General features: G+C 47.6%; 1 protein-coding gene across 1 annotated transcript; it reads left to right on the plus strand.

The window, feature by feature from the left end:
- Nucleotides 1-1,766: 1,766 nt before the first annotated feature.
- Nucleotides 1,767-100,885, plus strand: LRRN2 (leucine rich repeat neuronal 2). Its single transcript, XM_073319619.2, has 2 exons — nucleotides 1,767-2,135; nucleotides 97,391-100,885. The coding sequence occupies exon 2, from the start codon at nucleotides 97,663-97,665 to the stop codon at nucleotides 99,835-99,837; it is 2,175 nt and encodes a 724-aa protein (XP_073175720.2). The 5' UTR covers nucleotides 1,767-2,135; nucleotides 97,391-97,662; the 3' UTR covers nucleotides 99,838-100,885.
- The last annotated feature ends 43,294 nt before the right edge of the window (nucleotides 100,886-144,179 follow it).

Raw genomic sequence — 144,179 nt, forward strand, 5'->3', positions numbered from 1 at the left:
TAAGGTACATATTTGGGTTGCATTACTAGCTATCTGAGTGCCTCACAATCTTTACTGCGTTTACCCTCACGGCACCCCCATGAGGTAGGACAGTGTTATCATTCCTACTTTATAGGTGCTCAGAGAGGCTCAGGGACTTGCCCAGGGTCTCACAAGAAACTTGTGCTGGAGGAAAGTATTCAGTTCAGGTATTTTAGGTCCCAAGCTAGCACCCTAAACCCTGAGCCATCCTTCCTTTCTGAAAGGTTAGGCCTTGAATACAGCCAGCTCAGATTTCTACCCAGCCCAACCTCAAGTAAACTCTGCTACACTCCTGCCATTAACAGCCAAGCTGAGCATGCGATGTAATTACAGGGAACAAGATCTGAATGAACTCACTAGGATTTTAAAAGTGGCAAGTGAGGATGTGGGCCAGAAGCAGTTTGTTTGCGGCCTGCTTGGTTCCACCTGGGGCAAGATGGAGGAAGACACCAGGGCACAGGTGACTTCCATGTGGCTCAGTAGGAAAGTGACACTGTCTCTTGTTAGATGTTCCACAAGGCCTAGAAATTGCAGCAGGGTGGGAAGCAAATGGTGGCAGAGTGGAGCCTGCAATTCGTGAGGCTTTAAAAATCCCCAGACAAAGAGAAGTTTCAGAGTAACAGCCGTGTTAGTCTTGTTGTATCCGATGAAGTGAGCTGTAGCTCACGAAAGCTCATGCTCAAATAAATTGGTTAGTCTCTAAGGTGCCACAAGTACTCCTTTTCTTCAGACAAAGAGAAGTGTGAGGAACCCCAGCCTGCCTTACCCTGAGCCAGGCTGGTGCAAAAGAAAAGGAAGGTCCTCCTTGCCAAGACGCCATGACCCAGACAAGCCGGGAGAGGTACAGAGCAGCTGAGCCCCCAGCACGCCCTAGTGATAAATAAATGTGTCAGCTGGTGAAGAGGGTGCAGAAGCAGACGAGGATGCCACAGAGCCATGCCATTTTGAGTTGGCTCATTGCAATGAGGTGGGAGGTGTCTCTTGGTTCCTCTGCCGCACCAGGGTGCCACAAGCCATAGCAAGTACCCCAGGGCTCCTTGCGCCACTGTGGCTGCTGACCCCTTGACACCCAGAGCTGCTTCAGTGCCAACCTGCCATGACACCAGAATAGTGTGGGGAGCCCTACAGTGCCTTAGTGCCAAGATACTGGTCTCCATGCTAGCACCGAGAAACATAAGGAACCCCAGGGCAGCGTGGCACCATGGCACCACAAGCCAGTATCGTGTGATGGGAGCGGGAGGAGCCATGGGCACGCTGGGGCTAGGGCCCTGGCAAGCCGGACGGGCACAAACCAATTGCTAGTTCATCCCACAAAGGCTTCCCTCCGCATCTCGGCCTTTTCAACAGCCCCAAACGGGGGAGGCGGGGTGGGGGAAGAGCTCAGACAGAGAGAGACACGTGTCACGTTGAGGGACGCAGGGAAGCCATCTGTGTCCCCAGAGGCGCCGATCTTCAAACCTATTTAAACAGGACGAGCTGCAGTTGAGTCCTTTGATGCTCCTGCCTGTGCTGTGAGGCTCAGCCCTGCCAGCAATCTGCTTGGCTCCCTGCTTCTGCCAGGCGTCTCTCGGCCTTCCGGCCCTCTCTGGCCCCCCTTGTTTACGAGGCAGAGCTTGCTGGCGCCTCAGGGGTTAAGTGGCACAGCAGGCAGGAGCTGATTCAGGTGGGTGGCACATTGCAGTGACAGGGCTCCAGCGAGGAGGAGGGAGGATGGAGAAAGAGGAGGAGGAGGTGGTGGGAAGCTGCTGAAAGCCAAGGAGAGTGGAGTGTGTGTGCTTACAAATGCGACGGTGAGAGGGGGAAGAATGATGGTCCCTCCCTGCTGCTTCCAGATAAGTAGCTGAAGGAGAGAGAGCGGGAGAGAGGGGAAAATTGGCTGGCCATCATCTCTGAGAACAGAAATAAAGTGTGTGTGTGGGGAGGTCGGGTGTGGGGGGCATAGAGCAGAAACTCCTCAGCTTTGGCTGGTCCATTACGCCGGCTGCAGAGGAAACCGCAGCTCCCCATTGTCTGTCAGCTCCGGGGCTCCGTCTGAACCTGATGTGTGCATGTCCGTGTCAGGGAGCAGACAGGCAAATGACAGAGGCGCTAGAAGACCAGAGGAGAGTCCAAGGGTAAGTTGGGATCCATCTATTTGGTGGCGGGCATCGTCAGTGCACAGAAGGCAAGGGGAGATGGGGAAAGCATGGGTGCATTCATGGCTGCATGGTGCGACTCTCGGCTGAGGATGGGGAAGCCTTGGCACCCAGAGTTGGGTGGTGGTTGTTTTTTCCCAGTGCATTTCTTTCTCTCTCTCCCTCTTATTTCTAGGACAGATGCTAAATGCTGAGAAAAAAGGGGCAAAGGGTGTGGGGGGATGTGCATGGGGGGGATGCTGTGGTTCCTGTGTGTTTCAGTTGCGCTAAGATGAACAGGTGAGGAAAACAAGATTGAGTCAGGGACGGATAAGGCAGCTGATAGAAAGGAAGGTTTTCTGTGGCACAGATGTTAAGGGCCTGATTCTGATCTAATTTACACTGGTGTAAATCTGGAAACTCCACTGGAATCAATGGAGCCAGGGCCAGATTCGGCTCTCAGTGACTGGTGTAAATCTGGAATAACCCCAGTGAAAGCAATGGAGAGGCGGTGGACTTTTACCGGTGGCAGTGAGATCAGAATCCAGCCTTGGATAAGAACACCAAGAGGATGTGATCTGGCCAGGAACCAACATTTCCAGCACATTAACCCTTCTGTGGCTGAGATGAATGAAAACCATCAAGCGAGAGAAGTTAGATGTGGGAGAGAGGCTGTGTTAAATAACCTAGCCTGGTCCATTAGCCTCCTACCTCCACCCCTGCCAGCACAGAGCTCAGCTCGCAGATGGGAGAGGGGAAAGCGGAGCAGAGCACAAGAGACTGCAAAGTAAAAAGTGATCCTCAATCCAAAACCTGGGAGCAGCTGACAAATACAGTGGACATTGACTCTGGAATAGCACTGCAAATGTACCCAGTGCTTTTGCAAAGGGGATCCCTGCTCTGGAGAGCATCTGGCAGCAAGCAAACAAGCAAAAGAACTACCCACCATCCACCCTCCAGAGCCCGCAGAGCCCAGGGAAAGGAAAGCCCATGCAGATGGCTGTCTGTCTGTCATCCAGCACCCAGAGGTGGAGGCAGGGTAGCAAGGGGTGAAGCCCATGTGTCAGTGTTAAGCACAGAAGGGAGCAGTCTCATCAGGCTGCTGTAGCAAAGGGCTGGTTAAGCAAGCTGGGGTTGGGGACAGGGTGCCTCCTCCCCTCTCTTGCCCCGTGGTATCAGCAGGAGAAACACCAGGACAACTGATGGTGTTGGCAAGGTCTTGCTGTCTTGCTGTTGGCAAGGTCTTCTCCACACCCCCCCACACCCCACCCACATAGGCTCACACACACCATGCAGGCACTCGCCACCCTATACACCCCTCCCGCCATGGCATGCTAAAAATCCCAGCCCTCTTTTGATGTTTCGTGACTCCAGCCTGCCAGAGCTGTGCAGTGTATAATCATGTGCCTAGCAAGGCTGAGTTGGGAGGTTAGGGTGAGCTCTTGTTTCTAGCAGATTGATGGGGATTTGTTTTTCCTCTGCTATTGTGTTCCGTCATAGACTCCCCCTGCCCCCATCACCAGTAGCACTGCCATGAAACCCGCCCTAGTAACAGAGTGGAGGCTCAGGCTGCAGGGGAGTGGGAGGGTAGCAGCCATGCCCCCGGGTGCTCAGTGTAAATAAGGTTGTGTGATTCCAGTGTTGCTATGCTTAGCAGTGACATCAATTGTCTTCTCTCTCCCCCTCCTCTGCTCCGATGCCTGGACAAGAACCAGGTCTCTCCCTCCTGCTCTGCCTCTTGCTCTGTGCTGGAGCCTGGAACAAAAATGGGCTTGAAAGATCTCAGCAAGTCCCTTGCTCCCTCTAGTACCTGGTTAAGACTCCAGACATGATAGGGTTGTGCCCAGAGAAAGTCATGCCCTGCGGATATCAGCAATGGCAAGGAGAAACTGACCAAAGGAGAGCCAAGCCCCTTTGGGTGGGGAGTGCATGAGAGCTGTGGATACTAGGGATCGGGCATTGAATGGAAGGGAAATGCCCTTTGTGCAGGAGGTCTTGAACAGGTTGCAGGCCGTGGGCCAGTGGCGATGGCCCTAGGGGATGTCATGTGCTCAGTTCCAATGTGTGCCCTTATTCAGGACTGGAATGGGAAAGAATGAAGGTGTGAGAACCTGCAGCTCCCCTTGGTCTCAGTGGGCAGCAGCGGGCGCTCAGCACCTCGGACACTCAGGATCCTGTTCAGAGGCTCTCAGAGGGCTGAGACTGTGGGAATCTCCTTCCCTTTCACCCCCTCACACGGCCATGCTGGTCCTGAACCAATGGGGCACACAAGGCAGGTAGTGCAGATCCTTATTCCTGGGTCAGCAACTAAAGTATAAGCCCCATGAGCGCTTCAGGGCAGGGAGTTTTGTGCTTTGGGTAGTCCCGGCCACACTTCTCGCATTTAGCAAATGTTAAGCAAATGGTGGTAATAATACATGCGAGGGTCCTGGGTCCAGTGGTCCCTTCTTCAGCTAGGGCAGGTTCCACGTTAAATCCGAATCTGTATAAGGAGACTTGTGGGTTTGTTTGAGATTGCCAGTTCCAGTGCACAGCCCAATGCAGCTTGCCTTGCAGCCACAAGAGGTCTGATCTGGCAGCCCAGAGGCAGGGCAAATGCCTAGCAAAGCCAGGGTGAGTTTTGCCTGCATAAAGGCTTCAGGGTCAGATCCTCTGCCTTTAAAAGATTGAGTTGATACTCACAGTAGGGTAACGAAACCAACTCTCAGTGCTAGCATCACGATCCTACCATGCCACCTGCTCCCCAGTCCCTTCTCTGCTCAGGGGATCAGGGAAGTCTGGATTCATTGATCTGTCCCCTGTTCCCGGCTCACCACTCATGGATGGGAAACACAGCCTGACCCTCTGATTTGACTCCTGCTGTTGGCGCCCCCCATAGTTGTGAGGGAACCCCCCTCATCTGTCTCCTACTCCTGGCTCACCATCCTAGGTCACCCCAACTGACCCCCACCCTCCAGTTCATAGAATCCAAGAAATGAAGGGCTGGAATGGACTTCCAGGTCCATCTAAATCATCTCCCTGTGCTGAGGCAGGATTCCATATACCTAGACCGCTAATCCGGTTCTAAATAAAGGGCCTGATTCCCAATCAGTCTGCAATCTGCACCCTCTTACAAAGCGCGTGTCAAACGCTACCAACTCAGAACGCACTGGCTCACTGTGTGGTGGTGGTGTACAGGTGTGAATGCCAGCATTTTGCAACCACGCTGCTCTCACTTTTGCACTAATGTAAATGGCTACCCATGGTGCAAGGCCAGGGAGACTCTGACTCCCCCAGAGGTGCATTGATTGCTGGGGAAAGATAGCCGACGGACAGCCTGGGGGCTGTTATTCATTCCTAGATCAGGCCCAACCTGGGAGCAGCAAGGCAGGCACTCACCCTGCTACCCTCTTTGTCCAATAACTGCCCTCCTTGGAGAAGGGACATTGGTGGGTCTGAAATGAGCCCAGCTAAATATCGCTGTCCTACTATTAATCCCATTCATTTCACCTGAGTTATTTTTGACAAGGGGATGTATATTCCCCCACCCTTACATTTCAATCTTGCCCCTTATCTTCTCCCATAGCCGTGCGGCTGTAATGTAAAAACAAGGAAATTGTCTATCGCTATTGGGAGTGGGGGGGTGGAGTGGGTGAGCAGCGATAACGCTACCTGTCTTTATGAAGTGGCGTCATTAGAACCCTGATAAAATTCCGCTCGCACAATGGAAATGAAAGTGGTTTGTTGAGTAGGACCCTTTGTACCCAACCAGAACAGATCTGATCTTGTTATGCATTATGTGGCACTGAGCCACATTATCTGTCACATGCGCCCGGAGATGTGTCTCAGTTCCAGGGAGATAGTTGTGAGGGCGGAGGGAGGGAAGAACTTGCATGCAGGATACAGAGAGACACAGCGCTGCCTCTGCGTTCCACTGCATGGGCACATTCAGCAGAGTTGGAACCCTGCTGAGCTCCCGGTGGCATCCAGCAAGAGATGTCTGCAACTCTGGGCATAGCAAGGTCAGCACCTAAGTTCTCCACACAGGAAGCAGAGGAATTATTGGTTCGAGGGGAATATAACTGGGAGTCACCAGAGGAGATTAGGAAAAGGGGAAAATTCTGCCTAAACTTCAGAAGATAACTTCCTGACAGTGAGATCTATTAGCCTGCATAATCACCTCCCAGAATGAGTGGTGGGAGCCCCATCGCATGGCACATTTAAAAGTAGGCGGGGAAGGCACAAATTCCCAGGGACAGATCCTCGACTGGTGAAAATGGACTCAGTTCCATCTACTACAATGGAGCAATGCTGATTTACCCCAGCTGAGGATCTGACTAATATTCCTGGCCATCCCTAACTGATATAATTGTGTGTGTAATAAGCCTAAGAACCAAGAATTAGCCAGAGATGGAGATGGGAGAACCTCAGAAGGCTTGGGGTTCGGTCTAGACAAGCACTTTAAAGGCTGGGTGCATCTCTGAACCTCGTGAGATTGCAAAAGTGGGCTGAGGGATTTGATTGGAGCAGCTTTTCCTGGAAGTTTTCCCATGCTGCCTTCTCAGATGATGATGATAGGCTATGGGACTCTTTCCCCATGGGTAAAGTTACCTCCAGCCTGGTGCACTAAGGATCTCTCTTTGCCTACACTTTTCTTACTAGTTGAGTCACTGTGTTCCACTGGAAGATGGCCACTAAGCACTGACCTTGCTTCAGATTGCAGGTGATTGAAAGAGTCATAGAGAGTTTCCTAGGAGGGGAATCGTTGTGATCCTCATTTCTTTGCATATGCAACTGACAAGTTGCATTGGGACAGACAGCTAGATAGAAAGGCAAACAAAAGGATGTACTGGACATATCCCAAGAACAGCTTTACACATGATATTCTGGCTTGTCTACTTCCAGCTGGAAGCCAGGAGTTCAGAGGCTGCCATAAAATTAAAAGGAAGTGGCGGGGAGAGAGTAGGAGATTATCCCAATGTTTCTCAGGCTACGTCTACACTACGAGCTAAGGGTGTGATCCCCAGCTCATGCAGACATACTTTCGGTAGCTTGGTGAGAACTAGCAGGAATGTAAGTGACAGTGTAGCCACCAAAGCCCAGGCAACTGCAGTGGCAGCATGGCTCAACCGTGCCGAGTACAACACACACCCCCCCGAATCCCATAGGTACACACGCTGCGCGGCTAAGGCAGGCTGCCGCTCCAGCTAACCAGGCTACCGCAGCTCGGCTACTATTTATACTTGTGCTAGCTCTCACCCAGTACGTCTGTGCGAGCTGGGGATCGCACACGGGCGCCTAGTGTGGACATAGCCTCAGAAACATGCTTCAGTCTGAGGCTGGGAGGAAGGTTCCACCGTGAGGAAAGTTCTTTTCACCCATCCACAGTGCGGGAGCGACGGCAGCTTCGGATCGCCATGCCCTCAGCGACTCTGTCGCATGTTACTGTGTTGCGGTACCATGTTGCAGAGCTCACCTTGAGCCAGTCACCTAGTTATGTTGGCTAGTCGTAGATTTATAGATTCCAAGGCCAGAAGGGACCACTCTGATCATCTAGCCTGACCTCCTGTATAGCACCAGCCAGAGAACTGCCCCAAAATAGGCCCTAGAGTCACCCCTGAATGCTGCAGGTTGGACAGTTTCCTTGGAACATGGCAGTCCAGTTGCACCTAGCTGACTTAATGAAATCCATAAAGCTATACCATTTTACATCACTGAAGACCTGGCCCTGGCAGCCAGAAAGTGATCTCAGAGGGGCCCATGTGAGGGGCTTGCTAATTAATTCCCTGTGTATAGAAGCTTGCTGCAACCAATCACTTTTGCAATCCAGCCCTTTTGCCTGGAAACACACAGGAGATCAGTGTTTCGCTTGGACTCTGTAGGCAATGAGGTATGAGCCATCAGAGCACTGACTGATGAAACATCCTTCTGCTTCTTACTCTGGAGTGGGAGGTGCCAGCGACTTTCTCTGATTCTGCTAAGCAGCCTCCTGGAAATGAAATTGTCACTCCCAGGAGAAGTATCTTCCCCTATCCCTTGCATTGGAAACTGCAGGTTTCTGCCCACTTCTGGAACTGGAAACCCCCCAAAAGGAGAATAACTAGACCCTGCAAATCAGGACGATGGCGTGCAAGCTACTTCTCTGAAGCGAATTAAAACTAAAGCAAGATAAAAGTGAATGACACCAAAATTTACCTTTAAGAGGAAGGATGGTCTTGTGGTTAAAGCTCTCAGTCGGGACTCAGGAGAGCTGGGTTCAGGTCTTAGCCCTGCCACAGACTTCCTGTCTGACCTTGGGCCAGTCACATGGAATCAGATTTTCAAAAGTGCTCAGCAGCCATTGCACTGGCACATCATCACTCTATGCCTTAGTTTCCCATCTGTAAAATGGGGATGATAATCCTTCCTATCTCTTGCCCTTTGTACATCATGTTTATTTAGATTGTAAACTCTCTTGGTCAGGGACTGTTCTATGTACAGTCCCTAGCACAATGGGCACAAGATTTCAACTGGGGCCTCTGGCTCCTACAGTAAGACAAATCCTGGCTCATACTTGTCCTCTCATAGAGAAAATCCAGGTGAGTTTATGGACAAGGATGTGTCAGAAATGCAGACAGGGGTTGGAGTTTGCTGGGCTGAGTTGGTGTGATGGGAAGCACAGCTAGGCACATGGTGAGTCAGAAGTTTTTGCTTCTCTTCTGTTTAAGGGTTGACCCTGCCCTTGGACTTTGGATGCACACAGTGCACGTCCCTAAAAAAACTATGGACGCAACTTGCAAAGGGGACTTGGATGCCCAATTCCCAGGGACAATTAAAATAATCTAGGTCCCTAGGTACCCCACACACAGTGCCCCCTGCCACCGTTCCCATGCCACAGCCCTGGGGGTGACAGTAGGCTGATGAATGGGGCAGTTCATGCTTCTTGGGGCTATTATTTCAGGGTGTGTGGTCTCAGGCAGGCAGGTGGCAGGCCATGCAAGCTTCCTCCCTTACCTCAGCCAATGTAGTTCAGTCCTAACTTGCAGCATTCCTCCTTTTCAAGTAAGGGTCGTACGCACACACCTGACCTTCTGCAACCCCTGCTTTTCCAGTAATGGATCACCACACATATTCTCCAGTGCACCTCAGTCCAGACCTCCGCAGTTCCCTTCTGGGGCTCCCATTGCCCTGTCAGTGCACCTCAGGCACCGCCTGATACATCCCGCAATGCTGAAGCCTTCCAACATCTCTGCCAATGCACCCTGATCTTGTACACCCCTGCTTTCCAGCTCTGAGTCCTTCCCATGACGCTCCCGGATATTGCAGAACGGCCCTGCAGTTTGACTGCCTCCCATGCTTCCCAGCCCCCACATTTTTTCCAGGGGAAAGAAAATGAGATGAGAGAGAGAGAAAGAGAGAGAGTGCTGTTTAAAAGCCTGAAGCTGTTCCAGGGCATCAATCAGTGTATAGGCAGTAAAATATACGTGCAGGTTTGGAGATTGTTGATGGGGTAGAGTATTTTGCGATACATATATTTATTGCTGGTTTTGTAAAAGGCTGTTCCAATGAATGGGTTTTAGTAAGGCAATAAATGGTAAAGAAAATTGCTCCGATCGCATCTCAGACCATCTAAAACCATTAAGTCAATGGGGGCCCTGCAAGCCCCTCTGACTTCCACTTCTCCCAGGGGGAAAGGCAGGGTCCAGCAGGGATCTAGGTGGGAAGGTGTGTTGCTGCTTATATGAAGCTGACATTTACATTATAGAAGCAGCTCCCACAGAGATGGAGGGTCTATGATGCTTGGTGCTGTTCATGCACAGAGTGATAGACACTTCCTGTCCCAAAGAGCTTGCAGTCTAAATATCCAACTGGAGGGAGGGAAAACAGAGGCAAAGAGAAGTGACTTGGTTTGCCCCTGGTCACACAGCCAAGCTGAGAATAAAGCCCAGGTTTTCTGAGTCCTGGTCCTGTGCCCTATCCACTGCCTATCCACACTCCCTTTCTTGATCCCTATGGCCCTCAAAAGTTTGTATGCTTGCTCATTTGTGAGCGACAACTTCTCTCCATCTCAGCGTCAGCCATCATGAGTCACTGCTCCAAGACAATTGTGGCATTTCCAGTGCTCCTAATCCCCGCTGAGCTTGATGGCAGGGGTGCTGGAACAATTTTGATAGTAGGGGTGCTGATGACAGAAATCATGGAAACCATGTATGTGGCATTTGTTATTACTACTGCAAGCCAGGCGGTGCGGCAGCACCCCTTGTTCCAGCACCACTGCTTGATGACATCCCCTGCCTTGATTGGGAGCATTTAAGAAATAAAGGGCCTGATTCTCCTCTCCCCTGCACTGGCATAATTCAGGAGTCGCTCTCCTGATTCCAGTAGAATTACCCCAGCATGAAACTCGTGCAAGCAAAAGAAGAATCAGACCCAACAGATCCAAAGCTGCTGCTCATACTCACTTGGGGTGAAATTCAGCTCTGTGCAGAGCAGCCAGCCCAAAGTCTACTATGCCCCACTTGAGTCCCCTTGAATATAGACCACTGCACATGGGTGAATTTCATCTTCTAGCCACAGGGCATCTGGGATTAGGGATAGGCAGATAGTGCAAATATCTCCCTCCAGATGTTCATACAGATTTTCAAATGAATTCAGTTCAGCTGTGTTCATGCCTAATGGCTTTCCATGAGTATTCCAGCCAATGAGTTTACTGGCAGGAATGTTTGTAAGGGATTATTGAAGAATATTTCCAGAAAGAGTTCTGAATTTTTACTCACAGCTATTTGCAAGGGAAACCTGATTCTAAGTGTTATGCACATCCAGTCAGGGAAACAGCAGCATGCCATGTGGCCTGTTGTGGCCTATAAAAACAGCTTGAATTTCAAATGTCAAGCACTCACTGTGAACTGTTTGCAAACAAGGTGTGGAGCAAGAATTTTGTGCAGAATCTGTTTGGTGAATAATTTTGAATAACAAATAAATATGGGAAAGTTGGGATCTGTTCCCAGACAATTCACAAAGGGCTTAATTGGAACTTAAGTGGTGCTTAGGGCTTATGCTGGCTCTTTGCAGTGGGTGCATTTCACCCAAACAGGAAAAAGAGACAAACTTAGTCAATACATTACTCGTGTTGAATTATTCATTCACCAACTCTACTCAGATTTAAAGCCATTTCCCCCTCTAGCACTCTGGTATCCTCTGACCCCAATGAGACTCTAGTGATGCTCATTAGAATTAAAAGACTATCCCCAGGTTCTGTTATAAAACTGTATTTTGTGGAGTTTATAACCAGCCATAAAAATTCTCTCCAAGATTCAAGTTGGCACACAAGGTCTGAGCTTGACTGTCATTGTTTTCCCTTTTCTGTTGACCAGATGTGAGTTGTTTGTTTTAAAGTTCAAGCAGGGGAAATTATTTTATACTAAAAAGAGTCTTTTATGCTTCTGTGAAAAACGTAGTATCACCTGCTTTGATTTATTTTAAAAGCCTTAGTAAAGCATCTATCTCCAACATGGGGCATTTTAACAAACCTCCTCCCAAAGCTAGGAAGAGAACTCAGGCTTCCTGACTCCACTCACCTGTTCTAACCAGGAAGACACACTGCCTCACAAAACCAGGAATAGAAAACAGGATCCCCACTCCTGTGTCCTAACCCATCAGCCACATTCCCTCACACACAAAAAGAACCCAGGAGTCCAGACTTCCAGTTCTAATTAGTAGATCACACTCTTCCCTTGAGAAGACTAGACCCCAGGAGTCCTGACTCCCAATCCCCTGCTCTAACTTCTAAATGAAAGGAACAAGGAAAAAAACCCAGGAGTCCCGAGTCCCTGTCCTCGCTATGTTTTGTTTTTGTTTTTTAATGTACAGGTGGGAGAGACAGTAACTGCCTGTGTGCATTACAGTGCTCAAGTAGCATTGCACTAAAGCCTAGGATATGTAATTAATGACCTCTTCAATACACACCTCAGAGCAGAAAGAGACCCCATCTAAAACACTTGAGAGGAATAGGAGCTGGGGATGCTCCATTGTGACACTGCTGGGTTTTACACAATCTCCCACTGCCACCATAGTAAGCCAGAAAGGCTCTGAAGGGCTATCATGCAAACGATCCCCAGATTACATTGGAGTATCATATTCCACCACTGAGATTTTTTTTTATTGTTTTTTCCTTTTTATTAAACTGCCATTGAAATAAGACAAAGATTTCAATGACACTCTCCAGACATCTTTATGGCTTTTTAATTTTTTTGTTGGCTCCCTCTTTGTTTGTAATCCCGCCCCCCCCAAGGAGGCACAACAAATATATCCTCCCCCTGGCCTCCCGGATCTTTACTGAACTTGTCCCTTTCCATTTGGCAAACAGTGGATTTTCTTCATGTTGTTTTCTGTGTTTAATGGAAGTTAAACGAAGAGGGTTGTTTATGTTTAAAAGTGATAACTTATGCCCCAAATCTATCTCCGTTTATGCACCCGCACCAACGAAGCGGCTAGTGCTGCAATGTGAGAAATAGCAGTGATTACTTCCCTGCTGGTACAGAGCAGCAGGACAGCTGCAAATGGTGGGGTTTGGGTGGTGGGGGAGGGAGGTCCTACAGAAATAGGTTTTCTTTTTAAAATTGCTGGTAAGTTTAAATGATGGGGGGAAACACACACGAAACTATATCTAAGTAACATTGGTTGTTAATAATGGGATATGCTTCCTTTCACTACTTGATAGGGCAGGGTTTGCTCGGCCAAGATTTCCAATACAGGTCAATGCAACTGTTGCCTGAGTAAGGGCTGCAGGATGGGGCCCCTAGTGAGTAAGGATTGGATGCTGATTGGTGCTCCCAGGTAGATGGAGAGATGGTTTGATGGCTGGGTCTGGCTATAGCGAGCACAACACGAATGGACAGATGGATAGAGGGACATATGTATCATTGGAGGGACTCTGGAGTTACACTAGTGTCAGTGAGAGCAGGGTCGGGCTCGATTTGTGTATAGTACGCACAGCCCAATGCAATTTTGTTGTGCATAGGGCCCTTCATGCAAACAGTCTTCCTTACAAAGTTGGTGTGGATAACCTATTTACAGAGTTAAATTACTTTAAAAAGCCAAGGGGAAGAGATGTGAAGAGCCAGACGCAAAGGAAGGTAGAGAAGTTGCTCCAGCTCCCTGTGGCCTGAGTCCTCCATTTGCAACGTCCTACAGAACAGAAGATGCAATCTGCTTTGCCTTTGCGCACTTGCAGGGTCTGATTCTCCCTTGCCTGACCCTTATGCAGTCATTTATCTCAGTGCAATTTGGGGGTGACGCATGCCCATTCTGATATGGCAGGCACCATGCTGTGCCCCACTTTGCACTGATGTAACCTGTTGTCATTCTCTGTATTACTGTAGCGCCCAGCCATGGACTACTAGACCCCAGGCTGTACAAATGCAGAACAAAGACAGTCCCGGCCCCAAAAAGCTTACTGCAGAAATTATAGGGCAATGGAGAATAAGCCCCCGCTCACAGGTGCAAGAAGGAGCCCGGGGAGAAACTGTGCCTAGCAGAGGCACCCTGCCCTCTGTGCTCCTGGGAGGGGTGGCGACAGCTTTGCCCCTCCTCTCCTTCCCCCCAAGACCTGTGGTGTAGACAGCCCTGTACAGACTGAGATGCTATTTCATTATCTTCTGTGATGTGTTTTCCATGGGGCCAGAGCCAGAGCCTGAGCCTCAGAGCAGTATAGCTCCAGATCAGAGCAAATCAGTATAGCTCCACTGCCTTCACTGCATATGAGAGGCTTCGCACTTCTAACGAAAATCTGAAAGAACTAATTACACAAACAAGCACGACTATCAGGGTGAAAGCGATGTCTATAAATCAGAGACAAACTGAGTGATATTTTTGAAAACCACGTGCAGTGTCAGAACTAGCTGTGGGTAGTGTGTCCACCAGCAGGGGGAGGTGGAAAGTATCGGACGTGCATGACTGCAGGTAGCTCACAGGAGAGCATGGCCATGCTCAGCAGTGAATGTCTAATTCCCATAGGAAATGAAAGAGAGGGCAGTGTCTTCTCCTGCTCGTAGAACAGAAAGAATCCACGCTGGTAGGTACAGTAAGCCAGATCCTCAGCTGGTGTAGGTTGGCATAGCACCATTGGCTACAGGGGAAATTCTGAGCTGAGATCCCCAATTGGTGTAAATCAAGGTCACTTCATCATCCTAGATTAAATTCTAGCCATACTGAGGTGAATAGAAAAACTTTGCTTCACTTCACTGAGGCCAGAATTTTACCTTCTGTGTCAGATGACTTCACTATAACTATGCTGCCTTACACCAGCTAAGATTCCAGCCCAATATTTTCAGGGAACATTATTGTATCCCAGTGACAGCCAGACTTGTGGTTTTCTGGTTTGATGAGGACTGGAACAAGCTTTTTCATATTTGTGGGTGCTCTGCAGGGCAGATCCTCTGGAAAAGAATATCACTGAGGGGGGGAAAGGGCAGTCATCATTCTAAAGCAGCTGTGGCCGCTGAAGAAAGAGGTCTCTCTAATTTGATTCTTAAGAATGGAGGAAAAAAAGCAGAGAGCAGCCCAGAATGGAAAAGGTGACACTTTTCTAAAGTGTTTCTCAAAATGAGCTTTGGAAAATGAGCACTGGCAGAGGCAAGTCATTGTCACTCACAGCTCAGGAGTCAAAGCAGGGCAGATGGAAATGGCCAGTCAGCACAAGCTGAAAGCAAAATTATTACATACCAATATAGTGTACAGTGCATTGGTGACTGGGATGCTGCTTGACCTTGGCATAGGCTTTCTAGTGAGGTCAGATCTTATTGTGTGATTTTATTGTCCAGAATCTCAGAGTTCCTCGTGCCCTTCAGTTTCAATTATTTTTTTTAAATGTATTTCAATAGCTCCTTTCATCTAAGGATCCCAAAGAACTTTGCAAAGAGAAATGATCTTAGTCTCAGCGGTGGGAGGTGCACAGTGAGTGCATACTGACTTTGCACAGGGACACACAAAGTGTAAGGCTGTGGAGACTCAGGACCAGAGAAGGTAAGGCCAGAATTTTAGGAGGCTCAGCACTCACCGTGGAGGAGTGATTATCCAAAGATCTCAGCTCCCATTCAGGCACTGTCCTTTGAAAGTGGCCAGGTTTGTCAGGACAGTTCACAATGCTGGCTGTTGGGTTGCAAAATCCAGCCTTTGGTGTCACAGTGGGAACTGCTGGGCACTGCTGCAAAATCTGGTCCAAATAGTGGGGGCTGAGCTTTAGAAATCAGTCCCAACGTGACTTCCTCAAGATCACACTGAGAACAAGTGGCGGAGGGAATCCTATTTGTTATGATATTTGAGGATCACTAACCAGGCCCATAGCTCACTTTAGGAATCTAGCAAAACAGACAACCACTAGTTGCCGTAGCAGACAAAATCCTCTTCTAATGACGAGTTCAAATCCCTGGAACAGATTTATTTCAGCAGAGGTACAGAATGCCACACCCCAGTGATCAGGTGGAATACGACAGGCCAAAGGTTTGGCTACATTTACATAGACAAAGACTGTACATAAACAAAGGCAAAGCTTAAGTCTCAGCACAGACTTTGTATACCCAAGATGACACCCTACTTTTATCAACACCCCCTCTTCTGATTCATTATATAATCATATAGCTGATCAAACATGAGATTTTGCAAGACACACAGCATTATACAACATGTTTATCTGCTTATTAACAATAACAAAGCTCTTAATCTTATTATTTGACAGGGATTTTTAGGACTTTCCCTGTTTATCCTGATTATATCTGCCAGGTCACCATAACTTGATCCTTGTCCTGCACCCAAATCAGGGACATTCCAAAAACTGAACAACAGGAAGTCAAATAGGTTTTGTTTGCACTCCTTCTCGAAAAAGGTTATTCAAAGGCCACACTAAAAATGAACCCACAATTATATTGAGTACGCATTTTATTATATATTGATAACTAATGTGTGATCCATTAAACCCATTTAGGCCCTTACCATTTTATATGAGGTAAATTCACCTAATCACTGTTTCACCTTCTCACGCTGTTCGTTAGCCCTCTACTGTAATCACCAGACAATCTCTCCCACTCGCTCTATACAGAGAAGTATAGCATGCACTGCATTCCTATGCTTTCAGGATGCAATATGGTTCTTAAAATGTTCCTTTCTGCAATTCACCTGGGCTCACCAGAAACCTGGGACCATTTTTCATCACAAAACATCAGGTCGGGCTTCCACGCTTGACTTTCCTTAGCCCAGCATCCCCCCAAATAAGTAATGCCATAGAATGCCATAGGTCTCCCCAAGAAGAAAATATCCAGGTTTTATGCTCGCAGAGTCCCTTTCCTTCCCTTGCTATCCGTTCCCCCCGGTTCATGTGTTATGTGAAGTGGGTAAATAACACTTCGCTATTCACTTTCTCCCCACCATTCATGACTTTATAGACCTCTATCATATCCCCACTTAGTCGTCTCTTTTCTAAAATGAACAGTCCCTGGCTTTTTAATCTCTCCTCATACGGAAACTGTTCCACCCCCTTAGTCATTTGTTGCCCTTCTCTGTACTTTTTCCAATTCTAATCTCTTTTGAGATGGGGCAACCAAAACTGTATCCAGTATTCAAGATGTGGGCGTGCCATGGATTTATATAGTGGCATTATGATATTTTCTGTCTTATTATCTGTCCCTCTCATGGTTTTCCTAACGTTTTCTGTTAGCTTTATTGTCTGCTGTGCACAGTGAGCAGATGTTTTCAGAGAATTATCCACAATGACTCTTTCTTCAGTAGTAACAGCTAAATTAGACCCCATCGTTTTGTATGTATAGTTGGGATTATGTTTTCCAACATGCATTACTTTGCACTTATTAACACTGACTTTCATCTGCCATTTTGTTGCCCAGTCACGCAGTTTTGTGAGATCCCTTTGTAACTCTTCACAGTCAGCTTTGGACTTAACTAGCTTGAGTAATTTTGTATCATCTGCAAACTTTGTCATCTCACTGTTTACCCCTTATTCCAGATCATTTTTGAATATGTTGAACAGCGCTGTTCCCAGTACAATGGTTGGAGGACTCCATTATTTACCTTTTTCCACTGTGAGAACTGACTATTTATTCCTACTGTTTTTTCCCCATCTTTTAACCAGTTACTAATCCATGAGAGGATCTTTGCTCTTATTCCATAATTCCTTACTTTGCTTAAGAGGTTTTGCTGGGGGACCTTGTCAAAGGGTTTTGAAAGTCCAAGTCCATTATACCCACTGCATCACTCTTGTCCACATGCTTGCTGACACCCTCAAAGAATTCTAATAGATTGGTGAGGCATGATTTCCCTTTACAAAAGCAATGTTGACTCTTCCCCAGCATTGTTTTTGTATGTGAATATGATAATTCTGTTCTTTACTATAGTTTCAACCATTTTGTCTGATACTGAACTTAGGCTTACTGGACTGTAATTACCAGGTTTGCCTCTGGAGCCTTTTAAAAAAATTGGTGTCCCATTAGCTATCCTCCAGTCATCTGGTACAGAGGTTAATTTTAGCAATAGGTTACATAACACAGTTAGTAATTCCATAATTTCATCTCTGAGTTCCTTCAGAACTCTGGGGTGAATACCATCTAGTCCTGGTGACTTATGACTGTTTAATTTATCTATTTATCCCAGAACCTTCTCTACTGACCCCTCAGTCTGGGAAACTGTCCCAGATTTGTCCCCTAAAATGAATGGCTTGGATGTGGGAATTTCCCTCACATCCTCTGCAGTGAAGATCTGTACAAAGAATTCATTTAGCTTCTCTGCAACAGCCTTCTCTTCCCTGAGTGCTCCTTTAGCACCTTGATCATCCATGGCCCCCACTGATTGTTTGGCAGCCTTCGTGCTTCTGATGTGCTTTAAAAAATTGCTCCTGGTTTTTGTGTCTTTTCCTAGTTGCTCTTAAAGTTCTTTTTTGGCCTGTCTAATTATATTTTTACACTTGCCTTGCCAAAGATTTTGCCCCATTCTATTTTCTTCAGTAGGATTTGACTTCCAGTTTCTAAAGGATTTTTTTTTGCCTCTAACAGTCTCTTTTACTCTGTTGTTTAGCCATGGTGGCATTTTTTTGTCCCTCTTACTGTTTTTATTTGTGATATTCTCTAGTCGTACATTGCCTAGGACATGCTGGAAGGGTAGGTCTCACATCCTTTACTAACAAATGGACACCACCCTAAAGCTGTCTTCTCCCAAAGGGCCCCAACTGTACTAGTGACCATATAACATCAGCTATGGATGATCGTCAGGGAATAGGCCAACACACCAGGGATTGAATCGAAGATCTGTAGAGCTAAAGGCATTAGCTGCTACGGCTTGAGCTAAAAACACAACCTCCTGTAGTGTGTACTGTAACAAGCTACGATCCTCTGCGGATTGCTATGGAGGGACCCAGAATACATACATGCTAGAGGGTTATGTGTGCACGTTTCAGTCCACTAGCAGGACTTTCTGAAATTAAAGGTCTCCAGTGCATTTACAGGGTTCTCCTGCAGCACCAGTGATTCTTCTGCTGGTGGCAAAGTACCTTTGCTTCTTGGAGCCTCTAATTAGGGTGACCATATGTCCCATTTTGGCTAGGACAATCCCTTTTTTAAGCCCTGTCCCGGCCGTCCCGACTTTTTTGGCAAAAGTGGGCATTTGTCTTGTTTGCTCTTGCCGATTTGATCAGCTAGCAAGAGCCAATGGGACAAATGTCCACTTTTGTCAAAAAAGCTGGGTGTGGTGCAGAGGGCAAGTGGAGATGCCAGCCCTGCGGGGGGGTAGGGGGCCAGGATTCCGGCCAAGGAGGACGGGCGTGGGGCAGGATTCTAGCACATGGCGGGGCTCGCAGGGTTTGAGTGACAGCCTTGCACGGGGGGCCAGCAGGGTTCAAGCGACTTGCAACAGCCTCATGCAGGGGGTAAGGGGGTGCCTCGGGCCAGCCCCACAGAGTGTCCCATTTTCCCTTTGCGAAATATGGTCATCCTAAGCCTCTAGCTCAACCACCTTATATTAGAAAATACTAAAATCACAGAGCCTGAGGGATGGCTCCTCTCACCTTTCAGCTCTGCCCAAACTGCTCCTCTATGACTTTGAGAACAAGCCTCTTGGTATTGTACATTCTTCCCTTATGTGCCTTTTCTGCTTAAAATTCTCTCTGGATGCAGTCAGGCTGTGTACCCTTCTAAGCCTCATTTCCCTTTTCGAACATTCAGGGTTTCTTTTTAATTCCACAAACCTTGCAGGTGGCATTTGCCTTTCCTCCATGATGCTGTAATCCCATTTCTTAACAGTTACAGAAGGTAGAAGCCGCCTTGCTTGGAGATGTGGTGTGTGGGGGTGGGGCAGAGGGAGGTGGGGGGATATAGGACAGGAAAAGGAATGGAGAGTGGTATTGCAAGGGAAACGGAGTGTGTCATGAAATGCAATCCTGGTGATGGGATTCCAGCACATGCATCCCCCTGCATTGGCTTAGAGATGGCCCAGCTTCAAGGGCATGATGAAAATAGGCTACTGGAGCTCCCTTCTGGAGAAGGAAGGCAAGAGAGGAAACAGACAGAGGGGGAACTTTGATCGTTCCCTGGACTGAAAGAATCAGCTACCCTGGTCCCATAACAAATATAGGGTGAACCCCCACACATACAAAATGAGAGCATTTGATACCCTTGCGGTGCTACACAAGTCCACAGAACGTGTACAGTATAGGCAGGGCCAGGACAGGCATCTCCCTTGTTTACCTTGCTTGTGTTCCTCACTCTGCCCTGGAGGGACCATGTCACAGGGTGCTCTACTCACCGCTCGACGGTGCCTCCTCCTGGCCATTCTGGGGATTAGCTCTGCCTGGCGGGTGCCCTCCGTCATTCTCTGTCTCTCTCTCGGTCTGCAGCCCCTCTCTTGCTCCAGGAGCTGCTGCTTCCTCTTCGTGACTCAGCCCTCTGGCCCGGTCACTAAGCGGTTTTCCCTTCCTTTCCAGGGTATCAAAATCTTTCAGGAACCACTGTCCCAGGCAGTCTTCTCATTCACTGCCCCTTCATGGTGCCACTTCCCCCGGCCCGCCCATATACTGGGCTGCAGCCCAGGGACCCTACAACAAGCAGTCATGGTGTGCATAGTCCCGAACCGTACTGCTGTATCCCTGGACAACTTTCTACCTCGCCTTCTCACCCTCACAGCGACGGCAGCCCCCCGTTGCTCTCAGGTACTGCCCTGTACGCAGGCCCCTCCAGTTCTTGTCCAGCCGTGCTTCATCCCGAATTAATCCTTGCTCCCTGGCTGCTCCTCCAGGTGCAGTGAAGGCGGTTAATTGACACACCTGGTGGCCACCTTAACCCCTTCAGGCCTTGTGTGGGGTGGACAACCCACCACAGACCCCCTCTAGGGGCATGAGGGGAACTCACTCTCCAGGACCCATTCTCTCCTCCTTGGCATCTCTGCTCAGAGTGCCAACAGTATAGGGAAAAGGGGGGAAGATATGGGCTTTGAGCTGTGGCTGCCTCTCCACAAGGACTGGGGATGAGACCAGTTTATGCGTCTCACGCAGGCTGCTGGAGAGCTGTGAAACGGTGACCTCGGTGACGTCTACACGGCAGCGCGTCTCAGAGCCCAGGTCGACTGGCTTGGGCTTTCGGGCCTCACACCACAGGGCTAAAAATAGCCGTGTGGACATTTGGGCTCCGACTGGAGCTCGGGTCCTGGAACCCCATGAGCGGGGAGGCGGGGCGGGGGTCTCTGAGCCCAACGGTCTGCACGGCTATTCGTAGCCCTGCAGCCCGCGCCCATGTCGGTCGAGCCAAGCTCTGAGACTTGCTGTGGCGTGTCAATCGTTGGCTGTGTAGACGTACCCATAGAAGCGGAAAGGTCTGTGTCCCTCACCCAGCACTCTTGGCTATTCGGTCTGCTGCCCCCACCACACACACACAAAATGGAGGACAGCAAATGGGGAAGTTTTTCTCAGCGTCAGCCATCCAACCCGCTAGCTGAGGGGCCTGTGAGCTGAGCTGGGCCCTGAGGCCACGCGGCACCTAGCAGGGTCGGGCCCTGAATCATTTTGCACTTGAGGGGGGACAGAAAGGTGAGGTAAACGGAACACGAGCGAAGGGGGGAGGGGCAAAGTCCTTTCGCAGGTGTTCTGAGGTAGTGACTCCGGAAGAGCAGCCCTCCCCTAGCCCACCCCCCAGTTCTTCCTCTCCCTCATGGAGTGGTATGAACGTAATCTGGAGTTGGGATACAGCTGATGCATTGATCGCCTGGGGCTTAAAGCACACAATGGTCAGGCTTAACCCATGCATGCAGACATGAGGCTCACGCATGCGCTCACACATGCCGACGCATACGCAGGCACCCATGCATACACGTACACGCATCAAAATGCAGGCAGACACTCGCACGCATACATACATGCCCGTCTGCACACGCCCACATGTGCACACGCCAAGGAAAAGGGGCTCTATAACAAAGGCTTTGGTGTTCCTTGCTGAGACTCTGCCTGGCCGGTCTGAGTATTCCCTTCATAACCACGCAAGCTCCTTTCTGCCCGGTGCTTTGTCTCCCCCGCCCCATCACCCCGGTGCGGCTCAGAGCTGCTCCTCTCTTTCTAGCATGTGCCGTGCGCACACCTGAGGAACGAAAGAATATGGCCCCCCGGAACATTGGCCAAAAGCTGTGAATGTCAGTTGCCATGACAACCTTACATTTTTCTTGCACTTCCTAATGACTTATTGGCATTTGTGGTAATTTACAGCTCTCTCTTCGGCAGCTAGAGATTGGCTTGTCTACCCCACCTCCTTCCACCTCAACCTCTTTTGCTGTTAGACATGTTAATTAAGCTGAATTGTGAAAGCAACCGAGCAAGTCTCACATCTCACTCCAGTTTGATGTTTGGGGAATCCACCCCTTCCTCTCATGCGTGCAGCCAACCTTTGTAAATGGATCTACCTCCCCTCTCCCCTCCATAGTACTCCCCACCAGCACTCTCCGAGTGAAACAAATAGACAGGGATTCATTACCCAGCTTGTGGGGAGGTGCTGGTGGTAAATCACTGCTTATTTTGTTCCTGCCACGGCTGGGATGAGGTGAGCAGGATATCTTCATCAGGGATTTGCTTTGGAATCAGTGCCACTCTCATAAGATAGGGCAACCCGCCGTGTTCTAGTGTAGGGTGACCAGTGTCCCAATTTTATAGGGACAGTCCCAATATTTGAGGCTTTTTCTTATATAGAAGCCTATTACCCCCCCCCATCCTGATTTTTCACACTCGCTGTCTGGTCACCCTACTCTAGTGTGCTGAGCACAGCAAGAATCACTGGGGCACAGAGCGAGCCTCCATTTTTCTTCTTAGCCTATGTGCAACGTGCCTCAGGTGGCGTGTGACCAGGATGCATCAGCGAATTTGGGCTGCTGGGGGGATCATTAGCTTCCCCAGCCTGGGCTGGGTTCTGACGGGGAGCGCGACATGAACGCCGATCCATGCCCCCCCCCCCCAGCTTCATTTAAAACAGTAGCACATTCCTAGCCCTTGTGCTGGCGGCAGAGAACAGTTTGAAAATGTGACTCCTAAGGGTTCAAACACCAGAGGGCAAAACAAACAGACAGGCAGACACCCACCCGCCACCCTCAATTTATTACTTTTAAAAATCTTGATTTATTTTTAAGCCACTCCCATGAATTTTGGAGCCTGATTCGCGGTTTTGGAACACTTGGCTTTGGCAAAATACCAAGCGTGTGTCTATACTGCAGTCATGGGGTGGGAGTGCAGGACATGTAGACCTACCTGAGCTAGCTGTCCTCAAGCTGGAGCAGTGAAGATGCAGCAGCCTGGGCTTCATCACGGACTAGTTGCCCACGTATGTACCCAGGGTCCCAGATGGGCTTCACTGCTATTGGTCCCTGAGATAGCTAGACTTAAAGCTAGCTCAGGTATGTCTACATGATCTTACTCCAGTTTATGGGACAGTGGAGGGAGCTGGCTCTGAATACCCCGTGGTTCTAATCACAGAAACAGCTGCAGGAAAGATGAGTGCCTCTCGGGTGTGCCCCGCAGCAGAGGAGCCTGTCCTCAAATCAAAACAACTACAGCAGGACCAGAGAGACTGGAGGAGAAGACAGGCAAACAATCAATAGCAACCGCACTGGCGGTACCATCCGACACTGCACTCAGTCCTCATAGGCTCTAATTGAGGTCAGGGTGCATGTTGGGATGTGCACATGGGGTTTGTGGCAATGGGTGTGGTGTGTTTGTTGTGGGTGTGGTGTCTCTGTGCTGTGCTGTTGGGCTGTGTATGGCTTTTGGGTATGGCTGCATTGTGTGTCGGTGTGTGTGGTATGTTTGTTGTGGGTGAGATTTGCATGTGCTGTGGTGTCTGGGTGGAGGTGTTTGAGGTTATGGGTGTGAGTGTGTTATGTGGGTGCAAGTGCGGTGTGTAGGTGTACTGAGGTGTGTGTGTGCATACTGGAGTGGGTATGGGATGGTGGATGTGGATGTGTTGGTGTAATATACAGTGTGTGGGAGGGTGGGTGTACAGTGATGTGTTGGGGGGGAGTGTTGGTCATTAATGTGTTGTGTAGGGGGGGTGTGTGTGTGTTTGAGATTCTGAGTGTAGATATAGTGCATGGGAGGGTGCTGCACTGGGTATGAGTATGTAAGCTTTCTGATTGTGCTGTCACTTGTGATTCATTGAACAATAACGGGAGGAGGGAGACCACACAAAGAAAACTGTCCATGTGTAATGCCAGAATAAGGCCATGTCCTACCTTAGAAGTGTGCGTGTGTGGGAGGGGGTGTCAGGTGAGGGAAGGCAGAGAGAACTCCATACAGATGGAGGGTCAGATGGCAGGTAAAAGCGGATTCTCCTTTGTCCTGCACCGTGCTTCATTTGCTCCAGTGCAGAGCAGCTGTAAGATGTCACCACTCTGATTTGGCACGCTGTTTTACACTCACTTGGCAACTGGTGTGAGTGACCACGGCAACAGAGAACGGAGCCCACAGAGCCCTGGTCTGAGCATTGGCCGATACGCCTGTTTCAAGGCTTGCTGCCAAGTAAAGAGGTTAAGGCACTTGTCTGGGACCCAGAAGTTGTTGCTCAGTTCCTGGCTTATCCCTAGACTCCTTACGCAGGTCATTTTGTTCATAAAATTGTAATGAATTTAGCTCTCCTCAATACCAATAACTCATCAGCCACTATAATGCAGCTACACTATAACCAGAATCTTGTCTTCACCAAACCACAGACCAGATCCTCAGCCACTGTAAATCAGTCTGTCTCTGCTGAAATCCACGGAGTTACATCGCTTTATGCCAGCTGAGGAGCTTTTTGTGGTAGGTGTGATGCTTTCTACAAAATCCTTTGCCTATACCTTGTCTGGCCTAATTTTAGATAACCCAAGTGGTGGGGCTTTCACCACCACACTGGGGAGACAAAGCTGCAGCTTAATAGACCTTGTTGTCAGAAATTTACCCCACAATATTCAATCTCAATTTTCCTATGCTCAGTTTAATCCTATTACTCCTAAACAACCCTCTATGGACCACTCTAAGTGGTTTCTTTCCCTTCTGGCTATCAGCAGCATGTCATAGCAAGGTGGCTGGCTTATGTTCCAGCAATTGTAACAGGGTTACCCATTGTCTGTTTGTCGCTGGGAATTTTCAGACATCATAGATTATGTGACAGCACATGTCCTGCGTGGCTTGATTTTTATTCTTCCAACCACTTCTGCAGAACATCCTATCTTCTCCTTAGTGAAATGTAGCACCTCAGTTAAAACCAATGAGTTCTTTTTTTTTATTAATATATAATACGATTTTGGATATCTCTTCTAGATTTATTGTATTGGATTAGATGTCTGTTAGTTATTTACAAACTTTACCATTCAGTGTAGCAGGATAGGCTATGTGCATCAGTTCCCAGGGTGGGTTTGAGCCACTAAGTCTTGCTAAAAGAAAAGGAGGACTTGTGGCACCCTAGAGACTAACAAATTTATTTGAGCATAAGCTTTCGTGAGCTACAGCTCACTTCATCGGATGGTAAAAGCACTTCTTGTAGTTTATCTTTAGCAAATCTATAATTTAAAGGCATTTGTTCATAGATTTTAAAACCAGGAGGGACCATTATGATCATCTAGTCTAGTGGATCTCAAACTACTCTGTATGGTGATCAATGGATGAAAAGCCCTGCAGAAGACCTAGGTATAAATAATAATGATTAATATTATTATTTCATTCCCAGCTCTGGCAGAGACTCACTGTGTGACCTTAAGCAAATATCCTAGCCTCTTTGTGCCTCAGTTAATGTGTGTAACATTGTTTAACCACTTTGTAAGAGGTGTTGTAAAGCATCTTGATATCTTTGGATGAAGGGGGCAAGACATGTGCCGTAAAGGTCAAATCCAGCCCCACAGATTCAACCCCTGTTTCCTGAGGCCCCTCTTGGACATGAGGTAATTCTATCGAATCCACTGGAGTTACTGCCAATTTTACATCAATCTGAGAGGAGAATCAGGCTCTTAAAGCTGTTATCATCTGCTTATGTGGGAGGAGTTTGGTGGGAGTCCTAGTTCTCCTTGACAGCTGTCCTGGCATCTCAAACACCATCACTGCCAAGACAGTGCTGCAGAAACTTGCATTGATGTGGTCCATGATGTCAATTACTAGAAAAATCCAGTCTCCGACCCTGTCAACCTGACTCCTCTCATGAGCACATCATTTACAGGCAAGCAAAATATTATCACTAAGCTACCAGGATGTGATGAGACACCAGTGCATGGATGATTTTGAGTGAAATGGTGTCAATTGTCAGACAGGGGGGGAAAGGCCATTGTAGGGAAGAAGGAGACTTGAGAAAAGAAAATGTTTTTTCATCCCTCCATGATAGGCTTCCCCACAATCGTCTGTTTAAAACTTCAGGGGCCAAAAGAGCTCAGTTCCCATTTAGTCACCTACATAAAGTCCAGGGGTAACATTTTCAAAAGTACCTAAGTGACACAGCAGTCTGTCTGACTTAGGAGACTACAGCATTGGCTGCCCTACGAGCATTTTATCATCAGAAGAATATTGGTATCCGATACTGGAAAAGAGCTCCTCGCCTGGATGCCACAAGCTAACCAGCAAAGTGGTGCTTTGTCCCAGTGTAATAAAAGTACTCCCCAGGAATGAAACAATCTATACATGTAAAAGCACAGCTTTGCCAGTATAGTTGCATCTACCCTAGGAACATCTTCTGGCACAGCTATGTCGGTTGGGATCACACATCTTCACACCCTGACTGACATAGTTACGCTGGCAGAAGACTGTAGTATCGATATTTCCTGGGTCTCATTGAAAGTAAGAGGGACTTGAGCCCCGAAGGGTACGTCTACGCTGCACCTGGCTCAGACTCAGGTGTGAGCCCAACCTCCCCCTGCACCGTTCACGCACAAAACTTTCTGACTCAAGTCAGTAAGTTCTTCAGACCCACCTTTTGGGGAGGGGGGAAGTGATATCTGAGCCCAAGTCCTGCTGAATCTCTGGCCCTAGCCCTATTATTTTGCAGGGTGGACGCAAGCCTGGGTCCCCAGCAGCAGACGGCCTGACAGGTGTTAGCACAGCTGTGAGACCTAGGTCCAGCAGCGTGGGCACCCAAGTGCAGGCCTGGAAACAGCGAGTCTGCAGGCATGAGTTCCACAGCCCCAGGTTTACAACGCAGTGTAGACACAGCCTAATTACCTACACCTCTTTTGAAAATGGTACTTAGGATCCTAAATCACTTCTGAAAATGTTACCCCAGATTTTCAGAAGAGCTCAGCAACCAACACACATCCAGCATTCTGGGCTCACCTGCAAATCCAATCACTTATTTAGGCGCTGAAATGCATGCTGAGCTCTCTTGAGAATCTGGCTCCAGATGTGCCCTGTATGATGCTGGACCTCTTCTCCTAGTCTCTCCAGAGCCATTAACTGGTACCCATCACTCTTCCTTTCTTCCAGTGAACAAGTGCCACCAGCAGCAAAAGCTGCTACAAGGTTTCATTCCCACTATCCCAGCCCCATCGACCGAAGAGACTAGAAGGGATCAGGAGGAGAATGGTAGACAATCCTTCTTAATTAGAGATTAGCCTGATCTGAGTCACTTACATGAACTCATGTTGCTGTCCTCCTGACCTTGTGGCTTTTAAAGATTAACCCAACCGGTCTGCACTCTAGAAGCTTCTGCTTGGTTCCCTCTTTGCATGTATGTGGCATTGTCTGCTATTGCTAAAGCTACCCAGTTAATTGGAAACTCCATTTGCTGATATTCAACTCCTCGCTGAAGCTTCTGCCATGCCCTGCGCATGGGATTATCTGCATTCACTCTGCACTGCTGTCCTCAGACAGTTCAAGGAGTGTGGGTTGCAGCTGGGGTCATTAGCATTTCACTCTTCTCTGGGCACTTGGTAGCAGTCACCATCTATTTGTCAGCTGCTGGTGAATCTGCCTTGAAGGTGATAGGCCTGTTCCATTCTTAAGAGGCTCATTTAGTCCACAAATGAAGAGACAAAGGAGACGAAAATTGCAATGGACAAGCTTACATGGGGTGGTTAAGTTTCAGAGTAGCAGCCGTGTTAGTCTGTATTCGCAAAAAGAAAAGGAGGACTTGTGGCACCTTAGAGACTAACCGATTTATTAGAGCATAAGCTTTCGTGAGCTATTGACACCATGACACCTGTCCTGCAGCTCCTGCTTCCTGCAGCTCACCAGGAATTGGGAGCAATCTCCCTGCTATGAACTAGCTATCACCACACTTTTATTTCCTCTCCCCAATAGAACCTGTCAGTCGAAAAGGGCATGGGGTAAAGAGTGAGAGGCAGAAGCAGTGAGCTCAGGGGTGAGTCTGAATGTGATAGCAGGATGCAAAACAAAGAAACATCTGTATGGCAGCTCTGGAAGAAAGGGAATGATGCTGAGGAGACAGCCCTCTCCACAGCGGGGATCAGCTAGGTTTTCTTTCCCTCCTCCCACAGAAGTGGATGTCACAATGCAGCTCTCTAAGCAATTTGATGCTAAGTGCCTTGTTTGAGTCTTTGTTCCCAAATCTCCCTGTCCAAACAGGGAGGGCCAGGATCCCAGGTCTCTTTGCCATCTGTGCAGATGCTGTTAGGTGATGCTTTTAATTTTTAAACATATTTCCTTTCGTTGAAAGCGAACCCATCATTAAAACCAGGGCCACACGAGGATGCAGTCTCCTGCATCTTGCCTCTTTACTGGGCTCTTTTTTTGAGACACTTCCCACCTGGGGCTAGACTGCTTAGTTAAAAAAATATTGTTTCCCACAACATGCATCTCTGGAGAAATAATATAAAATGTAAAATTATCTCTGGAGAAATAACATAAAATGTTATAAAATAATATAAAATGTTCCATCAAGGTTTGGATTTTAATTACATCCAAGAACTTTTTTTCTGACTTTGTTTAATAATCTTTCCCACCCACCACTCACCTCCTAGATTAAAAAAAAAAATTAAAGAGCCTTAATTTATTCATCTCAAAAGATTGACATCAAAGCACTGCAGCCCTGGAACATTCCTGCTTAAAATATCTCTGGGTAGGAGGCAGGAGCATTGTTAAGTGGGTAGAGCAGGGGTGGGGAACGGAAGGTAGGACAATTCAGTTCTATTCCGGGTTTGTGTGAGATTAGAAAATGCGGCTGTAAGAGACTTGCCTGAAGTGGCCCCGGTTGTGCAAAGATTTATGCACGTGCTTAACTTTATGTATGAGGGGTGAGGTCCTGTGCTGTGCCTCTTAGAGGTGAACTCAGAGTTGCAGTCCAGAAGGGGGAGGGGGCTAAGCTGGAATAGTCCCCCCCACCATTATTTAGGCAGCTCTGAGGTTCTGTTAAAGTTACAGCAGCTTTGCTGGGCTGCAGTGCTGCTCAGAATTACCACAGTGCTGCATGCTGCAGCCACACTCTTAACTGGCCTTTCCCACCCCACCATTCCCCCTACTCCAGGGTTTCTGGGGGGGTCCTCAGAAGGCAGCTTAGGCCTGTCATCCACAGTGCCCGAGGTGGGGGAATTCTCCCCCAGCTAGAGTCAGGGCTTCTGGAAGCTTGCCCTGTGCTGCACCTGGTCCGTGGGGAGGGGAAGGAATATAAATCCTCCTGCCCCCGGGCATGAGCCAATCTCACTATTGGGGGTGGGGTCTGGAGGAAACTTTCCCTGGCCTCAGGTTAGTAGCCATCACTGAGCAGCCTGCAGCTGATGCTGATCACTATGGGAGACAGAATTCTAGGCTAGGGTGACCACTCATCTAATCATGTGGCAATTCCCCTGCTCCTTTGGGGGTTGGGTCCGTCTGGTCTTTGGGGATGCTAGGCTGCCATTTTCCCCCAGCATTACCTACATCTACATCTTGCTGCCTTAGACTGCTGCACTCTTGTTCTGGGGATGTTCTGCTTTGACTCTTCACAGGAGGAAATAATCAACCTCCCTGGGCAGTGCCCCCTCGTCTTCGTCCTCTTTGAATTCCACAGCTCACATTTACTTCTCCATGACAGTGCTGTGTGGCATGCAGCCAGCTCCGTTCAAAGGCAAGGCTTTGACATTGCCTGGAGCTCCCTCCTAGACAGGCTCCTCCTGGCTTCAGTGCTGACACGTCTCCCTGGTCTTGCAGAGGGGGAAAAGCTCCCCAAAATAGCAACACCGTGAGAGCCTCAGCATCCCAGCCCTTCCGCCCCCACTCTGGCTTGCTTGTCTGCTGTGTAGGGAATACTGTCTCCGCACCAGTTCGAAAGGCCAGCTGGGGATAGTCACTTGGGCTGATGCAGCAGTAACACACCTGCAGTTGTGCTAGCGAGGAAAAAAATTACCTTGGCCATCAATCTTCTTGCTTTAGGGATAAGATGCTCACCAACTGGGCTGCAGAGAGAGCCTTTCTTCACCACGCAGTGCAGTGTCACACAATTGGAGGGGGACATGGCGGGGGGGGAGGGAGGGGAGCAAGAATGGTTACATTTTCCTATGAAACAGCCAACAGACAGGTTACCAGACTAGAAGGACAGCCCCTTCCAATTCTTATGCTCTAATGAAAGGTGCAAACAGCTCTTGGTCACATGCTGATGTACTGGGTGTGGAATTCATTGTGGCTTGTTCGCTGGATCAGAAGGATGCAAAAATAAATGCAGGCAAATAGGAAGGACTTATGTTAATCCACATGCATCACAAGACATTTTGCTCACAGGTTTCATGCATCTGTGGTCATATTTTTCAGAAGTGCTCAGCACTCAGCAGCTCTAAGTCCATCGGCTTCATTGAGGTGCCTAAATGGGAGCTGAGCTGTTCTGAAAATCTGGCCCCAAATGGTTAACCAGGACCTTGCTCTTTCTTGTACACTGTGGAAATAGCCTATTTTCCTTACTTGCATCGACTGATCAATAAGATGTTTCCATATGCTGGCAATATACAGATGTTGTATACCCAAAATAGACCAATTCCATGTCACCAAAATATGTGGCACACAACTATATATGTCACAATTTCAGTGTACGCACACTCATGCACACACACAAGTCTCATGCTTATTGTAGATGTTGCCATTTCCTAGTACATGTATATATATTGTGACAGGGTCGGGCCAGATGGCTACAGGAGAGTAATAGAAGGCAGATATATTAGCCCCAGGCTAAGTAGGTCCCTTTTCCCTGGGTAAGGTAACAGGGAAGGTTCCAGAACAATCAGGAAACTTCTGGAGACAATTAAGACCGGTTGATTAGAACACCTGCAGCCAATCAAGAAGCTGCTAGAATCAATTAAGTCAGGCTAATCAGGGCACCTGGGTTTTAAAAAGGAGCTCACTTCAGTTTGTGGTGTGCGTGTGAGGAGCTGGGAGCAAGAGGCACTAGGAGCTGAGAGTGAGAACGCGGACTGTTGGAGGACTGAGGTGTACAAGCATTATCAGACACCAGGGGGAAGGTCCTATGGTGAGGATAAAGAAGGTGTTGGGAGGAGGCCCTGGGGAAGTAGCCCAGGGAGTTTTAGTTGTCGCACAGCTGTTCCAGGAGGCACTCTAGACAGCTGCATTCCACAGGGCCCTGGGCTGGAACCTGGAGTAGAGGGCGGGCCCGGGTTCCCCCCAAATCCTCCCAATTCCTGGTCAGACACAGAAAGAGTCGACCTGGACTGTGGGTTCAGAAAAACGGCCAAGCTGAGGGCTGCTGTGAAGCTCCAAGGCGAGCAAATCTGCCAATAAGCGCAAGACCCACTAAGGTAGAGGAGGAACTTTGTCACAATATATATACATACACACACACAATTACTATTATTGTCATAGCTTCTATAGACATACAGTCACATACTTATCAAGTTATCCTCATGATCCTCCAATCGTGGACTAATATTGACATCAAACCTCATGGCTGCAGCCCTAGTAACCCTCCCGGCTCAGTCCTGCACTTGAAAACATCTGAGCAATCCATTCGAGATCCAGCAGGCATTTGTGTCACATATCACATGTGAACGGGAAAGAACTTCATGTGCACTCTGCTCGGTGGGATCTCTATGGAATAATGCAATATTCCCCAGCGAGAAACAGAAGAGACCATGTTTGGATCTGGAGTAAGTTTTGGATGGGGTTTTTGAGGGTTAGGTGTGTGGGTTAGGATCAGCTCTGCAGCTGCTGAAATTTTGCAATCTGTGCTTATAAAACTTTGGCCTCAAATTGTCGCCATCTGTCAAGATCTGCAGTGTGAGATTTTTTTCATCATCCTGGGCCACACCCGAGGCGAAATTCTCTGCTGCATAAATTGATTGTAGCTCCTTTTGGACACAGAGGAGCTGTGCCCCTTCATGGCAGCAGAGCGTGTGGCCCCTGAACTGGATCTGGATTATTGCCTGCTTTTGGTTTGGATCCAACCCAGGGTCAAAACAAGGATTTAGATTGAAGATTAAGGCCTTTGACTCAGAAGCCTCCCAAAACTGGGGGGCAAGGTTCACATTTAAGATTCTGGTTCACCCAAAGAATCTTGCCTACCTGTACCCTATTACTAATCTCTTAGTGTAGCTCTCAAAGCTAGCCCTGGGTGAAGCACTACCCTTTCGTTGTAAAGGGAGCCTGTTTTCAGAGACAAGTTCTGCTATACACAAGGCTCAGTAAACTGCTTGTTCACCTAGCCCTTGATAGATGGAACTCCCGGAACATATTGGTTTTGCGGAATGGGAAGTAATTTTCCTACAGAGGGCAGGGGGGGAGGGACATGGCTCCCTGTTTAGCTGTTCCTTTGGGCTTGTTGCAGACGTGCTAATAAAGTGTGTGTGGATTGACAACAGCCCAGGCTTGTAGCTGGAATGCCAGCATCACTGTTTAATAATAGGTTTCAGAGTAACAGCCGTGTTAGTCTGTATTCGCAAAAAGAAAAGGAGTACTTGTGGCACCTTAGAGACTAACCAATTTATTTGAGCATGAGCTTTCGTGAGCTACAGCTCACTTCATCAGATGCATGCCGTGGAAACTGCAGCAGACTTTATTTATACACAGAGAATATGAAAAAATACCTCCTCCCACCCCACTGTCCTGCTGGTAATAGCTTATCTAAAGTGATCATCAGGTGGGCCATTTCCAGCACAAATCCAGGTTTTCTCACCCTCCACCCCCCCCCCCACAAATTCACTCTCCTGCTGGTGATAGCCCATCCAAAGTGATGGTCCAAAGTGATCACCTGCTGGTGATAGCCCATCCATTCACTTTGGATGGGCTATCACCAGCAGGAGAGTGAATTTGTGTGGGGGGGTGGAGGGTGAGAAAACCTGGATTTGTGCTGGAAATGGCCCACCTGATGATCACTTTAGATAAGCTATTACCAGCAGGACAGTGGGGTGGGAGGAGGTATTTTTTCATATTCTCTGTGTATAAATAAAGTCTGCTGCAGTTTCCACGGCATGCATCTGATGAAGTGAGCTGTAGCTCACGAAAGCTCATGCTCAAATAAATTGGTTAGTCTCTAAGGTGCCACAAGTACTCCTTTTCTTTTTATTTAATAATAAATGCCAAAGGGAAATCAGGATGGTCTGTCAAGTGAAAGCATGCTTGGACCTCACAACTAATTAACCAGGAGAGAGAGAGTTCACAGGACGTGCCACATGTTGGAGTATAGTGTGATTCCTTTAGCTGCTGTGTTCAAAGAGTGGGAGCCATCCAAAGAGGAAATGTGTAGTGTGTAAAATGCAGGGCTGCTTTCTCTATTTGGGTCCATGAGTGGATGTTCTTAGAGACCCCCAGTCCTCCAGTTATTCATGGAAACTGTTCTATTCTGGCTGGTTCCCTGAAGAGGATATAAAAATAACCATCAGCTAGAGGCACTGTAAGAAAGAATATCCAACTTTTGTGGAGAAACACGCCACTACAATCTACGCCACTTTCTAAATAGTAGCAGACAGCTGGTGTGAAAGCACAGGACTGGGAGGTAGGCAGTCCTTTTCACAGCCCTCGAGGCCCTTTCCAGCGCTATATTTCTATGATTCTATGACATCGGGAAACAGAATTTTCAAAAGTCACTAGTGATTTCTGGGACTGTGCATTTTTGGGTGCTCAGTGTGAGATGCCTTCAAGGGGCCTTGTTTTCCAGGTGTGCTGAGCACCTGCTATCTGAAAATCAGTCTCTTTTGAGGTGTCTCATGTAGGGCAAGCAGAAATTTAGGCATCCCAAATCACAACCTAGGGTTTGATTCCTAACCCTGACAAAGATTAATCTAGTTGCCCTCAGGTGACTCACATCCCAATTCAGTGCCTCAGTTTCCCCATGTATAAAACGGCACAATAAAGCCGTACCTACCTCACAGGAGTCTTGTGAGGCCTCTCTTATTCATGTGCAAATGTAGAGTTTGTTTGAAAATGGGACAGTTTTCCTCCCCCACAAAAAGTTCTTCGGAAAATGTTGTTGATATAAAATTTTCCATCCACCTCTTTGTGAGACACTGCATGTAGAGATGGGCATGAGCCGAAGCCCTCAGTCCATCCCCAGCTGGACTCTGGGGAACATTGATTTGGATGCTGGGACTTGCCTGAAATCTGTAATGAGCAGAATTGGGACCCCAGCTCTGAAGTTCCAATGTGATTCTGTGTTTTGCAGCTCAGACCCATGTAGTTTGGAGTTCCTCAGGCAGAAGGCAGTGTAAGAGCAAAAGCGTTATTAATCATAGAATATCAGGATTGGAAGGGACCTCAGGAGGTCATCTAGTCCAACCCCCTGCTCAAAGCAGGACCAATCCCCAATTTATGCTACAAATCCCTAAATGGCCCCCTCAGGGATTGAACTCACAACCCTGGGTTTAGCAGGCCAATGCTCAAACCACTGAGCTATCCCTCCCTTAATGATCACGATTAAACCCTCAGGGGTCTGCCAAAGCAGCCTCAGCAGATGAAGGTCTGCAGTCTCTTACAGTTTCACACAACCTCACCCCCTCCAGCCACCAGCATATGTTAACCCCATCCTAATAGCCACCAAAATCAAGGTCACTTCTCAATCAGCTCCAAACCTGAATCTAAATTCACACTGAATCTAAAATGGGAAGGCAGCCCAAGGCCCGGCACAGCAGGCTGTATGGCATATCTCACCACTTCTGGCTTAAGCTCCTTCCACAGCCAATTAACATTGCTTCTTTATTATCTGAATTCTAGTAGCACCCAGAGGCCCTGGTCAAGATGAGGACCCCATTGTGCAAGTCACATGTGATAGAGACAGACACTGCTCAAATAGCTTACCATCTAAAAAGACAAGGCAGGCAAAGGAAGGACTGATCTCTCCATGTTACAGCTGGGGAACTGCGGCACAGAGACATGAAGTGACTGGTTCAGGGTGAGACAGGGAGTCTGAGGCAGAGACGGGAATTGGGGGCCCAGTCCAGGGACTTACCCACATCAGCATTCCTACTGGGCATCATTCCAGAACAACGGGAAGTGGTCTGTCCACTCAGCCTCTACAAAGCATTCTCCAGCCAGCTTCCTCTCCCCTCATGCCAGCCAGGAAAGTGAAGGCAATATGAGGAATTGAATGATGACACAGAATTTATTGGTGCCCCACTAGACAGGGCAATATCAACATCGTATAGTTGAAGCCAACTTGTCAGGTGCAGGGAAAGCTATCCCAGCTTTGAACCACTGGGAATCCAGTTCTGAGCAGGTCAGTAATGGAAGGAAACAGAATCAGCAGCTGATTTCCAGGACTTGTAAAAGACTTGCTGAGCCCTGAGAGGAGCCCTCTCATGTTGATCGCTTTTCAGACTAGGCACTGTTCAAAGACATGCTGTGAAAAGACCCAAAGGTTCCCTCCCCCCATACTTGTTTTACCTTTTAAAGATGTTAAGAAAAAATACCCTTGCTGTTCTTTTTGTGGGGGAATGCCAACACCCTGGATAACAGCAGCAGGAGGGATGTGAAACAGTGACACATGGCACATTGTTCTAGCTATGGCACAGTCCCTGAGTGGCTTGCCCATGGCAGCCCTTCCAATGAATAGGTGCATGGCAGGAAGGGAGGCAGAATCAGTCTTGGGGTGCCATAAAGCTTATGAGTTAAGGGTCTTATTATTCATAAGAAATATGGTAATTTACTGGCTAATGTGAATGTGCAACACTGCCAGCTGCTGGATGTAATCCAAACTGAGCAACCTTGTGTCTTAGGCCCTATACAGAAACAGCACTAAAAGATTCTCCTTTAGATCAATGTGGCAGGGCCTGCACTTTGGAACAAAATGACCCGAGTTCTATCCATGAACTGCCAGACACCCAGGGTGTGCCGCACCGTAACAACCATGAGCTGACTATGCATTTGTCTCGCAGCTTTGCCCTTCTGTAGCACCGCTCTCTCTCCAGGGTCTCAACACATTTTACAAATAGTATTTCATTAAGAATCATCGGCTTGGTAAACTGAGTGTCAGAGTGGATAAGTGACTTGCCCAAGACCACATACTGGCCAAGTGGCAGAATTAGGAATCAGACTCATGAGCCTTGCTGCTTAGTGCCATGTGTTAATCACAAGACCATGTGACCTCCTGTGCTTTGAGAAGCAAAACACTAGATGAGGGGCTGAATGGCAAGTTTCTCTAGAACAAGTTTAGACAGAACTGGTATTTCTCTCTCAGCCTGATGCCTGCAGTTGAAAGGGGTGGGAATGAAGCCCAAATATTCATTCACCCTGTGAGAGAATGATCAAGCCCTGAGAGCACAATTTCAGGGCCTGATCCGCAGCCCACTGAAATCAATGGACTCACATAGACTTCAATGGGCTTTGGATCAGGTCCCTAACATCAAAAGGCACTGAGCTGAAACCTGCATCCCACATCTGCTTGGAAAGGAAAGGTGTGGTCAGAGAACTCGGGCGAACTCCAGAGAGGCAAACAAATGTGCTTGCACAGGTCTGTGTTGAGGCAGAAAAATACGAATCAAAAGCATAAGGTCTCAATTTTAATTAAAATCTGGCACCTTCCTTCTCTCTGACAGACCAATTAAGAGTTATAATTACATCATGGTGCTAGTCTGTAACAACCCTTTCCCTCAACTCCCTAGAGATGAAGGACAAGAAAGACTCTCTGGCATGGTAGATTTGATTGATGCCATCCTGTTTATGGGTTCTGTTTTGATGTAGGAGCAGCAACGCCTGGTTATGCTTAAAAGCCCTGCAGCTTTCTAGCTAGGAAGGCAGCTTTCTTATCTCCTCTCCAGCCCCTTTAGCTGAGTGGGAGAGTAAATACATAAGAGGGCAAACCCACTTTCATCTTTCATCACTAGGCAGGCTGGGCACTTCTAATTGTATCGTGCTGTCTCACAGACCTTCACAGATTCTCTCCCTTGAATGCCAGGGGAATGGGCACTCAAGGGCTGTGAATGTATTGTCAGAAAAGTGACTGTAAAAGTGCATATTTATCCTGTCATGCTCTAGCAAAGTGCTGGTGATTTCCACCTCTCAGCTGGTCAACTGATGTCTTCCATTAGTTTAGTAATAGGATGACAGACGGGGGCTTTGATTTTGTACTTTCACCCCACACACTGATGGTGATTTTATAATGAATAATAGGAGACACATGTATGTTCTGACAGGTTTCAGAGTAACAGCCGTGTTAGTCTGTATTCGCAAAAAGAAACGGAGTACTTGTAGCACCTTAGAGACTAACAAATTTATTTGAGCATGAGCTTTCGTGAGCTACAGCTCACTTCATCAGATGCATCAGGCTGAGAGAGAAATGTATGTTCTGTTTCACACAAGGATTTCAAAGCTCTTTGCAAATACAGGACAATGCCCTGGGGTGAGTTGTCAGAAGCAGGGACTGAACCTCAGACTTCTGGATCTAAAAGCAGGAGCATTGTGCTGCTCAAGCTAAAAGATCCTGCCCGGGTCATTCAAAGGTTGTACAGATTCATGATTCTAGTATGAATGTAGTCCAGCCACCAGAGGAAGACAGAGAGCCACCCAGTGTTAGCCTGGTTTACAAAACCATGAACAGGTGATGGGAAAATGCCCGATATTTTTAGTGGGAAATTTTGAGAAAACGTGGTGGGTTTTTATGCAAAATACCCCAAGGGAAAAAATGTTCAGCGTAAAAACAAGCAAGCAAAAGAAACAAAAAACCCACCCCACCCCCCGAAAACAAAAACTGACAAAGGTTCTTATTTTCAAAACCTGGTTTTGGTCGTTAAATGAATAAATAAATAAATAAATAAATCAGAAACTAAAACCGGCACTTTTTTTTCTCAAAAAAAAAAAATTTTTGTATCAAAATCTGTTTTTTTTAACCAAAATATTTTGATTTTCATCAAAAAATACAAAAAAAAAAAAGATGAAATTTGCCTGCAACAATGTTTGGTTTGGCTGAAAAGCCATTTTTCATCCCCCCCACCCCGCCCCTCAAAAAAAAGTTTGGATGAAAAAAAATCAGCCAGCTATAGTTGTTATCCTGGCTTTATAAATAAAGAAACTGAAACGAAGGAACGCCCAGTGGCGAGAAGAGTAGCCTATGACTGGGAAGACCTGGGTTCAAGCCCCCTGCTCTGGCACAGACCTTGTGACCTTGGGCAAGTCACTTGGCTTCTTTGTACCACCATCAATTAAATGGAGCAAAAACGCCTTCCCTCCCTCACAGGGGATAATACATTAAAATTGTGAGGTGCTCAGATACTGTAGTAATGAGGGGTTTACAAGTACTTAAGATGGCATCAGAAGGTGAAGTGACTTGTCCAGGATCAAACAGTGACTCAGTCAGTAAAAGACCCTAAGCATCCTGTTCTGCTCACAGTCCTGCAACGAACATATAGGAGGGAATTCCTCCCAAACACTCCCAGCAACAGAGACAGGCCTTTGTTGCTCTCCAAGGTGCTGAGTTTCCCATGCACTGAGCAGAACAAGGCCAGGTTCCCCAGGCACCAAGTGGAAGGAGCTACATAGTTCTCGCTCCAAAGAGTTTAATTTCCTCTGCAGGGTTCAAAACCAATCCACCTGGGATTGCGAACCATTAATTTCCCCAATCTGCAGAACGATCAGCTTCTGAGAGAAACAATTAGCTGGTCACAAATTGTAATTGTCATCTCACTTCTGATTTTAATTTGGAGTAATGAAGGCTAAGTGATTCTCTCGAACTTCTTCCCCCTCAGCTCCCCCCATCCCTAACCTGCTGTGGTATTGTCATCAGCAGAATTAACACTTGGTGGCACTTGTCCCAGTGCTTCCTCTCCCTGGAGAGCTGAGTACGCGGGGCCAGGCTGGTGGAAATAATTAATTCCTGTTGTAGGCTGTTTGTTTTCAGATATCATTTCCAATAAAAGTTTTATTTCAGGGAATTCACTGCCTGTGTCCACATGCTCTGGTTTGTTACTGTTGTTAGCTTTCCCTGCAGCCCTTTGAATTGGAGGTTGTCATTTAATCTTCATCCCTTTAACATGCTGGGTTTTTTTTTCCTTTCTAACTTTGACTCCCTATCTGCTTGTACGTCTCTCTGTCTCTTTCTCTCTCCCCCTGTATCTCTCATGTTATCATCTGCATCTCCTCTGGGATCCAGCTGCATTTTCAAATGAACTTGTGATTTCACCACAGCTTGCTTTTCACTTTAGTATTTAACTTAGATTAAAGCGGGCAATCCCTGGACTTCAACTACCAAGGGGCTCTTCGATGTAATAGTGGTTGGAAGTTGAACTGTGTCTATAGAAGTAGGGATGGGAAAAGCCAGTGGAATTTGAGAAATTGCAACCCGCTTGAACTGCTTTTGGGGCTTGCAAAATGTCATGCTCACAAACCTTTCCCCCCCGTAATGTAAACCAGGCATGGAAGGTTGGCATGAGAATTTAGCAGCTTAGGCACCAAATCCATTCTCACTCCCTTTGCATCTTCCAGCCTGAAGAAACCCAGGGTATGATCCTCTCCTGTGCAGCATCTTGTGTGCAGTCATTTAAACCAATGCAAAGTGACTGTAAAATGCTTCCAAATCAGAATGGTGGTGTTTTGGGTACACTTTGCATTTATTTTGCACAGGTGTAAATCACTGCATGAGAGGGAAGGCAATGAAATATTAGGCCCCCAGCGTACGTTACAAACAGATACAAAAACTAAGAGTAGGAGCCACTTCTGGGGTGGGGCACAGCAACTGTTTAATAGCACACAGAACCAATTAAAACTAAAGGGGGAGCTTGAAGTTGAGAGGCTGTAATTATCCAAACTGGAATTGGGCCAGGGCACCAAAGTTTACACCCCCATGTTTGTGGAAAATGTAGCCTTTGTGGACCCCAAGTGATCAAGACCCCACTTTTATACTCTCATCCAAAAATCAGCAACTCCAGCAGCACAATGTCCCCTGACACCATGCTGGGGCATTGGTTCAGTATTGACTCAAGGAGGACGACTGCAGCAACTAGGTGTGCCTTCTGCTGTTCAAAACAGATTTACACCACTACATAAGAAGATCTCTTAGGAAAAAGTGCCACCCCCAGTCTTTTTGTTTGTTTGATTGCAACAAACTTTTGATGATGATGAAATCTTTTTTAGGATCACTTAAATAACTGAAACCATTTCCTGCTCATCAGATTTCTGCAGCAGCACAGTATATAGTCAGTATCAGTATTGTGTGACTTAAATTGTACATCAAAACCAATTTCCTATCTGGTGATGTTCCACCTGATAGCCAGGACAACCCTTTTATTTCACTGGCCCCATAGTAATTTTGTTTCTCTGATTCTCCCCCATTGCCTACTGATGAGTTGAAGATGATTATTCCACAGCTGTGCCCCATCACCTGCTCTCTCGATTCTTGACCCAAATGGCTGCTATGTTATGTAGACATCTTGGGCTCAGTTATCACTGATCTGCTTAGCCTTTTGCATGCTACTGGTCAAAGCCCATCTTGCTTAAAGATAGAACCAATGAATATGCCTAGAAGGCCCAGGTCTTCTAATATGGATCCAGCTAAATTCAGTTTGATCTCTAGCCTTTCTTTTATCTCAAAGGTGGTTGGAGAAGATTTGACTGGCTCCCCCAAATCCTTCTCCCTATATAAAATATTCATACTACTCCCCCCTCCCACACCCCCAATGACTCTGCAGTAGCCTGCAGATTGCTGTTGACCAAGGGCTAATGTGATGGTTGGATGTATAAACAGGTGACTATCAAGTAGGAGTAGAAAGGTTATATTGTCTCTGTGTTTGGCACTGGTGCAACCACTGCTGGACTACCCTGTGCAGTTCTGGTGTCCACAATTGAAGAAGCATGTTGATAAATTGAAGAGGGGTCAGAGAAGAGCCAAGAAAATGATTACGGGATTGGAAAATATGACTTCTAGTGATAGACTCAAAGGAGCTCACTGTGTTTAGCTTAACAAAGAGAGGTCAAGGGGTGGCTTGATCCCAGATTCTAAGTACATGCATGCAGTATAGAAATTTGATAATACAGGGCTCTTTAATTTAGACAACAAAAATGTAACAGGATCCAATGGCTGGAAGTTGAAGCTAGACAGATTCAGACTAGAAATAAGGTGCACCTCTTTAAAATGAGGGTAATGAAACATTGGAACCATTTACCAAGGGTTGTGGTGGATTCTCTATCATTGTATATTTTTAAACAAGATTGGATGTCTTTCTGAGAGACCTACTCTAGTTCAAACAGGAATTAATTTAGAGCAGTCCTATGGCCTGTGCTATGCAGGAGGTCAGATGAGATGATCTACAGTGGTCCTTTCTGGCTTTGTAATCTATGACTAATGCTGCTCCTTAGTGGATGCTTTTGTTCAATTTGCAAGTTCCTTGTTTACCGTCCTTGTTCCAAAAAGCTTAATTTGTGTTCCCTACCCTGGGACCAGACACTTCTGGGGTCTCAATGGCTAGCCTTTGTCCTGATTCTTTTCGAGCCAGTTTTACACTGCTTTATAACATCATTGACATAAATGAAGTTGCTCCTGATTTACTCCAGTGTCAGTGAAAGCAGACGCAAGCCCCTAGGTTTTATTTAATTACAATCGTAGTCTACTGTATGATGTCTTTTATGTAGAGAAGGGGCCAGAGTTTCAAAGTAGGGACCAAACTTCCCCACTGTTTGGGAGCATTTGGGTTTAGACTTTTCTTCAGTTATCACATAACATGATTCACCAACATGGTCACCAGTGCCATCTGCAGGGTGAAGATGATATTCCCCCCGAAACAGCTGCTTGCTTTCCACAAGCGCACTCAATCAAGGGTGTCATCATAGATTCTGTAGATTGACCAAATCAAAGCTACATTGTTTCCTCTGATGCAGCAGCTTCAGGCGTCACCAGTGACGGGCCACTTCACTGGGAGCGCTCTCTGCCATTTGGATAATGACAGCTTATGGATTCGTGACTCAGAGTCGCTCTGGGATTCTGAGCCCTCAGCTGACTTTTGCAGCCTTCGCACAAGGATGGTGCCTTATCAGGGCCTTAAGGATACAGTTAGATCCACTTTATTATTGTTTGGCCAAGTGCCAAAATCTTGCGTTGCATCACCACATTCCTGCTGCAGTTCTTTGTTTTGTGGGTGATAGGCTAAACAGATTCACATGGCGCCCTATCCACCAGCTGACTTAAGCTCTAAGGGACTGACCAAAAACCTACTGAAGTCAGTGGAAAGACTCTCGTTGACTTAGTGAGCTTTGGAGCTATGTCCTGCTATCCAATTGTAAGAGAGATTGACTGATTGACTGGAGTGAACTGATTTATATGAGCCTTGAAAATAATAAAGCACATCTCTGGCTTACAACCCCTTCATGAATTAATATTTCACTGCAGTTGTTGAATGTCTTCCATGTAGAGAAGTAATTTACAAATAGTAATTGAGCTTGTGTAGCTCAATTATCCCTACTTTATAGAGAGGTAAACAGAGGCATACAGATGCTGTAAACTGGCAAAGGAGATCAAGCTAGGAAAACACCTTAGAGTTCCTGACTCCCAGTTCCATGTTGCAAAACACATAAAACCTTCCCAAAAGTCAAGTCTCTATAAACCATTTGGAAAAGGGTCTGTGACTGCCTGTTTGTAGAGCATCCAGCCCAGTCTAAGGCCCTGATCTAGTGCCTTGGGGAACGATCTCAATAAAAACAATAAGCAGCCTTTTTGTTCCATACATTCAAGCAGCCACTTATGGACGATGAACATTAGCTTCAGCATCTCTGGCTGTTTTGAAGCTTAACATATAGGGGTAGATTCTCAGCTGGTATGAATCGGTGTGGCACTATTGACCGGGGGGGTTCACCTTCCTCTGCAGCATGGGGCATGGGTCACTTGCTGGAGGATTCTCTGCACCTTGAAGTCTTTAAACCACGATTTGAGGACTTCAATAGCTCAGACATAAGTTAGAGGTTTGTTACAGGAGTTGGTAGGTGAGATTCCGTGGCCTGCATTGTACAGGAGGTCAGACTAGATGATCATAATGGTCCCTTCTGACCTTAAAATCTATGATTCTGTGATTTCAATGGAGCTTTGCAGGTTTACATCAACTGCGCACCTGGCCTCAAACCCATCCACATGATTCAGCTTTTTGAACTCATTTTGGTCGTGTGGCACATTTAAAGTGAATAGCCTGGGGCCAGCTGCCCAAGGGGAACTTTAGGAAGGTAAATATGATTGATATTTTTTCTACCTTGCAAGGAAGAATAACTTTGCATGTCAGTTCTGTGGTAGATTTTTGTCCTGACTATAGCTCTTTGAATGTCTCTTCTTTATCTTCTCTTGTGCTTTTTCAAACAATACTTTTAGGATTTGAGGTTTTTATTACAGCCCTTTAAACCAATACAGGCATATTTGAAAGCTCCTCCAGAAACTGCCACTTTCCCTTTTGTTTCTTATATGAATGGATGAATACCTGCTCAGTGCTCATTCATGGCAAATATGATTTTCTATCTTTTGGAAAATAGTATTTTGTCAGTTTCTACTAAGGAATCAAGCCCTAGGGGTGTTTTTTTCTCCTTGAAGTACATCCAGCCAGGTAAGCAGAAGCAGGCTAAGGTGGAGAGTTTGGGTGCATACATTTCCAGGGATTGGAGTAGTTTTAGGGGCACAGCCATTCAAAATTTGGGCACACACTGGTTGCGTCTCGCACACTGATCCTCTGCTTGATGTATTTTATTATTATGGCTATTTATTTATTCTTACGGTAGTGCCTAGGGACCAACCAAGACCAAGGTCCCATTGTCCTAGGAGCTGTACAAACACAGGCACTTGTGATTGTACAAAACTTTTACAATCTGAACACACAGGATAGTGGTATCCCCATCATGTGCCATTTCACAAATCATCGCTCAAATACAATCTCTCCTACGTTTACAGCCAGGCTGAGTTATTTCCATTTGTGGATGGGACATAACCTAGTTTTTAACTGTGTACCAGAAATGCAATAAAGCCTTGGACACAGTCAAGTCTTTCGCACAGTTCAGGAGAACAGCGAAGGTCCCATCTACACTACAAAATGGAACAAACTGGAATGCTGTAACTTGGTCCCTTGAAACAGATGCAATTATAGTACAATTGGGGCCGATGTGTCATGGTTGCCCTGAGATAGAAAGATAGAACATGTTGTTGTTAATAGGCCAGGTAGGGTGTACAGTAGCTTGTCAGTAGGCTGGTCTGAAGGCTTGAGATGCATCTTTAATGCTCTTCATCTTACAGGCTAAAGCGGCTGTTGCTCTGAAGAGCGCACACGTCAGTCCAGTAACAAATGGGTTAACCAGAGACCGGTTTTCGTGAATGAAAATTTCTGTCAACAGGGTCACCAACAAAATGGCCTGGTTGAGAATACTCTTCCTGCTGCTGCTGCCTTCCCCTACCCTGCCCATCGTCTCCAGGCTCGGGAACAGAGCTAGACTGGACAAAGTATTTCCCTGTCAAGCTGTATTGGGTTGTGTGGGGGTAATATATATCCATCCCCTCCTCTCTGCCCCCTGCCTTCTGGAAAGAGCCTCAGTGACAGGGCCCTGTGTATAAAATTGATGGGTAGAGACAGAATCTTCGCTGGTCTCCATAGAAACATAGACTTAGTTCCCTGAAGAGAAACGATGTGAAAATAAAAGATTTCTTCATGTGAATGAATAATTTTGGAGCAGTAAATCACTCTGTCTGCACGGGTTTGGTTATGCTGGCAGCTTTCAGGAAATAATACACTGGAACCCACTGAATACAAGGAGGACTTATCTTCTGATTTACTGTGAGTGGGTCTTACCTCAAAGGGGACCCTTCCAAGGTGGCACTGGGGGAAAGGGTGCAAAATACTAGCTAATACAAGGCCAGAAAGCTTGAAAGTCCAGTCTGTACTGACAGCTAAAGCTCAAATGGTGCCAGACTGGGTCTAAGCACTTGTCTACACTGCAGATTTTGGCCAGGACTAGCTGCCCCAATGTGTAGACAATCTAAACTGCTCTGAGATGTCACTGGCACTGGTGCAGCTTAGGCCATCTTGAAACGCTCTACGTTAGTAGTGAAATTGAAGTCAAGGGGAATTCTGGGAGGCAGTGACTTCGATGGAGCCAAGATATCACCCTCGTGGTTTGTCCTGGTGCAACACCAGTGGTTATAATTCGGGCATATACTTAGTCTAGCTGGGCTAAGAAAATCCAGACAGTCTGGTTGTAGTCCCACTGACCAGTGGTGGATTCACCCTTTCTGGTGCCTTCAGCAATGATTAATTTTGCTCCACCGAGGTCAGGACACTTGTTCCCGTTCCCTGGAGTTTCCCCTGTAGGAAACTGGTGCTTTCAGCAAATCCACCTATCCTTTAAGTATAAGGGAAAATATACTGGACAAAGTATCCGTGTAATCAGAGAGCATCCACTAGGCAGTAGTGAAAGGTGGAGTGAGTCAAATGGAAATGGAAACATCCTGCAAAAAATCTGCATGCGTGTGTATGTGTGTCTTTTTTTTTTTAATGGTTGGCCTTTGCCCTTTGTTTGCAGCCAGCTTTGACCCATAGGCTCATACATCACTGTCCATGGTGCACATGTGCTGTTTAACTCCTTTAGGCGTGCGTGAGTTACGTGAGGAGTTTACAGATTGGTGACCAAGTGTTAGATTTAAATTCCTGAGAATCCCGGTGGTTCCCACCTGAGAATCCCAAGAGGGAGCTTGGTCTAAATGTACTGTGTACACTGCTGCTCCAATATACCTGCTAGCAAAGGGCGGGGTCTCCTTTAGCGCAGATGGTACAGTAGGTTGGGATTACATGCTGTAACCCGTCCATCACAGATGCATGGTGCTGAGTGCAGGCTGTGGGGTATCTGTATGGTACATAAAGCCACCGACTGAGTATTACAGGAGAGCACCACTTCTAAAACATGGCATCAGAGCTATGCCATTCAGCCCAGCTCCCTGCAGTAAGGACCAACGCTGGAGTTTGAAATGAACTGTGGAAAATTCTCAGTCACTGGAAGGAAAAAGGTTAACCCTTTCCCTGCCAGCCTCTGGGTGGGGTATATGTGTCCAGATACAGGGAGAACCCTTTAAAGGTTGGATGTTTGGATTGGGGCTGGATATGCTCTCTCAAGATCATATACTTATCCCAAGCTGAGTGAAACAATCTATACTTCTTATGCTGGAAAAATGCACAGCACAGGCTTTCTCACTGGATCTCCAGCATTCCCACATCAGGGCAAGGCTAGGAGTAATGGGGGTCCAGACTTACCAAAGGCCTTTTGTCACTTCCTCTTCATCTCCCCCAACTCTAATTCAGACCTCCAAAGGGGAGCTGGGGGTGGGGGTTGTGAAGGAAGGGCAAGGGAGAACCTGAGCAGCCACAGAGAACCTGCCTCCATAACACACATTGCTGTGAGGAAGGGTGGGCTGGGGCTTAATGTAGCGGATGGGGAGTTAGAAGCTCCAAATCCAATTCCTGGCTCTGCCACAGACTCCCTGTGTAACCGTGGGCCAGTCACTTTCTCTCTCTTTGCTTCAATTCTCCACCTTTAAAACAGTGATGATAATCCTTCCTTCATCTTGTCTGCTTAGCCTGTAAACTCTTAAGTGCTGGGACTGTCTCTCACTGGGTGGGTAGAACCATGGATCACCCTAGGCACTCCTGTAATAATAATAATAATAATAATTAATAATAAACTTCCCCTCACGCTGGTGTAATGCCGTTGGCCTCTCTGGAGCGACACCTGACTTATACCAGTGCAAGCGAATGGAGGATCAGGCCTCACATGTCCCCTCCCCAGAAGGGAGGGCAGAAGGGAGCAGTCAGGGCCTTTGTGAGGCTCCCGTTGAAGCTCATGGGAATTGTGCCACTTGTTCCTGGGGCAGCAGGATCAGGCCACAGCGCTGAGCAGACTGGGACTCGGGAATCATGGTCATTGCTTCTAAACAGGCTGCTCAACAGCGATTCCTGCACCGAGGCATCAGCTGCTCTTAACCAGGCTGGGGCGGAAGTCACCCCTGTGCAGAGGGCCGGGCCTGAGCACTCCGCCCCAATATTGCCCCTTGAGACCTTCCGTGGTGGGAGGTAAGTGGTGCCTTGACCTTCCGTGGGGCCTTTGTACTGAGGTGATTTCACCTGCCATTCTGAGGGTCCGGCTGCTGGTGACAGCTCCCTGGCTCCAGGCTTCAAATGGTTAATCTCTGCGAATAGAATAAACGGCTCCTGCTGGGTGTTTGGACTAGCTGAGGGCTGCTCCAGTAAGTGAGAATTCCAGCAAGGCTGGCAGCGCAGAGCAATGAGGAGCCTGAGCACTACGAGGCCGGATTCCAGTTCTTGTGGTATTCGTATTCTCCGAGGACCCAGTCCCAGGCTGACCAGTTAAGCATTCATCTCCCTGGGCCCACGCTCATTAGCCTCCTCCAGGAGGCACTTGACAATGCAAAGAGGAGCGATGAAGAGGGGAAGCTCTCTGTGGCTGCAGCCTGTGCTCCTAATGCAGCTGGGAGAGGGGAAGATGCTGCCAGTGAGGACAGTGGGTGGAAGGGGAGACGGCGCCAGGACAGCATAAACTGGAACACCCCAGAGTTCTGAGCCCATTGCCTCCCCCTGCAGCTGGGCATGGTCAGGGTGGTTCAGATCCAGCTCTGGTTTGTGCTGTCAACGGTCAACACTGGGGGTGGGAAGAGTTTCTCACCACTATTATTTCGCTTTTGCCCACAGCGCAGACACTGAAGGCTAGACCCTGCCATCCTTACTCACGCTAATTAGCCCCTTACGCTGGGAGCTGTCCCATACACTTCCATGGGGCTATGGATGGAGCGAGGCACTATTCATCTGGAGTGAGGATATCAGAATCAGGCCTTGAGGCATCTGTTGCCTTTGCCTCATTCACAGCTTCTGGAATCTGCTTTGCCTGATCTGTTCTGGTCGGTTATCTCTTCCCTGCCTGCTGCTGCCTTGGACTCATGCTAATTGTGCCTGCAGTGTGCAGAGCTCATCTACTCCCCCACCCATCACACTAGGAGAATGTTTTTCTTTCCTACCGAGTGGATAATTTCCACTCTCAGCCCCAGAGAATGAAGTGGGATTTGTTGCCTGAAATGAGTTGTTGCCCTAGATTTCCAAGGTGAAGCTCTAACCTCCATGTTCTTTGCCAACTCTCCTCTAGAGGAACAGTAAAATATAACAATATTATTTGTAGCTAATTCAGTGATTTATATGGAGCCGTAGAGCAATCATGGGAAGGATGCACAGACACATAATGACACATTGCCCTACCATCCAGGGGGGCTACTTTGCAAGGGTCAGTAAAATTTCCCTAACATCACCAGCACAATTTTACAGGTGGAGAAGTGGAGGCACAGAGCAGGGTTAAGTAACTTGGTGGACATCCTGCAGCGACTCAGTGGCAGAGTTAGTAGGAGAATCCAGAAGTCCTCATATCCAGACCCTTTCTCTAACTACACGACTTACCCCCCTACACTCAAAATTCAGCAACTGTAAACATCCTTTACCCTACAAAAGCTTTTTTATAGCTTCCTATTGGACATTCGGCAGCCATGTGCTAGTTTACATCGAATTATCCCTAACTCTGTCTTTCTCATACAAGAACAATAATACCAAATTGATTGGCTTTTAGATGGGTAGGTTTAAAAAAACCCAAGACTATAACAATCTATGCCCCAAATCCTGCAATTTGGCTGCCTAGCAGTGCCCCTGTATCTGTGTGTAGCCCCATTGACTTTCTTGGAGCTTTGAACTGATGCAGAGGTTAATACTAGCAGAATCAACTGCAGGGTCAGGGTTCCAAGGTGGTTTGACTGTGTTAGTCAGCATGGTCTAGTCTTCAGGAGACCTGAGTTTTATCCTAATGTTGGTTGGAAACAGTGTGTCAAAATGGATTTTCCAAAAATGTGTTAATTTTGAGAAAATTTTGTTTTGGAAAAAAGAACCCGAAATAAAGGATTTTAATAATGTCCCATTCGATGTATTCAAAATGAAGCATTTCCATTTTTCTTTTCTGAAACAAAATTCATTCTTTTTTATATATATATTTTCTGGTCTGTTTTAAAAGATTGAAATCAGAATGAAATGTTCGGATATTATTGAAATGAAACATTTAGATTGACCTGAAACTATTTTTCTTTTCGGAATTTCATTTTGTGGGAAAAGTAGAAATTTTCTTTTGTCTTCCTTCCTTTGTGTAACAAAAAAATGTCAAAGATGTGAAATTTACCATGAAATGGAAAATCTTCTTCCTGGCCAGCTCCAGTCTGCTCCAGGCTCTGCCCTTTGGTGAGATCTTGAGCAAGTCCCTTTACATCTCTGTTTAGACTGTAAGCATTTCATGTCAGGGACTCTCTTTTGCTATATGTTTGTACAGCACTAAGTGCCTTGCACTGCTACCATAATACAAATACACAGTAATGGTGATAATATGAATTTCTGTCAGCACCATATTCCCATCCATGACCACATCCTACCAGTGGATTCAGTGGAGTTGCTCTTATGTAAATGGGGCATGGGGGGAAATATGGACTTTAGCTGTGTCTTTAAAAAAAGCTTTCCTTCTGGCGTTACTTGGTTGTTTTCCTTTCCATCCCATGCACTTATCAGTCTTTGCATGTGAATCTCTCTCCCCAATCCCAGTCTTGGAAGCTATGACTACATTGCAATAAAAATGCCATGGAGTCTCAGAGCCTGGGTCAATTGACTCCAGCTCACAACTGACTCAGACTGCGGGGCTAAAAATTGCAGTGTAGGCAATCGGGCTTGGGCTGGTGCCCCCAGCTCTGAGACCCTCCCCCTTTGAGGGCTTTTAGAGCCCGAGCTCCAACCCAAACCCGAACGTCTACATTGCAATTTTAGCCCTGCAGCCTGAGTCCTGGAAGCCCAAGTCAGCTGAACCAAGCCAGCTGCAGCTATGCTGCAGGTCTCATTGTAGTGTAGACATACCTGGAATGCACCAGAGTGCCTTATTGTCAGGCAGGGAACCCTGATACCAGTAAGACAAAGGTGACAAATGTTTTGCATTTACATTCCAGTTCCTATCTAATTTTTTTAATTTATTTATTTGTTTTATTTTAGGGCCCTTTTGAATGACATCTCTAGCAAAACAGCGCATTTGGAAATGGCAGGTCCATTCTTGATGTCATCAATCTGTGTGATTGGTGCTGACAGATGCCCTGTAACAGTGCTGTGGTATCTAATACACTGTGCTGCTGCCTTTTGTAATATCATATTATTTTATTTATTCAGTGTGGCATGAAATCTCTCCTGCAGGAAAAATGGAAGCGAAAAATTAACTCTTACGATGACATTTTCATTTCCTTTTTTTCTGGACACTTTCAGGACCCAATTCAGGAAAGCATAGGTATTCAGGATAGGACTAAGCTCCTGTGTAACTTTAAGCGAACATTGAAGTCAGTGGGACTTAATTACCCCCTATCTATTTTCTTCTTCCCTGTTTGCCTCAGAGGATATCTACTCACTCCTCATCTCCTCTGTATGTGCCTCTTTCTCTGTTGTTCTGGGTTCCTTCTTGTCTAGCAGGTGCCATTCATAAACAGTGTCTTCAGTGGCAGGTGGATAGATTTTATTGTACAAATGAAACTGCTCTGTGAAAACAATAGCCAATCTTCCCCTCTGTCCCAGTGTGTCTTTTGGAAACATCACACACACTGAATGAGCTCAGGGACCTGGGCATATTAAATTGATTACGGAAAAGCACTGTGGATTTCTTATAGAGGGAAGCAAGAATTTTCTTCAACAAAGCAACTTTATCCAGCAATGCACTGAAGTTCATGCTCAGCTTTATGGATATGACTTCAGGGGGACTTCAGCATGTGCTTAAAGTTAAGTGCTTTGCTGAATCTAGTCCTGAGATTCAAATTCTACAACTTTACTCAAATGGAATGATATTCACCCCATGCAGAACGTCAATACAAGACTTATGAACTTTAATCCCACTTTGGCCCCCAGATAAGGTTGAAGTGGTGCATTGCCTTGGGCCAGTGGTGAATTTTATCCATTGACTTTAATGAGAATATTATTGGCTGGATTAAGGCATAGGTCTGCACCTAAGACCCAGCACCTGGAGTCATGTGACAAAATCAGACTCCAGCCAGGTCTATGCTAAAAAGTTGAGTTGGTTAAGTTTGTAAAGCATGTTGGTGTCCTGGACAGATGGGCCTCAGCTTCAGAGTTTGGATCCAGATGTGAGTCTGAACTTTCCCAAAGTCTGGAGGTCCAGGCTTTTAGCTCTGGCCATATCTCTGGTCTCCTTTGGGACAAAGCATGCTTCAGAAATGTGTGATCATTCTTGTGGTTAAACAAGAGAAGGACAAGCAAACAACATCCTTCAGAACATAAGGTGATCTCAGGCTGGACTCAGAAAGGAAGTTTCGCCCCTTATACCTCATTCATTGTACATTTGCCCTGCTGTGTTATAGAGGATTTGATTGACTGGGGTTTTTGCTCTTCTCCGATGCGTCAGGTATTGGCCCCAGCTGGAGGCAGGATCTGAATTTCATGGACATAATACATTTAAGGGGGCTGATTCTCTGTTAGCCGGCACCCTGCCTAAGATGCTATTGTTCAGATCTGGTAGCCTGGCTACTGCCACTTGTCACAGGGGAGATCAGAGGCATGTGGTGCAGAGAGCTCAGAATCAGGCCTTTTATATCTGCATTCGTTTCTGAAGCCCCACATTGATGAAGAGCTCTCTTGTTGCCCTGGAATCACTTCCTTTCCCTTTGCACACAGCAGATGACAACGACTGTGAACTTTGCATTAACACTGGGTGCAGGAATCTTTCCCCATCCTGGGGGAGCGCACTGGGTCTGCATGATCCCAACTCTGGGCTGTGACTGGAGAGGGAGACTGGTCCCCCTTCCTTTAGTGACAGACAAGGGAAATAAAACATGTCCATGGAGCTACCAGAGAGGAGAGCCTTGCGGGCATGGCACCAGCTTCATCATTATAAGTGGGGCCCCAGGGGATGGGAGGGGATGGATGGTGATGCTGCTCATGCCTTTTTCACTGTGAATTTCTGCTTGGCTGATGCCAGAGGATCAATCCCAGAACACATGAGCTCCACCAGCTTAGCAGGCTGGAGGTCTGGGTCCTATCACCATTAACCCTACTCTGTACTTGGAATGGCACACTTAGCTGGGGCACTCTGTACATGCATGGCTGTTGGCGTGAGTGGACAGCAGGGAAACCTCCACCCCTTCATGAGCTGTGTGTCTTGTTAATGCCCACACGCCACACAGCAAAAACACAAACCCAGGAACCTATCCTTGCAACAAAGCCCGTTGCCTAGTGTGTCCACATATCTATTCAGGGGACACCATCATAGGGCCTAATCACATCAGCCACACTATCAGAGGCTCGTTCACCTGCACATCTACCAATGTGCTATATGCCATCGTGTGCCAGCAATGCCCCTCTGCCATGTACATTGGCCAAATCAGACAGTCTCTACATACAAGAACAAATGGACACAAATCAGACGTCAAGAACTGTAACATTCAAAAACCCGTCGGAGAACACTTCAGTCTCTCTGGTCACTCGCTTACAGATCTAAAAGTCATAATTCTTCTACAAAAAAACTTCAAAAACAGACTCCAACGAGAGACTGCTGAATTGGAATTAATTTGCAAACTGGACACCATTACATTAGGCTTGAATAAAGACTGGGAGTGGCTGTGTCATTACACAAAGTAAAACTATTTCCCCATGTTTATTCCTTCCCCCTCCTCCCCGTACTGTTCCTCACACTTTCTTGTCAACTGCTGGAAATGGCCCACCTTGATTATCACTACAAAAGGTTTTTTTTCTCTCCTGCTGGTAATAGCTCACCTTATCTGATCACTCTCATTACAGTAAAAAGAAAAGGAGTACTTGTGGCACCTTAGAGACTAACCAATTTATTTGAGCATAAGCTCAATATTTGAGCATATGCTCAAATAAATTGGTTAGTCTCCAAGGTGCCACAAGTCCTCCTTTTCTTTGTGCGAATACAGACTAACACGGCTGTTACTCTGAAACCTCTCATTACAGTGTGTATGGTAACACCCATTGTTTCATGTTATCTGTGTATATAAAATCTCCCCACTGCATTTTCCACTGCATGCATCCGATGACGTGAGCTGTAGCTCACGAAAGCTTATGCTCAAATAAATGTGTTAGTCTCTAAGGTGACACAAGTCCTCCATCCCATATGTGACTCAGTCTTATCAGTTCCAGTGTAGCTGTTTGCTCTGTCATGGAAATGGCCTGAGGTGATGAATCTCATCAGGGCTGCAGCCTTATCTCTCCTCTCCGAGTAGCTTAGACAATACAAAAAGAAAAGGAGGACTTGTGGCACCTTAGAGACTAACCAATTTATTAGAGCATGAGCTTTCGTGAGCTACAGCTCACTTCCTCAGATGCATATCGTGGAAACTGCAGCAGGCTTTATATATACACAGAGAATATGAAACAATACCTATTCCCACCCCACTGTCCTGCTGGTAATAGCTTATCTAAAGTGATTTCCAGCACAAATCCAGGTTTTCTCACCCTCCACCCCCCCACACAAATTCACTCTCCTGCTGGTGATAGCCCATCCAAAGTGACAACTCTTTACACAATGTGCATGACAATCAAGCTGGGCTATTTCCTGCATAAATCCAGGTTCTCACATCCCCCCCACCCCCATACACACACAAACTCACTCTCCTGCTGGTAATAGCTCATCCAAACTGACCACTCTTCAAGTTAAAATCCAAGTTAAACCAGAACATCTGGGGGGGGGGTAGGAAAAAACAAGAGGAAACAGGCTACCTTGCATAATGACTTAGCCACTCCAAGTCTCTATTTAAGCCTAAATTAATAGTATCCAATTTGCAAATGAATTCCAATTCAGCAGTTTCTCGCTGGAGTCTGGATTTGAAGTTTTTTTGTTTTAAGATAGCGACCTTCATGTCTGTGATCGCGTGACCAGAGAGATTGAAGTGTTCTCCGACTGGTTTATGAATGTTATAATTCTTGACATCTGATTTGTGTCCATTTATTCTTTTACGTAGAGACTGTCCAGTTTGACCAATGTACATGGCAGAGGGGCATTGCTGGCACATGATGGCATATATCACATTGGTGGATGTGCAGGTGAACGAGCCTCTGATAGTGTGGCTGATGTTATTAGGCCCTGTGATGGTGTCCCTTGAATAGATATGTGGGCACAGTTGGCAACGGGCTTTGTTGCAAGGATAAGTTCCTGGGTTAGTGGTTCTGTTGTGTGGTATGTGGTTGTTGGTGAGTATTTGCTTCAGGTTGCGGGGCTGTCTGTAGGCAAGGACTGGCCTGTCTCCCAAGATTTGTGAGAGTGTTGGGTCATCCTTTAGGATAGGTTGTAGATCCTTAATAATGCGTTGGAGGGGTTTTAGTTGGGGGCTGAAGGTGACGGCTAGTGGCGTTCTGTTATTTTCTTTGTTAGGCCTGTCCTGTAGTAGGTAACTTCTGGGAACTCTTCTGGCTCTATCAATCAGTTTCTTTACTTCTGCAGGTGGGTATTGTAGTTGTAAGAAAGCTTGACAGAGATCTTGTAGGTGTTTGTCTCTGTCTGAGGGGTTGGAGCAAATGCGGTTGTATCGCAGAGCTTGGCTGTAGATGATGGATCGTGTGGTGTGGTCAGGGTGAAAGCTGGAGGCATGCAGGTAGGAATAGCGGTCAGTAGGTTTCCGGTATAGGGTGGTGTTTATGTGACCATTGTTTATTAGCACTGTAGTGTCCAGGAAGTGGATCTCTTGTGTGGACTGGACCAGGCTGAGGTTGGTGGTGGGATGGAAATTGTTGAAATCATGGTGGAATTCCTCAAGGGCTTCTTTTCCATGGGTCCAGATGATGAAGATGTCATCAATATAGCGCAAGTAGAGTAGGGGCTTTAGGGGACGAGAGCTGAGGAAGCGTTGTTCTAAATCAGCCATAAAAATGTTGGCATACTGTGGGGCCATGCGGGTACCCATAGCAGTGCCGCTGATCTGAAGGTATACATTGTCCCCAAATGTGAAGTAGTTATGGGTAAGGACAAAGTCACAAAGTTCAGCCACCAGGTTAGCCGTGACATTATCGGGAATAGTGTTCTTGACGGCTTGTAGTCCATCTTTGTGTGGAATGTTGGTGTAGAGGGCTTCTACATCCATAGTGGCCAGGATGGTGTTATCAGGAAGATCACCGATGGATTGTAGTTTCCTCAGGAAGTCAGTGGTGTCTCGAAGGTAGCTGGGAGTGCTGGTAGCGTAGGGCCTGAGGAGGGAGTCTACATAGCCAGACAATCCTGCTGTCAGGGTGCCAATGCCTGAGATGATGGGGCGCCCAGGATTTCCAGGTTTATGGATCTTGGGTAGTAGATAGAATATCCCAGGTCGGGGTTCCAGGGGTGTGTCTGTGCGGATTTGATCTTGTGCTTTTTCAGGAAGTTTCTTGAGCAAATGCTGTAGTTGCTTTTGGTAACATTCATAAACCAGTCGGAGAACACTTCAATCTCTCTGGTCACGCGATCACAGACATGAAGGTCGCTATCTTAAAACAAAAAAACTTCAAATCCAGACTCCAGCGAGAAACTGCTGAATTGGAATTCATTTGCAAATTGGATACTATTAATTTAGGCTTAAATAGAGACTTGGAGTGGCTAAGTCATTATGCAAGGTAGCCTGTTTCCTCTTGTTTTTTCCTACCCCCCCCCCCAGATGTTCTGGTTTAACTTGGATTTTAACTTGAAGAGTGGTCAGTTTGGATGAGCTATTACCAGCAGGAGAGTGAGTTTGTGTGTGTATGGGGGTGGGGGGGATGTGAGAACCTGGATTTATGCAGGAAATAGCCCAGCTTGATTGTCATGCACATTGTGTAAAGAGTTGTCACTTTGGATGGGCTATCACCAGCAGGAGAGTGAATTTGTGTGGGGGGGTGGAGGGTGAGAAAACCTGGATTTGTGCTGGAAATCACTTTAGATAAGCTATTACCAGCAGGACAGTGGGGTGGGAATAAGTATTGTTTCATATTCTCTGTGTATATATAAAGCCTGCTGCAGTTTCCACGATATGCATCTGAGGAAGTGAGCTGTAGCTCACGAAAGCTCATGCTCTAATAAATTGGTTAGTCTCTAAGGTGCCACAAGTCCTCCTTTTCTTTTTGCGAATACAGACTAACACGGCTGTTACTCTGAAACCTGTCAATTAGACAATACAGTTAATTCCCAAAGCGGCTTTAGCGTTTCCCAGTTACTTCAGCTGAACCTCAGACTGTGCTGCCCTCCTGATCATCTGAAATATATTGAAGAACTGGTGGCTCAGGGCCTGGGATATATCCTGCCTCTTTCACCCCCTTCCCCATCCCTCAGATGGGCATGCACAGCTACATGACAAATATGATTCCTTGAGTTCCTGACCACTGTCTGGCCCCTTCCCTCCTCATCCGCACTGACATGGAGCCAGGGTGAAGGGCCACAGGGGAATTATTGTTTTTACTATTTAACTTCATAGCCGTAAGTGTTGGTTTCATCAGAACATTTTATTGCAACCCACATGCTAATGTTGTCCTGTGTGTGTGTAACCCACTGGTGAGTGTGTTTTACATGTCCCTCATGTGCCTGACCCACAGAGAATATCAGTCTGTTACAGCTCCAGCAAAAGTGCCTTGTTTCTTTAGCTCAAGCTGTAGTAGCTCTTGCTTTTAGCTCTGGGGGTCCCTGGCTTGATCCCCAGCGTGCGGCTGTCACACCTGCATAGCTGGTGACACTCGTCCATGGACAGAGATCACTTAGGTCCCACGAGCCCCCTATACTGACAGTTTACGTAAGACTAGAGGTGTATAGACCTCGAGCTGTCTGCTGGGGGCGTAACTTCACCCAGTATGGGTAATATGTATATAGTGTGCCGGCATGTGTTTAGTGATGCATGATATGTCCTGCTGCCAGGACCTAACACCTCACTCCGCCTGTCTCTCAGCCAGAGATGAACCTTTCTTGGCAGACACGGTCCCACTTCAGAATATTCACACATGTGGTGTGGTGTGCCATTCGGTAACCCATCAAAAAGGATCCACAGCACACGTACCTGTGAAGATTGGGCTGGGCTATCCATCACATTAGAGCTGATGGCTTCTGTTGGTACCAGGAGAACATGGTGATGGGTACAGTGGAAACACCCAATAGATTAGATTCTGGTGGGCTCCATTTCATGATGGGCCTAATTCAAAGACAATAGGACTTTTTCCATTGACATCCATGGGCTGCCAATGTCTATATGTCCCTGTATGTACCTTTTCTTAGAGACAGGATTCCTCTATAAACACAAGATACAGACAGGCAGGATGACCTCACAACATCAACTCAAGCCACCTTGAGCACAACAAACTTTGATAATGTCTTTAGATCAAGACTGGATGCCTTTCTGCAAGAGATGCTATAGCCTAATTACTGGGCTCTGTACAGGGGTAACTGGGTGAAAATTAATGGTCTGTGAGAGGACAGGAGGTCAAACTGTCTGATCTAATGGTCTCTCCTGCCCTTAAACTGTTTGAATCTATGACTATGATGTAGGGCTTTCAATTATTTGTTTTAGAAGGCAGTGGGAAGATGCATATTTTAGGGTGCTTTCCATTACTTACCTGGGAATGGTCTGTGTAGCCCCTCAAATGTCTCAGCGCAGGAGGGTTGGGGGCTTTTGTATATACAGTTATTTTAAAGACAGGCAAAACCAGGACTCAGGTGGGTTTTGATTTTGCAAAAATAAACCCAAGGGAAGTTCAGGTCTGAGTTCAGTTCTGTGCAAACCCCGGAAAGTGTAGGAATGGGAGGGTGGAGGGATAAGATTGAGCCCCCCTCTAAATTTTTTTTGCAAAATAAATGATGAGGATAAGGAAGCAGCAGCAGCTGGAAGAATAATCTACCTTTCCCTTGAAAAAAGGAATGCTTGTTGCCTGGTTTAAAGAGATGGAATTGCTCCTTATAAGAAGTCCTGTTTGCATGAACTGATCTGAACTGGGTTCTGCTGAATGGCACCTGCTTTGCTTGCTGGAGAGTCCAGCATTTTGGCATTGTGCTGAAGGAGCCCGGGTAAGATTGTGTGAGTCACCTCCATGGTGCTCCTGTGTATATCTCGCCCGCCCAGAGTAAATTGGTATAAGTGAGCGAGGGGCTCAGACTACTGTGAAGGACACTGTCTGTCCTGGGAGCTGCTTTTCCGCAGTCCCTAATTTGCATCCCAGAGTCTTTGTTTGCTCTCATTAAAGTGTGTGCAAAGTGCCTGATGTGTGAAATATCCTTTTTATTAGCTGGAATTGACAAGTCCATCTGGGACTCAGGTCTGCTCTGCTTTGTGAGGCTGGGGCTCTAAACACACCCATTGTCTAGTTCAGCGTCTCTTGTGCTGATGGCTGAGCGCATGGCATCTGCTTTTGTATTGCTCCTTTCCAGCATATAGAGCAGGCTTGGGATTGATGCCTATGTGTCTCCCACTTGCATCTTTCTGTCCAGAACTGATCGCTTACCGAAAACTTTCCAGTTTCAAATATAACAACGGTATCTAATGGCTACAGCAGGGGACTGAGAGCTAGGACTACTGAATTCTATTACTGGCTCTGGGAGACAGGTCTGGTTATTAGCAGGAAATTGCAAGCCAAGACTTCTGGGTTATTTCACTGGCTCTGAGGATACACTCTAGAGATTACAGAGAAGATGGAGAACCAGGGCTGCTGGGCTTTATTCCTTATTCTGGGAAGGAATGTTTCCAAGCGGTCAGAGTTAGCATTCCCAAATTCTTATCTTTGTCACAGACTTACCTTGTCATCTCACGCTGAGCCATCTGCAAAGTGGGGATATCATTCATTTCCCTTTGTGAAGCATTTTGAGCCCCTGAAATGAAGGATACCTCTAAGTGCAAAGCTGAGAAAATGCATCCTACCAACAAAATGTGTCTGGGAGACTTATTTCAGCTAAAACAAGGACCCTGTGAATTTTTGTCTGAAAGTCAAATGTAATCTGAATCTTTTCTGAGATTCAAAAAAGTGCGGTGAGATATCTTTCCAGTCCCACATGCCTCTGCTTTCCAGGGTCGTTCTGGCCAGGAATGGAAGCATAACAGCCAAAATGCTACTACGAAGGCTCTTCTCAAGAGATAACCAGCTCAGTCGTACGGATCCAGTTATAATCCTTTGGCTAACATTATCCAGAATCTGGGAGAGTTTTGATGCTCAGGTCTATCTCTCCAATTGACCCAAATAGTCCTAGGGGGTCTCTCCTTCCCTTGCAGTTATCTCAGTGCTCTCCAGTAACAATCCAGGGTATCCCAGTCAAGACTCATGTTATTGCTGCAGGCTGTGGGTCTGGACAATGCTGGAGAACAACAATGGTTTGTTCTTGTAAGATCAAGGCAACTACTAGGATAAGTCCAGTTGTTTAACCCTGACCTTTTAGCCCAGGACATTGCTAAATTTCTGGAAAGGCAGGTAGTTTCCATAACAGTCATGTGTTTTCAGCCTCTTCTCGTTCTTTTCTGTCTCCTCTTCCTTCACCCCTCTTCACTGGAATTATTTATTATTTGTATTATGTTAGAATTTAGAGGCCCCAGCCAAGATTGCGATCCCACTATCCCAGGCACTGTACAGACACAGAGTAAAAGAGTCCCTGCCCCAAACAGCTTCCACTCTATGTAGACAAGACAGAGACTGAATTACAGATGGGGAACAGAGGCACCAGAGGGAGCATTTTCAAAAGCACCTATGTGATTTAGGAGCATAGGCCCTATTGAATGTCAATGAGACTTAGACACCCAAACCAATTGGGTGCTTTTGAAAATGTTACCAGAGATTAAGGGCTAGATTTCCAAGACTGCTCAGCTCCCCTGCAGGGCATCGAAATAAGAAACAGATTTCCAGAAGAGCTCAGCATGTTCTGGAGAGCTCACCTGAAGGGCACATCTGGAGATAGAACTGCCAGCTCGATTGAGCTAGAGCACTAAACATAGCAGCCCAGCTGTGGCGGAATGTGCCACCTGAGTGTCACCCCATCCGAGTGCCTCGGCGTGTCCTTGGGCAGCCAGCTGCAGCTACACTGCCATGTACAGCGTCCGAGCTTGGGTACCTGCGCCCAAGCTGGAAATTACCCATCCAGCAGCAGTGTAGACATACCGCTATGCAGAATGTTACATAGCGAGGCCATAGCAGAGGCAAGAACTGAACTAATCTCCTGAGTCTTAACCACGAGACCCCCATCCTTCCGCCCTCGTTTTCTGTCCACTTTTGGTGCTAGCAGCAGCTGTGTCCCATGCAGTAGGCTTTCAGTTCTGCGTTTGCAAACTCCACCCCACTGCCAGAGGTAGCAGAGCGAATATTAAACCGGCTTAATAATGACTAAACTCCGCCTCCCACTGAGGAGCTTCCATCATGCACCCCCATCACCCCCCCCCCCGCCCACACACTCCCCCATCTCTCAGATGCTTCCATTCCTCTTGGTTTCGGAGGGCTCTGGGGGAATTCACATCCCATCGGCACAGCGTCTACCATCAGGGGTTGTCACCGAGAAGCAGGACGTGACAGGATGTGGCAGATAGAGGTCCGTGGCGATGGAACGAATGACGTTACTGCACTGTCACTCCAGGCATATGAAAGATGAACCAGCCACGGAGGCCCCTCAGACTGGCTCAGGAGTCTTGCTACCGCTGCTGATGGAGCTCCATTGCTGTTTCATCCTTCATACCCCCCACATCGCCCAGCTCCAGTGCCCAGAAGCCACTACCCAAGGCCAGCTGGATTAAAGGGGGAGTCTGGGCATCAGGAGCCCAGTGGCTAGAGAGGGGGGATCTGGGAGAAACTGAGTCTATACAAGTGGCAGGTGGGGATTTAGGAGGTAGAGGAGTCTTTTGGAGAGGTGGGGCAGGAAGATGAGAGCTGGGAGGGAAATTCTGCAAGGGGATGACGCTGCTGAGCCAAAAGACCCTCATGTCACACAATAAGGTAGCGATGGAGGAGTCAGACCAGACAAGATTGCCCTGCGGACGAGAGACCCTCCTGCAGAATCCTGGGGGTTGAGAGCAGAAAGCCCTTGGGTCCATGAGACAAAATCCACCCCCGTGCAGAGGGCCAGCATGAGGACCGAGCACCGCTTACGTGTCTGACTTACTTCAACCCTTGGCAAATGTTGATTGCGCTGTGCACAAACAAACCTCTGAAAAAGTGTTTCCATCAATACCCATCTAAATGTACAGATCGGCGGTGTAAGAAAAATGCTGCTTGAGAACGTATTAATATTTGATTTAAGGATACTTGCTTTGTCTCTTTTGACATGCGATGTCGACATCTGGTGTTTTAACAATTATCAAGCTTTAACTTTTTGAATTTCAAAATCCACTGCTGTTAAGTAATTATTGTTTGATCCCTCCCTTGTCTGACACCTCCCCATAATTTCTCTGAACTGCGAGAAGCTAAATCAATAAAAATCAAAATACTTAAGACCCGTAAGTTTGCACAACTGTGAACATTTAAATTGATAAAAAATTGCTTAAAAATAAACGGCAAGATTATCCATTGAAATTACAAAAAAAAAAAAATCAAATTCTACCAAGCCTATACACAGTATATCTATTTCATGTATAACTCTCTATGCCAATGTCAGAAGGAACAAAGATTCAAAGATTGAAGCAATACAGAAGGAAACCCACAGTCTATGCTTTCCCCCCACCTCTGTCATTCCACTCCACCGTCCCCTCTCTTCCATTTCCAAAAGCACGTGCTTTCTCTTTTCTAATAGGCCTAACTAATCATTTGTTTAAACTACACATTCGGTGCATAATGACTCCTGGCTGCTAGCAGAAATCTCTCAGCAATCTACTGCGGAAACAAGCTGCCTGACCCCTCCCCACCTTTGGCTATTAATATCCGAATGTAGCCAGTCACCTGTGGCGGAGAGAGGAAATGGAAAGAGCCCACCAGGTATCAGCTACAGTTACGCTGGAAGTAAATATTTCTGGAGCAATAATCCCAAGACGAAACAAATCAAAGGAATTTGCGAGGCTCGATGCAGGCGTCTTTCTTCTCTTCCGCTCATGGAGCCTCCACTACGGCTTCTGCTTGACTTTGAGCACTGAATCGAGCGACACAGGAAAGGCCGACTGTACAAAGTGCATGGAGAGGCATTTATCCAGAACAGGGTAGAGAAGAGCCTGCTATATCTTTAAAGGAAAGTTGAGGGCATGTCTGCATTGGAAAGTCTTTCTGCTTTAATTACACCAGTAGAGTTAAACTGGCAATCTTCCCCCTAGTGTGGATGCAGTTATATCGGTATAGAAGTGCTTATACCAGGCCAGGAACCATCATATGCTATACCAGTATTAGGCACAGTTAGGATGACCAGATGTCCCGATAAAATCGGGACCGTCCCGATATTTAGTTGTTTGTCCTGTGTCCCGATATTTTGCTTCAGCGGCACTCCGGCGTTTTTTTGGTTTTTTTTCCGCTTGGGGCGGCAAAAAACCTAGAGCCAGCCCTGGTGGGGGGTGAGCCTGTGGCTGCCCCCCCCCCCATGTGTCCCGATATTTTGTTCTTGTCATCTGGTCACCCTAGGCACAGTTGTTCTGGTGTACCCATACTCGGGCTTACACCAGCATTGCTATGTTGGTAAAATTCTTTCTGTGCAGACCAGGCCTAAGATCTGGCATCAGAAAAGAGAGAATTTTTCAAGCGATCCATATTTCCACCCCTTGCACACTCCTTTGGTCTTTGCAAAGCCGTCTGCTGGGGCTGTCCAGCTTTCCCATATTGCTCATTTCATCCAGAGCTGGCATTGGTAAATGCATTGGTTTCTCAGAGCTCAATGTCCTCACCTGAGCCAGTGCCTCCATCACCATCCCTCTACCAATGTGGGACCAAGTTCTCTAGACTACATTTCCAGGAGGACTAGGATCCTGTGCTTGACCTTCCCAGGAAGTGGGCTTTGCCCTCTCTGGTTGGAGGTTCACGCACATCTGGTCCAGCAGGGAGGAGGCTGGTAGAGGATACAAATCAGCAGCTCCTGAGTATGGGCACATTCCTTTTGTCTGGGTCTAGTGGGGAGTACATGCAGGCCCACAGTCTGGCATATACTGGGAAATCTCAGCACATGTCCCAGATTCATGCAGGTAGCCAGAGACATGCAGTAGAACACCTCTGTCCTTAGGGAGGCAATGCTGCCTAGTGGTTGGAGTTAGGCTACCTGGGTTCTCTTTCCCCATCATGAGAATAATGATCTTTATGAACCTTTGTGGAGTGCTTTGAAAGGCTAACGTGAGAAGTGCAGAGCAGGCTAGATTCATAGATTTCAAGTCCAGAAGGGATCATTATTAGGTCCTCTAGTCTGACCTCCATGGAATTTCACCCACTTACCCTTGCAATGTGCCCAATAACTTGTGTTTGACTAAAGCATCTCTTCCAGAAGGGGATCCACGTTTGGCTTGATGATTCCAACATGTGGTGAATCTCCGCTTCCCTCTGCAGTGTGCTTCAATGGTTAATCACCCTCACTGCTAACAACTGGTGCCTTTTTTCTCATTTGAATTTGTCTGGCTTCAGCTTCCAGCCGTTATTATTAGCCCCGAAAAGTGTCCCTGGCTCAGTTAGATGCACAGAACCAGATCCTCAGCTGGTGTAAATTCACAAAGGTCCATTGCAATTCACACCCACCAAGGATCTGTCTGAGCCTGTCACTGCACCAGCAAGTCCCCTTCAGAGCACTCATCTTGCAACCAGATATGCCTCCTGCTACCTGAAATGTTAACATGGGAAGCTGCTTTCTGTGCAAGGCCAGTCCCCTTCCCTCTGCTGGAAGGATGCTTTTCTAAGGCTGATGGCTTCGATAGCTGTGCTGAGGAGACCCGTCCGGCTGACCACAAGCTCCCAGAGCTTCAAGCAGCAGCATAACGGTGCGCAGTCCTGTGAAGTGACTGCCTCTTATGGGGCAGCCTGTTTGTTCACCCTCCTTTGAAGAGCACTCCCTTGTCTTTCAGGGGCATCCCCCCAGTTGCGCGATACATGCTCATGGAGGTGCTTGAGTTCGGCTGCGGTCTGTTTCCTTCCACTCCCCCTTTAGCTGGCTATGGATGGATTGCCTGTGGCAAGCTCATTAGAAAGGACCTGGAGGTCTTTTCTAGGCAGTTCAGGATCTTACCTGAATTATTTAGAGTATCACCCTACCGCACAGCATTCAGGAGGAACCTCATTAAAGGGCCAGGAATGTTTGTCTCCATCTGATAGGCTTGGCCACAGCAGTAACAGGGAGAATAATGTGTATGCAGCAGGATGTTTTATTACCTCGCAAGTGAGGGCCTGGGTAAGTGTTTGCTGGGAAGTAAGCCATGCATATTGAAGTGAGGGCCTGGGTAAGTGTTTGCTGGGAAGTAAGCCATGCATATTGATCCAGGGGCTCGGCTGATTGGAGCATGGTCTTTAGAATAGTGCTGTAGCCTGGAGACCTTTGGTCTCAAGCAATGTAAGTTGGGTGGTCTCTTAAATTGGTCTTCCCCAGGGAATATTTGTCCACATCTCAATCCCACCCCTCATTTGGCGTGGTCTGCTGGGAAGAAGCACAGGACTGGAATAACAGGAACTGCTGCAGGGCAGGTTTGAAATGCTTCGGCAGAGCAGTGCAGGAGCGGGGAGCCCAAGACTGCAATAACCAGGAGGGCTGGCAGGGCAAGACAGAGGTGCATTTGCAGAGCTGGGCTTGGGGAGCTCAGGGTTAGAATAATGGTGGTGTTGAGGTGCAGTGTCGTAGCTGTGTGCAGGGGCCCAGGGCTGGAATAACAGGGGTGCTGCAGGTCAGGACTAGGTGTAGAGGGAGACCAGAACTGGAATAGTGGGGTGTGGCAATGCAGGATTGGGGTGCAGTGGCAGAACTGGGAGGGGGCTAGGACTGGAAGAAACAAGAATGAAGAGCACAAGGCTTTTAGACATTTACACCACCCTCATCCGAGCACCTACAGAGCAACTGCCCTCACTGCTCCTCTCCCCAGTCGGTGCATCTCGGCATATGGTGGTGGCATAGTCAGCAGATGAACAGTGGTGGAAGCCTTGCCTGAAGCCAGCCCAGCCGGATGCAAAGCGCTGGCTTAGTCAGCAGCCAGCCTTGGTGCTGGTCCTCCTGCATCTCAGGCAGCCCATCCAAAGTGGAGGTAACATACTGCTTGCCACAAGCCTCTCCGGGCAGCGTGAGGCTTTTGGGGACCCGGGAGTTAATGAGGAGGCCGGAGGGCACATTGAAGAGGGTCGCAGCCCGAGTCTTCAGCTGAAGGAGAGTAAACTGGCCTGTTTCCATAGCTCCGGCAGCAGAGCAGGAGACACCTGGAGAGATCAGGGCTCCAGGAATCATGCCTAATCATGACGCGGGCCCACTGAAGGGGAGAGAAGGGGATGGAATGTGAAAGAGGGAATGAGAGAGAGAGGAGATGAGGGAGATCATGGAAAGGGACTGAAGGGGGACAGATGGGAGCAGAAGGAGAGAATGAGAGTGAAAGAGAAAAGGAATAAGAGAGAGAGGACTCTCTGGACAAGCTGGGGTTTCTGGTAGGGCAGAGTGGGTCTGTACCGTGCTGAGAGGCAGGGACTGTCTGTCCTGTATCATGGCCAAGCTATTCCATCGACCTCCTGTGTGTCTCCAGGCTTGCAGCTCACCTCCAGAAAATCACCTGCCCCTCCAATCCTTCTGCAGGGGGGTGGGAAATCCAGCATGGTTCTCAGCTGGACGCTTCGGTCCTGCAGGAAATCTATGCCCGGTACGGTGCACCAGAGCCGGTCTAAATTGTTTGTGTCGCAGGGAAATGTTTCCTGTTGGAAAACGTGATTTCACTGGAAAATGTTGAGTTGCAGGAAACAGTTCAGTTTTCCAGCTGGGGGAAGTGAAATGGGGAAATGTCATTTTGTCATGTCTGAGCATTTCAGTTCAATCAAAGATGTCAAAACCTTCTGTTTTCCACGGTACTTATCTGGACGTCTCACAGTTGTCAGTGCGTTTCACGCGATGCTCCTGTGAGGCAGGGAAGATTATTCTCCACATTTTACAGATGGGGAATGGAGGCACAGAATGACTGGGTGACTTGCTCAAGGTCACACATGGATCCTGTGGCAGAGCAGCGGACTGAACCCAGGTTTCCTGTGTCCTGACCATTGGGCATTCCCTCCTCTTTTAATTTTAACAGTTCTGATTCAAGACTTCAGAGAGTGTTTTGGTTTTGACCTTCTGACTCTTTGTTCCAATTTGGAACAGCCAGTAATTTTGAAATGTCGACACTTCTCACGGGAGGAAAATTCCCACGGAACAACTCTAAGGATCACACCCAAAAATGGCCCCTACACAGCATGACCAGCACAACAAGGACTCTGGGACATTGTGGTGCACCTGCTGGGCCTGACTCACGACAGCCACCTGGCACGCGGGAGCCTTTAGATTCTCTCTGGATCATGGCTTGTCCCTCACTTCTGCGTGTTAAGTGGCAGTGACGGGGGGCACCTCTTGCTCACGAATGCCAAGCGGATGCATTAGCAATTGCTAGGGTGAAGAAGGAGAAGGAACACTCTGAATAAAGTGCCACTGTCACCAGAGGCCTCCCTAAGGGAACTCCAGGGCTCCCGTGTTTACAGCTGGCTTTATCATGCCACCCCTCTGGTACTGCAGTCTTCAAGATGGACCTGAACCAAGACGCTGGGTCCAGTTTCTTCCCAGAACTTGGGCAAATTACTGAGCTCGATTCTGAGCTTGTGACTCTGAATGCAGTAGGCCTGATTCTCCTCCCTCCCCCACACTGCTTTTGCACCACTCTTGCTATATTAACTTCAATAGAACTACCCCCGATTTAGCTGAGTGCACATGAGAAGTGACTCAGGCCCAGCATAGTGGCTTTTTTCTCTACGGTGTGTCCATGCAGACAGTGTCGTTCCCTAGCGCTTTCCCAGGATTAATAAGAAACAGGGCGGGGAGTCCAGTGTTCTCAGGTGGGGGTCCTTAATAGCATCTCCAAATCAGACGCTGGGCTGCTCAGATCAACATTTAGGCCGGGGAGAATACACAGTTGATGTAACCCCAGTGACTATCACAATTAGATCAGCACAGTGTCCATCCCATGAATGTCAGCTTCGCATGCATGCACTCCAACCTCAACATCCAAACTCAGGATCTAGACAGAGCCGGATTTACATCTTACGTGCCTCTAGGCAAAGCATCTTCAGCACCACCACCACCACCCCCCCACCTACAGCTGGCCTTCCATAAAAGGTGTTTTATGGTGTTTTCCATAAAAAATTAAACAAAAAGAAATATAAACACAGCCTCCCTGTGAAGGCACGAGACCCTGCGCCATGCACAGCACTCCCAGCCCACCCGCAGCAGGACAAATCCTCCTCTGTTCCACTCTTGTCTCTCCACTGCTACTTGTCTCCTTCTGGGGCCAAAGGATGGCCCAGAATGCACCATGAGACATGGTCATCTGCCATCCCGCTGCATCCTTTATGTGAAGCTAATCTGAATTTCTAAGAGAGGATAGGGTTTGCTCGGTCTGACAGATGTGTGGGGAGTTCTGATCTGCTCTGCATGCAAACGGGAGATAGTCAAATCTCTCTTAGTTTTTACAGCCAGCATTATCATAAACAGTGTCCTGCATCTATTATTGAGTCAGAGGGATTCTTCTCTGGTTGTGTTGTTTCAGAGCCAGAGCTGACAGCTTGGCATTACTGGACTGATCCAAACCCCACTAAATTCAATGGGAAAGGCTCCCGTTAGCTTCAATGAGTTTGGGTTCTGACCCTACGGCTGCAATTTTCCAAGGACCTCAGCCCCCATTGGGATACCTAACGAAATGGCCAGAATGATGTTCAGGACAGCCCAGTGCAGGGCATGGTGCAGCGAGTGCTTCTGAAAAATCAGGCCCCAACTGTGAGGACTGAGGACTTGAAAACCTGGCTTGGAAAATCTGTCTGTGTGGGGTTAGTGTTGTGTCCCCAGTCACTGGGACGTGCTGAAATCCAAGCACGGAGACTCCATAACTCTAAGCTTTGGTGATCACTGGTAGCATTTCCTAAAGCAGCTAAGTGATTTAGGAGTCTAAATTCCATGTTCACAATTGACTTTGGCACTTAGGAGCCCTAGTTCCACTGACTTGGAATGAGACTTAGGCCCTTAAATCAATTAGGCCTTGCAATGCTGACTAAGTCGTTTTTGAAGATTGGATTTAGACTCCTAAGTCACTTAGACACTTTCAAATATTTTACCCCACATCTGTACTGTGTGGGGTTCCCTGCCACACTGACAAAGTGTCCCCAGTGTCATGCCTGACTCCGTGTAATACCCCGGGTGAATTAGCTGGGGGCTGATCTCATAATGAGGCGTTCCAAAGGTCGGATCAGAAATATGGAGGGGATGTCTTCTGGAAATCTTAGGGTACCTCTACACTGCAACAAACCCCAAGTCAAGCACCTCAGGCTCACAAGGCCAAGGGGGAGGGTCTCAGAGCCCAGCTCCAGCCGGAGCCAGAACATCTCCACTGCTATTTTTAGCGCACTAGCACAAACAGTCAAATGAGTCAGGCTTTGAAACTTGCTGCTGTGGGTCTTTTTTTGCGGTGCAGATGTACCCTTAGTGGCTTGCCCTTTTCTTTTCTTTTTTGCTAGCGATGCTTACTTCTATGGACAAGTGAAGCACCAGAACTGTAACACTGGTGCTGAGAAATGCACATTCGATGTCCTAGTGTAGCCGCAGAGCCCAAATAAGGCAAGAGTTCAATAGGCCCCAGCAGGGTTGCTAGTCATTTGTGAAGCTTCCAAAAAGGCAATGTGATGCAGTCCAGTGCAGCATGAATTTTGTTAAATGAAGCAAATTTTACAGGGTAAAGACCGATTGTGCTGTGAGCTGAAACTGAGACGCCGGCTCCCCGGCCTTTTATTTATTCAGGAAAACCAGAGCTGAGATCAGCCGGCTTTCTTCAGTTTGCTTTTGCAAGACATTTACAAATGCAGAAGTTAACTGTGTGACCTGCAGCCTACCCCCGTGATTCTCTGCGATAAAATGAGGTGGCCCCTGCTTATCCATGTATAATGATCAGAGGCTTCCCACATATACAAGCATCATGGTTGTTCACATACTGCTTGGGCAGTAGGAATTTGAAGCTCTCGGCTTTGATGCCCACAGGCCCTTTATACGTGAGCTAAAGGAGAATCTCCATTAGCTGTTGGCAGTACTGGGCCTATGACACAATTGAGCAGAGCTGATTCGAGCCAGTAGGGGCAGTGGCATGTGCCCATGCATACACACACAGTTCCGTACAGCCTTTTTAGGCCTCCAACCAGTAAGGGGTGAGACTATAACAAACTAATGATCACCGCTATTCCGTATTCAGTAGCAGGCAGCAGTACACATGCACAGACAAGTCACTTCGTTGCATCAGCCATGCTCTTCCCCGTTCCTTTTTTCATGACTCCCTGTTGGAGAGTGTTCTTCTCTCTCTCCTCCATTCCCTTCCCATCTCCTTGTGCCGCTTCAGTTTTATCTCCTCTCCCCTTTCTTGATCCCTTCCTCTCCCCATTTCTCGGCACTCACACACTCATCAGGGGTGTTTTAATTCCAGTTTGTCCCGTGAAAGAGGCATGTTTCCTGCTACTGCGTTGGCTGGCTCTGAAGTTTTCCACTCTGGACTGGCTGAAGCATGGCACAAAAGGATTTAATTCTTTGGCTATCCTTGCCACAGACTAGCCTTTGCTCTTGGGGTGTGGCTGTCACTCAGGAACCTAGGTGCTTTTTCATTACAAGCTGTCCACAGTCACTGTGCAGGGGCTGCTCTGGTCTGCTCACTAGACTGAGTCCAGGACAACCTCTCCAGAATTGCTTTACTCCACCAGCTTGGGGTTTTGGTTGGAGCCTTAAAGCTGTGAAGCTTTGGTGATGGTTGGTCTCCTCCACCTAACTACGCCTGGAACCACTATTCCCAATGGGATCACACTGAGGCTTCTTGCCAGACATCTTTATTCTGACCCCAACATTTCATATTATGATGTGTATTAAGGTAGCACTTAGAGGCCCCAACAGAGATCAAGGCCCCATTGTGGTGGGTGCTGTATGGACTTATGTCAAGAGACAGTCCCTTCTCCGACAGCTTACAGTCTTAGCGGACAAGACAGACAAAGGGTGGGAGAAAGGAACCTCCAATTTACAGATGGGGAACTTTAAGAAATTAACCCCCCAACATGCTGAGCTCCAGAAAATCGCATAAAAGTTGGGGGTGCTGAGCAATTTTGAAAAAATTGGTCTCTGTGTGACTTTCCCAAGGTCACAGAGGGAGTCTGTAGCAGAGTAGGAACTCAAACCCAGATCCCCCGAGTCGGTGCCTTAACCACAAGACTCCTCTCATCACCTCTGTTATATCCCCCTTGGTAAAGAAGACTAGCTCCTGTACAGCATTTGAAAAGATCCCCAGAGGCCTCTGGGATATATTCAGAGGCAGCCAAAGGCCAAAGTCCCCTTCCCAAAAGCAAAACTGAAGACCAAACAAAGTATTTTATAGTCCTCATTAAAAAGCATACAAAGCCAGGAGAGAACATCAGGATAAGAACCAGGCACTGTTCCTGCCCATTGGCTCTTGGAGGATTCAGAGAGATAACAAGGCACAGCCAGCTCAGGCTGTTTCTTTAATGATCTCGTAGAGCAGCTTTTCATCTCCCGGCTTCCTCCGAGACAAACAGAATCAGTGCCGTGGCCCTCCCTACAAGGAAATACACAGGAGAGGGCCTGCAAAGAACATCCCAGTGTCTTGCTGCACAAAATACAAGGGTTAAAAAAAATACAATAATTGGTGAATTGTGTTTGAAACAAATAAGATACAAAAATAAGAAGTATGTAAATATGGGCTTTGAAGAACCTGTTTGTTGTGCTGCCTTTCTGTGTCTGGGCAGGCACGTTGATGGCGTAGCTTATTCTCCTTCCCTTGTGGGAATAAGCTATACCACTGTAAGCACTCTTACACTGGTATAACTGTGTCCACACTGGGGCAGGCCCTGTACCACTTTAACTATCCCAGTATATTCAAACCAGTACAGTTTTTGTGTGTACATCAGTTAACAATATGGGTGTTACAGTAGCACTTATGTAGCTCTCTACATCTTCAGACACTGGATCAAATTCTCTTCCTTGGAGCCAAGGATGTTACACCAGCAGGGAATCTGGCCCACAAGCTAATGATTCCTCACCGCCCACCACAACATCCAGCAATAAGTATTATCATTCCTGTTTTATTGAGAGTGAAACTGGGGCAGAGAGAGGAGAAATAATTTGCCCAAGACCCAGAGCTTCTAGGTATTTAAGCAAATAGCTCCCATTGATTTCAATGAGAGTTAGGTATCTAAATACCTTTAAGGGCCTGGCTCCAAGATCACGGAGCAACTCAGTGTCAGAGCAGGGAGTTTAAAATCCCCAGCCCTGTGCTCACTTCAGTAGAGCATGCCTCATTCTCTGGCTGGCTGGTCAAAGAAGGAGACACCCTCTGCCTCAGGGGCAGACATCTTTACTGACTTTAGGCTACAGATGCCCGCAGGAAGGACGATGTGTATTGCACATCTTGCTGGAGGGAGGACGGAGTGGCCAATGCTGGTTGGAACGGCTTTTCAGAGCCAAGCCAACATGGAATAATGCTACACAGGAGATTATCCACTGACCAATGACAGGGTGCCTTTTCTCCCCCACACCCTTCCTCGTATTTTATTTAGCTGTGTTTGAAATAGAAGAAAAAGGTGTGGGAGCTTGTTCTTACTCGTCTAAGCAGATAGCAGAGATGCCGAGCTGCATAATACAATGGAATTTAATAAAACTGACAAAAGTTTTCCCCTTTACCAGCTCCTTAATTAAATTGCCTAATGCCGTTTGCAATCACGGCACAAACTCCTGTGTTTAAAGACCACGGTGTTGCCATGGTGCTAACCCAATGGATGGCACAAGGCTGTGACAGAGCATACAGATTAGGAAGGCTACAGCCGCTGCAGGAGAGTCTGTTGCCATGTTACAGGGGAGGTTTGACACATTTTTTACATATCACCTAAGACTTCTCCAGGCTCTGTTTCAGGGTCTTGCTTTAATCAAAGTAGTGGCCAAATGCACCCCTGTATTCACACCCTACACCCTACTGTAATAATCTTTGTACAAATAATGCCTTCTGAGGTATCATCTGAAAAGTAACAACTCCCTGGTCAGTAATATCATGGTGATATGTGTGAAGCAACATTAGATGTGAAGTTATGAACATAAGCTGGAATGTTGACTGAAATGTGTTTACCAGATAAGTCGGGGAAATGGGGGCGTAAACTTGTTTCTCAAAGACAAAGAACAAACTGATGCTTCTAGTCAGGTGACCTCACAGTTGATTGGCAATCACCAGTCAAGTGGCCATTCTTTGGCAATGGAGCGGGGCAAGAATAGGTCAATCTGTATTTTAACAAACGGAACCTCTTTCACCATGAGACTCCATGTCTCCATCCTCACAGTGGGAAGGAGTTTTGTCTAGGGTAGTCCTCAGGAAGATGCATTTCAAAGGGCAACTAGACTATAAAAGTGAGGGGCAAAAACAACCCAGGGAGTCTCTCTGTCTCTCTCTCACCTAAAAAGACAAAGGAATCACCTGTTAGACTTTGGGAAAGGTTCTGACCTGAGAATTTGGTCAGCCCTGTAGCTGGGAACATGTGGTAAGACTTTTACCTTGAACCCAAGTTTAGTTTGCTAAGTCTTAGTTACTAGAAAAGAGTTTTATCTTTATTCATCTTTATTTATCTTTATTTCTTTTGTAACCATTTTTTATTTTAATGCCTTATGCTTGTACTCAGTTAAAATCTATCTCTTTGTAGTTAAAAAGTTTGAGTCTTTCATCAAAATTAATCTGGTGCTGTGTTAAAACTGAATGGGTTGGAAATTCCAGTTAAAGTAGCAAACTGTTGCATATTGAACCCTTACAGGGGTAATGGACCTATAATATCTGAACTGTCCAGGAGAGGGCTGGACAGCGCAGAACACATGTTTTGGGGAAAATTCGGGACTGGGACTGTAATGGGGTCACCCTGCAAGCAGTAACCAAGGGTGATGGAAGCCGGAGCGTGGCTGGGGTTTGCTAACAGGCTGCTGGGGTCAGAGTTGCTGAACCAGGACTATAGCTATACACAGACACACAGGAGGTGAGCTGCATGCTGAATGCCCACTTGGGAGCTACAACAAGGCAGGGGTTGCAGGGCAGGGGGTGACACAGCCCCTCACAGGTCTGGATTGCACCCTGGAATGTCACAAAAGTAACACTTTGTCTTTCTGCACCTTCCACATGAGGATCTCAAAGCCCCTTACTCAGTGATTTAAACCTCACAACACCACTGTTAGAATATCACAAGCCCCATTTCACAGATGGGAATACTGAGGTACAAGGAGATTGCAGGTCTGTTTTCCAGAGATCATATTGCAGCTCATATTGACTTCAGCTGGAATCGTGGCTACTCTGCACATCTGAAAACCAAGCCCCAAGTAACTTGCCCAAGGTCACAAAGTGAGTGGGAATAGAACCCAGGTGTCCTGACTCCCAGTTCCAGAGCTTTAACCAATCAAAAATAGTTAATTAGACAGAGAACAAACCTCTTTTAAATGAAGGATGTAGTTAAGCCAAAAGATTAGGACCAGGAGAGCTGGGTTCAGTGCCCAACTCTGCCACAGAGTCTCTGTGTGACCTTGGGCAAATCACTGAATCTCTCTGTGCTTCAGGTCTCCATCTGTAAAATGGGAATAATAATCCTGTCTTTCTCTCATGCTTTGTCTGTCTTGTCTATTCAGACTGTAAGCTCTTGAAGGCTGAGAGTGCCTCTGTATGTGCAGCACCTAGCGCAATGGGATGTTTATAACTAGAACATTCTAGTAATTTAGTAGCGAGTCCAAAACAGCATTGAGGTCAAACTATATCTGTAACGTTTCACTGTTTCTGATCCTGGCTGGAGCCAGGAAATGCAGAGGCCTCCGAACAAATGAAAAATAATGTGGAGAGTTGTAGCTGATCTATTTTTCATCACAAAAACAAGGTTTGGTTGGTGAATTGGGAGAACACTGGAGATGGTTATTATATTGGGACTGGTTCCCCATCTCAAGTATCATTTATGCAGCATGGAATCGATGCCGCTTTCTATTCATGAGCAGTGTGGGCAGCTGCAGCTACTGTAAAATGGCTACTCAGGGGTCCAATACTGACAATTACTCACTAAAGGTTTTGTTTGCCTCTTGGTGAAACTGGTGGAAAACTACTGAAGTCAATGAAGGTATGCTTGGGTAAAACTGCCGGGAGGAGAGCTGAGCCTTTAGGGCCACCTGGTGTTCTCAGCTACGTGACTGAAACTCGGAGTAACTCAAGTGAAGTCAGTTGAATTACTTCAGATTTACACTAGGATATAAGTGAGAGCAGAATCTGACCTTGGGATCTTTCACGTGCTTCTTCAGGGTGTGTAATTCTTTCTGGTGCATCACTTTAGTCCTGCATAAGCCTTCAAAATAGGGCTTGAGTGATGCCTAGGCCTCTGCACAGGGATGAATTTCTCCCTTGGTGATTAACCCCCCCAAATACCCCATAAGTTAGAATGCCAACAGCTCTTTTGATTTACTAAGTGATATTTGAAGGATATATCTGCTCTTCAACATGGTGCCCGAGGAGTTACAATCACACGCAGCTCCTGTCAGCATTAGCCGCAGCTGAGCACTTGACCTGCACAGTTTAACTGAGATTTAATAGGACAGTTATTGTATGTTAAGCAACAGACATTACAAACATTTATTTCAGATTAACAACTATGTAACAGATATTGTTAGCACTGCAGTTGTCCTGAGTGGCTGATTCAGAACGCATGTGATTTAATGATCCATTGGGATTTGTTTACCATGCAATTGCTGTCATTTTAAATCTAAATTCTGCGGGGCCTGATTCTGGTGTAATTGACTGCCCAAGGAATAAGGCACTGGAGAATCAGGCCCGAAGTCTGGCATACTACACAGAAAAGGTTTGCCCTCGTGGCTGTAACGGTATAGTTATAGTGGCAACCCAGTCTCCTGTAGATGCTGCTTCTACCAGTGAAAAAGGGCTTTTTCCAGCATAGCTTACACAAGTTCCTCAAACAAAATAAACTGTACCGGGAAAGGATTTTTATGGTGGTTTAACTGCATCTCCGCTTTTTATGAAAAGAAGCAAAGAGGGTAAGACTCTCAATGCTTAGCACAGGGTAAACAGGGCGATGATTTTGCCAGTATAAAAATGTCATTAAAAAATATCTCACATATCCCAGCCAACATTATTATATTGCCAAAAGTTTCTAGTGCAGACTTGGCCTGTTTGGTTCAACTCCTGGGTCTTTACAGCCTGGGTGGGACCCAGCAGAGCACCAACAAGGAAGGAAGACAGGGAAGGAGAAACCATCTTCAAACCTCCAGGACATTATGGATTGAGATTTGGGCGAAGGTTTAGATTGGTTAATCCTTATTCCATAGAAGCTAGCCACTAATTCCTGTGCAAAATTGTCCATGGCTTGTCTGCCCTTAAGACTCTAGTTCAAAGTCCCATCCAGGCTCTATTATTAGAATCAAGGAAGCTTCACTCCCTGGAAACATTTTGAGATTGAACGGAGAGAAAAAAAATCCAGAGAAAGTGTCAGTCAAGTAGCAGGTCCACATAGTCCGACCCCCTCCCCTGAGACTTGGGGGATGGGAAGAACTTCATTAACCAACATTATTAACCCAGAGCTCATCTGGAGACTTTATGAATCATCACTGAATAATTCTAGCAGAGGCTTTTCGGGGTCAGTCGCTAGCAATCATTGCAAGTTTTGCCCAAAGCCAGGAACGTTGCCTTTGCCTTGGGTACAATACAAAGCCAAATAGGTCATTAATTACACACCAGAATGCTGCCGAAGAGGAATGGTTCTTCTTATTAACATCCACCCTGAGCCTTCGGATACAACCACTTTCTATACTGAGCCTGAATTTTATGTCATGTGTATTTATTTATTTTATTTTATGAAGATTTAGTATTGGGGACAAGCTCTGCATGGATGGCCATGTAACCTGAAGGCTCCCACTTTACAAAGGAAATCAGGATCAATATGTGCATTTACAGACAGGGAAACTGAGGCATGGAGCAAATGAGAGCTAGAGAGATGGTTACATAGGGCAACAGAGGGATGCGTATACCGATAGATAGAGCGGCTGCAGAAGTGGTATAGATGTAGCCTCACTCCTGATCTGGAGGGACTTCTTCAAAATTTGTGAAGGGAGTCCAGTCTCCAGAGCTCATTCGACTTCTTCCCAGACTCTGGTGTATATGTAGAACTACACAGAAAGGAGGTGACTGGGGGGAGGAGTCTGTTCTGTGTCAGGTGCAGGTGGCTGGGTGGCATTTGGGGAAGAGGATGCTGAGAGGCTGGAATCCCTCCTGAGACATAAGATTGTGGCATGCTCCTTGTGGAGTACCGTGGTTGTGCTACATGCCAGGTGGGTGTGGGCAGGGGAGAAGAGGTAGCCTGTTGGTAGCCTGAACTTTTCATTTCCTTGCTTGTAAGCTTTGTGTTGGGCCTTTTGGGATTGCTTTTCAAAAGAGCACAGTTCCCCATGAAGAACCTAAATAAGGGTCAGAGTTTCACAAAAGCCATCACCCAATGTGCAAGGCTCTGCCAAAATCTAGTCATGTATTTTGGTGCCTAAGCATTTCTGCGATAATACAACTTGAAAACAGCAAACAGCCTATTCACCTTACTGCATAGTCACACATCTTCCAGTGGAGACCTTGGCAGGTTTTAAAGGACTTCAGGTCCCCTTACTGGGCCTATCTCTGCTCACCGACTCATGTCAGGTCTTGGATCAAGTGGCAGTGCCCATCTCCCAGACTAGGGCTGTCCTTTTTAATACTGTTTCAGGTCCTTTGTCTGTTAAGGCCTCTTGAGCCAGGTCAGACTGGTCTCTGCTATTTCCCCAGGAGCAAAACTTCAGAAGACTTGTTACCTGCATTGTTGCAGTATTGGGGATTTGTATTAAATACCCCCCAGTGTCTTTAGTTTCTGCAGGTAACATCTGTTAGCTCACCCATTGAGTCAGAAATACAATCACTAGCTACCCCACAAAGAGACATACTGATAACATGAATACAATAGTCTTTGAATAATCCATGTTTCCAAAGCAAGCATGCATCTATCTATCTATCATGCACATCACTGTAATGTCTGGGTCCCAACAAAATTGTGAAAAGCAAGGGCAGACCCGGATCAACACAACTGTTCCAATATTTCACAAAGAGGAACAGTCTTTTAAGGTGTCCAGGGACCAGCCCACCATGGCCTCAGAGATCAGAACCAGGATCTTCAAGCAGATCTGGTTGGATGGGAAGCCAGTACAGCACGTGGCACGTTGGAGAGGCAGATGGATTAAAAAGACAGCTCACAAGTCTGTCCATCCCACAGCCACGCCTGCTGGTTATATCACACCAGGGCAACTTTCAATCTCTGGGCCAAATTCAGACCTGGTAGAGGTGAAATGGGAAGTCAACTGAGTTGCTGCTATTTACATCAAGTCTGAATTTGACCCATTTTCAGCCTTGTCTCGCTCTCCCTTTTTGCTCTCTTTGTCTACGTTGGCAAGCGAAAGGCAAAACTTTTGTCGTTCAGAGGTGTTAACAACCCCCCGCCCCCCAAAAAACCAAACATTTTGTCAATGACAAGCGCTGGTGTGAACAGCGCTTTGTTGGCAGAACCGCTCTCCTGCTGACAACACCAACACCGCTCTCTGGGGGGGAAGTTTTTTGTCGGCAGGAGAGCTCTCCCCTGCCGACAAACAGCGGGTACACTGCACACCTTTCAGCAGCACAGCTGTCGCGGCACAGCCCTGTGGCTAAAAGCAGAGTAGTGTAGACAGAGCCTTTCTCTCTCTTTCGCTTTCCCTCTGTTGACTGGACATCAAACTCACTGTCACAAACTCATCAATGATCAGATGGGCAGAGGAGAACAGACCCTCCCAGCGCCCTTGATAAGCATCCCCAGGGCAGCTTCTCCGCCTCACATGGTCCAAACCTAGCATCTCCCAGCCAGCCAGGCGGCCCTCTTGCAATCGAGTATGTGACAGACCCTTCTCACTGCAGTAAGGGAGCGGAGAGGAGAGGAGGGAAAAGGCTGGAACTCAGCTGCAACCATTCATCTCCCAATGCCGGGCTATTAGACAGATGACAAAGGGAGAGAGGCAGCCAGAGCAGGCATCGAGACCTGGCCTCCTTCCACTCTGTGATTTATCTCCTAGCTTCATCTGGCAAACTTGCTGATGAAAGGACGCTTCCCTTCTCTGCGCCTCATCGATTCCCATTCTCGTTGCATTTTTTTTTCTCCCTTTCAGAAAAAGGCTTCTACTTTCTTTACCTGTTATCTCTCTTGTTCTTACGCATTCTTTCTCTCCCAAGCTCTCGGCTCTTTTTCCTCATCCTCTCTCGTTCATATCCTTTTCTCTCTCCCTCTCATTATCTCTAGTCATTTCTCATTCTCTTTAATTCACTGTCTGTCTCTTTCATTCTCTCTTATTTCCTCTCTCATTATTTCTCTGCATCTTCTCCTCTCTCATTCTCTTGTTCTCATGTTCTTGGTTCCTCCTCATTCCGGCTATCGTTATCTCTGCTTCATTCTCTCCTGCTCCCCTCTGAGTGTATCTAGCTGTGGGCAGGAGCAGGGAGAAGACCTTGCATGATCTCCTAGACACCCCCCGCAATGAAAATGGCGGTGGGGTAGGTCAAAGGGTAGGGCCAGATGGAAATCAGCCCACCGGTCCTCCACGCTATGGGTTGGACAATAGGCCAATAACCTAGCCTCATTTTTAAAAAGGTTAATTTAGAGAAACATAACAAGGGAACCAGTCTGTTCAGGGACAGCAGCGCCCCGTTTGTGCCCTGAGCAGTGTTTGGGGGTACAGGAAGCATTCAGAATCAGTCCTCTGGGCCTTGTCAGACCTTCGACGATTGCACATTTCAGTCCCCACACTGTGAGTTTATGAAACTATGCGAACGAGGACTGATGGTAATTACTTTATAGCAAGCTATTAGTTAGTGGATTATCTATCTCATGTCTGATATTTGTAAGGTGCCTATTGTTTTGATATCCATGTCACCCTCTAGTGGCAGCAGCTCGCCGCGGATATAGAGGAAGGCTGTGATTTTCAGAGGGTGCTCTGGCTGTAAGCTCTTTGGGGCAGGGACTCTCTTTTGTTCTGTGTTTGTACAGTGCCTAGCACAGAGGGGTCCTCACCCACACCTGGTGCTCCGTGGCACTACGGTAATTAGTAATTCAGTAATAGTAATTCAGTGGGTACTGCAGATGCTCAGATTAGACACTAATTCCTAATACTATTCCAGCTAGTGAATGTCTCCTTTAGTGCAAGAGACAGGCTTGTGTTTTCATAACACGTGGTCCTGAGCTCCATCTTTTCTGAGGGCAATGAAAACTCATGTGGTCACAGTAAGGAGGGACGAATAACTGCTGTGAAATCCATGCAGCCATGGAATTGCTCCAGAGCTCTCTTGCCCAGTGATCTTCCCCCAGAGAAATGGTTTCTCTGCTTAACTCCCAGCCACATCAACTCAGTCTCATAAGCACAAATCCCAGCAGCTCACCGCCGTAATGCTCAAGGTCGAGGAAGTGTATTTACAATTTATTTGGCAAATAGAAATCCTGGAACTGGCTCCATGGTGTATTTAATTAGGTGGTTAATGGGAGGTATAAAGCAGACAGTGTCAGGGTGGGCTGTAGGGATTAGCATGGTTCTTTTTCTTTTCCTTTTCAGTGAAAACATCTACTCCCTGCTGCCTTCTAAAACATACATTAGCTGTTTCTTGCTATTCTTCTCTCTTTAAGCGCTTCCTTCCAGGTGGAATACTTGGGAGCTGGCAGGTTTTCCTTTTCCACTCCATCAGAACACCACATTGGGTCTCCCAACTTCCTCATGATGATGGCACAGTCCGCTCTGATGCCATCATTCCCCATGTATGGACTTGAGGTCCAGCAGGTCTTATGCATGCACCATTCGCCTGGCTGCAGCTGCCACAATCTGCCCTTTCCTTTGCCCTGCTGGGAGGATGCTGGCTTCCTGGCTGCGTGGAACACCCTCCTATCTCAGAGCCCTGTTGTTTTCACCATATGGAGTTGTGCAATTAAGATGAGATATATATTTATAGGTAGGATTGTTGTAGCTAAATCTCATCTTTAAGGCATGAGAACCAACAGAAGACTCTACCTGAGCCCAGGAACTAGGCGACACCTTTATGAAATGCAGAAGCGGGTGACTTCAGTGACCCATGCAGTTGGCGGGGCTGTGAGTTGGGTTGAGTAGTGGGGGGCACTAGGTGTTTTAGTTCTTGACAAGTCCCTGGCCCCTGGTGAGGAGAAGCCAGAAATGGCAGCAGGTGCTGCCAGTGAGGATTGAGGTGTCTTGACAGCGCAGTAGGGAGGGTAGGACTGGAAAAGCAAGGAAACAGGTTGCATGTCAGGGCTGAGTCACAGAGCCTGAGCTGTGTAGGGGAAACTTGTGTCGCCCCTACGTGTACTGCTCTCTGCTCCACACTTCTAGACTCATCCCAAAATGTAGTTTTAAAAAATTAAGAAAAGATTTGTCTGTGTATGGAAAAAGGGGTGGGGGGAATCATAGTATTTATCTGTCAATGTTTAGCCTATAGTCTCTCCAATCACCTTCCATTTGTATTGAAGGTGGGTTGGGCATGGCACCACATCTGTTTTTGCTAAAAGCCTTCAGTTACCTGGCCAACATCTCGCCATCACCATTCAAGGCAGTGAATCTGTCTGACAGTGGAGATGGGAGCTTGGGCAGGAGCAGTCACCCTTATAACCTCAGCCTCTTCCTTTTCCTGACCTCTCAATTTGTTACTGTCAAATTTGCAGGTCCTCCAGCTCGTAAGGGCTGTTCGTGCCCTAAGCTCTGTTTGGAGTGACACGAGGAGGCTCCCTTGACCTGTTCATTTCTCTTCTCTGTCACAAAGAGCTCTTATTTGGAAGAAGTGTGCGTGCGTGTGTGTGAGACTTTTGCGGGAAAGACCCATAGGGATTAAAGTGCATGGATCACACAAAGATGATGCATCAGTTAGCCAATGTCTAATAAAAGGAATATCTAAAGGGTTTGTCTACACTTGAAGCTGCACAGCTGTAGAGCTTCAGTGTAGATGCTATCTAGGCGAACAGGAGGGGTTATCATATCGGCATAAGTAATCCACCTCCCCAGGAGGCGATAGCTAGGTTAAGAGAAGAATTCATCCTTCAACCTGGTGCTGCCTACACCGGGGGGTTAGGTCAGCTTAACTGCGTTGTTCCAGGGTGTGGATTTTTCATGCCTCTGAACGACGTAGCTGGGTCACCCTAACTTTGTCATGTCGAGCAGGTCTTAGAAACATGAAAGGACCATCATGCCTAGTTAAGGACACTCTTGCCTATCCCATGCATGTTCCTTGCACTCTCTCAATGTGTGGAGAGTAAGGAGCTAAGACCAGGTTTACACTAATCAGTGAGATCAAAAATCCAACCCCTTGAGCGACACAGTTAAGCCAGCATAACCCCCGGTGTAGACAGTGCTAGGTTGACTGAAGAATTCTTCTGTTGACCTAGCTATGGCCTATAGGGGAGATGGATTAATTACAACGGCAGGAGAACCCCTCCCACCGCTGGCGTGACTACACTGAAGGGCTACAGCAGTGGTGTAATAAAAACAGCCATCCTCCAGGTATGCGAACAACTGTGGCCCAACAGACTAAAGGACTCATTAAACTACACATAGAGACCAACCAGTCCAGTGCATTGTCTGTAGCTCAACTGTTCTGCCTGGGCAAGAATCTTGTTCATTTTGTCACATGCAAATAATATCAAGGTAGCCACATGTTGCCATGTTGTAGATCTCTGTGGGCCGTGTTGGGCCTGAGGGGGTGCACCCAAAGCCCTCTGAAATCAATGAGAATCTTTCCACTGACTTCTGTGGGCATTTGTCTCAGATGCCCTGGTCGCCCTGGCTCTGTTATTTAGAAAGAAAGCTGCTGCTGGCTCCTGCAGCTTTACTTTGCACACCAGTTGCCTGGGCCACTGGCAGGTTCCATACAGGAAGGGAAAACGGCCGAGGAGCAAAATAAATGGAGTACAGAAATCCAGGAAATTAAAATCTCTGGCTCCAAACAGAGCAGGAAAGCAGCAGCAACAGAAGTAGCCCAGTTGCAGGGAAGGCACTGCCATCCAGTTTTAGCACCTCCCCTCAATATGCCTCCGAAAGAAAGAGGGGAACATTCATTTGAGTCCAAGATGCTCAGGGTTCTATTGGCTCTATGGGCCAGGGAGTGCTTTGCAGGACACCCCTGGGTACGTCTCAGAAGGAGGTACCGTGGGGGGGCAGAGTGTGGAGGCCACTTTCTTTCATGCAGCTCTGGCGTTGCTAGTGATGCTTCTATGGGCTACAGGTGAGGACAGACCCCATTGCTCAGGCATGTCGGTGGTGATCTCCTGAAGCCATTGGCAACAGGAGAGCTGCATCTCAGCTGCTGTCAGCTGAAGGGAGCAAGGTCTGAAGCCGTAAATTGCCAAGTGCTGACTGACTCCTTGGCATGGCAGGCCTCCGCAGTTCCAGCAGGTGTCACGTGGCTCAGACATTGAATTCCCAGTCACACAGCGAACGCTTGTCTTTCTTACAGACTCCAGCAAGCAGCCCTGTAGGGCCAGTCATTTGAACTGAAGATAACAATCATAAAAAAAAAAGCCTCTTAAAACCCACATTCTGAGCCCACAACTCCCTGAAAACAAGCAGTAACAGACCGCAGGCATCATGCAGTGAGCATGCGCACTTCGGGAAAGCTAAGAAGCAAGTGCCCTGTCGGCTATTCCCTAGCCAGCGGGGGCGGCGGGGGAGGGTCTGATCCAGCTCCCATTAGAGTCTTTCCATTGACTGGAATGGGAGCTAGATCAGAGCCTAATATCTTGCATTTCTATAGCTCCTTTCCTCCCAAAACACCTGACAGCTTTCCAGGCATCGTCTTTGCAAGCCACTGCAAATGCAGTCAGTTCTGGGAAGGAACCTCACAGCAGCTTAACAATGTATGCTGAGAGTTAAGGACAGGGAATGAAGAGAAATATTATATCCCGTTAGAATTGGAGGAGGAAATCAGTTAATACCCTGGGATCCAGAGAGAACAGCAGGTTTAACAATCCCCACCCTTGTGAAAAAAATCCATGGATCCTCAGTAAGAACATAGGGATTGCCAGGCTGGGTCAGATTTGGGGTTTATGTAGTCCATGATCCCATTTCTGACAGTAGCCAACACCAGCTGCTATAGAGGAAGGTGCAAGAACCCCGCAGAAGACAGAGATGGACTAATCAGTGACTACAAGTGGCTAAGATGTTGGCTTTACGTCTCACCCACAAGACGCAGTGCTGGGACTGGACCTGGAGCTGGCCTAAATTCTAGGAGGTAAAGTTACATCTTTACTTTAAATGACCAGCTTTGCTACTTGGGCAAGTCACTTTGTTTCTCTTTCAGAGTAACAGCCGTGTTAGTCTGTATTCGCAAAAAGAAAAGGAGTGCTTGTGGCACTTTAGAGACTAACCAATTTATTTGAGCATGAGCTTTCGTGAGCTACAGCTCACTTCATCGGTGAGCTGTAGCTCACAAAAGCTCATGCTCAAATAAATTGGTTAGTCTCTAAGGTGCCACAAGTCCTCCTTTTCTTTTTGTTTCTCTTGTGGTAGAGAAGAGACAGGGCTGCATTGTAACGGGTATAAATGTGGTTCTCTCTGACGCCCAGACTGGTTGACACAGCTTGTGCTGCCTAATGTCACGCCCTAAATTCTGGCCTGGACTCCACATTAATAGAAGGGGCTGTTAGCAACACTAGGGTGGGGCATTGCCTTCTCTGCAGCCGTGGGATAATAATACCCACCTTTGCAAAGTGCTTTGAGATCTACAGGTGGGAAAAGCAGTTAACAAGAAATTAGCGCTGCTGACTTCTGCTTGCTTCCCAGCCTCAGGAATAAAGAGAACCACGCAAACTCGCTTCTTATATCCACAGACTTCCAACATCAGCATCTCCATTTGCTGAGATTATTCCCCTACTGTGCCCAGCTAAACACATCAGCGATGGGGAGACATTACAACTCAAACACGAGCGTCTCGGGTGGCTCTTCCCACTTCAGAGTCGCTTCCCCTTCCTCCCTGCAGCCACACTTTGGCACAGTGCAATAAAACAGTAAATGATTTGCATGCTACCTACAGGCATCTTCAGTTCCTAATTAAGAAGTAATGAGGAACACTTCATTCTAGGCTGCGTAACGAATAAATGACAACCAGCAGGTTCCCTCCCCATCCCCCTCTACCACCCATCGCAGCTGTATTTCAGCTAAGGAATTAATCTCCCTGGATCCCATTTTCACAAGGCAGAGAGCGTGAACAACGGGTGAGTTCCTGTTACATTGATGGGTGACGGGGACGGGAATAGAATGGAAACCTTGCGCTATGTTCAGATTCTGAGATCCCCTCCCATCGACGTTGTGCGTGTCTACACGGAAGCGCTACAGCTCGGCAGCTGCAGCATTGCAACTGTAGCATTTTCCGTGTAGACGTCCTCTAAACGAGCCAGAGAAAGGAAGGGTTATTATCCGCGCGGGAGGGGGCAGTCCTCAGCTGATGTAGCTTCCTATGTAATCCTCCCCTCTCCTGGGCACAGTGTAGGGGTGTGTGAGGAGGAGCAGGAAGGGGACTGGCAGGAGCAGGATGAACTCCAGCAATCTCCACCCCTTTGGTGTGGTTACTAGTCACTGTACTTTAGAGTAGCCTTGAGGCTGCTCTAAAGAGCACTGGAGCCGAGGCTAGCGCAGAAGCAGCTTCAAGATCAGGGATCTGTATGCGCCTCCTGCTAGCTCCGCTGTGCTTAATGGATATGGGGCCCAGCAGTGAGCCTGGCCACCCTTGTCACACACCTTCTATCATGCTGCACGCCACCCATCCCCACCTGCAACTGCCTCCCGCTTCCTTCGCCATCAATTATCCTCCCCCTCACCCAGAATCTCTCCACACCCTCCACCCTTCCTGCTCTGAGCATGATGGAGGAAGCATCTCTTTTCAGGCAGACGCCTCTGAAAGTGGCAGCGGTGAGGAAAGTGGGAAGACCAAAGGGAAAAAAACACCTGGCAGTTTAATGGGATTATTGTGCTCTGAGGAGCCCAGCAGGAGCCCTTAAAAGGAAGTTTGTCAAAAGGAGCACAAGTGCATCGTGTGCACTTTGCTGAGGTCTTTCTCCCTTTCCCCCTCCCGCCCTCTCCCTTTCCTGTGGTTTATCTCCTCTCAGGGGGACTAAAGTTTATCAGAGTTCAACTCGATTACACCAGCCATATGTTTGCGAGGCCTCAGCCCCGTGCAAGGGGAGGCGATGCTGTAGCAGCCAGCACAACGCAGGCGTGGGATGGTCAATCCCTGCTCAGAGCTGCAATGTGACTGGTACCTGGCTGCTCTCGCTGAGTTCCTGCAGCATAAGCCAAGAACTGACAGGGGAAGAGGCAGGAAGGGTGGAGATTAGCAGGTTCCCGCAAGTTTCCTTTGCTGTACAGTAAACACTTGAAAGGGGCACCCGGTTTCTATGGGTCCAAATCCTGAGGGGCACCATGCCACTTATTTCTACATAGGAGAGCTCCACCCCAGCATGGCCAGTCCTGGGCATGGCCAGGCTGGGACAGCAGAGGGGCTGCTCAGGTGTTCTTAGCCAGGGCCCACGGAGGCCGAGGTGGGATGAAGAGCTGATGCCAAAGACACACCCATCTCTGTGGATCCTGCCCCCTCCAGATTGCAGTAAGCCCTGCAGAGGGGCCTGTGCTCGGCAGGCAGAGGGGCCTGGAGACTCAGAACAGTGTCCTGTACCCAGGCTACATGTCCCAGGCTTTAGCACTGAATGGGGACAGGGTTTAAGCACACTTAGGGCTCGTCTACACTGCATAATGGAACCGTGCTCTCTCCAGATTCTGCCTGCAGTTGATATGGGTGCTCAGCTTGCTTTCTAGCCAGCACCTCTCCTATTCAGAATCCCCTGCTCGTTGCTGACAGCAGTTTGGACAGGCCCAGGAGACAGACAAACCCTGCTCGCAGGGAGGCTCGGAGCTTCCGTATGTTGCTTTTGTGGGGAGAGTGACCATGCCACATCATCTGCCACTACTGCCTTGCTGCGATCCAAGCCTGAGGGACGCTAACATCCGGTGAGAGGGAGCGGGAAGAGCGGAGCGGAGCCCAGTGCCACGGGAAGAGAACGTTAACCTTCTATTCTAATAGGACCTGTCATCTGCCATGTGGACGTCACTCCTCTCAGCACAGAAATGCCGGCAGCTCCTAGCCATGCCACAACAGCTCTTGAACAGCGCACAGTCTGGCAGTGTAGAGGGGGCAGTGAAGGAGAATCTACAAGGGGAGTTGGAGATAATGGGTGGGATTTTGAAACCCTACAGAGACCAAGCCAGTCTGGCCCAGACATTGCTGGTGCAACTGCCTGGACCCACGCCACAACCTTTAACCAAGCTCCCTGGGAAGTGCTGCCTAGAATCAATGCTGCCCCAGTACGGTGGGGTGGAGGCAGCCCTTCTGCTTTGCTCTGTCACAGGGAGGTGGGGAACCTAGCAGGTTTACAGATGATAAAAGCCTAATGGCTTATAAGCTTTTCCTGCCAGAGCTGCTAAACAAGTGTTTATCCGATCAATTTAGGGCAGGCGAGAGAGCAAGGCCATGAATCCCCATGGCCTAATGCTTTATAGTCTACAGAGACAGCTTTCGCTAGAGCTTTACCAAGACCACCTTCTCCACGGCACTCAACAAAGGGGAGAAATATGGCCTCAAGTGGTTAACAATCCCTCACATGTTTGGGCTTTAAAGACCAGGGACAAGTGGGAGAACAATGGGAGAAAGAGCTGCCTATGGTCCTATGCTGTGGACTCTTAATGTCCCCCTCCATGCATTCAAATAGGAAGACAGCACAGGGGAGGAGAAAGAAAGTCAGAAAAAAAGAAAATGCCCTTGCAATCCATATGCACAGTGTGTGTTGCATCCTGCTCTCCTGGCTGGGCAACATAACAAGATGAGTTTCAGAGTAGCAGCCGTGTTAGTCTGTATTCGCAAAAAGAAAAGGAGGACTTGTGGCACCTTAGAGACTAACCAATTTATTTGTGCATAAGCTTTCGTGAGCTACAGCTCACTTCATCGGATGCATTCAGTGGAAAATACAGTAGGGAGATTTATATACACACAGAACATGAAACAATGGGTGTTACCATACACACTGTAACCAGAGTGACCACTTAAGGTGAGCTGTTATCATCCAGAGTTCCTGGTAAAGTGTTAAACACTTCGACAATCATCTCACTAGATAAACAGGCATGCCACTAAAGAGCTTAACAACACTGCTAGTGTGAACACTTGCTCTCATCTGCTGTGTCTGATGAAAGCATGTTGCAGAGTTAAGAAGAAATTATACCCCCATGTTAGGTCTCATCCTAATCTCTACTAGTTAGAAAATGATTTAAATCCTGAAGCATGAGGTTTAATATGCAAAATGTAATACTCCAGGCGAAGTTTTAGCATTCACTGTCATAACCCTATATATTTTTGTTCTCCATATAAACAGCCAATCTCTTTTTTGACTCTGGCTAAATTCTTGACCTCCATGACACCCTATGGCAATGAGTTCGACAGTCTAATTACAAGCCATGTGAAAAATAATTTAAAAAAATAAATAATCTATCATCAGGTACTAAGCCAGAAATGGTCTCAACAGAAAGGCTTTTGACGCCATAGGCTGGAAGCTGAAGCGAGGTGCTTTTCCTGGGTCTCTTTTCATGACCTTGAAGAAATAAAATAGTTCTTCAATATTATTATAGTAAAGAGGAAAGAATTCTAGAGTATTTTCAATGGCCTGAGCGATTTACAGCAGCAGAAGTGCCCATGGGTTTTAAAAGAAAAATGAGGGTCCATAAGGAAAGATGTAAAAATCAATACAGCCTTCTCCTCCTTTAATGCTGCTTTTGTGGGAGACAGCTGAAAAGCTGATGCCCTCGCAGCAGACAAGCAGGGTCAGTTCTGGTGCAGAGACCAGAGTGAGTCAATGCAGAATAAACTTTGCTTGGAAGACTTTTATAGGGAGAGTTGAGGAGCTGTAAACCATGGCAGCCTTTGGAGAAACCTCCCTTCTTGCTCCTGTTTGCTTTGTTTTCTGGAGCGTGAGGTTTTCTGAGATGCGGAAAAGCCACAGGAATGGGTATGATTTGTTTTGTAACACTGTTGGTCAAATCGAAGACAGGGGCAGTAGGTTTGTATAATTTTTGGTGGTGTCCAGGATGGGTCCAAGTCCTGCCACACACACACACACCCCACACCCCCCGCCTTGTAAGCTGATAAATATTTTTTAAAATAATCTAAAAATGGACTGGAAACAATAAGCGTTTAACAGTTTCCCTATATTACACAATGTGGGGGGATGAGGGCTCTGGCTGGAGGTGAGGGCTCTGGGGTGGGGATGAGGGGTTTGAGGTGTGGGAGGAGGCTCAGGGCTAGGGCAGAGGGTTGGGGTGTGAGGGGTGAGGGCTCTGGCTGGGGCGGAGGATGAGGGGTTTGGGGTGTGGGAGGGGTTCAGGGCTAGGGCAGAGGCTTGGGGTGTGGGGGGGGTCAGGGCTCTGGCTGGGGATGAGGGGTTTGGGGTGTGGGAGGAGGCTCAGGGCTAGGGCAGAGGGTTGGGGTGTGGGGGGTCAGGGCTCTGGCTGGGGCGGGGGATGAGGGGTTTGGGGTGTGGGGGGGGTTCAGGGCTAGGGCAGAGGCTTGGGGTGTGGGGGGGTCAGGGCTCTGGCTGGGATGAGGGGTTTGGGGTGTGGGAGGAGGCTCAGGGCTAGGGCAGAGGGTTGGGGTGTGAGGGGTGAGGGCTGCGGGCTGCGGGGTTCACATTGCAGAAGGGGGCTCAGGGCTGGGGCTGAGGGTTGGGGTGCAGTCAGGCTGCCCTGGGGCTGGGGCCAGAGAGGAGCACTCCAAGTCCCCCCAGCCCCGTCCCCCCCAGCAGCACAGTCACCAGGCACCATCCCTGCATGTGCTCCTTGGGGCCAGGCCCCTCTCCGATCCAGGAAGCCCCTTTGCCTCTCCTGGGGTGGGTGCTGGGGGGGAGGCGGGGGGAGAAGCTGCCACCCTGTGTGCGCCTCCTCCCTCTGCAGACAGCGGCTCCGCTGCCACCTCAGCCTGCTGCCGGCGTCGCTCCCTTTGGTAGCCAGCAGCGGCCGGCGAGGGAGCGCAGCCCAGAGTGGCAGGGCAGCCACCCGCAGCTCAGGGCGGAGGCAGGGACGCTCCAGGGGAGACAGACGGGGGTAGCAGGTGGGGCTGGGGGACACTCTGGGGGAGGCACGTGGAGTGGCAGGCGGGGCCAGGGGAGAGACCCAGCCCCGGACATTGGTGGAGCCAGGCCCCCGGGCCCTAAATTTGCTGGAGCACGGGCACCACGGGCCCCATATAACTCACCGCCCCTGATCAAAGACCGAGGTTGGTTTTGGTTCTGGGTCCTGTTTTCTTTGAAACCACAAAATATGGAGGAAAAGGAGATGGTCAGATTGTTACAGATAGCACCCACAATGCATTAGCTGCTGCGTACATGTAACAACCCTCATCTTGGCTGTCATCAAGGCCTGAGCCCAGGAATCCCAGAGATAAAGCATGCGTCTCTCCAGCTTGAGTTAAAGAACTACGGGCTTGTCTACATGAGAAGGTTGCACTGATAGCCCTTGCACTGGATTTTCTAAACTGATGCAAACCCATGAGTGGCTTATATCAGTTTAGTTAAGATTGGAAACTGTTTGTATTTCTCTTTTAATGAGAAAAGAGCCACATTATTTTGACGTAAAAACCCCAACATTCGTTAGTCTGGAAGATGAATGGGGACTAGAGCAAGATGCAGGGGCCAGGATCACATCCAGCACAGAGCGGGTTAATAATTGTCCTGCTCCTACACAGGAACATTGGATAACCACTGAAAAACCCAGTTAGAGCTTCTGACTAGAAGGAGAATGGGCCACACCTGGGATCGCTTCGGAGCAACCAGTCAGATGCCTTTAAAAAGAGACGCCTCCCAGCAGCTGGAGCTTAGGGACTGTGGTTAGTAGTAGGGGTAGCTGAGAACTGTTGATACAGGGGCTAGTGAAATGGCGTTGCTTTAGTTTAGCTACAACTCTCTTTCATCCCCACATTGCCTCAAGATGAAATAGGTGTTTTTCTTTCGCTTTCTGAGCAGGGCCAATTCTTTCCATCAGAGGCTCTCACAAAAATTCTCCCCTTCTTCGCTTGGGGTAGCTCCAGGGCAAAGAGAAGCGAGGTGCTGCGTTTGATTCCTTTGTTTCCCCCCTTCCAACACACGCGCTTTCTCAGACAACCAAGAGAGGCGGAAAAAGAGCGGATGTGACAGGGCTTTGCAGGGAGTGCTCCTGAAAACAATAGCTGGCACGTGCGGATGGTCTAGAGTATCTCCTTGATACGATGGTGGTGAGCATGATGTAAGAACTGACAGAATAGGAAATACAGGCAGCTGGACCCCTCTTTGGTGACAGTGGCAGCAGGGCTCTGGGCAGGTGCAGGAGTCTGCAAAGAGAAGCTCACTGCAGGATTGGGGCCGTGGTTAAATTAAGACAGTGAAGGGGTGGGTCCCACTCCTCCCAGGGAAATGTTATTGAAAAACTCTTGACGCTCGGTGTAATCAGTCCATTCTAGAGGCAGCTAGGTCTTCTCTTCAGTAGAATCGCTGACAGTCCTGGGGCAAAGTCATCTCTGTCTGGGATCCCACCGGGGCATAGGGGTTGAGCTCTATTAGGGATGGGGAAATCATATCATTTCCATTCCTGGACAGAAAAATGAGTCTCCTAGAACATGGCATTTCTCCAGACAAACCCTGAGGGAAGCCCTCTCGGTACAGCTGAACTCTTGTAGGAGGAGTTGGTGGGGATGTCTCTCACACCCAAAGAAATCTCATATGGACAGCTTCCCTGCAAAGAAGCTAAACTCTGTAGCAATCAAACCTTCAAAATGACATCTATCACTCATTGTTGTTCATCCTCTGCCTACCACTCGTTATTAGTGATTCCCTGTCTGTCACTCATCATTAGCACCAACACAGCATATGGCCTGGTCAATTCACGTTATGGATTTAGCAATTTGACTTAATGGAGAAGCTAAAGAAAAGAGGTGCTTAGAAAAGGGACCGGGGACTAATCCATGGCTGGTGAACTCTTTTGAGATTGGTTTCTGTTTTGTAGCACTCTTTCGTTATTATTTATTTATATTATAGACTCATAGGACTGGAAGGGACCTCGAGAGGTCATCTAGTCCAGTCCCCTGCACTCATGGCAGGACTAAGTATTATCTAGGCCATTAGTGACAGGGGTTTGTCTAACCTGCTCTTAAAAATCTCCAATGTTGGAGATTTCACAACCTCCCTAGGCAATTTATTCCACTGCTTGTTCAAGGCACTATGGTAGCACCTAGAGGCCTCATCCAGGATCAAAGCCCCGTTGTGCTAGGTTCTGTATATACACTGAGTGAGAGACAGTCCTTGCCCCAAACACTGGCTTTACAGACCACCACAGTTTGCCTGAGCTATCTAGTATGCCTAATTTTTAGGTACTTAAAATATGTGGTATGGTATGTCACACAAGGTACTTCCTATGCAAGGGGTGATGTAGCAATGACAAGAGAACAGCGTTCCCAAAGCTCCCCAGTGATAGTTCGAGTACTTGGTAGTGCAGGAGGTGTCTGGTGGAGACATCCACATGCCAACTCCTTGGCAGCAAGTTGGGAATCTGTGTTTGGAGAGTGAGAAACACACGGGATTGTGATTGCTTGCAGCAAACTTAAAGGCCTGGGGTTTCCTTTTTTAAGAAAAAGTTCCCCTTGGGTACGTGATGAGAAGGATAAGAGCAGTGAAGGTGTAGGTGATCCTACTTGCCCCCAGAGTTTGGGAATAGAAGAGGAAAGTAAGGACTGATTGTAAGACCTACGTACGGTTTTAATAATTTCATAAGGTGCTTTGGCACATGGTACGAATGCACAGATAGATCAGGCCTGGCCCAATGCCCACTGAAGTCAACACTGGATCAAGCCCATAACAAAGGTGTCAGTTTGTACGGAGACAGGGAGATACAATAATATACCACAACGGCATTTCAAACCCTGTGAAAACAGGCACATCTTGCAATCATGTGAGTGAGTTTTAGAGAAGCCCATGCCCAACTCCCCCCAGATCTGAACCGCTCTCCATCGCCCAAAGTGTGAAGGGGTGGGTTACAGAAACCAGATCTGGATCCAGATTGTACATCTCTTGCCCTTCTATGCTGTATTTCCTAAATGGTTGCTTACAGGTTTCATGCATGCATGGTGTATTTGATAGGAACGTACTAGTTTGTTCTACAAAGGTTTCTATACACTGCTCATCACTGTAGTACCTGATAACTGGGGGAAATAATAGGAGTTGAAAATATAGTCGAATCCCTTGTCATCTGCTTGCATGAACACCTGAGCCCCTTAGGAGGTCAGGAACCTGGAATGTCTCTGCTACTCGGACACTGTCTTCCCTTTATTCCTTTCTAGTGTTTGTGTCTGTCAGGCATCGCCGCAGTCATATCTCACCTACTCTCTTAGTACGTTAATACTCTGACAAAGAATAGTACAGAGTCCTGCTGTAGCCACTGGCTCACAGCCAGAGCTCTCCATTCCCACAGCAGCTACCTGCAGGAAAATCAATGGCAAGGAGTGAGTAGCCTAAATAACCAAGTGGAGAGTCCAGGCCCCAGGAAACGGGGAATAGAAAGGCTGTGAGGTCTCACCCTCTAAGGATTCGCAGGGCATATGCAGCTGTCACACTCCCGCCGGCTAAGGAAACAATGAAAGGCTGGTGGTGCAGAAGAATGCCCGGTTTGGCTGTCCCACCTATTGCAGAGGAAAGTTCAATTCCCTGTAGTGTGGGAACGGTCAGATGCAAGCTCCTTACAGACTAATGCTTCTCAAACTGGAGCCTGTGAAGCACTGATATGCAATGGAGCTGCTACCCCTCCACTGGGTCGCTGTAGGCTGGTGCAGGACACTCAATGGTTCCCATGTTTCTTTGAGCAACTTGACTCAAAAGTGCAAACCCCTCTCTTCACCCTACTTTCTCTGTTTGGGGTTTTTCTTGGGTGTAAATCCAACTGTGACCCAGTTTGCAGGGGACACCAAAACTGGTGGAAGGTTAGGTGGCCCTCCCAGAAAGGTACCTAGCTCTAGGTTTGTAACATGGTCTCAGGTTGGAGTCAGCATCCTGTACAGAATGCGATCTGGACATCCCGGCTGTAGGAACAATTCTACCATGTAACGATATTTTGCACCTTTCATCCTATGACCTCAAAGCATTTTGAATTTACTATTTCTATGAATCTCTTTTTCCTTTATCTTGGTACTTAGGTGACCCCATTACTGTCATATCTGAACGCCTCCCAGATGTTAGATTTATCCTCACAGCATCCTCACATGGGAGGGAAGAATCATTACCCCATTTCACAGTGATAAAGAAGGGAAAGAATTTGCCCAGTGTCTGGGGAAGGGAGTCTGTGGCTGCTGGGAACTGAATGCAGATCTCCCCAGCCCCAGCTCTGTGCCTTGGGGTACATCTACACAGCAAAAAGACCCTTGGCAGTGAGTCTCAGAGCCCAGCAGGCTCATGCAGCAGGGCTAACAATGGCAGTGTAGATGTTCAGCCTGGATCCCACGCTCCAAGATCGTCCCCCATCATTGGGTTTCAGAGCCTGGGCTCCAGCCCAGCAGGAATGTTTACATGGCTATTTTCAGTCCCGTAGCACAAGCCCGGGTCAGTTGACCCTGCTCTGAGACTTGCTGCCTTGGTTTGTTTTATTTTTGCTGTGTAGACGAACCCTTAGCCACCAGATCATCCTCCCTTCTCTCATTCCCCTTTTCTGCTTCTCTCCTCTGGCTTTCCCTTTCCCATCTGGTAGAAGAGCTGTGGAGAGCACTGTGAGAACAGGGCTAGTCCCTGCCAACCCTCCTACTGCTCATCTTCCCCATTCCCTGTTATGCCATACTGCTCAATACTCACTGACATACCTGTCTCCACTTGGGCCCTGGACCCAACCTCCCTGTAAACAGACTGCAGGAGCGGAGTGAGGCTCTGGCAGGCTGTCAGGGACAGCAGCTTGTAAAAATCCATCTGGCTCAGAGCTGCACCTCCGAGGCGCTAATGAACTCTGCCTTACCGAGCGAACGGCACATCAGTTGGGGAGGTGAAGCTGACAGATGACATGGGCAAAAATCTCCTCCAAACCCAAAGCCCAAGATATCTCACCCTGCACAGACGATGCCTTCAGAAAAGACTGCCACTGGCATGAGGTTCCTGGCACCACCAGATGCCGTTCCCCTGTTTGGTATTGGGAGCACATAGCATGGTTCTGTGTATAGATTGGGGAGCCAGAGAGAGTCACAGAGTCGGTCTGTGTCCAGCAGCCTCAATAACGTATTCATTACAAGCGAGCTGGGGCTTTAAGAAAACCACCAAACATCGCAAGACTTGGCAGCACTGCAGAGGGTCCAAACAAACCCCGTCCTGTGAGCAAGAGGAGGTGGTGCCAGGGTCCACCAAACCCAAACCAGGTCTTGATGGAAACCTGCAGGCCAAAGAGACAGGAGAACATGGGTCAAACCCCAGCTCCAGTGCCGTCTTGGCCTCTGTGCTCACAGCAGACTCACTCTGTCAGCGTTGGGTGGAGCATTCCTTCCTCTTGGCTGTGAGTAAATAACATTGTCTGGGGACCAGAGAGAGAGCCCAGAGCACCAAGGCTTTGCCCCAGATGATCTGTTCTGGGGATGCATCTTCAAAGGCAAAGACAGCAGAACTCCATGTGCGACCTGCACTAAGAGTATGGGCCTTTGGGCTCTGGCTATTCCACACAAGAGATCGAAGAGCTACTACTGCTTCCAGCTCACAGGCTTGGCATTTTAGCTCCAGTGGTTGAGACTCTTAGATTTTAAGGTCCTAGATTCACCCCCATTTCCCCAGGATATTTAGAACAGGAAATAGTTGGCGTGTCGTAGACCACCACTGCCCCATAACCGATAGCAAACATTGACTCTTTCATGGCAATCCACCATCACAACATGGCTCACCCACATTCTCCCTTTCCATGGGAGAGCCTTAGGGAGCCCAAGAATAATCACAGCAGTGCTGTAGTGATGTGGGTGGGTAGTTGATGGGAAACAAGACTTTTCAAAGGAAAATATGTCTCTCTGCACCAGGAGGAGTGTTTGATTAAAATGTCCCTGGCGCTACCCTCCACATTAGTTGCATTCTTCTAATGGAGTATCTGAAGGTTTGCCTGCAGCCTGTACTCTGAAAAGTTTGTGTACATTGGAGGCATATACCCTAATCTTCCCCCTCGCAAAAGAGGTGACTGCTGTGATAATATTTAGGCTTCCGATTTTTTCCCTACAGGGAGAGAGAATGAACAAAGGAATCTCTTGATCACTCTCTGTGGAGATTCTTCTACCTTTGGTTTCATGCCAGTAGACTTTTTTGCTGTGATCAAGAATTCAGTCCCTCATAGAATCATAGAATATCAGGATTGGAAGGGACCTCAGGAGGTCATCTAGTCCAACCCCCTGCTCAAAGCAGGACCAATCCAACTAAATCATCCCAGCCAGGGCTTTGTCAAGCATGACCTTAAAAATATCTAAGGAAGGAGATTCCACCACCTCCCTAAGTAACACATTCCAGTGTTTCATCACCCTCCTAGTGAAAAAGCTTTTCCTAATATCCAACCTAAACCTGCCCCACTGCAACTTGAGACCATTACTCCTCGTTCTGTCATCAGCTACCACTGAGAACAGTCTAGAGCCATCCTCTTTGGAACCCTCTTTCAGGTAGTTGAAAGCAGCTATCAAATCCCCCCTCATTCTTCTCTTCCGCAGACTAAACAATCCCAGTTCCCTCAGCCTCTCCTCATAAGTCATGTGTTCCAGTCCCCTAATCATTTTTGTTGCCCTCCGCTGGACGTTTTCCAATTTTTCCACATCCTTCTTGTAGTGTGGGGCCCAAAACTGGACACAGTACTCCAGATGAGGCCTCACCGATGTTGAATAGAGGGGAACGATCACGTCCTTGATCTGCTGGCAATGCCCCTACGTATACATCCCAAAATGCCATTGGCCTTCTTCCCTGTGTGGCTCCCCAATACCTGACTCCATCTCTGTGGTCACTTATCGCTTTTATGTGACTCCCAGCTTATTCCTCAGCTGTGGTATTAGGGACTGTACCTTTAAGGGCTGAGCTTCCCGGACAGGGTCTGGGCAGGGCGCTGGGCAGCTCTTGTTATGCACAGCCAGCTGGTACTGGGCACAGAGTAAAGCAGAGCTTTTGCAAACACCTTAAGCATGGAGTGATCACTGAATACCACCACAGACACATTGATTCTTTCAACCCCTTGTAAAAACCTGCACGAACTGTGCCACACATAGGGATTGCCAGACTGGATCAGACCCAGGGCCTACCTAGCCCAATATCTTGTCTCTGGCAGTAGCCAGTACCAGCTGCTTCAGAGAAAAATGCCAGAAATCCTTTAGGATGATGGGATAACTAGCGCGCAGGGGATGTTAATTCCTGGCCCCATTAGATGGTTTATGCCTTGAAGCTTGCGGGTTAATATCCCTTCCAAAATTCTTGGATTATTTTACTAATATAACACACTCACAATTTGCCCTAATTGGAGACACTGATTCTGAGATCCCTTGGCTTCATTTTAATCCCTTAGTTTTGCGCAGAGACGGGCCCGGGATGGGAACATTCACAGCTAGGTTTAAAGGTTCACAAAGTTCAGGAGGCATGGAGATCCAGAGGCTTGGTTCATTCTGGGGGTCAGGCACTAAGTCTGGAACAGGATCTGGAAGACCAGAGGATGCTGGGTTCCAAGGTCTTGGTTTGACCTCTCTCTAGTTTTCAATTAAGCCAGATAAAGAAATGGGTTATTGTTATTTATATTACAGTAGAATCTAGAGGCCTCTGAGAGCACGGCCCCATTGTGCAAGGTGCTGTACACTCAGACAGTAAGAGACAATCCCTGCCCCAGGGAGTTCACAACCTAAATAGACAGACAAAGGATGGGAGAAAGGAAATATTATCAGCCCCATTTTATAGCTGGTAAGGCACAGAGCGATTAAATAACTTGTCACAAAAGGAGTCTGTAGCTGAAGCCAGAGTTCCTGACCACAAGACCAACACTCCTCTCATTACTGCTGGTGCTGGATTAATCTATATTGCTCTGTCTTGCTTTGTTTGCCACTTGTGCAGTTCTCCTCTAATGTGACCTGTTCCTTGGGCTCTTTCAGGAACGACTTTGAGAGGAAACCTCAAAAATGCAGCAGAGTGAAAAAATAAATCACCTTGGGAGGAAGAAAAGGAGAAATTCCGATTAAAGGAGCAAGCTCCACCCAGCACATTATGACCTCTTCTACAGGGAAGGCCGAGCTGTACAGCCTTCAACAGGAACAATAACGCTGCTGGGAACACCCGTGAATGGTGGAAGAGGCTTGGGGCAGGGGTTTTCTGTGTGGGGCGCGGTCCTATTTCCACCTCTATCTCTCCCCGTGCCAAGTTCTGGATGTGCCCTGTGAAAGTTTTTGCCCTGGAAGGAAATTGGTCTTGCCAGTTGAAAATGAGACACTTTCAAATGAACTTGCTTCTCATCTGTGTGGCAACTGCCACAGCCGTCCCCATAGTGCCCTGGAAGGTGAAATGCCCACTGCAGTGTGTGTGTCAGATCAGACCCTGGTACACACCCAGGTCTGTGTACAGGGAGGCCGCTACCGTGGACTGCAATGACTTGCTCATCTCCACAGTGCCCGAGCGCTTGCCAGAGGGGACACAGACCCTGCTTTTGCAAAGCAACCGCATCGCCAGGGTGGACCAGAGTGAGCTGGACTATCTGAAAAACTTGACAGAGCTCGACCTGTCGCAGAACAGCTTCTCCGACATCTGGGACTTCAGTCTGAAGAACATGCCCCAGATGCTGAGCCTCCACCTTGAAGAGAACCAGCTGGCCGAGTTGTCCGATAACAGCTTCTCTGGCCTGGCCAACCTCCAGGAGCTGTATCTGAACCACAACCAGCTGCGTAGGATTTCCCCACGGGCCTTTTCAGGCCTCAGTAACCTCCTTCGACTCCACCTCAACTCTAATCTCTTGAGGACAGTTGACAGCCGCTGGTTCCAGGTGCTCCCCAACCTGGAGATCCTCATGATTGGAGGCAACAAGGTGGATGCTATTTTGGATATGAACTTCAGGCCTCTGTTAAACCTGAGGAGCTTGGTTCTGGCTGGGATGAACCTGAGGGAGATTTCAGATTTTGCCCTGGAAGGGCTGAGAAGCCTGGAGAGTCTGTCTTTCTACGACAACAAGCTGGTGAATGTTCCCAAGCGGGCACTGCAGCAAGTCCCTGGCCTTAAGTTCCTGGATCTGAACAAAAACCCTTTGCAGAGGATCAGGCAAAGTGACTTCACAAATATGCTACACCTCAAGGAGCTGGGACTTAACAACATGGAGGAGCTGGTTTCCATAGACAAGTTTGCCTTGATCAACCTCCCCGAGCTGACCAAACTGGACGTGACCAACAATCCCAAGCTGTCTTTCATCCACCCCAGAGCTTTCCATCACCTGCCCCAAATGGAGACCCTGATGCTCAACAACAACGCCTTAAGTGCCTTGCATAAGCAGACAGTAGAGTCCCTGCCCAACCTACAGGAGATCAGCATCCACAGCAACCCTATCCGCTGTGACTGCGTCATCCGCTGGGTCAACAGCACTGAGAACCATATCCGCTTCATTGAGCCCCAGTCCACGCTGTGCGCTGATCCCCCAGACCTGAAGAGGAGGCACATCCGGGATGTCCCCTTCCGGGAAATGACTGACCGGTGCCTGCCTCTCATCTCCACCAAGAGTTTCCCCTCCCACTTGGAGGTGGCAGACAGTGAGAACATCTCACTACATTGTAGGGCCCTGGCGGAACCAGAACCAGAGATCTACTGGGTCACACCGTCTGGGGTCAAGCTGATCCCTTACTTGGAGGACAGCAGGTACAAGGTGCACCCTGAAGGGACACTGGAAATTCACAAGATAACTGCACAGGAGGCCGGGCTCTATACCTGCGTGGCCCATAACCTCATCGGTGCCGACACCAAGAGTGTCAGCCTGATGGTCAACAGCTCCTTCCCTCTCAGCGTGGACAACCTGGAGCTCCTGGTGAAGGAAGTCCAGGCTTACCATATCCTTGTCACCTGGAAGCCCCACCTCAACACGGTCTCCTCCAATCTCACCTGGTCCAGCTTCTCCTTCAGCTCCAGTTTGGATGTGACCAACGTGGCCAGGATCCCTGCGGGCACCCACCTGTATAACATCACCAGGCTCCACCAGGACACAGAGTACTGGGCCTGCCTTCATGTGGCCTTCCTAAACTTGCAGTCCAAGGTGGCCTGTGTGAATGCCAGGACTAAAGAGGCTGGCTATGGCTACCGGTACCTGGAGAGCAGGCAGAGTGTCTTGACAGTGCTGGCCCTCTGCATCTTACTGCTCTCAGCCATCCTGGTTGGCCACTATGGCTTTGGTTCTTACAGGCCGCAGCCTGGGAGCCCTGGGAAGCTGCTCCTGCACTGCCTGCCATGGAACCCAGGCTCCTCTTCGGTGCGCGTGGTCTACCCTCCTTTCGTCAAACACTGGGATCAAGGGAGGCCTGGGGAGAAGCTCCTAGCCGTGGAGGTGCAAGCAACGCCGCTGGACTCTTGAAGGTCGACTCTTTGGAGGAGCGTGGAGTTGTGGTGGCGGTTTCGGGGGTCGGGGAGAAGGCACGTGAAACTATTTTTTGCCAAAAATAAAAAGAAGACTTGACTGACAAACAAAGCAGCGTGGCAAGTGGAGAGGGACATGGCCAACATCCAGGCCTTGCGGTGCCCCTCTGCCCCCATGCCCCACCCAAATCACCGATCAATATTTGGCCAAACAGATTGTTTCTCTTACAGACAACCTGCTGTTACTGGGGGAAAGGTTCTTGAGTGAATCTTCAGCACAGACAGGAACAATGAAAGGCAATGCCCAGAGCAGAGAGCACGAGCAAGAACAGCCATACTGTAGAACCACAGATGACACCAAGCCCCCAGCAGCACAGCTGTTAGTCTGCTATCTGGGTGGTCCCTGTCTCAGAAATACACAAAGGCCTTTCCCTTTGGGACTTTTTTTGTGTGTACAGCCATAGGTAACCACGATTCAAACCTGCCAGCCCCCTTATTCGCTCACCCACAACCACCTCAAGGAACAGAGTGGGGAGGGGGGGAAGATGACAGTTGGGCTAAGAAAACAAGGATGCTGCTGTATCTCTTAACTGGCTAGTGACGTCTTCGTGACTCCGGCTGGATTCTGCCGTGAAAAGCCTATTGGATCCCATAACCCCAGAGCTTGATTTCAAGGCTATTTTGTAAACTTTTGTGGATAATGTTACAAAAAAAAAAAAAAGAGGAAATTCTTGCTTTTCTGTTTTTGTAAAAAAAAAAGAAACAAAAAATCTTTGTACACTGGTCTATAGCGTGAAGGGTTCGTGCTAGAAAAACGTTGCAGAGACAAAGGGGGGAGCGGGGAGGTATGGAAAGGTGAAATCTTTGATGTGACAGAGGTTCCAGGAACAGAGTGTCTTACTTCCAAATAGCTGCACTTTGCTCTCTGCACATGTCCCACTGCATAACTTGAAACATCCCAGGAGATGAAAGTGAGAAGAGGCTTTATGGGTGCGAGGAGAATAAATATTCTGGTCTCCAATGCTGTCATCACCTCTCTTTCTCTGATAAGCAATTAAAATTGCAAATGAAACATACCGGTGGACAGCATGAGTCTCTCCCCCTGCCTCTTCTGTTTCTAATTATGCCAAACCAAGGGATGATGCTGTCTGTAGAATTTCAAATCAGTGAGCTTGGGAGAGTCAGCTTCCCTTCGCTAGTAGCGTATGGATGTTTTTATTTTAAAAACTCATTTGTTTACTTTTAAATTTCTAAGAAGCCTTTAATTGGGTGGGAGGGGGAACCACATGGAAAGAGAAAGGAAGGACAGGTGAGTTGGCTGAGGGAGAAAGAGATGGATAGCTAGAAAGAGAGTGATAGAAAGAAGCCACCAGAAAAGGGTCAGTGTAAATACATGACAAAACAATTTTCCCGCCAGGAAGTATAATGTTCATGGTTATGACCGTTGCTTTATCTTTCAAAATCTGGGCAAGATGGTGGTTGTAAGGAGACAGAAGACAAATGAGTTGGCTATCTGAGATCTGAGACCAGCGCCGATGGTGCCCTGGTGTACTGAGAGTTCCAGGTTAAAAGGCATGGGGAGATGAGGAGCAATTTGAACGAGACACATGCATGGGCTGATCCGATGTGCCCTCATCACCATCTCCGTAATGACCTGCCATCATCCGTGCTCTGACAGCAGCAAATTCAGGTAGGACCAAAGCCTTTTGAAATCCATGGGTTGTGGAGCAGGCCCTTTGACCAGTCACTCCACATAATACTCCCTGCTCCACACAATGCTCCCCATCCACTGTGGGGCACATGGTGCCCATTGCAAACATTAAGAAAAGCTCTACCATAATCATGTACAGTTTTCTGACGTGGTACAATGGCATAGGGAGAAAAATCTCCATCTAGATCTAGCAGATGTGTATCCACATAAAAAAAATCGCTGCATAATTTGGCATGGTTGGCAACCTTTTCTTAGGAAAAGGCCAGGTCTGGAATCGCAGGGACTGCTGGAGGTCAAGAGCAGGGCGCACTGGCAGAATAGTGTGTGTGTGAGAGCCCTGCACTAATAACAGCAAGCTACAGGTCAGGACTGAAGGCATCAAAAGAGCTTTGCAGAGGAAAGTTGCCCAGCCCTTGGCGGTGCTATAGCCGTCTCTTGCTAGGATAATAATTCCCTTTCTTTCCTCCAGAACCAAATGTGTTCCCTCAATTATAAGGGACAGTGCCAGAGGGAAAATTTCAGCCAGGTTAGCTGTAATCACCTGAAACAAAACGTGAGGTACCAGCAAATAAATAAGACCCAGAGACCAAAGTGTACACAGCTAAGCTTTGCTAGAGCGTCTGCAAACATAATCATGCCTTCCCCCCCTTTGGGAGGGGCTCTGAGTTGATCAGAGAGAAGAAATAAAACAAAGATGAAGAGAGATTCCCCTCCTGGTTCTTCTGAGCCCAGCCTAGGGATAATGGCAGACAGATACCTTTGCATTGGTGGTGGGGGGAGTAGGGGGGGTGTCTGAGAGAGGCTTTCATTAAAAATTTAAATGGCCTGGGATGTGAAGTCCCAGACTCTACAGTTTGCTAGCTCTGTTGAGGTGAACAGCAAGGAGAGCAATGAAAAGAAGCCACTATGAGTGTGTGTGTGTCTTGTTCTCTTTCACTCACACGCACAGCTGACCCCTCTACTCCGCAAGCACCATCAGTGATGGTCGATTTTGGGGGATGCACAACCATTGCTGAGCGAGCCCTGGCTAATTTGCATGGACATCTTCATGAATGTTAAGATGCACAAATCAATGAGGGCACCGTGCCCTGCTTGCCTTGATAAAGGAGTAGACATTGCTTGTTCCTGCAAGTCCACCAGCAACACATGCCAGCAGCCCTTCCAGCTCTGTCCTTGCCCTGCAGTTACAGGGAGGCTGTTGGATGCCTTAAGCCACCCGTTTAAAGCCATCCCTGCTTTAGAATACCCTGATATTCTGTTCTCTCTCTCCCCCAAACCCCTCATTCACAGAAAAGAAGCCCCTCAAATGGAGCTGTCAAGACACTACCACCATCTCTTGATGAAAAACCCATCACTCCGTAACTGGCGCTAACTGGCCACCTTAGCAGAGACACCAAGGATTGACTGGGCCATAGAGCCTGAACTTTCCTCTCAAGTCCAGAGGAGGTTGCTCCACGCTGGGGATGAGGTGTGTTGGTGAAGTAGGTGGGGGGAGCTTGCACTCTTCATAGTGGCTGAACTATTCCTTGGATAAACAGCAGCTGGAAAATGACTCCCCTTTAAAAAATGGACATGCCACTCTCCCAGTCAGAACTTGGGAGAAACGCACAAGAAAATGGCACATCCTCCCCAAAGCAAGACAGCCCACCTACAGACCTGTCTGATGTTGTGCTGCAACACAATGTCCTTAACACTTAAAGCTAGAAGGACTATTTGACATGGTGGAAGAACACTGAAGAAATTATGCAATTGATGCAGCCTGTGTAGACAACTTCAAGTGTGGGATTCCATGGCCCAGTCCTCTGTGACCTGCCTAACCTCAGACCTCTACTCTTCCGTGCAGAGTTGGGCTCCAACCCCACATCCCAGTACCTCTCCCCTGCCCTGAACTCTGGAGGGTTTCAAATCCAGATGGGAGGTTTACAGCTTGACTCTGTCTCTGCTTTAAAGTTAGGAGTTTTGTTTCCTGGATCCTCATTCCCAGCTGGGACTGGCAATGTTGTTCTGCTTCAAACATCAGAATAAAAGATTGTCCCCACCAGGCGTACAAACATAACAATTACTGAGTCCCTGTCCCAGCTGGGAGCAGTGAGCAGGTGCCTTCAGTGCGATGCCAGAATAACTCATCCCAGGCAAAGCACGCCCCTGCTTCCTGGGCTGACACCACTGCATGGGGGTTGCCTCTTGCTGGCTGAAATAAAAATGCTGAAAAAGTAGAGAACAGTTTAATTCCCAAAACCAGGGAAAGAGCCTGCGAGCTTGTCCGAACTGGATGAAACTGGAGCTCGCACATCTCACGTGGGAATTGCAAGGCCTGATTAACATTGGAATGTTAGCCACCAGGGCAAAGGGCTACCCCCGGCAAGATTGACACCAGGGCAAATCACACTAGAACACTTCCGTGCTCTAGGGCCAGGTCAGCACTTAAAACTTTTGCTAGTATAGCAATGTCAGCTAGGGGTGTGGTTATTTTTATGACATTTCTATGCTGGCAAAAGCCCTAGTGTAGACACGGTTATACTGGGGACAAAAAATGGTTTTGCCTGTATAGCTAATTTTGTTTGGGAACTGGGTGCATTACAGTGGCAAAAGCACTCTTTGGCTGGTATAAACTTGGTCTACACTAGGGGGGATTTTCTGGTCTAGTGGTACTGGTATAACTATACCAGCAAACATTTCCTAGTGTAGACTAGGCCTAGGGCTTTGACAAGGCTATTAAATCTAAAGACAGATGCATGATAATTCCCTATGTAGCAGAAGCTTTTGCTGCAGCCTTCTCTGATCCATTATTCCATAAGATAGTTCTTACCAGCCACAATTCAGCCAACCAGCACTAATCAGCGAAGTACCTAATCACTGTGCTTGGGACCCATTGAAGATTTGCCATTATCTTCAATGGGACAGGCTGAAAGCTAAGTATGTGCTTAAGCACTTCGCTGAATGGAAGCCACTCTGGAGATTCTATAGGATCCCAAGTGCCTTGGATGGAACTACTCACATATGTCAAGTATTTGGAGGGTCGGGGCCTAACTATCCTTTCTCTTCTGCCTTTCTTTACACTGGGGAAATTTACAAAAAAATCCCCACTGGTTTAGCTGGATCAGTGTGAGATCAGTTGGGAATATTAGCCTGTAAATTTCCCAGGAGAAGGCGTGTCTTTGATTTAATTCCATTCCTCCCAGTTATATAAAAAGCTCCCTTATTAATCAGTCACGGGGCCATATTTTCATCTCTTTCCATTTGAGATGATCTTGTTCCTACGCGTGGCAGAAACGAAGCTAACCCTCAAGCAAAACAAACACACAGCCCTTTTAAAGGCTGTAATTTTGTAGGTGTAGGGAAAGGACATCTGTGATCATTACTATCATTACTGCTAATGTTACACTGAGACCGGAGGTGAGGTTTCAACAGCTGCTTGGTTTGTTTATTTTAACCTACAACTAATTCCTGCAGGCAGAAGATTCTACTTGTTTATTTCTTCTTCTATTTTCTCAGTTGCCTTCAGCTGACTTTGGGAATCACAGTGATACTTACAGAGCTTCAGAATATAATTAATACAAAAATACACCACTCTGATTGCCAGCACTGACACATTGAATTGTTCTCTCCTTTATGGATGCTTCCTTTTCCCCACTCCTGTATGCTCTGGTATCGCAACTGTACTAGCTAAAACCCAGCTGTGCTGGCTACAGCTACATTTAAACAGTAGTTAGAGCAGGGCACTGGTAGTTGGGAAGCCTGAGTTCTGTTCTTGACTACCACTGACTCACTTCCTGACCTTGGGCAAGTCACTTAGCCCCACATTTTCAAAAGCGGCTGCTGATTTGGTGGGCCTCGGTCATTTGGCAGCCCAAACTGAGAGTATTTGGGGTTGATTTGCAGAAATGCTGACCTGCCATGGCTCGGTGCCTATGAAAATCACATCCTAGGGTCAAATTTTTCAAAAGAGCTCAGCAGCCATCAAGCCCTGAGCTCTTACGAAAAGCTGGCCCCTTACAGAATTTTGGTGCCTGAGCTCTTTGGATAATCTGGTCCCAGGGGTTTCCAGGTGGGCCTCCAAAATGAATGGGCACTTCAGAAAACGTTGACCTCTGCTTCTCTGTGCCTCAATTCCAGCCTCTCTGAAGTGGGGACAATGATACTAACCCCTCCCTTCTAACATGCTTTGAGATCCTCATCTGAAGAGCACTGTGTGGAATACACTATTTATTATTGTGATGATGGTCTGATTCTCATAGTTTCCATAACCAGTGATTGTTTTCCCTGACCATCATGCTAGCTAAATAGTACCATGGACCCTGTCTATCCTGGCTGTACAACCAAATTCAGCAACCGTGCTTAAATATAGGGTTTCTTTCTTATAGGGTTTGACCAGCCAATGCGGAGAGAGCCAAACTATATTAGTATAGAATGGTTCAGCTAGTCACATAGACTGGAACAAATTGATAACAGCTGACCTAGTCCTGTATTCTGCCTCCTATGGAACTTTAAGGGGCCAATTCTTCATCTGCTCTGGGATCTTTACTCTGACAAAGGCCACGGCTAAATGCTAAAGAGGAAACTATTAAACCCCACAACATTCATTTCATGGTGAAGAATGGTATGATTGGGAAGGAGATGGGATTACTTCCTGACCTCTAGTTGGTAATGTGTTCTCTGCAGCCAAACCCCTGCCTAATTTTTACCCTAGCTAATGTAACTGTAGAAGATATTCATCCCGCAGTGAAATTCACTCCTGTGCAGAGGGCCAGCCTGAAACCTTTGTACCACTTAAGCCCTCTTTTGAAGGGCTTACGTGCCTTGTACTAATTTCTGTGCACAAAGGTAAATTTCACCTTAAATGTCCAGTCTCTTTTTTGCAACTTAAGTTGTTTGCTTCAGTAACATCACACACAGATACACACATGGCTGCTACTTCCACTGTCTGTTTTTACCTTGCTTCCAAATGCATTTTCCTTTTGCTGCTTGTAATGTGTTCCTTTCTGAAATGACAGAGTGGCTTATTGTTCTTGTATACGCTGATGGCATAAACAAGGGCACCAGCCTGCCTTGCTCTCCCCTGTTCATTTTGCATAGCTCTCTGCCATTCTCTCTCCTCCCTTCCAAAGTAAACAGTCCCGGTCTTTCTGACTGATGCAAGAGGCGACAGCCTGATTACAAGGGAGGAGCATCTATTTAAATACAGAGCTCTCTATGATTGGAATGGGAAAACGTACAAATGCAACGGGGTTTGGGTAAAGCACTATTATCTCTGCAGCAATTCCAGAGCGTGGCACGAGCGCCACCATTCCAAATGTTTTTCAGAGGAGCAGCATTTTAGCCCCCTACGTAACGTAATCGCTTATCATGTGAGCAGGCTGTGCACGCTCTGTGGACGCCCTTTCGCCTTCCTGCTCTATCAGTTCTGCCCCCCTTTCCTTGCTCTGCTAATGCACCTCAGTTCCCACCTGCAGCCCCCTCTTCTATTCTAGTCCTCATTCCCCCACACTGTCTGCTGATGCTCCTCATTCCTGACCTGCAACACATACTAGTTTCAGCCCTGGGCTTCCATCCTGGAAACCCACTGAGCTCACCCCAGTAAACCCACTCCAGGGTCTGATGGAGTCAAAGCTCACACACGCTGAGCTTGGCAGGGGAGCCTGAGAAAATTCTTTCCAAGTAGTCTATGCACGAGAGAGAACAGAATAAGCCGAACTCTCTGAACTGGCCATAAAAACGACCCAGCTCTGCCTACACAAATCATTGCCTGGAAGGTGCCACAGTGATAATATTACTAATCAGGAAGGACTAGTCCAAGAATGAACCTTGCTCTGTGAATTACAACAGATGCAAAGTTTTATAGGACCTCGTGATTGGGACTTATGGGTTCCCATCCCGTCGGAGGCTGGATCGTGCAAATGAAACAGTTGTGCAGATGTATGAGGGGTAATTTTTTGACTGCCAGGAATAAGTCACCTCAGGATGTCCTCTCATGGAGAGAAAGAAAAATGGCTTTTCATTGATAGGTTCCCCTGGTATTCCTCACCTTCCTTTGAAAAGCCCATTGGCTTCTGAGCTAACACAGCAGGATTGCCCGGATAGGAATGCCAGATCAAAACCCCTTGGATCTTGGGGGTAGTTAGGGTGACCAGCTGTCCCGATTTTATAGGGACAGTCCTGATATTTGGGGCTTTGTCTTATATAGGTGCCTATCACCCCCCAACCTTTGTCCTGATTTTTCACACTTGCCGTCTGGTCACCCTAGGGGTAGTTCAGACCTCAGCTTTGTGGCTTGGTCCCAGTCCCTATAACACGATCCAAACTGGAACATTAGCTCTTCTACCTCCTTCCCGCCTCCGCCTCTTGCAAACTTCAGATCTGGATTTGGAGCCAAGCTCTGCGGTGAGGGCATTCAAACACCGAAAGGAATGCTGGCAACTTTCCAAAGTGCCCCAAACACACATAAAAATGCACTGGAAAGAAATGCAATTGAAAAGAAATGCACACAGCCCTAATAGTTGCTTGTACTTGTCTCTTGCCTCTGACTCAGTGAATATAAATAGCGTGGATTTACCAGCAGTATAATCCTGCCCTTGATCAGCTTTGTCCTTGTCACCCTGAGGTTACTGGGAGACTATTTTAGGACTTTATTGGCCACACTTTGGGCATATATGCCCCTCTGCCTCAAATCAGCTTTTTATCCCCAGCTACAGCTTAAAATCAACACTATTCCAGGCCATTCATAGAGGTAACACACTGCAGATTTGAGTTCCAACTCCGCAAACTACATATTCCAGCAAAATGATGCGAGAGTGTGATGCAGTTGCTAGAAAGGGCTAATATCATTCTTGGCTGTATTAACAGGAGTGTCATATGTGAGATATGGGTTGTTCCGCTGTACTCAGCCCTAGCGAGGCCTCAGCTGGAGTACTGTGTCAAGTTTTGGGGCCACGCTTTAAGAACGATGTGGACAAATTGGGGAGAGTCCAGAGGCGAGCAACAAAAATGATCAAAGGTTTAGAAACCCTGACCTGTGAGGAAAGATTAAAAAACTGAGCATGTTTAGTCTTGAGAAAAGAAAACTGAGCAGAGACCTAATGAGAGTTTTCAAGTATGTTAAGGGCTGTTATAAAGAGGACAATAATCAACTGTTCTCATGTCCACCAAAGGTAGGACAAGAAATAACTGGCTTAATCTGCAGCACTGGAGATTTACGTTAGATATTAGGAAAAGCTTTCTAACTCTAAGGATAGTTAAGCACTGGAACAGGTTACCGAGGGAGGTTGTAGAATCCCTGTTCTTGGAGGTTTTAAAGACCAGATTAGACAAACATCTGTCAGGGATGGTCTAGGTTTACTTGGTCCTGGACTAGATAACCTCTTGTGGTCCCTTCCAACCCTCCATCTCTATGATTCCATGAAATCATCCCTCTCCATCAAAAAATTCACCAACACTGACTTAATGAAACTTAAACATAGGCTTAAAATTAAACCTGTGCTGAAACACTTTGCTGAATCAGGGCCTTTATGGCCACTAAATGGAGAGGTATAGCCCTCAGCACACCGGGGCCTTTAAGGCGGGACACAACGTGTGATGAGGATCCGAAATTAGGGAGACACATACTATGATTCCTGCAGGAAACTCAGAATGCAGCGGGATACAGTCATCTAGTGCAAATGACTCAGCGACCTCATTTCATGATCCTTTAATTCTGATGTGTGAGGAGACCCCCAAATATGTGTGGAATGGAATGTACCTTTGGGTCTAAAATGAATGGCATTTGAGCAGCGTGCAGAAAGGCTGTCTTCTATGGTAAAGAATTAGTCTTGGTCAATTTAATAGATTATATATTTGCTAAGGATCCTTTCATGATTACATTCAAGCTGCATTTCCTGCAATAGGAAACTTGGGCCAGATTTTCAAAGAGCTCAGTATTCATTTAGGCACTTAGCTAAGTGGCTGGATTTGCTGGAGACCCCAGCATATTGGATGCTGAGCTAATCTGAAAACATTTTCAAAAGTGTCTCTGACCTAGGCACTTCAGAGCCAAAGTCCCACTGACTTTCAATGAGATTTAGGCTCTTTGAGTGGCTATCGCTTTTGAAAATGGGATTTAGGCACTTTTGAAAATGTTACCCCTCTATTTAAATGGGAAATGAGCTATTTTGAAAATCTGTCTATATGCAAAGTCACCCTGGTTTAACTAAAGGTGTAATTTAAAATCGTTTTAGTTAAACCAGTGAAAAGGGCTGGGTGGACACCCTTAAGCTGATCTAAACCTGGCTCATATTGATTTAGCTTAAATCAGTTAGGAACAGGTTTCAATAAAACTGACATAAACCACTTTTGAACCAAAATTAGAGTGTCTATACAGGGTTTTGAACTAAACTGGTTTAGAAACCAATTTAAATTAAACCTTTTCAGTACGCCTTCTGAGTCTAGACACTCCGAGGGAATACATAGCATGCGACAGGCTGTGTGACATATTCTGCCACCTTTACACTGAGTATGAGAATAGTCCCACTGGTTTCATTAGGGCTAGTCATGGAATAAGTTATTATTTAACAGATGAAATTCCCCCTATGCAACAGGCCACCAGTTAATTCCAACCTACGTCCTATGTTACACACAAGTCATCAGCAGAGATAGGCCCAAGCTGCCAAGTTCCCAGCTGCAGTAGGACCTACATGCCCCAAGTTCATGCATGCTGGTATTTGGGGTTCCATGCTGAATGCCCAGAGTTCCCCAGAGCCAGGATCTGAGCTTGCCCACATTTTGGGAAACAAGTGAAGGTTTGATATCTGGGGTTCATTGTCACAGAAATATCATAGAATCATAGAATATCAGGGTTGGAAGGGACCCCAGAAGGTCATCTAGTCCAACCCCCTGCTCAAAGCAGGACCAATTCCCAGTTAAATCATCCCAGCCAGGGCTTTGTCAAGCCTGACCTTAAAAACCTCTAAGGAAGGAGATTCTACCACCTCCCTAGGTAAAGCATTCCAGTGTTTCACCACCCTCTTAGTGAAAAAGTTTTTCCTAATATCCAATCTAAACCTCCCCCACTGCAACTTGAGACCATTACTCCTCGTTCTGTCATCTGCTACCATTGAGAACAGTCTAGAGCCATCCTCTTTGGAACCCCCTTTCAGGTAGTTGAAAGCAGCTATCAAATCCCCCCTCATTCTTCTCTTCTGCAGGCTAAACAATCCCAGCTCCCTCAGCCTCTCCTCATAACTCATGTGTTCCAGTCCCCTAATCATTTTTGTTGCCCTTCGCTGGACTCTCTCCAATTTATCCACATCCTTCTTGAAGTGTGGGGCCCAAAACTGGACACAGTACTCCAGATGAGGCCTCACCAATGTCGAATAGAGGGGAACGATCACGTCCCTCGATCTGCTCGCTATGCCCCTACTTATACATCCCAAAATGCCATTGGCCTTCTTGGCAACAAGGGCACACTGCTGACTCATATCCAGCTTCTCGTCCACTGTCACCCCTAGGTCCTTTTCCGCAGAACTGCTGCCTAGCCATTCGGTCCCTAGTCTGTAGCTGTGCATTTGGTTCTTCCGTCCTAAGTGCAGGACCCTGCACTTATCCTTATTGAACCTCATCAGATTCCTTTTGGCCCAATCTTCCAATTGGTCTAGGTCCTTCTGTATCCTATCCCTCCCCTCCAGCGTATCTACCACTCCTCCCAGTTTAGTATCATCCGCAAATTTGCTGAGAGTGCAATCCACACCATCCTCCAGATCATTTATGAAGATATTGAATAAAACCGGCCCCAGGACCGACCCTTGGGGCACTCCACTTGATACCGGCTGCCAACTAGACATGGAGCCATTGATCACTACCCGTTGAGCCCGACAATCTAGCCAGCTTTCTACCCACCTTATAGTGCATTCATCCAGCCCATACTTCCTTAACTTGCTGACAAGAATACTATGGGAGACCGTGTCAAAAGCTTTGCTAAAGTCAAGAAACAATACATCCACTGCTTTCCCTTCATCCACAGAACCAGTAATCTCATCATAAAAGGCGATTAGATTAGTCAGGCATGACCTTCCCTTGGTGAATCCATGCTGGCTGTTCCTGATCACTTTCCTCTCATGCAAGTGCTTCAGGATTGATTCTTTGAGGACCTGCTCCATGATTTTTCCAGGGACTGAGGTGAGGCTGACTGGCCTGTAGTTCCCAGGATCTTCCTTCTTCCCTTTTTTAAAGATTGGCACTACATTAGCCTTTTTCCAGTCATCCGGGACTTCCCCGGTTCGCCACGAGTTTTCAAAGATAATGGCCAGTGGCTCTGCAATCACAGCCGCCAATTCCTTCAGCACTCTCGGATGCAACTCGTCCGACCCCATGGACTTGTGCACGTCCAGCTTTTCTAAATAGTCCCTAACCGCCTCTATCTCCACAGAGGGCTGGCCATCTCTTCCGCATTTTGTGATGCCCAGCGCAGCAGTCTGGGAGCTGACCTTGTTAGTGAAAACAGAGGCAAAAAAAGCATTGAGTACATTAGCTTTTTCCACATCCTCTGTCACTAGGTTGCCTCCCTCATTCAGTAAGGGGCCCACACATTCCTTGGCTTTCTTCTTGTTGCCAACATACCTGAAGAAACCCTTCTTGTTACTCTTGACATCTCTGGCTAGCTGCAGCTCCAGGTGCGATTTGGCCCTCCTGATAACATTCCTACATGCCCGAGCAATATTTTTATACTCTTCCCTGGTCATATGTCCAACCTTCCACTTCTTGTAAGCTTCTTTTTTATGTTTAAGATCCGCTAGGATTTCACCATTAAGCCAAGCTGGTCGCCTGCCATATTTACTATTCTTTCGACTCATCGGGATGGTTTGTCCCTGTAACCTCAACAGGGATTCCTTGAAATACAGCCAGCTCTCCTGGACTCCTTTCCCCTTCAAGTTAGTCCCCCAGGGGATCCTGGCCATCCGTTCCCTGAGGGAGTCGAAGTCTGCTTTCCTGAAGTCCAGGGTCCGTATCCTGCTGCTTACCTTTCTTCCCTGCGTCAGGATCCTGAACTCAACCAACTCATGGTCACTGCCTCCCAGATTCCCATCCACTTTTGCTTCCCCCACTAATTCTACCCGGTTTGTGAGCAGCAGGTCAAGAAAAGCGCCCCCCCTAGTTGGCTCCTCTAGCACTTGCGCCAGGAAATTGTCCCCTACGCTTTCCAAAAACTTCCTGGATTGTCTATGCACCGCTGTATTGCTCTCCCAGCAGATATCAGGAAAATTAAAGTCACCCATGAGAATCAGGGCATGCGATCTAGTAGCTTCCGTGAGCTGCCGGAAGAAAGCCTCATCCACCTCATCCCCCTGGTCCGGTGGTCTATAGCAGACTCCCACCACTACATCACTCTTGTTGCACACACTTCTAAACTTAATCCAGAGACACTCAGGTTTTTCTGCAGTTTCGTACCGGAGCTCTGAGCAGTCATACTGCTCCCTTACATACAGTGCTACTCCCCCACCTTTTCTGCCCTGCCTGTCCTTCCTGAACAGTTTATAAGCATCCATGACAGTACTCCAGTCATGTGAGTTATCCCACCAAGTCTCTGTTATTCCGATCACGTCATAGTTCCTTGACATCACCAGGACCTCCAGTTCTCCCTGCTTGTTTCCAAGGCTTTGTGCATTTGTATATAAGCACTTGAGATAACCTGTTGATCGCCCCTCATTGCCAGTATGAGGCAGGAGCCCTCCCCTCACAGACATTCCTGCCTGTGCTTCCTCCCGGTATCCCGCTTTCCCCCTTACCTCAGGGCTTTGGTCTCCTTCCCCCAGTGAACCTAGTTTAAAGCCCTCCTCACTAGGTTAGCCAGCCTGCTGGCAAAGATGCTCTTCCCTCTCTTCGTAAGATGGAGCCCGTCTCTGCCCAGCACTCCTCCTTCATGGAACACCATCCCATGGTCAAAGAAACCAAAGCCTTCTCTCCGACACCACCTGCGTAGCCATTCATTGACTTCCACGATTCAACGCTCCCTACCTAGGCCTTTTCCTTCCACGGGGAGGATGGACGAGAACACCACTTGCGCCTCCAACTCCTTTATCCTTCTTCCTAGAGCCACATAGTCCGCAGTGATCCGCTCAAGGTCATTCTTGGCAGTATCATTGGTGCCCACGTGGAGAAGCAGGAAGCGAGGAAGAGAGACAAGGATCAGGCATGGAGCAGGAGCATGGTGGGAACCAGGAGCAAAGGCCCTGGTGAGGCAGGAGCATCCAACTGCTCTGGAGTGGTGGTCAACTCTCGGATGTGGTGCAGGAGGCAGACCCAGCTGCGGAGCTGGGATTGGAACCCTGTCTGACATCCCAGCTCTCAAATCCGGGCCTGGGAGTTCTCAGACAGCTGTTGCATCCTGGCCTCCACCCAATGACTGCTGAAGCTTGGTGAGCGTCAGCCAAGACACCACCCATGGGAGTGCTGATTGGAAGATTGCTCAGCTTCACCAACTAGTCCACCCATGCTATTTAAGCCAGAAGGAGGCACAGGAATTCATCTGAGCAACTAAATGATTCCCCGTTGCCGCTGCTGCATTGGACCCTGATTGTGCCTTCACCCAACTCTCTTCCTGATTCCTAATCCTCTCCTGCCTCACCAGGGCCTTTGCTCCTGGTTCCCACCATGCTCCTGCTCCATGCCTGATCCTTGTCTCTCTTCCAGTTCCTGCCCTTACACCTCGCTTCCAGCCATATCAGTCCTGGCTTTGGCATTTTGTATCCGACCCTCAGCTTCAATTCCTGGCTCTGACTCTGGTAATCAGCAGTTGGCTCTGGTGCTGACCCTCGATTCCATTCCCCAGCTGGACACCTGCTCTGCCCACTAGACTTGACTCCTGCTCTGCCCACTAGGCCAGACCACCTATGCCCCACTCCTTAACATCCTGGTCCCGAAACAATAGCCTCTACCCACTTAAATTGGAAGAGCTCCCCAAGTGGAAAGTAGTAGTAGGTCCTTTATCTTCCCTGTGGGCTATCCAGTAGAGGCTGATATCATTCACATAACCAAAGCTAGTATATTACCAATTACCCCTGCTCTCCCCAGTGTACCGCTAGTCAGAAGCATCTGAAGTTGAGAGTGGAACTGGTTGAACTATATTCCCCATGAAGATAAAGCTACACCCGTTTCCTGAAGGTGTTTCCCATTCTGACATGACATTAGCCAGGGGCTGTACTTAATGCAGAGAAAAGTTTAGGCACAGCAAACTCTTAAGAGCATCTTAAATTCATTTCAAGGTCAGTCCCTCATGGAGGGAAAGCATCCACCCATTGAAACACTGAATGAACAGAAAATTGCTCAATCAGGTTTTACCTTTGCAGTCTGCTGCTCATTTATTTGGGAGAATGAGGCTTGCAGCACAGAATAATGGTTGAAGATGCTTCAAAAAGGGGGAGATTTTTAGGTGAGTGTCTGACCTAGGATGACTCTATATGTGAGGGCCCTTTCATCCGGAGGACAAAGGCATAACAAGAGCCAGTGGCTGGAAGATGAAGCTAGAGAAATTCAAACTGGAAACAAAGAACAACTTTTTAACAGGCAGGATAATTAACTATTGCAATGGCTTCCCCAAAGGTGTGGGGGATTCTCCATCACTTGCAATTCTACATCTGCTTTTCTAGAGGCTAGTTCAACCACAAGTTATTGGGCTTGATGCAGGAATTTTACTGGATGAGGTTCTCTGGCCTGTGCTATGCAGGAGGTTAGACTAGATAACAGAATGGTCCCTTTTGGCCTTGAAATCTACAAATCTATGAACATAAGGAGGGATAGTCTTTGGGTTCCATTGAGTCTCACTTAAGGGAATACTAATGGGAGTAAGGGCGAAAGATCTATTTGAAGGTGACTATCAAAGGGCAAAGAATGAGTATGTACTATTACACCGGTTTCAGAGTAACAGCCGTGTTAGTCTGTATTCGCAAAAAGAAAAGGAGTACTGGTGGCACCTTAGAAACTAACCAATTTATTTGAGCATAAGCTTTCGTGAGCTACAGCTCACTTGCTGTAGCTCACGAAAGCTTATGCTCAAATAAATTGGTTAGTCTCTAAGGTGCCACAAGTCCTCCTTTTCTTTTTACTATTACACCCTGAGTTTTCATTTGCAATGAAAAGGCTTGTTTAAAATACTTTTCCCCTCATCCTGCCCCAATCAGGTTTAACACCTGTGTTGTGGTTTCTTTCCCATAAACCACAGTCCTTCCTGGCTTTTTGTCCACCTCCCACCCTGCCCCTCATTCCTGTTTTACTTCTATTTGCTTTAGGAATAACAGTGAAGCAATTGCTACCGCTCCTTCTGCTCTTTCTTCCCCTCTTTCTCGGTGTAAACAGCATTGTGGATTTCATATGCAACTTAGCTTCTTGACAAATCCAGTTGAGAACATTGTGTGCCAGATTCTATTTTAAGCACCTAATAAAAATGTTTTTGGAATGAACCCAGGGCTGTGTTCTTCTTTTGCAAGAATCTGATTACTGGCATTATAGAAGCATCCAAAAGCCCCAATCAAGATTGGTGCCCCATTGCACTGGGCACTGTACGGACACATAATAAGAGGAGACAAAGGGCAAAGAGGGGGGGAAAGAGATTTGCCCAAGGTCAGTGGTAGAGCTAAGGATAGCACCCAAGTCTCTGGACTGCCAGTCCAGTGCCCTACCCACTGGGTTATACTGCCTCTCCTGAGAGTAGTGTGTTTCTACCATTCTGCCTTCAAAGAAGGATATACACTTTACCCAAAAGAAGTGCTTTGCTGAACAGGGATGGGATTACTCACGTCCTTAGAGTTAAACCTATGTTTAAGTGCTTTGCTCAGTCAGGGCCTTTACTCTTTTTAGATCTCAGTTCTCCATCTATAAAATGAGGCTAAGACTCCGTCCTTTCCACCCACCCTTGGTCTGTCTGGTCTGTTTAGATCGCAAGCTCTTCAGGGCAGGGACTGTGTCTCACTAAGCATATGCACAGCACCTAGCACCATGAGGCCTGGATCTCAGCTGGGGGGATTTTTGTGCTACCAAAACACAACTAATACATCATGACAGGTTTCAGAGTAGCAGCCGTGTTAGTCTGTATCCGTAAAAAGAAAAGGAGGACTTGTGGCACCTTAGAAATAATAAATTTGTTAGTCTCTAAGGTGCCATAAGTCCTCCTTTTCTTCATACATCATGGTAACAAATGAAGTGGGGAGAGGTCTGGCATAGCGGGACATGCTGCCGTCTGGAATGAGGCATGCGGCTAGAACACTTGCTGTGACTGTAGCCGTGACTAAGGTACATCAGTGTGTTCAACTTTGCAGTTCAGGCTTAAGGGGTTGGAGGATTCAAAAAAATCCCCAGTGATCTAAGAACATCCGCGTGCAATGTAATAGAATTCATTAGAGACATGTTTCCTAGGCACATTAGATCAGATGGGGAGCTGTCTGCCTGATGAGCTCCAAGACCTGCTGGCGCCCTGGGGTTTAACTAGAGTAGGCTGCAGGCAGATTCTCCACTCTGCAGGTGGATTGCTTTGGGTTTCATAGGCTGAAAGAGCTGCGAGCACTGGAGGCAGGTTGCCACTCACTGATGCATCCGGAAGTGCCTGCAGGCAGCAGCCCGGTGTCACTGTGAGGGGGCTGAAAGTCTGGGCTCTTACATTTATCTCTTTGCAGAGGAGTAGCTCCTTTGCAAAGAAGCCCTTTTGGGTGAAAGATCCAGCACTTCATCCCATGGGAGCCTAATGGTGGCCAGGTCATAGGGAGGCCCTGTGTAAGGACACTAAAGGGCCAGAGAGAACCACAGGAGCTGTCTTGTGTCCAGCAGCCTCGCTAAAGAATTCCCTTCTCATTCACAGCTGAGTCCTGTCTTCTCTATACTGCAAGGGAATCTCTTTATCTCAGTGCCAGCTAAAGAGCACCTCATCTGCTGGCTTGTGAGTCCATGGGGCAGAGGAAGGGGTATCAGAGGAGAAGGTGGCCTGTGAGATGAACCAGCAGGGTGCAGCATGACAAAGCGTGGCCAAGGAAGTGACTTACCCACCCAAACTTTCTGCCGTCCTTTTTCCAAAATGGTGTGACCTGGATCCCCCAATGGCACTGGCTGGAGTTTTAGGTAATTGGACTGAGTGCTGCTGAAATGTTGGGGGGTCCTGCATGCTAAGGCTACCTCTACACTGCGAGCGAGGGGGTGGAATTCCCCAGCTCGCGTACACAAGCTGGGTGAGATATAGTGAGAAATAGTCGTGCAGCCGCGGGCAGTGGCGTGGCTAATGCAAACACTCCTGGAAACAGTGGGTGCAGACTCTGCCCGGTGAAGCCACACCTGTGCTGCCCCTGCTATAGCTATCACCATGTCAAATCCCAGGGGAGACAAGCGGCCCAAGCCCTTTGTACTTCAGTGTGGCTAGTCAAGGTCAACCCTACACCCCCTGCCTGGGGCTGACTTCAATGAGATGTACAGTGTGTCTGTGTGGCCCAGAGCTCAGTTGGGGCATCAAGGCTCAGCTATCATACAAACAACAAGAATAGCTTCAGGGATGGAGACCTTGCTGACAATGACACTCTTTAGAAGCCAGGACCTTTTCTCTGCTCTTGTCCCCACAGCTCTGGGTGGGGGAAAATGGGGCACCGATGGGCAGGCCACATTCTTTAATACCATTAGCTGGCATTCATTCCATTGATTGAATGCACTCTGTGTCTGTCACATGGATTCATTCATTATTACAACCCTTTATTTGGCTTATCACCATGGTATCTGGGCTCCATTCAAGCCTTACAGGGAGACTTTCCAGATCTCAGAACAACTCATTGCAGGTACATATTTATTAATCACAATTAGTCTGATTAAATTAGAACTAAAGCAGGCACCCCTTTGTCTCTAAAGTACACATTCAAACTGCAGACGTATTTGTGAAACATTGGCAGTGTTTTCCATGTGCGTGACGATGTTATTATGAAGTGGGTACATTACAAAATCCTAGACAGCTTTATAGAATCATAGAAGATTAGGGTTGGAAGAGACCTTAGGAGGTCAACTAGTCCAATCTCCTGATCAAAGCAGGACCAACCCCAAATAAATCATCCCAGCCAGGGCTTTGTCAAGCTGGGCCTTAAAAACCAATAAGGATGGAGATTCCACCACCTCCCTAGGTAACCCAGTCCAGTGCTTCACCACCCTCCTAGTGAAATAGTTTTTCTTAATATACAACCTAGACCCACTGCAACTTGACACCAGGGCTCCTTGTTCTGTGATGTGCCACCACTGAGAACAGCCGAGCTCCATCCTCTTTGGAACCCCCCTTCAGGTAGTTGAAGGCGACTATCAAATCCCCCCTCACTTTTTTCTTCTGCAGACTAAATAAGCCCAGTTCCCTCAGCCTCTCCTCGTAAGCCATGTGCCCCAGTCCCCTAATAATTTTTGTTGTCCTCTGTGGACTCTCTCCAATTTGTCCACATCCGTCCTGTAGTGGGGGGCCCAAAACTGGACGCAGTACTCCAGATGGGGCCTCGCCAGTGCTGAATAGAGGGGAATAATCACTTCCCTTGATCTGCCGGCAATGCTCCTACTAATGCAGCCCAATGTGCCATTAGCCTTCTTGGCAACAGTGTGCCCTTGTTGCCTCATATCCAGCTTCTCGTCCACTGTAATCCCCAGGTTCTTTTCTGCAGAACTGCCACTTAGCCATTCGGTCCCCAGCCTGTAGCAGTGCGTGGGATTCTTCCGTCCTAAGTGCAAGACTCTGCACTTCTCCCTGTTGAACCTCATCAGATTTCTTTTGGCCCAATCCTCCTATTTGTCTAGGTCACACGGAACCCTATTCCTACCCTCCAGCATATCTACCTCTCCCTGCAGCTTAGTGTCATCCACGAACTTGCTGAGGGTGCAATCCATCCCATCATCCAGATCATTAATCAAGATGTTGAACAAAATCGGCCCCAGAATCGACCCCTGGGGCATTCCACTTGATACCGGCTGCCATCTAGACATTAAGCCGTTGATCACTACCCATTGAGCCTGATGATCTAGCAAGCTTTCTATCCACCTTATAGTCCATTCATCCAATCCATACTTTTTTAACTTGCTGGCAAGAATACTGTGGGAGACCATATCAAAAGCTTTGCTAAAGTCAAGATATATTCAGTTCACCGCTTTCCCCTTATCCACAAAGTCAATTATCTCATCATAGAAGGCAATCAGGTTGGTCAGGCATGACTTGCCCTTGGTAAATTCATGTTGACTGTTCCTGATCACCTTCCTCTCCTCCAAGTGCTTCAAAATGGAGTCCTTGAGGACCTGCTCCATGATTTTTTCAGGGACTGAGGTGAGGCTGACCGGTCTGTAGTTCCCTGGATTCTCCTTCTTCCCGTTTTTAAAAATGGGCACTACATTTGCCTTTTTCCAATCATCCGGGACCTCCCCTAATCACCACGAGTTTTCAAAGATAATGGCCAATGGCTCTGCAATCACATCAGCCAACTCATTCAGCTCCCTCGGATGCATTAGACTTGGACCCATGGACTTGTGCATGTCCAGCTTTTCTAAATAGTCCTTAACCTGTTCTTTCACCACTGAGGGCTGCTCACCTCCCCATACTGTGCTGTGTGATAGTTATGTATCAGAGCATATATAGAACTTGTCTTCTCCAAAGTGCTTTAGAAACCTTACCTGATCCGCCCCCTCCCCCATCTCATGATTATTATCTCCATTGCACAGGTCGGGAGACTGAGGAACAGAGAGGTTCTGTGACTTCCCTTGGTCACACAGCCAGTTAGTGCCAGAACTGGGATGAGAACCCAGGTGTTCCTGAACCCCTCTGCTCCCTTTCATTTCCATGCTCAGGCCAGGAGATAAACATTTCTGAGCTCTGGCCTTTCAGTACAGCAATTACCAGAGAACGAGATGGAGTTGGAAATCAGGGAGGAATTGTTTTAATTCATTTATTTCCTTCTAGGTCTTTTCAGAATTCAAAGCTAAAATTATATCCCCTCTCCACTGGAACAATAGGCCTCACCCAGCTTGTACCAATTAAGTGGTTTCTACTGTATTCAAGTGGGCAATTTACTTTTAAATCATGCTTACTGAAAAGCGCCAGGGCTAGGAAAGCAGCACAGGGTCAATTTCCAAGCTGTCTGGGGCGAGGGATGAATAATCCTTCCCCAGTCCTGATTTGCAATTAAACCACTTTACACATTTCGAATCACATCGGTCTTGGCCCCGTGCAAACTCTGTCAGTTGACTCATCAACTTTCTCCTGTTCATCAAACGCCCCATTGGGCTGTTCTGTATGCTGGGGGACTCGGAGCTGGGCTTCCTGTGCTCAGGAGGGTAAGAAAAAGAACTCAGCCCAGGATGTGACATGCCCCACTGCAGACAGACGAGCACTTGCAGGCTCCCGCATGGTACAGCGGTTCTGAGATTATTTTTGTAGCCCTTGCTCCCTTCCGCAATGCTAACATTCTATCAGGCGATGAGGAATATTACCTGTGCTGTGGTGTAGCATTTAACATGATCTCTGGACAGGAACAACAGCAACATAATACAACAGCAGTGCAAACCCAGCCCTGCCCGGTGACCTTTCAAGAGAATGTCTGCAATTTGAATTTAAAGCGTAGCTTAGAATGTTCTAAAATGAGTGGTGGGGGGAGCGGGGGACGACTTGCTTTAATGGAATAATCCATTTTGATTGAGAACAGAGTACCTGCGGTGTGTTCTGATGAGCTACTGAAAGGCTCCGTCGGGCAGGGAGCCTGGATATCATTGTGTGTGTGGGGAGGGGGGGAAGGGGCAAACAAAGGCTTTTAAGAATGACCTAAATGAGAGGCCATAGCTGGACAGAACAAATGCCAGTGCATGACAAGCGGGGACTCCCCAGCCCTCGGGCGGTCTTTTTGATTTAATGGTAGGTTTCAGAGTAGCAGCCATGTTAGTCTGTATTCACAAAAAGAAAAGGAGGACTTGTGGCACCTTAGAGACTAACACATTTATTTGAGCATAAGCTTTTGTGAGCTACAGCTCACTTCATCGGATGCATTCCGATGCTCACGAAAGCTCATGCTCAAATAAATGTGTTAGTCTCTAAGGTGCCATAAGACCTCCTTTTCTTTTTTTGATTTAAGACACTTGGCTGAAAAGTGGGAGATCTGGGTTTTATCCCCAGCTCTGCCACAGAATCGCTCTGTGTCCTTGGGCCACCCACCTCACCTCTCTATTTCTCCTTCTCCCCATGTGCAGAGTGCGGTTGTGAGGATAAGCCCAGGGATCTTTGTCGGGTGCTTAGGTGGCATAGTGATAGGGGCCACAGAAGCAGCAGACAGACGCTCATCAAGCAAAGTCTGAATAACCAGATGAGTTGTAGAGGGTGCCCTGACAGTCACCAATCTCCGGCTCTGTCAGACCAAGACAGGAAAGCCCATTCCCTAGCAGAGGATGCCAGGGCCCCTGAAGTATAAATCATGGGAGTGTCACCACACTGGGAAGTGGCGGTATTTCCTATCAGGGAATCACCAGTTTAAAGTGGATAAGAGCAGCACGGAAGGAACACAGTAAAATCCACACAAGATCAAGCCTCTGTGCTTTAGCAAGCACCTGACTTGGTGGCTGTAAGATTTTAGCGGGACATCTGGCACCTTCTCTCTGGCTGAACCCTTCCTTCCTGTTGGTTCTCAGAGCCCTTCATTCTGCAGGCCCTGGAACATCCTGAGGGCAGCCCAGCCAAGTTATACACACCATGACAGACAGACAGATGGACATGTATGGTGAGGGAGTGGTTACTGGCCAAGACTCAGGAACAAGCAGAGATAGCCATCCTCCATCCTCGTATGCTGAGCCCAGTGCACACTGGGACAGGACTCTGGGGATACAGTCAGTACTATGTGCATCGCGGACAGGATCAACAAAACAGTTATGAACCTGGCTAGTTGGAACCTGGGTGTAAAGACCTGCTGGTGAGCAAAGGGATGCAGAGAATAGACTAGAGCTCATCCCTGTGCTGATTGGATCTTGGAGCATTTTGTTCTCTGGGTCACCAGGAAGAGCCTTGATGGCCACAATTAGATCACTAGCCCCATCGTCTAGTGATTTCCCAGCCACTGCCCCGGCCCCAGCCCCTCCTCGGGGAAGGCAGAAGCACAATGCAGCTTTCAGCAGGCTGACTGGGCTGTGTCTGGCTTAGCTGGGGAAGGCATCTGAGATGTCAGGGAGGGGAAGGATGGAACATACGTCAGGAGGGAGAAAGGCCCAGGACGGAGGCGAAAGGGAGAGAAGGGTAGTGACTTTTTGCAAGCAGGCAGCTCCAGCTGCCTGCAGTGACAGCTCCAGCTTGTACCTTTCGACTAACGGTCTCCAAAGGGTAGAGCTCCATGTTCAGCCATCAGCCAGACACTGCTGAATACTGCTGTGGATGGCCAGGGTTTTCAAATGGGACAGTGGAGGAGCTGATGGACAAACTCCCCCTCTGGGCTGAGCGGGATCATAAACCATCCAGAAAGCCAACAGCCAGGCACAGAGACAAGATGGGCCTCTTCCCAGGGGTTTAGCTAGTCACACTGCATTGCTATTGGTATGACAGCAGCGCCTACAGGCCCGCTGGTGCATGGTGCTGTACATACACGCTGTACATACACACAGTGATAGCGCCTACCCTGAAAGCTTACAATCTAAACAGACCAGAGAGAGTGGGAGAAAAAGAGGATTATCATCCCCATGGGAGCTGGGGCACAGGGAGATTAGGTGACAGGGAGCTTGTGGCAGAGTCAGGATTTGGAGCCAGACCTCCTGAGTCCCAAACCAGTGCCTTAACCACAAGGCCACCTTTCTTCTCTATGACAAGTAATGGTTCCTCCTGATCAACAACCTTACACCTGTATACAGGGGTCGGCAGCACTTTGCAACCTTGGATTTAGCCTCACTGCTCCCCTGGGAGGTACGTAAAGATGATCAACCACTCTTTACAGACGGGGAAACTGAGACACATTGAGAGGAAGTGGCTTGCCCTAGGACATGCAGCCGCAAAGCCAGAACAGAATCTGGATTCTCTCTCCCACCACCCTCCCCTGCCCTGGCACTTCCGACAAAGGAAGATCCTGGCCAAGAAGGACTTACTTCCATCTAGTCTGCCTCAAATATAGCTCTGAGAGACATGAAAATGAGACAGTCCATTGTATGGTAAGAATAAAGCTTCCGCTTACAGAGCAACTTTAATCTTAAAAGGGCTTTACACACACAGAGGAAAAACTTATCCCGGCCATCTCTGGGGTGGGGGGCAAGACAACACTACACTGGCAAACTGGCACAGAGACGAGGGGGGAGATTTCCGCCCAAGCGCCCCAGAACAAGCCTCCTGATCTCACAGAACGTGCCACAGGATCCTTAGCAGCTGCAAAGAGTTCGGCTGCATGGAGTTCGGCTCCGCTACCATGGAAGGACAAAGGGTCCTTCCCTGTGGGTCTTGAATGTGTCTCACAAGAGAAGAGAGGGTGTAGCCATCCTGATGCAGAGGCCGTTAAGCTCTCCCTTCCAGAGATGATAGCAATAGATAGCAATGATGATAGCAAAGATAGCAATGATCTTTCCCACCCTGAGACAGGCGACGAAACCTTTGTGGCACTAGACCAAGGCCCTGCCAGGCCTAATCCAGGTGGTGGTTAGAACGCGTGTGACCAAAGTGTCACCTGCTCTTTCCCGGCAGCTGTAACTGCTCATCTCTTCAGGGCCATGTTTATTTCTCTGCCAAGCACATGCCCTGAGTGCTGATGAGCTGCCTCTCTGTGTGATCCAAGCTTTGCTTCCCTTTCGGGTGCCCAGAGCAGAGCCGGAGTGCGGGAGCAGCCCAGGCAGCATATGATCTGCAGCAAAATCCCAGGGAAATGGAATCACGGTGAAAGGAAGCAATGTTCCACCCCAGTGGTACAATCACCGCGGGCTGGCAAGGGCTGCCGGGCTGCTGCTGCTGCTGGGCTCCGCATGCCAGCTGGCAATATGGCAGGGACAGACACCCCAAGAAAGATTCAGACAAACACAAAAAAGCTAGAATGAAATGGGTTCTTCTTTGAGTGTGTAAATTCCATTGTCAGGGTGAATGCATCCCCATGCACTAGAGTTCAGCTTTTTTTTGACCAGCAGCATCCATTGTGGCTGCATCTGTGCCCCGAGTGAAGCCTCTGAGCAAAGGTATAAAGGGCAGGTGACCCCAATGGTCCTTCAGTTCCTTCTCAGTGCCTGTGGCTACAAGTCAGACCTTTGCCGTGTCCCAGGTTCTTCGCGCACTGTGCAGCCTATTCTTCACTGTGTGCCTAGCTAGGTCCTTCGCAGAGAGTTGGTGATCAGGGTTAGTGTTGGTGATTTTTGATAGTTTTACAAGGAAACTTGCTTCTCTGTTTTGTCTGTGAGTTCCTCCCGGTACCAGGCTCGACTCCAGGCTTCAAAAATGGCCCTTTATACCAGACTGGTATCCAGACACTTGCTGTGGCTGGGGTGAGAGGCACACTCCAGAGGGATGTGCCATCTCTAAATCTTTTTCTGAGAGAACCCAGAAAGCTAGGGAGTTTATTTCCAAAGGTTTCTTTTGGAGGGATCAATGCATCCCTCAGATTCTGGGTGCCTAGGACAGGAAAATGGCTCATCGTCTTCTTTTTCTTTTTGTCTGTTTGTGAACTATTTATTTTATTTAGGATGTTTTAACAAGTTTACAAATCCTTGCCATGTAAATATCAGAAACAAAACAATCATTACAACAGTTAGCCTTGGTTAAAGAGACATTATGCAGGACTATAGTCATCAGATCTTGCTGTTTAGCAGGGTGTTACCATAATACAGAGTGAGCCTCATTACAACATCTAAGGGGCAGAAACTTTGGAGCACACCTCCTCTAAAAGCGCTTCCTATTGGCGCCTCTTCCTGTGGGCTGACGTTCTTGCTGCCAAAAATGCAACCTCCTTATCTGATAAAATCTTGGGTGATGGGGGAAGAAAGAGCATCGAGTTCACAAGGAGAAGATCTCCTTCACCAGGTCTTTTCTCTGCGAGCCACAAAACCTCTTGAGACTCAGAGGTTAAGAGTAGCACAAGCCCCGGACCCTCTGGCACCACATAAAGTGCCTGGTACCAACCTCCCAGCACTGAAGCGTCTGGTGCCAATATGTCTGGCGCTGTCTACCCTACTACCAATGCCAGCTGCTCATTTGCAGTGGAGAAGGTGCCTCTTCCAGTACTGATGGCTGCTCCAACCCCGGAACCGAGGACATGAGTAATATCAATCACAGCACATTTGGAAGGTGTTCTCAGCACACCAGCTGGTACAACTCCTCTTATGCACCCTCCTCCTGAGAGGGCAGTAGGTTGGTATCATCCGTGTGCTCCCTGGGGTCAGGTATCCAGGCCAATTTACACCTAAGGGGAAGTCAAGAGCTGAGTTTCATTACCCTAGGTATAGAAGCTCAAAGAGGGACACTTCTCCCTGGTATTCTTCCCTCCTGCCTTTGGCCACTCTCCTCTCATGCCTATCAATATCCCTGGCCTTAGTGGGCCCAGTGGGAGATGCACCATGCCAGAAGACGAGTGTCTGCTTCCCAGGCCTGGGCAAGATCCTCTTCCTCACCTCAGAAGGGAGCTTTGCAACCAGCTCAGTGTGCTCCAACAGAGTAGATGATTCAGAGTTCTGATGAAGAATCCCAAGTAGAGGATCTTTCTACCCTGGCTCACAGCCTGGATGAGGCTGTAGTCCCCGAGTCATCTACATCCACCCCAAATGACTACAGGCCATTCCAGGACTAGTTATGCAGAATAGCTAACATGCTGGAGATTCCCGCTGATGAGTCTAGGAAGAATCACACAAGCTCCTGGACATCCTTCACGCCATGATACCAGGGTGTCTTGCAATGCACACCAAAGAGAGGCTGACATGTGCCTCTCTGGCAACAGCATTGGCACACTGTTTCCGGATGCTGCCCCATCTGTCTGTGTCTGTCTGTTCTCTCTTGTCTTATATTTAGACTGTAAACTCTTTGGGGGCACAGGCTGTCTTTTTCTTCTCTGCTGATACAGCTGTCACACTCCCCAGGGACCCCCAGGGTTGTGAGGCACCCTCTGCACCACCTGCCCTTAGCGCGAGGAAGTCCTGTGTGTGCCTGCTGTCAATCATCTCCCTGAAACCCCCAGCCTCTGGCGACACAAGCACTGTCCTCCAGGCCCCACGGGCCTTGCTCTCTCTCTGTAGGTTAGCCATAGGCACACACTAACGCCTAAGTCCTTGGAGTGCCCTTTTGAATGCCTGGCCTCTGTTCTACTCAACAGTCACAGAATAACCAGGCCTGCTGTTCCCAAAGAACCAGCACACACCAGCTTGTCAGGCACCACTCTGGGTCAATATTTTTCTGAACCCCATGGCACTCCGATATATTTATAATGAAGACAAGAATAAGTTTATTACCATAGAGCAGACATTCAAGTGGTAGTGAGTAAGAATATTGGAAACAAATGGTTACATGTAAAACAAAATCATACCACGCTTCCTAGAGACTAAACTTCATTAACAAGTTCCTCTCCTGTCTAACAAAGTGTCTCACCTGAAGTTCTCTTCAGCCTGGTTGAGCCTCTTTCATGAAGCAAATTCATGGTCCGTTTATTTCCTAGGTGAAAGATGACAGGGCATCTTCCTTCTCCCCAAAAAAACCCTTTGATGTGCATGTCAAGATAGTCTCTCCGGGCTCCCACCCTTTAGTTCCTCTGGTTTCTTTTCTTTCTCTGAAGTTTTCACAGTCCTTCATTAGCATTCAGTTCAGACTGGTGAGAGGAGACCCATTGTGAACTGGACAATACTTAATTTACATGTAAACAGATAGATAAACATTTCCTGGGTGAAAGAAAACCTGTTTTTCACCTTTCTTGGGGCCCTGTCCCTAGACACCGACCTTTAGAACAAAATTTTTGGTGTACATACTTAACCCCTTACACAATAGCCGTATGTGCGTTTCGCAATGATATCAATGACCAGCGTGGCCCAGGGTTTTATTAGAGACCTCACATAACATTCCTTTTGTGAATGAGAATGTAAATACCAGATGCAGGAGATCCACATAACCCCGAGGCACCCCCTCGGGGCCTCCTAGGAGGATCCTGGGTCACAACAGTGCCTCGCACAATAGGGTCTTTGTTCACGATGAGGTGCTGCGGAAATACAAACAATAAGAATAAAATCAGTAAAATCAGCCGAGTTATGCCAATATACACCTGCACTGAAATACAGCCCATTGTCCAGCAGACTTCCTTCTCGGGGAGGAAAATAAGCAGCGTAGCTGTGGCAGAGGGCTGAAGGTCAGGAGATCTCGGTTCTATTCATTGCTCTGCTATAGACTTTTTTGGGCCAGACACTTCACTGCTTTGGGTTCCAGCTACATCTCAGGAATGCTAGATTCGCAGATGCTGTTACGGTGCTTTGAGATCTTCCAACAGACAGTGTAAAATAGGACCAAAAGAAGCCAAAATTGTTTCTCACCCTAGACTTCGGCCAGGACACAGCATTTGACACCTCCAGCCTACTAAAGGCTCCCCCAAGATCTTTGAGGGTCACAAGTTCAAAGCTTCTCCTTGCCGGTAGGGGATCGTTTGTGCGCTTGCCTCTCCATGGATTCATAGCCCGGCATGCAGCAAGATTTCTCATTTGCTGAAAGATGACCAGGAGAAAGAACAGGCTGTGGTTATGTTTCAGAAACCTCTTGCAAGCAAACGTGCTGCGTCGCAGATTCCACCTCTGAGTCCGCTCACAGCTTTTAGCCGGTCACGTGGAAAAACCTGGGACCTTTTTATAATCTCACTGCTGCCATGTTATTCTGGAACCATGTTCCATCTTAATTAGGAGAAAAATCGGTTTCAGATTTGCATGCAGCAAAAGAAAAAAGAAAAGAAAAGAAAAGAAGGGCTGCATTTGTGCTGATGAGAATTGAATATTAATACACAATAACAATTGTAAAAAGAAAAGGAGGACTTGTGGCACCTTAGAGACTAACAAATTTATTTGAGCATAAGCTTTCGTGAGGTACAGCTCACTTCATCGGATGCATTCAGTGGAAAATACAGTGGGGAGATTTATATACACAGAGAACATGAAACAATGGGTGTTATCATACACACTGTAAGGAGAGTGATCACTTACAGTGAGCTAATGCCAGCAGGAGAGTGGGAGGGAGAGAGGGGGGGAGAAGCTTTTGTAGTGATAATCAAGGTGGGCCATTTCCAGCAGTTGACAAGAACATCTGAGGAACAGTGGCGGGGGGGGGGGGAGGAATAAACATGGGGAAATAGTTTTACTTTGTGTAATGACACATCCACTCCCAGTCTCTATTCAAGCCTAAGTTAATTGTATCCAGTTTGCAAATTAATTCCAATTCAGCAGTCTCTCATTGGAGTCTGTTTTTGAAGTCTTTTTGTTGTAATATTGCGACTTTTAGGTCTGTAATCGAGTGACCAGAGAGATTGAAGTGTTCTCCGACTGGTTTATGAATGTTATAATTCTTGACGTCTGATTTGTGTCCATTTATTCTTTTATGTAGAGACTGTCCAGTTTGACCAATGTACATGGCAGAGGGGCATTGCTGGCACATGATGACATATATCACATTGGTAGATGTGCAGGTGAATAAGCCTCTGATAGTGTGGCTGATGTGATTAGGCCTCTGTGATGGTGTCCCCTGAATAGATATGTGGACACAGTTGGCAATGGGCTTTGTTGCAAGGATAGGTTCCTGGGTTAGTGGTTCTGTTGTGTGGTATGTGGTTGTTGGTGAATATTTGCTTCAGGTTGGGGGGCTGTCTGTAAGCAAGGACTGGCCTGTCTCCCAAGATTTGTGAGAGTGATGGGTCATCCTTCAAGATAGGTTGTAGATCCTTGATGATGCGTTGGAGAGGTTTTAGTTAGGGGCTGAAGGTGATGGTTAGTGGCGTTCTGTTATTTTCTTTGTTGGGCCTGTCCTGTCGTACATGACTTCTGGGTACTCTTCTGGCTCTGTCAATCTGTTTCTTCACTTCGGCAGGTGGGTACTGTAGTTGTAAGAATGCTTGATAGAGATCTTGTAGGTGTTTGTCTCTGTCTGAGGGGTTGGAGCAAATGCGGTTGTATCGTAGAGCTTGGCTGTAGACGATGGATCGTGTGGTGTGGTCTGGGTGAAAGTTGGAGGCATGCAGGTAGGAATAGCGATCAGTAGGTTTCCAGTATAGGGTGGTGTTTATGTGACCATCGCTTATTAGCATCATAGTGTCCAGGAAGTGGATCTCTTGTGTGGACTGATCCAGGCTGAGGTTGATGGTGGGATGGAAATTGTTGAAATCATGGTGGAATTCCTCAAGGGCTTCTTTTCCATGGGTCCAGATGATGAAGATGTCAGCAATATAGCGCAAGTAGAGTAGGGGCGTTAGGGGACGAGAGCTGAGGAAGCGTTGTTCTAAGTCAGCTATAAAAATGTTGGCATACTGTGGGGCCATGCAGGTACCCATAGCAGTGCCGCTGGTTTGAAGGTATACATTGTCCCCAAATGTGAAATTGTTATGGGTGAGGACAAAGTCACGAAGTTCAGCCACCAGGTTTGCCGTGACATTATCGGGGATAGTGTTCCTGATGGCTTGTAGTCCATCTTTGTGTGGAATGTTGGTGTAGAGGGCTTCTACATCCATAGTGGCCAGGATGGTGTTATCAGGAAGATCACCGATGGATTGTAGTTTCCTCAGGAAGTCAGTCATGTCTCGAAGATAGCTGGGAGTGCTGGTAGCATAGGGCCTGAGGAGGGAGTCTACATAGCCAGACAATCCTGCTGTCAGGGTGCCAATGCCTGAGATGATGGGGCATCCAGGATTTACAGGTTTATGGATCTTGGGTAGCAGATAGAATACCCCAGGTCGGGGTTCCAGGCGCGTGTCTGTGTGGATTTGTTCTTGTGCTTTTTCAGGGAGTTTCTTGAGCAAATGGTGTAGTTTCTTTTGGTAACCATCAGTGGGATCAGAGGGTAACGTCTTGTAGAAAGTGGTGTTGGAGAGCTGCCTAGCAGCCTTTTGTTCATATTCCGACCTATTCATGATGACGACAGCACCTCCTTTGTCAGCCTTTTTGATTATGATGTCAGAGTTGTTTCTGAGGCTGTGGATGGCATTGTGTTCTGCACGGCTGAGGTTATGGAGCAAGTGATGCTGCTTTTCCACAATTTCAGCCCGGGCACGTCGGTGGAAGCACTCTATGTAGAAGTCCAGTCTGTTGTTTTGACCTTCAGGAGGAGTCCACCCAGAATCCTTCTTTTTGTAGTGTTGGTAGGGAGGTCTCTGTGGATTAGTATGTTGTTCAGAGGTGTGTTGGAAATATTCCTTGAGTCGGAGACATTGAAAATAGGATTCTAGGTCACCACAGAACTGTATCATGTTTGTGGGGGTGGAGGGGCAGAGGGAGAGGCCCCGAGATAGGACAGATTCTTCCGCTGGGCTAAGAGTAGATAACAATAACACAGTAACAATTGTGCACGCAGCACTGAGGCAATGGAAACTGACACGGAATACAGAACTCAGAGGAGGCAAAGTAAACAGGGCTGCTTCTTGAAAGCACCTCACAATTGATTGGCTTTGGCTCTGTCGAGCGAGGGATAAGAGCTATCTGGGTAGAACAATCTGACCTCATGGTTCTCCCAGCCTGGCATCCTGGCCTTTCCAGAGACCCGGTTCAGCACTAATGGGAACAAGGGCCAGAGTCAATCCAATATGCAGATGAGCTTTATCTGAAAGGGACAACCATTTAATTAAGGCACTGTTCTCACTGCATAGGCTGTCACTGCCACAAAAATCCCTCTGCCCACCCCTCTGTGTTATCCCTTGCAAAGGGTGTGCATTAGGCTGACTGCCCCAATCTTGCAATTCCCTAGCATGCCTGTAACACCCTGCATCTACAATTACACAAGTATTCTTCATGTCCGGCTTGGTTTCCAAAGGTGCAGAGCACTCGCCTCTCCAGGAAATGAAGCTTACCTGCTATTGGGATTGCACCTGTGCTGAGCAGGGCATAGTGCCATGTTTCCACCACCATGCCATCCTGCACCCCTGGGAGAGCAGGAGTGTCACACGGAGGTTGGCCCTTTAAGGGGAGTTGAGTCCAGCCCTACCTGTGGCTAATCAGTTGCCGCCCAGCTGATGCTAAGGCTAGGGATGGCTTGGAGATCATGTGGTCCCCATAAAAGCCAGCAAGTAGCTCGGTTGCCAGTGAGAGCTGTAGGGAGCAACCCAGGAAGGTTTCTGCCGGAGACTGTACGGCAGGGGAAAGAGAACTCAGTTTATACGTGATTTCCAGATAGATGGCTTATAACGGATAATCTTGCAGGGAGCAGCAGGCTAAGGAAGGAGAAGAGATCAGAGAGGTTTGTCTTGACTCCCAGGCAGACAGGCTGTGGAATGTCATCCTGGAGAGCAGTGGTATTCAACCTGTGGTCAGTGTACCCTTGGAGGTCACAGATTAGGTCTAAGACTTCCAAAGGGGTCTGCACCTCCATTTGAAATTTTTAAGCAGTCTGTAAATGAAAAAAGGTTTAAAAGCGCCACTGTAGGAATTAGACAGGCACCTGCAGAGGGACCTGGGATCAGGGGGAAAGGAGACAATTGAAATGCTGAACGAGCATTAAATAATTTTATTCTGAAGAAATAAAACTTGGGTCCTGAAGAAAGGGGACAGGAATCGGGTTCCTGGAGAGTGTTCTAGCCCACTGGCTGACAAGGGAGTGCCACAGGTCAAGATTAAGGGGCATTGATAGAGCTGGGGGGGAATCCTTGAACTGGAATAGCAAGGTTGGGACCTGAGTTGCCGTGGCAGGAGTGAGGTGTATCAGGAGAACTGTCGGGCAGGAGTGAGGTGTATCAGGAGAACTGTGCATAGTGTATGCACTCAGCTCTGCTGTCATGAGTTCCCACTCCAAATAAATGTCCACGAAAAGAGCAAGGCTGGGCATAAAAAGATTAAGAAAAAGCAAAGGCAAAAATAAACAAGCTGTCTGCCCTAGTGGGATCTGAGCTGTTACATGCGTAGGGAGAACTCTCAGGTCCTACCTAATACCTCCAGGAAGCTGGTGACTTCCAGCACGAATACTAAACAGCTTTGATCTTCACCAGTCCTTTCTAAATCTTGAGCAGTGTCTTGTAAATCTTTAATTACAAGAAAATTGCAACCTGAACAGTGAACACACAAACTGCGTTGATAAATATTTAAAATTGCTACAGCGCCAGATCTGAGGGGATTAAGAAAAGATATATTGGAGTGACAGTTATTAAACACTAAATCCCAGTAAATGTTACAGAATGGATAAATAATGTAGATCTCTGACAGACATTCCACTGCTGACAAACTAGGAGAGACATCTGCTGTGGGGGAAAGAGAGGGGGTTTGGCATTTGCTAAATGATTGGCACCTTGCAAAAAGCAAAACCCTGGGGTATTGGGGAGAATAAAGAAGAATAAAAGTGTATTCATCCCTGAACAGAATCATACTATTTTGTAGGTTCAGATAAGGAGCTGCACGTTTAAGTGTCTCTTAATCCCTTGGGTATGCAAAGCTAGAGTGGAAATCTAGCAAGATCTCATCTTCTGGAAAAGATTTCTAGGACTCTGGTGGCCTAAGGCCAAATGGGGCCTGGATCTATGAGGCGACCTGTAATTATTACCTACCAAGAGAAGCTATCTGTTACTAGCGGGCTCGCTAATCTACCGTGCACAGGCAGAATGAGATCTGACAGCTGGAAGATGAAGTTGGCAAAGTTCAAACTGGAAATAAAATATTTGTATCAGCGAGGGTAATTAACCGTTGGAACAGCTTCCCAAGGGTCATGGTGAATTCTTCCTCACTTGAAAACTCTACATCAAGAGCATGTGATTTCTAAGGCAGATGTTCTAGCTCACCTCCAAGTTATTGGGCTGGATGCAGGGATCACAGTGGGAGGTTTCCTAGCTGGGGTTATACGGGAGGTCAGAGTAGATCATCACAATTGTCTCTTCTGGCCTTAAAAATCTAAGAATCTATCAGGGAAATCTTCTTCCCATCTTCCTTGAGCCACTCCCCTTCTCAGTCTCCCTGATCCTGCTTCCCCCCTCGCAGCCCTTGTGGAGAGTTGTTGGGTTTCTCAGTGACCTACGGCCAGTGGGCCCAAATCGGAAAGATCCTGCATTGCTCCGCATCGGCTGCCACTTGGGGCGGGTAATGCCATTGGAACAGGGACCGTCTCATGAATATATGAGCGTACAGTGCCTAGCACAATGGGCCCATGTCCTCCTGGTGCTACTGCAATATATATAAACAATCATAATAACAGTCCTTCCTGGGGGTGGGGTTTTAGGGTTTCCAGTTGCAATTGGAACCTGGAAGTGCAGAGGCTTCTGTAAACATGAAATATAACCCAGAAAAACAGGACAGCAAGATCCGAAGCATCCTGGCATTTGACGTTTGGCCCTACAGGAAGGGCATGTAGGTGGGGAGGGGCAGTTCTTCTGTAACAACTCTCCCATCTATAATTAACCCATTCACTAGGCTAACAGAGAAGGACTGGAATGTGCCCCAAGCAGTTTTGAGGAAACACTGACCCCTTTTTCAGTTTTTCAAGTGTATTTAGCACTGATGAAAGATTCCACCCTAATGGATCCCCGCAGGGTCCGAACACACACCCACACCCACCTCTCAGCAAACAAGAAGGAAGGGAAGGGGGAGGGCTATGAAAGAACAAAGCTCAACTCATTACAGGGAGCAAAGAATGCAAAACCAGACAAATCAAAGGGCCATGGTAGGGAACAGGATTGCCTGCCTTGTCCTCAACCTGCTCATAAGGTTTGCAGCTCTGCACTGAGACAATAAGTATTATCAACACTCATGCTTCAGGGCTTCAGCCATGTACCTGCAGGGGTGAGGCAGGAATTTTTTCTTCCGATGCAGTTGGCCAGATGTGTTTAGGAGTGGCGGGGGTCTTCCTCTGAAGCATCAGAGATTGGCCACAGCTGGAGATGGGGCACTGGGCAGGGTGGCCGAGCGCTCTGAGGTGGCTGGGAGAAACCTCTTTCTAGATGTCTGGCTAGTGTGTCTTGCTCGCATCTGGGCATATCCCACCTAATCAATTCCCTGCCATTCCAGGACCCTAAGGCATTGGTGGCACTTTGGTCCCACCTGTTCTCTGCCTGTGGCACATCACAGTGTAGTCTGTGGCCTGGAACGCTTTAGTCTATCTGAAATCATTCCGCTCAATATTAGGGTAACCGGGGGACATGTAATGGCCTGTGTCATACAGGAGATCAGATGAGGGGATCTCATGGACCCTTCTGGCCTTAAAGCCTATGGAAAGGCAATCGGAAGGGGACAGCTGGCAGACAGCACTGGACAAAGCCCCCTGTTCCAAAAAGAATCTAGGGAATTACTGGATGTTACCCAGCCAAATTCTGCCCAGACACATGGTTTTAGGGGAGAAAGGAAATATGCCCCACAGCCACAGAGAAACCCTCCTTCCACATCTCCATCGAGCTTCCTCCTCTGGCGAAAGCTTCCAGCCTGACAGCCCTGGAGACTGAAGGCCTCTGTATCCACAGAGCAGACAAGGCATGGGCACCAGCAGGACAAACTGTGCTCTGCCACCTTGTGCTTCAGCCCTCCCCTAGGAAAGCCACCTCTATGGCTGAGGGGGAGGTCTGTCTCTGCAGCCCTTTTGGTCACTGTTGAGCCTGCCAGCAGGGTGGGGTGATCAGTGCTAATTGGAAGGGTCTTCTTCATGGGACGCCTGTCCACTACAGCTGGACTGGGGGCCCCAGTTTTTTTCTGGAAAGGGGCAACTGAAGAGCTATCAGACAGTAACAACTTTTGGTCTGTGCCGACCTGGACTGAATTCAAACCAGCCACCCAGAGGTGAAAGGCTCCATTCACACCCTCTGCTGGTGCGTGGAGGCCCCCCGACTCCCCCGGAACAGTGAGAGTTTGGAGTTCATACTCCCCTGAAATGCACAGGACAGCTCACCCCTCTAGGAGCTGCTGTTTCAGACTCAGGCATTGGTTACACTCGGGTACACTTTCAAGCTTTTCTTCCTGACTATGAGGGCTGGAAATTTACTTTTTTTTTTTTTTTTTAATGAAAGCTGAGATTCTCATCTCATCACATGACTCCACGAACTGGGGCGCTAGGCACGGGCCTGTAGTGACTATGCCTTTAATGCAGCACTGACTTAATCTGTGATCAAAACCCCTTCCATGCAGCCAACACCCTCTGCTTCACCCCACAGCGAAAGGGGACAATGGGTCATATTTAGGTTGCTGGCTTGGATGTTTTATAATTTGGATCAGGACACCAGTAAACACAATTTCACTACCATTTCCACTTCTTCCTGGCTCAGCAGGGCACCATACCTGCCTTCCCAACAGGTTCTTAAATTAAATGTTGCACTAGCAGATTCAAAGGCGGTTTGCAATCTAAACCCTCAGAGCGAGCTTTGCTTTGTTTTGTTTTTTATCCACAGGGATGCCTGGTGGCTATAGAATTGTCTTCCCATTGAAATTTGGAAAGCCAAATCCGTTACAGTTCTTAAATCACAATGACAAAGGCGCGGGGGGGGGTGGGTGGGTGGGAAGGTTTATGCTGGATGTTGCTTGTTACTGGTCTTTAAACTGCAAGATACCTGGGGACTCTTTGTGGAAGATGCTGTCCTGCTGTATTGAGCTTCTGCTATTGTGTCTGGTGTCAGGAGATGACAAAAATGTGGCAGGTTTCAAAAATTGAGGTTTTTATTGCAACTTGGACAAAAATAATCAAATGTTTACAAGCCCAGACCAGGGATGTCAGCACCCTGAATTTCTTCTTTGGAAAATCTAGTGTTTCCATTGTGTCAGTTTTACCCACAGGGGCCCCAAAGTCTTCCCTTTAACCAAAGGGTGTGAGTTCTTTGGAGCACAGACTGTCTTTTATTGTGTGCTTGGCCTTGTGCAGTGCCTAGCACCTTGGTTTGAAACCTCCAGTAGTAGCGAGCCCCCAAGGCCAGCACTGGGACATTGGGATCAGTACTGATTCAGAGGGAAGATACCCCCTACTGACTCATTCACACCAGTTCTAATCTATCATATTGGTTCTCAGCCGAGCAATCCATCGCTTATTACTAAATTATTATTCATTTATAGTGTTATTAATTATGATTAATTAACGCAAGAAAGAGATGAGAATGCATATAACCACTCGACAGTCAGCTCCCTTGTTGTTCATCATCAGGACTTGTTTTCATTTGTATATTAACATTTCTCATCACCAGAGCAGTCTCAGTTGAATTCCATTACTGTACTTCTTAGCCCCAAACCACCTCCTCCTTACAGGTTTCCCCCACTTCTCTCTTCCCCCTCCCCTCCTTTTCCTTTAAGTTTTGAGGTCGTTGACTAGATTTCCATTGCCCAATTCCCAGCTAGCATTAAAGATTCATTAGTTCACTAAAGGCAACTATCAAAAAGTTAATTATTCCCAACAGTCCAGGCTGCAGTCACACAGAGAAAAGATGCCATAAGCAAGAATTACCCCTGCTTCCTACCTAATAAAATATTGATCCAAAAAAAAGTCCAAAAAGTTTGCTAATTACAAATATTAAGGCGAGGACGTGGAGCATTTGTGGTTTTGTGTAAAGCTGCCTCATTGCTATTCTTTCTCAAAGAGGCCGGGCCCATGCATCAATGCATGAGATGATCAAATTCTCACACAAGAAATCAGGGCCACATTCAGGAATTGAACCCAGGCACGGTGGTGGTTTATACTGCAGTAGTGGCCTTGGGGTCCAGCTGAGATCAGAGCCCAGTCATGCTGTGGGCTCTGCATACGCACCGTGAACTCCTGCCGTAAGAGCGTATCATTCTAGACAGACCAGACGTACAAAGGAAGCTGTATTCTCATCAGGCAGAGAAGCTAAGCAGCACAATCTAACTAGTTTGAAGGAGCTTGCTCAGTTTATGAATGGGATTCTATGACAGGGCTGCCTTTGATTCAGGGGGTCCCTTCCAGTCCTGTGCCTTCCTCAAGGTCACACAGGGAGGTGGGTTTTTTTGGAGGAGCCGGGAATTAAATCCAGCTCTCCTGAGTCCCAGACCTGTGACTTACCCAGAAGATCACCCTCCCTCTCTGAAGCCCACAGACCCTTGAAGACCCTCAGGCACCGAGGGCCCTCAGAGCAAGGTGGACCTGCTGATAGAGAGTGCCCTAGTCAGCACGGTGGTGAGAATACATCCAAGGAGGAATGCTTCAATGCCAATCCTGACCAAGAAGAAGCATAGGGAGAAGAATGGAAGTGCAGTGAGGAGGGAGGAAAAAAAAAACAACCCTTCTTTCTATTTACATTTGATTAATCCTAATAGCATGGAAGTTCTCCGGAGACACCTCTGCAGCTGCTGATCCATATGTGCTGCATTTCTAATTTAGTAAAAAGAGACAGCGCCTGTCTCTTGGTCCATCAGCCAGTGTCAGCAGCATCAGTCATCGGGAGGGGCTCTCCTCCTCCGCTCGCACTGAGCTTCTCTTGGGACTTTGGCAGCTCTCTGATTTGACCCAATCCTGGAGGAAGACCAGGATGGAAACTCTCGGATGTTGTTAGGGAGGGAGGGAGATGCACAAAAGGGCCAAAGGGGGGAGGGGAAATGGGATAGAATGTCTTGGGATATTTGGTGTTTTTCTTAAATCCCCAGTTCCTGGAGTCGTGAATACCCCAGAATCTCATCTTTCATTTAAGAACAAAAGTAAATTTCTAGACTTCTAGCTTATGGGGAAAAGTTTGAAATACGCGACCCCTTAAAGCTTCAGAAGGCATAAAGATCCTGTATTCTTTTAAAAATCTCATGAATTTCCAACCAGTCTCGTGATTATTTGAGGCCTCACTCATGTTTTTGGAATGCTTGGGGTTGGCAACTCTGTACATGAGCCATGTGTTGGGGACATGAGGAATGCCGGGGAATGAGGTACCTGGGTAATATGTACGCTGTGCACTTAGGTAGCAACTTGCATGCTAAGAGCCTACGTTACTTTGCAATCATTGTTGAAGTCTCATAATCTCCTTCCCCCATGACGCAGTCAAGCATCACTGTCATTTTACAGATGGGGTAATTGAAAAGCTACATCACTTGCCTAAGGTCCCTGTTAAGAGCCGCACAGAGGAAGCCATTTATAGTACACAACTAGACAGTTTATTGATCCAACAAAACCCAGGAACTATACCGTCAAGCTGCCTGCAGGGACTCAAGAGCTTGAGCACCAACCTCCGGGCAAACTGTTAGGAACCAGGGCACAAACCCCAGATTGGTTGCGAGTTGTATACTTAGATTTCACTACCCAAGTGTCCAGTGTAAACTCCTCAGGCACTAAAACAGCTTAAACATGGATAGTCACAGATAGTCCCCTTGGGTACTCCAATCTCTCTCACCACCCAGATGAGTGTGCCTTTGCAATAGATGGTCCCTTACACCCAGAATCACAGCAATATTCAGGTTACTCGCAGTCCCAAAAGACCAGTCACTTACCCCAGGTCGGTTCCACCTTAGAGCTCACTCCAAAGATAAGGATCTAAAGATTTATTAATAGGAAAAGGAAACAGAGTTATATTTACAAGGTTAAAGCAGGTAAACATAGATACACAAATGAATCACAATCTTAAGTTTCAAAAGTAATAGAAGCTTCTACCATAAGCACATTCTCTATGTCCCTTAGGGCTAACCCAGGCTAAGCAGATTGGAATCTCATGCTTATACCTAGAAACCTTGCCCTCCAGAGTCCAAGAAGCACAGAGGTACTCAGTTCCTTCTGTGTGGGGTTTTTATTCCCCTTATCCTGTGTGCTCTGATTGGCAAATTCAGCTGATGGGAGGAATCCACTAGTATGACTCATCTCTATGGGGGCAGTGGGGAAGAGCAGAGGAACAAAGGTCTTTTCTCCTCTTCCATGCCCCACAATAGTCTGTTTGGTGTTGATGGACCTTCACTGTTGGGCAGTCATAACACCTTCTGTTGGAGACCGGCACTTCACACTAGTTAATGTCTCTCTCCTGTCTGGTGGTTTACACAGTCACAGAGGCTTTCACTATAAGTGCTTACAATATGGGATACAGATGCTGTTCTAAGTGAGATTAATGCACGCAGCAACTCACATGCGTTCAATAAAGTCTAAACACATGCTTATAATCCTAATACCTATTTTAACAATATTAACACACAGGTGAGTTAGACTCACTCCAGCTGTGTATTTTTTCCATGTTCAATTGAGGCATGGGGACCTTGGCATGAGCTGGCATCTGGTCTGCCAGCGTCACATATACTATATATCGTTGAATGGCATCTACCAGCACCATATTTATTAATTACCTACTTACAGATATAAATCACTCTAGGAACAGTCCCAAAGTGAGTCAGTGGTGGATTTAGAGGGGCTAATGCACTGGACTGGAGTCAGGACACCTGCGTTCTAGTCCTGGCTCTGCAATTTATTTCCTGGACAACTTTGGGCAAATCACATCACCTCTCCATGTTCCTTACAATCCTGTCTATTTAGATTGTAAGCTCTTTGAGTCAGCGATTGCATCTATGTGTATGTGCCTAGTGCAATGGAGCACTGATCTAATAAAACATGGAAGGAAGATGGGTGGATGGATTAACTGTTTTGTGGGTTTTTTTTAAACTTGGACAGCAGCCTTTTAATCAGCAAGACTTAAACTATAGCCGCTGCTTCTTTAGACACATTTCTGTGACCAAATACATGGGCACATAGGGCCCGATCCTGCAATGTGCTGCATGCCTCCTGTAAATTGCAGCACTTGGGGAGTTGAAATGGCCTCAGCATCTTTCCAAGAGGTGTTTGATACTGTGCAGGATCAGGCCCTTAAGCCCTCTCCTGCCTGAATTACTGATGTGCCCTTTTAATCTGCTGCATCAGGACATCAGGGGATAATTATACTGACCCTGATGGAAGCATAGATTGTATTCCCATTTACAGTGAGTGGAGAAGACATAAATAAGCCAAGCAAACCTTGAACTGGGCGCCTGGCTCTGGGGCTGTGAAAACACCGGGCTGAGTCAGTGAGAATAAGCTGCCATGACTTCTCAATGCTTAGACATCGCAGTAGGGACTTCTGTCAGTGGTTTGTCGAATAAAGCTGAAATGGTCACCCTCGTTTGGCTTGCTCTTCGTTTTAGTGATTGTTCAGGCTGTTATACAAATATAGTATGGCTGGACGGATGATATGTTATAGAAATACTATCGATAGTGTACCAGCGATTATGTTCCCTAAGTTGAAGGCTATTTCAGTATCTTGTGCAGTGGACCTTTCTCCAGTAGGCAACAGAGATGGATGGAAAATTATTGGTTTTGCCTTTGAAAATTTTAGATGAGGATGGAACATTTTTCATTTTCACCAAAAAATTTCCAGGAAAAATGTTGAGTCTTCATCATAAAATAAACAAATACAAACAAAACTGAAAACTCACACATTTTTCTTTTTTGTCAACTGAAATCAGACAATCTGATGTTTTAAATTGACAACTGAGGGTTGGGAAGAGTTCACAAGACAGGGTGCAGCAGAGCACCCAGATGGCAGCACCGACTCATCTGATTTCCTGAGAACTGTAGAAACATCAGTGCGGGCAGCGTTCTTGGGCAATTTCTGGCCCTGCTGTCCTGGTAGACTCAGCAGCCGGTAGCCCAGCCTGCCCTTCCTGAGCCTGAAGGGAGGAGGGACTCACAGCCCAGTGTTCTCTGTGCTGGTGGGACTGGAGGTATGAGTCCATTCACAATCCACATCCCCACCTCTGGCAGCACGGAGCCATGAAAATTGTAAGCCTAGCCCTGCTGGGGCCTGCAACCCCGGATCGCAGACAGAACCAGGAAGCACAGAAGGGCAGCAATATGAAAAAAAGCAATGTGTCTCCTGTTTAAGTTTATAGGTGAAGGTCCAGGCCAGGTTTTCTTTGATCTAAACCCATTTCACACACCTCTTACTGGAACACTGCTGCAGGCAGCCCTTTCTGAGGGACAGAGCTCTAGCTCTCTGCAAAGTACTCCAAGGGCACGGGTGCAGGACTGGCTCCTTAGCAGAGGCTGGGAAGGGAGAAGGAGGGGTAGCAATTGCACTGGTTTTGAACTGGCATCTCCTGTCAATTCAGAGTGTAGCTGCTGGTCTCTGCATGGGGTCCCATCTAATCTAGTCACAGCCTGGGGAGGGAGGTGTAGGCTTGCGGTATAGAAGACCTGAGTTATATTCCCAGCTCCACCAGATGCCTTGTGCAACCGTGAGCATGTAGCTCCTGGGAAGTGACAGAGAAACTGTAGCTGTGGGAACAAACAGCGTAAAGTTTTTATACTGCTAGGTGCATCCTTGGCCTTTGTGCAGGGCTCTGCCAGGCAGCGGGGGGCTCCATGTCACCGGTTGCCCCCCATGCAGATCAGCCCCTGGGCTAGGATACAGGAGGAAAGCAAGGCAGTTGGCAGATCCCCAGAGGAACACCCCACTTGTGAGGGTTCTGGGGGGATGTGCTGCTGGGGGCTGGGTGGATGGAGACTGAGGGGGCCCCAAGCCCAATTAGAAGCGATAACAGCCATATCCCTGGAGGGTGACTTCCGCTGCCCCACATGCAGCCACCATGGCGCAAGCCCCCTGGGGAGCAGCCCAGAGACAAGAACGAACGACCCCAGGACTGCGCTTCCCTCAACCCATGACATTATTCAGATAAAGGGATGGGAGAAGTGTTTTCAGTTGCCATGGTCATGCTGCCATGCCAAGCGGTGCTTGGGGCAACAGTGCCACCTTCTGGCCAAGTGGCAGACTGGCACGGGCAATGCAAGGAGAAAAGGTCTCCTTGTCCCTTAGTCCTTCTTGGGGTGAGGGGCTGGGTGTTAGCAGAGGTTTTCCCAAGCTATGGTGGTCCCCCACAGCTCATGGGTGTTTGGAGCCAGGCTTTAGCTCAGCCCAGCGTGGCGCTGGGCCCACGCTGTGAGATTTAGGGTCAGACTTTCTCGGCATTTGGATTTGAGGGAGCTTGCTTTGAGGCCTCAAATAAAATCAAACAAACAAACCGTGGAGGACAAACCAGGCCGCCTTTCCCGATAGCAGCTCCTTTAAGCCATTCTTGGCCTCTAGATAGAGGGTGGCGCATGGCTCCCCTGCTGAGCCCACCCTCCTTCACTCCCAACAAAACCCACAGGCATCCCCGAACAACTGAGCTTGTGGGGTTTCCAGCCATGAAGCCTCCGTTGCACTACGAGGGGCACAATTCTTAGCTAGTGTCATGCTGCACCGATGAGTGGAACTTGGCTTTTGGGTCACGAGGCCTTCAACATGGGAGAGATCCTGAGCAGGAGTAGAAACATAAACAAAAAGATAATCAAGTGACCAAGCACCCTCGACTCTTTCTGGCTTGACGAAGGTGGCTAGAGACGTGAAGCACGCTGCACCCAGCAGCTCCCGCTGTGACACTGATGAGCAGGTTTTCAGATCTGTTCCGTGTCCAACGTGCTGGGTCTCCAATCATCCAGCCACTTGTTTAGATGCCTAAATGAGAGATGAGTTCTTTGGAAAATCTGGCCCCACGTCCGCTCCTGGACTCCTTGGATGATGATTCTGCCCTCCCAACCCACAAACCCTGGCTGGAATCACAGACAGATGTGTGTGTTCTGGAAAGCAAAGCCCCACCACAGATCCATTCTAGGATCCCTGTCTTGGCAGCACACGGCTGCTGCTGCTATGCGTTATCCAAACACTCCCTGCCTCAGCGCTGCATCAATTTATCAAGGCGGTATAAGTGTGTGAGTTTTTCAGACCTAATTTACAGATTGCTCCGCCAGAGCTAGGATAACAAAGCACTTAAAAAAAACTAACAAGGGAGGCTGGTTTGAAGGTCCAGAAGAAGTCCCAATGCCCACGTAGTAAATCTTTAATTAAAAGAGGAATGGAACAGGGAAGCGAGTGAGTACAGACGAGATGGTAAATATTTAATCTGGACACAGTCATTACACTACTGAGATCGGAGGGGGAGAAGATGTATGAACGTGGCACCTGTAGAACATTCAATCCTGATAAAGTCACGGAGGAGATAAATAAAACATCCTGCTGCCAGCAAAGACAGGAATAAACTGATTCCCTAAGAGCTGCTGCTGGGAGGTAAGAGTTAGACGAGGAGACTGAGGACAAGTTAGGGGGCACCTGGGGATTGCCCTGCTAGCAGCAAGGGCCTGGAGTGCCCACTGAAATCCGTAAGACTGCAGTATGACTCCAGCTCTCGGCTCCACCCCTGGAGACAGAGCAGGGGAAGTTTTGGAAACCAGGAGGGGTAGCTTGCAATTGTCAAGGGAAAGGAGAGTGGGAGTGACGGGGCCTCACTTTCCGGACTGCCTCAGAGTCACCCTTTGCTCCTTCGTCACTGTCAAGCCACCCTGTCATGGCTTAAGACTATGAGGACCAACCTCAGGGCAAACTGCTAAGAGGCAGGGCACAAACCGTCAATCTCACACCAAAGACAATGCTTGTAGCCAATCCTATAACAAACTAGCTAAAGATTTATGAAATAAGAAAAGGAAATAAGAATGTTATTTACTAGGTTAAAGCAGATAAACATACACACACACACACACAGATGAGTTAGTCGTAAGTTTCAAAAGGTAACAGAGGTTTCCGTAATAAGCAAGCTCTACA

This window comes from Lepidochelys kempii, chromosome 21, assembly GCF_965140285.1.
Source record: "Lepidochelys kempii isolate rLepKem1 chromosome 21, rLepKem1.hap1, whole genome shotgun sequence".
NCBI classification, from domain to species: Eukaryota; Metazoa; Chordata; order Testudines; family Cheloniidae; genus Lepidochelys; species Lepidochelys kempii.

Bases quoted from the DNA above. Each gene is read 5' to 3' on its own strand.
- LRRN2 (XM_073319619.2), top strand. From the start codon at position 97,663: ATGTGCCCTGTGAAAGTTTTTGCCCTGGAAGGAAATTGGTCTTGCCAG.